This window comes from Maniola jurtina, chromosome 22, assembly GCF_905333055.1.
Source record: "Maniola jurtina chromosome 22, ilManJurt1.1, whole genome shotgun sequence".
Lineage (NCBI taxonomy): Eukaryota > Metazoa > Arthropoda > Insecta > Lepidoptera > Nymphalidae > Maniola > Maniola jurtina.
The window spans coordinates 11,365,179-11,483,341 of record NC_060050.1 but is presented as its reverse complement, the minus strand read 5'-3'; the positions used below and the strand labels follow the sequence as shown (position 1 = coordinate 11,483,341).

The 118,163-nt window shown below is 36.8% G+C and overlaps 8 protein-coding genes and 1 long non-coding RNA gene across 16 annotated transcripts; 6 read left to right on the top strand and 3 right to left on the bottom strand.

Annotated features, from left to right (window-relative positions):
• The first annotated feature begins 8,396 nt into the window (after positions 1–8,396).
• Positions 8,397–12,347, top strand: LOC123877119 (piggyBac transposable element-derived protein 3-like). The gene is made up of 2 exons (XM_045923625.1): positions 8,397–8,608; positions 11,197–12,347. The coding sequence occupies exon 2, from the start codon at positions 11,331–11,333 to the stop codon at positions 12,345–12,347; it is 1,017 nt and encodes a 338-aa protein (XP_045779581.1). The 5' UTR covers positions 8,397–8,608; positions 11,197–11,330.
• Positions 9,151–10,484, top strand: LOC123876847 (jerky protein homolog-like). The gene has a single exon (XM_045923223.1). It carries the CDS (start codon positions 9,224–9,226, stop codon positions 10,388–10,390), a length of 1,167 nt encoding a protein of 388 aa, XP_045779179.1. The 5' UTR covers positions 9,151–9,223; the 3' UTR covers positions 10,391–10,484.
• Positions 12,348–22,434: 10,087 nt separating the features above from the next.
• Positions 22,435–43,856, top strand: LOC123877118. Its single transcript, XM_045923624.1, has 4 exons — positions 22,435–22,780; positions 23,546–23,859; positions 41,407–41,757; positions 42,072–43,856. The coding sequence occupies exons 1-4, from the start codon at positions 22,435–22,437 to the stop codon at positions 43,179–43,181; spliced, it is 2,121 nt and encodes a 706-aa protein (XP_045779580.1). The 3' UTR covers positions 43,182–43,856.
• A 298-nt stretch (positions 43,857–44,154) lies between these two features.
• Positions 44,155–52,335, bottom strand: LOC123876844 (tRNA pseudouridine synthase A). 2 transcript variants are annotated; one of them, XM_045923218.1, is made up of 9 exons: positions 52,153–52,335; positions 51,599–51,710; positions 50,853–51,011; positions 50,112–50,278; positions 49,059–49,329; positions 48,478–48,577; positions 47,482–47,637; positions 46,801–46,945; positions 44,155–44,856 (listed from the first exon to the last, which is right to left on the bottom strand). In XM_045923218.1, exons 1-9 carry the CDS (start codon positions 52,229–52,231, stop codon positions 44,447–44,449), a joined length of 1,599 nt encoding a protein of 532 aa, XP_045779174.1. In that variant the 5' UTR covers positions 52,232–52,335; the 3' UTR covers positions 44,155–44,446. The 2 variants fall into 2 exon arrangements, with proteins under 2 accessions (XP_045779174.1, XP_045779176.1); XM_045923220.1 differs by having other exon boundaries at positions 52,234–52,334.
• LOC123876846 (cyclin-J-like) lies at positions 48,941–91,067 on the bottom strand. Of its 3 annotated transcripts, XR_006798436.1 has the most exons (8): positions 90,650–91,067; positions 89,456–89,566; positions 87,303–87,474; positions 86,208–86,489; positions 85,363–85,519; positions 81,365–81,971; positions 80,977–80,980; positions 48,941–48,998 (listed from the first exon to the last, which is right to left on the bottom strand). XR_006798436.1 is itself a non-coding variant. In XM_045923222.1 (6 exons), exons 1-6 carry the CDS (start codon positions 90,758–90,760, stop codon positions 81,413–81,415), a joined length of 1,392 nt encoding a protein of 463 aa, XP_045779178.1. In that variant the 5' UTR covers positions 90,761–91,067; the 3' UTR covers positions 78,818–81,412. The 3 variants fall into 3 exon arrangements, 1 of the variants encoding a protein (XP_045779178.1); XR_006798437.1 differs by lacking the exon at positions 80,977–80,980 and having other exon boundaries at positions 48,950–48,998; positions 81,363–81,971; XM_045923222.1 differs by lacking the exon at positions 48,941–48,998 and having other exon boundaries at positions 78,818–81,971.
• Positions 54,489–73,406, top strand: LOC123876850 (protein tipE). Of its 2 annotated transcripts, XR_006798439.1 has the most exons (4): positions 54,489–54,832; positions 71,488–71,656; positions 72,204–72,499; positions 72,719–73,406. XR_006798439.1 is itself a non-coding variant. In XM_045923228.1 (3 exons), exons 1-3 carry the CDS (start codon positions 54,562–54,564, stop codon positions 72,442–72,444), a joined length of 681 nt encoding a protein of 226 aa, XP_045779184.1. In that variant the 5' UTR covers positions 54,489–54,561; the 3' UTR covers positions 72,445–73,406. The 2 variants fall into 2 exon arrangements, 1 of the variants encoding a protein (XP_045779184.1); XM_045923228.1 differs by having other exon boundaries at positions 72,204–73,406.
• A 1,616-nt stretch (positions 91,068–92,683) lies between the features above and the next one.
• LOC123876841 (actin-interacting protein 1) lies at positions 92,684–106,186 on the top strand. The gene is made up of 13 exons (XM_045923215.1): positions 92,684–92,838; positions 92,946–93,158; positions 99,741–99,888; positions 100,340–100,520; positions 100,941–101,060; positions 101,633–101,797; positions 102,161–102,362; positions 102,680–102,808; positions 102,977–103,083; positions 103,395–103,497; positions 104,597–104,769; positions 105,275–105,425; positions 105,943–106,186. Exons 1-13 carry the CDS (start codon positions 92,823–92,825, stop codon positions 106,050–106,052), a joined length of 1,818 nt encoding a protein of 605 aa, XP_045779171.1. The 5' UTR covers positions 92,684–92,822; the 3' UTR covers positions 106,053–106,186.
• Positions 106,187–109,003: 2,817 nt separating this feature from the next.
• On the bottom strand, positions 109,004–113,682 carry LOC123876848 (modifier of mdg4-like). 4 transcript variants are annotated; one of them, XM_045923226.1, is made up of 6 exons: positions 113,437–113,681; positions 113,079–113,144; positions 112,064–112,204; positions 111,621–111,797; positions 110,945–111,245; positions 109,004–110,813 (listed from the first exon to the last, which is right to left on the bottom strand). In XM_045923226.1, exons 2-6 carry the CDS (start codon positions 113,079–113,081, stop codon positions 110,599–110,601), a joined length of 837 nt encoding a protein of 278 aa, XP_045779182.1. In that variant the 5' UTR covers positions 113,082–113,144; positions 113,437–113,681; the 3' UTR covers positions 109,004–110,598. The 4 variants fall into 4 exon arrangements, with proteins under 4 accessions (XP_045779182.1, XP_045779181.1, XP_045779180.1 ...); XM_045923225.1 differs by having other exon boundaries at positions 113,441–113,681; XM_045923224.1 differs by lacking the exon at positions 113,079–113,144 and having other exon boundaries at positions 113,441–113,682.
• A 105-nt stretch (positions 113,683–113,787) lies between these two features.
• On the top strand, positions 113,788–116,845 carry LOC123876854. Its single transcript, XR_006798442.1, has 3 exons — positions 113,788–113,876; positions 115,863–116,003; positions 116,670–116,845. It is a non-coding gene; the product is annotated as an uncharacterized LOC123876854 (long non-coding RNA).
• Positions 116,846–118,163: the final 1,318 nt, after the last annotated feature.

Sequence of the window (118,163 nt, the reverse complement as noted above, 5' to 3'; positions counted from 1 at the left end):
AAAGCTGATGCTTTTGGAAACCACTTGGCCCAAATATTCACACCAAATGAAACTGATCCAGACAGTGACGAGACAGATATAGAAGACGTCCTTGGTCAGCCTTTCCAGTTGGATCTGCCCATCACGCCAACCAACCCAAATGAGATTATTAACATAATTAAACGTATGGATGGCAAGAAAGCGCCTGGTTTTGATCTAATTGATAAAAGAGTCCTATCGGAACTACCGCGAAAAGGTATTATGTTCCTCACCATTTTATTTAATGGCATCATTCGTGTTGGTTATTTCCCAGCTCTGTGGAAGGTCTCGCAAATTATAATGATAGCAAAGCCTGGTAAACCCGTTCAAGAAATAACCTCATACAGACCAATCAGTTTATTACCGGTGATATCAAAAATTTGTGAAAAAGTTGTGTTGCAAAGGCTTATGAAAGAACTCTGCTCAAGATGTATCATCCCAGACCATCAATTTGGCTTCCGGCAGCATCATGGAACTGTTGAGCAAGTACATAGGGTATGCAGAACAATAAGAGATGCACTGGAACATAAAGAATACTGCTCTTCTGCTTTCCTCGATGTGCAGCAAGCATTTGATAAAGTGTGGCATACAGGACTACTATTCAAAATTAAATCGCTACTACCTCATACATTCTTCGGTCTATTGAAATCCTACCTGACTGATAGAATATTTCAAGTCAAAGAAGGTGAATACACTTCACCGTTTCACCCAATCACAGCTGGCGTGCCACAAGGCTCAGTGCTAGGTCCTGTGCTTTACACAATCTATACAAGTGACCTACCTCAAATTGACGATGTCACTGTGGCTACATTTGCGGATGATACAGCTGTTCTTGCTCGCAGTAAATCTCCTGAAGAAGCTTCAGCTATTCTGCAACGTGGACTAAATGAGATCGACAAATGGCTGTCAAAATGGAGGATAAAAACGAGCGCTTCAAAATCAGTCCATATAACATTTACTCTTCGTCGAGGAAACTGTCCTCCGGTCTCGCTGCGTAACAATCAGCTACCACAAAGCGACAACGTTAGGTACCTGGGAATGCACTTAGATAGAAGGCTAACCTGGAAGAAACATGTCCAAATAAAGAGGGATGAGATCTATCATAGATATAGAGGACTGTACTGGATGCTCTCAAGGAACTCCAGACTCTCTCTAGACAACAAGTTACTGATATACAAAGCAATAATAAAGCCAATATGGTCATATGGCATACAACTTTGGGGATCAGCATGCAACTCCAATATTCAAATTATACAAAGAGCTCAAAATTATATTTTGAAACAACTGTCCAACGCGCCATGGTTCCTACAAATATCGGAAATTCATGAGCACTTAAACATTAACACAGTAAAGGAAGAAATTCTAACTTATAGTTGCAACTACAAAACAAGGCTTACTAACCACCCAAATCGCCTGGCAGTGCAGCTGACAATGCCACAGGCAATCCGTCGACTAAAGAGAAAGCATATACTAGACATTTAGCTGAGACTTATGGAGTTTTCCCGCTGGGGAAGTTTTCTCCTAATGAACGCCAACTTCCTCCAACCAATCTGCTCATAGTCCACCGACTGATCGCATGATAAGGCAACCCCTAAAAAAAAAAAAAAAGTATTAAAATATAGTCTCATTGACACATAATGAACTAAAATATGGATTTTTAATCACAATAATGAGTAAAAAAAAGAACTGTTGCCAATTTTTGCAAATTATATGGATAGTTTAACACAATTTTTTGTATTGAATAAAGCATAACTTCATTCAAAAATTTATGCGAAAATAAACTATGTTCTTTAACGAATCTTTTTATGTAGTTTTGATAACAATCCATTAATTTGATCTAACATGAAAATAATAATAAACATCACTCCAAATTGCAATAAGCAGCCACGCAATAAACAAAATAGTCTTTTTAAATATGATACATTAAATATCAATACGAAAAATTGGTTTATTTTAAACATGTATTCAATTATGTGAAATTTTTTCCTATAATGGTAAATTTAGCGCTTGAAATCATAAAATTTTTGATTTTTGTGAGAGCGCGGCCTTATACAAGCGTGGGAATTGAGGAAGCTTAATATGTGATGACTTTGGCATAACGGCGGCAGATACCTCGGCCTTTGGTCTCAAATGTGTCTTGTTTCATTAAACTGATTTTACCTTAAGTCAAGAAACCAGACATCGCAAATGGATAGATTGTAAACAGATCCACATTAACAAAAACCTTTTAAAAGCTTTTAAGAGATAAACTTATTCCCAAGTAACCATTAGAAAGATGCAACATGTCGCAGACACACAGCTTATCAATACCAAGCATGGGAAAGCATCATCGTCGCGACGGCGTAAATGCACAAAAACCCAAAACTGCAGCGATAAGCAAAAATCCAGACATCCATTAGTGACGAATTCCAGAAGCCCCAAGGCATACGTGACTGCAGAGCGACCCCACCAATTTACCCACGCGGTGCTGCATATAAATATGTCATCCCCCAGGAATAGCGTCATTCCGGTTCTACAAGCAACTCTACGAACGCGTCGCGTAGAAGCTCCAACTCGCTTCACCCTCGCAATCGTTATTACCGCGAATCATTTTTATATTAATTTAATTGAACTCATTATCAAGTAACAATTGTAAAATTCGGTTAATAAATCAAAACCTCATCTAAAAGACTTTCACTTCACCACCGGCTTCACTGCAAGACAACAGCGGCTGGCGGCGGCGGTCTCACACCAGCGGTCAGCACGGCGGCAGCCTTCTACTGACTCCTTAACTGCACTCCTTAACTGGTGCCAGCGGTAACGCTTCCTCGCGTCGGGCTACAAGAAGCGAAGTTCGTCGTAAGAAGCGGAGAACCAACCCTATGAAGAAAGCAGTTCTTCTTCTGGCTGCCCTGTAAGTGTCCTTCCTTATTTTCTGCTCCTTTTCTATTGTTTTATATTGTATTGTGTTACCATTTTTTAATTTCAAAATGGCTCTCAATCATACGACAATCGAAAAATATTTGCCAAAATACGACGGCGACAGAGATACCTTAAACTTTTTTATTGAACAGGTCACTGTTTTAGCTAGGGCTGCGGATACCGATGCCAGGGCTCTATTTCCCATTATTTTAAAAAGTAAATTACGGGGAGAAGCTATAAAAGCAGTGGCTCATATGCCAAATGGTACAATTGAGGAATTAATTCACGCATTAAACTTAAAATTCGGGGACAATAGGTCACTTGAACAAATTATTTCAGAAATAACGCGAATAAAACGTTTGTTTAACGAGTCGCAGTTACAATTCGCGGATAAAATTAAAAACCTACTTTTTTCAGCAAAAAATAAAGCTAAAAATGCACAAGCCCAAACAATATTAGAAAATGTGTGTATTGATCAATTATGTAAAAATTTAGATTTGTCAACAGATAGGCTAATCAGATCTGCTGAACATGCAACATTTGATGAGGCCTATAATCATGTTAGGCACGAATTAGAACTTCATCCAGAATATTTTGCAAAAAAGTTAGAAAAATCAAAAGTAAAATCTTTCCGCAATTTTCCCCAGAAGTCCAATTGGAATGAAAAACCATTCCAATTAGGCCCAAATCCTATTAAGCCCTTATGGCAAAACAATAACAATCAGAATATTCCTATAAATAACAGGGAAAATAACCAGCAATTACCATTGCAAAATAATAATCATTGGACGAACATGCCGCGACCTACACCTGAGCAGTGGCGAAAAATGTTTCCGCAAACGCTCTTAGGAACTTTATTAGGGAATACTTAAAGCCTAACATTCCGTATTACGCCTTTTTCTATACCGAAGAACTATATAAAGAAATGGTCAACATACTTACGAAAGACTATAATAAAGATATTCGTATTGTACGTTGCACTGAGATAGTTGAAACAATAACAGATAGAGATAGGAAGGTTGAAATAATGAAAAATTATCACGAAGGGAAAACAAACCATCGTGGTATCACTGAAACTATGATGCACATTAGTAGAAAATACTGGTGGAAAAATATCATGTCGGATATTAGGAACTATATTAGTAATTGTACTATTTGTAAAGCAGGTAAATACGAACGACATCCAATAAAACCACCGATGTGTCTACCACCGATAGCTATGCGCCCATTAACTCATATATTTTGCGACGTAGTAGACATCGAAGGAAAATTATACCTATCGATCGTAGACGGTTTTTCACGCTTTGCAGTAGTAAAAAGAATTAAAGATAAAAATAGCTCCACAGTAATGTCGAAACTTTTATCATTTTTCGCTAGTTACGGCATACCTTTACAAATTACAACGGACTCAGGAAAAGAATTTTCTTTACTTAAAGAACTAGTTAACTTATATAAAATTAAAATTCATTTTACCACTCCATACAATCCCTCTTCACATGGAATTGTAGAAAGATTTCACTCTACGCTTAGAGAGCATTGCAGACTATTAACTGAACAATATAAAAATAAACTGCCTCACGATGACAAAATAAAGCTAGCTCTGATTGCTTATAATAATTCTATACAGTCAGATACTAAGTTAACACCACAGGAAATATTATTTGGGCATGTTGAGGTAGAACAATTATTTAATTTTCTTCATGATTCGCAGTTATTAAACAACCTTTTGGCAAAACACCGCGAATATTTGAAAACTATTTACGATTACATTTATAAAAACAGACGCGAAGCGCAAATAAAACGAACAGATAAATATAATGAAAATACAGAACTTCCAGAACCTCAGCTGGAAACTCAGGAAAAATTAGAAAAATCGAAAAAACAAGAAAATGTATTTTGCACCCGTAGAAAAACTTATATACGAGACGTCAATATTCCTAAAGTATATCTAGATAATAGGGAAAACAGACGTGCTGCGAATAAATTAAGACCTGTTGTTACAGGACGATCATCGTCCAGGGCAGCACGAGCTATGAAATAACCAAGCTGAAAAACCCAAATGGGGTTTACTTTGAAAAAATAGGACCCATAACGGAAATCGAAGGATATGAGTATATCACTAAACGTTGTAATTTATCGGAAATTTTAGAATCTATGACTAAAATAATGTCAACTAGAGATAATCGAGATAATCATTTCCTAAATAATTTATATGTACATTTATTGGGAAAATTAAGTAATTTAATGAGTCATAATAATAGAAAGAAACGTGGATTGATTAATGGTTTAGGAACTGTCATTAAGTTCATCGCCGGCAATCCCGATGCAAACGACTTAAAGCACATACAAAAAGTATTCAATTATTGCAAAATAATGAGGTTTCTTTATATCAAAACCTTAATGAAACGATTAATAAAATAGAAATTAGATTAAGTAGTATTAGAAGAGATTTAAGGAAACTTTATGAGATAAGCTATACCAATAAGATTAATTTAGATATCTTGACAAGTTTTATATTATTTGAGGATATAGTAAATATGCTAGAGTTAGGTATTACATTAGCAAAACCTGGAATAGCTTATAGAGATATATTTGATAGTATTAATGAAGATGAGGTTGACTCGATATTAGTTTATACTGCTCAAAATGTTATTCACTTTGTTGCAAAAGTAGCCATTCTGAACTTTAAAGGTAATGCTTACAATATAATCCCATTCCCAAATCCTGATGGTCAAATCCTTGAAGTCCAATATCCAATAATCCTCATAAAGGACGCTTGGTATGCCTATCCGAACACTGCTCAATGTAAGAAGAAAGAAAAAACACTCATGTGCCATCAAATCTGGTGGAAAGACGGCAGCAAGACTCCAGACTGCATACATCAAGCTCTTTACACGAAGAACAATCACACTTGCACTATCACGAAGTTATTGGAAGATGAAGCAATAGAAACCATCGATAACGGAATATTTCTCCTGTTTTCGAAGAATACTCAGCGAGTGAAAATAATATGCAGCGAAACACATTATGAAATCATCAAGGGACCGTATAAGCTTCAATTGGAACCAGGCTGCGAGCTCATCATGGCGAGTCTTCATACGAAAGTTGTACTTAAAAGCGCATCACTATATAAAGAAGAGATTCAACAAATTCAAATGCACTTAAAGGAGAAACAAACCACCTACCGCACTACTGAAGAATGGGAGGCACTCAAACTGAAACCATTGAAAGAAGATGACAGCGTCACTCACCACGTGTGGATACCCAGCATCTGGACAGTTATAACGATGACTTTTATCATATGCGGCGTATGCTATATCTACTACAGTAGCAGATGCAGAGTAAATCAAGAAAGAAACAATGGTGAAGAGAGCCCGGGCATAACAAGTTACACCCTAAGCTCTCTCTTACGGGGGGAGGAGTCAAGAAACCAGACATCGCAAATGGATAGATTGTAAACAGATCCACATTAACAAAAACCTTTTAAAAGCTTTTAAGAGATAAACTTATTCCCAAGTAACCATTAGAAAGATGCAACATGTCGCAGACACACAGCTTATCAATACCAAGCATGGGAAAGCATCATCGTCGCGACGGCGTAAATGCACAAAAACCCAAAACTGCAGCGATAAGCAAAAATCCAGACATCCATTAGTGACGAATTCCAGAAGCCCCAAGGCATACGTGACTGCAGAGCGACCCCACCAATTTACCCACGCGGTGCTGCATATAAATATGTCATCCCCCAGGAATAGCGTCATTCCGGTTCTACAAGCAACTCTACGAACGCGTCGCGTAGAAGCTCCAACTCGCTTCACCCTCGCAATCGTTATTACCGCGAATCATTTTTATATTAATTTAATTGAACTCATTATCAAGTAACAATTGTAAAATTCGGTTAATAAATCAAAACCTCATCTAAAAGACTTTCACTTCACCACCGGCTTCACTGCAAGAGAACAGCGGCTGGCGGCGGCGGTCTCACACCAGCGGTCAGCGCGGCGGCAGCCTTCTACTGAGGAGTCAGCACTCCTTAACTCTTATCATTATTATGTCAATTAATAAAGCTGAGCTTAAGATGCTGTCAAAAAAAAACGCTTTGCTTTACTCCACTCCACTTTACTCTGTAGGTAAACGTCGAACCTTGTTCGTAACGGACCTTACGGATCGAATCGTTTACGGATGGAGCTATGGGAGCGCACTGCATTACTAACTCCAGAAACCCTATCCAATCCAATGGAGCCTGAGGCATTTAGTAGCATGAGAAAATAGGAGGCAGAGACAGTCAATACTAATAATAACTATTCAATGTTTTTATTGTTTCTATATACCAGGATGTGGTACAAAACAAGATTCAGCATTTAACCCTATGCATGCAACTCAGGGATGCCCTCTTTGCAATGACTTAATCTGACAAATATCGAGGCCTTAAGGAAAACATGGAAGGTCATCCTTTGACTGAAAAAATGTTAATATCTCTTCAAAACCAACGTTATGGCATTTATCTCCCCTAAATTAGTGCTAAAAGTTTAAGGTAGGGTTAAACTGTATTTCCGTATGATGTTGTTTACGCCAATATATACAAAACAAAAAACAAGATAATAATATGACACCAGAAAAACAGTAGAAATAAATTCAATGATGGAAGCCAAAAACCACCAACATTCCGCATTAGAGAAAACCGAATATTAAAAAAAAAGAAAAAATTTAAAATCTCTCCCAGAACGGTTTGTCACCGCGGGGGGGGGGGGGGGGGGGGGGGCTTTTTGGTCAACTGCATCAAAGAAGTAGTGCCAGCGTGTGAACTTGAGGCGCAATTCAGCCGCTCTAGTACGTCAAATAAAGGTGACCAAGACAATTTTCTGGTCAAACTTGTTGAAAAACATGCAGTTACGTTTAATGATGATGGACAAGATTTTATTGAGAAAGAATGCCTGAAGTATTTGGTATCTTGTAATGCCAGTGATTTGAAAGACGGCAATGTTATTAAATATTGGCAAGAAAGACAAGCAGCATTTCCGTTACTGTACAAATTAGCGAAGGCTATTTTATCAGTGCCTGCTACAAGCACGCCCAGCGAGAGAGTGTTTTCTATTGCCGGTTTGACAGTAACGGCAAAAAGGTCTCGTTTAAGTCCATCACGAGTGGACAAAATTATATTTGTGCATGATAATTACAGCCGTTGCAAGGCAGCCGTTAATTAATTTTATTTTTATTATGCTGATCTTGGTTTACTGTTAATGATAGAACGTCCAGAGTCCTGCCAGCAGGACTTTGCGTCCTACCGGTAGGACGCAATAGATTTGGCTATATGAGGTTTTCTAAGCCTGCTAGCAGGACGAAACAAGTACCACTAAATAGTGCGTCCTTTTCTCTCTTTGCGAGTTTTTGATTCATGTTTCTACGACTAGTTGGGCCGAAATGGCTGCGAATATAAGACGTGGGGACCGCGTTCGCGCCAATGCTACCTATTTCGACGAACAAGATGGCGGCAATACATGGAGTCGTCAACATTTTGGCGATAATTACCATATCAGTTATTGTTGGGGTACAGTAAGAAAAGTGGAAAACAAATTTGCAAGAGTATATTGGGATATTGATAAAAAAGTTTCAACCGTGCCCGTCGAATATTTAATTGCTGACCACGAAAACGAAAATTTAATTGAAGCAAATACTAATCAATATTGTTGTAAGTACAGTAGGGCCTCGGTAATCCGGACTCTCGCGTGTTCGGTGATCGCTGTAATCCGGCCGGGCAATGGGATACGCGGGGGAGGCCCGGCGGCGTGTAGGTGCGGGGGCTGTCATGAGCCAATGCGCCGTCAGTCTTTTGTTTATCGCCTTTCGTGTAATACGTAGTGTCAATTAAGTGCGCTCGCTAACATCATGGCGCCGCCACGTAAACATTCGACATTAACAATAAAAGACAAATTACGGATTATAGAAATGTTAGATAAGGGTGACAGCTACCCTGTCATTGCTCGGAAGTTTGGTATAGGCAGGTCAACTGTAGGTGACATAAAGAAAAACAAAGACAAACTCTTGAAGTTTGTTAGCCTAACAGAACGTGGTCCCGGTGTACGAAAAACACTAAAGAAATCGGAAAATCCTGTTTTAGAAGATGCTTTGTTTACGTGGTTTTTGCAACAAAGGCGATTGCATGTTCCTGTAAGTGGTGATATGATTTGTGAGAAAGCTCGAATTTTTCATCGCCAGATTACTCCAAAACTCCAATATCGGATTTAATGCAAGCCGGGGATGGTTAGACAAATTTAAAAAACGCCACGGAATAAGACGTTTAAAAATGGCCGGTGAAAAACTGTCAAATGATGAAGCCGCTATCGGACCATTCCAACTAGAGTTACAGAAAGTTATTAGAGAGAAAAAATTAACAGCGGAACAGGTTTACAATGCTGACGAATCTGGTTTGTACTGGCGATTATTGCCAGATCATACATTAGCCTCTGGCAATGAGCAGTCGGCTTCCGGAAGGAAAATGATGAAGATGAGAGTGACATTCATGCCTTGTGCAAATGCGGCTGGAACTCATAAACTTCAATTGCTTGTTGTCGGCAAATCAAAAAACCCACGGGCATTTAAATCAACACGTCTTCCTGTTTGTTATCGTGCACAAAAAAATGCTTGGGTTACGAAAGACTTGTTTCTTGAGTGGTTTAAAACGGAATTCGTTCCCGCGGTCCGCCGCCATCTTTTGTCTGTTAATTTGCCTCCTCAGGCACTGTTATTGTTGGATAATTGTCCTGGGCATCCATCAGCAGATGAACTTGTCTCTGAAGACGGCCACATTTTTGCAATGTTCCTGCCACCTAACACCACGGCGTGTATACAACCAATGGATCAGAACGTTATACAAAATGTGAAGTTAAATTACCGCAAATCACTTTTGGTTAACTGTCTTGCATTATGTTCTGAAAACCTCATGGACTCATTAAAATCGATAACTTTAAAGGACACAGTTTTTCTTTTGGCTAATTGCTGGGCCAATGTTAAGACATCGCTAATTAACAAATCATGGAAGAATTTGCACCCTGAATTTCTCACTGATAATGACGAACCAGAAGATGATGTTCCTTTAGCCCAGCTTTTTAACAGGTTGAGGGGACCCAATGATCCTCAAATAAGTGAGGCAGAAGCTCAAGAATGGGCTGCTGGTGGTGCCGAAAGCGAGTTACAAAGATATGAAGTGTTAACTGATGAGGAGATTGTGCGAGCGGCTATGTGTGAGGACGATGAGGAAGATGAGGACAATAGCGTTGAAATTCTAAAAATCACAAAAGTTGGTAATTCAGAGGCAGTAGGAGCTTTAAACACAGCTTTAAAATGGGCTGAAGATAACGAATTTGATAGCCACGAAGTTATGTTTCTCCGTCGACTTAGAGACCGGGCTTTCGAAATGAAGTGCGAAAATTATAAACAGAAGAGTATTACAGACTTTTTCAAGAAGAATTAACTAATGTTTTATTTTAACTTGCTGATTTCCTTACATAGTTGTTTGTATGTAATTTTGAACATGTACATTTTGACTGTATGCTATAATTTAAAAATTGATTAGAGAAACTAAGGTTAAACATGTGTTTTATTAACATTTAATATGGCATACTATAATCCGGACGCCTCGATAATCCGGAAAGGGTCTTGTTTTTGCCTCTCCGGATTAACGAGGCCCTACTGTATTACATCCTATTAAAATATTATAAATGTGAAAGTTTGTATATCTATATTACCTATTACTATAATAATATGTATTACTAGATGATGCCCGCGACTTCGTCTGCGTGGATTTAGTTTTTAAAATCCCTCGGGAACTCTTTGATTTTCCGGGATAAAAAGTAGCCTATGTCCAGGTCCTCAACTATACCCATGCAAAAAATCACGTCGATCCGTAGCTCTGTTGCGGCGTGATTGAAGGACAAACCAACAAACACACTTTCGCATTTATAATATTAGTATGATAAAGCTGAAGAGTTTGTTTGTTTGTTTGAACGCGCTAAATTTTCAATTCGAACCAGTAGTTCCTGAGACTACTGGTTCGAATTGAAAAATTATTTTTGTGTTGGATAGCTCATTTTTCGAGGCTGTAGACGATTCCTACAGGAACAGTACTTTACGTTTTATTTTTGAATGACGTTTGATTTTGTTAGTGCCGCACCGCGCCGTTTGTGCATAATTACTAAAGCCTTACAATGGTGATAAGTAATGATCGCCGATTGAGTTTTTTATAGTTTGATTGATTTAGTATTTTGGTATTATTTTCAGCACTGTCTGAATCAGATTCATCCACTTCAAGCGAAGATGAGGAGGAGACGAATAATTATCCGACTACCAGTAGGAGCAACGTAATAAATTCTACCGAAAATATAGTCGTTGTAAAGGGTGTTACCTGGACTTTTATGGAGGCAATACGACTTGACCAACGACAACAGGGTAATTACAAAGCTACCCTACAAGAACCATTGAGGGGCACACAAAGCGTAAAGGACGCTTTTTTTATGGTTTTTCCCCGGGAGAAAGTTCATTATATAATACAATGCACTAACTCTATGTTTCCAGCAAAACAAAAAGTTTTGACTGAGAAAGAGTTACTACTGTTTATAGGTATAATGTACGCTATGACGCTTCAGGAACTGCCGGACCGTCGATGTTACTGGAATACGACTTCTGAAGGTATATATCCCCCAGCCAATTTTGGACAAAAGTTTGGAATGAGTCGTCAGAGATTCGAGACTATTCTCATGGCTCTGCGCTTCACACAACCCTCAGATCTCGATGATTCCGACAAATGGCGTAACGTCAGAACTTTAGTAACGATGGTAAACGAGAAACTGGAACATACCATCCGTCCTGGTTCAAAAATTACTGTGGATGAGTCCATGTTCGCTTGGTACGGAAGAGGTGCGTACTTCAAAGACGGTATGCCAGCAGTTATGAAAATTAAAAGAAAACCGAAAGGAGTAGGTTGTGAAGTAAAAACTGCATGTGATAGTGGCACAAATATTATGATCAGGATGGAAATTAACGAGGGCAAGGAATCAATGAGTGCCAAGAAATGGCAAAGGGAATTAGGCGCAGGAACTGCAACTACTTTGCGATTAACTGAGCCATGGCATGGCTCTGGAAGGATAGTTGTTGGAGACTCATGGTTTGCTTCAGTCAAAACAGCTGTAGAGTTATCTAAAGTTGGATTATATTTCATTGGACTAGTAAAGACAGCACATAGTTTTTATCCTTCTTCCGAGATGGCTACAAGGTGTCCATCGCATAAAGGAGCATCTGTTGTAAGTACAGCGGAAAAAGACTCTGTGCATCTCATTGCCTGTGCATGGAGAGACAAAAAAATTCATACATTTGTTTCCACATGTGGAACGACACTGCCTGGCCAGCCATCACGTAAGAAGATGGGACGATGATGGAAATCAATTTTTTAGAGAAGTCGATAGGCCTAAATTAGTAGAGCAATATTTTGACGGTGCTGGGGCTATCGATATTCACAACCACATCAGGCAGGATGGATTGGCATTAGAAAAAGCTTGGGGCACCCATAAATGGGAGCACAGAGTATATGCTTCAGTTCTAGGCATAATAGAAACAAATGCGTACCTGGTTTATAACAATTTCTTTCGTGCAGAACACGACCAAGTCTCACACAGGTGGTTTACAACCAACTTGGTATTAGCTCTGACGGACGAAGATACTGATGCTCAACTTGAAAATGTTCCGCCGCCTAATGAGAACATCGCTAGTAGTGGAGAACACATTCTTGAAGCCTTGTCAAAATCGGATGAAAGGAAGAGAGTTCAACGTAAATGTATCGTTTGTTCCCGAATTCACAAAAAGCAACAGAAAGCGAGCTTTTTTTGCAAGACATGTGGTCCACGTTGTGTTTTATGCTCTCCGCAGACTGGGAGAAACTGCTTCACATATCATATCGTGCATGGCATCCCAGCATAACTATTATTATTATTTTTTGTATTTTTTTGGAATAAAGTAAACGTGATTCTCATACCTTTCTTTTTTATTTATCTTCCTTAGGCGTTATCATACCTGAGCAACACGATACGAAACGAATAAAATCAAACGTCAGTAAAAAATCAAATGCCAATTTCAACTTCATTTGTTGGAGCGCTTCGCTCTGCGTCGCGTCGCCTACGTAAGTTACAGACGCAAAACGTCCATGTGTTTTTTATTTCAAACTCATAAAATAGTTGTCAACCCCTGCACTTTTGTATCAAGCATGGAATCGAGTACTGCTGGAAGGACCGCCTCGAATATTCATACAAATTCTACATGAAAAATAAGTCCTGCCAGCAGGACGCACTTTCGCTGGAGCGTCCTTCCAGAAGCTCCTTCCGGAAGGACATGGGTTTGGACGTTCTATCATTAATTTTGGTGCCAAACTTATATTTTTCAATGATAATTACTGCTGTTGTAAAACAGCCATTACCTACTTATAATTACTTTTATTTTTCTGATTGTGGAAATTTTAACAAAAATTTTATATTTGTTGATCATAATTACCGCCGTTTATTTTTGTTTGTTTTTATTTTTGGCGTTAGTAACAATTACTTACTTACTGCTATTTTGCTGATATTTGTTGATTGTGCAATTTTATACCAATGTTTATGCTAGAGATATTGGTAAAAACAAGACTGTTTCTCTAATAGAAATAAATCTCAAATCAAATTATGCAGTTTTATTTCAATTCTTCACGCCGAAGTCACGCCGAAATCACGCCGCCGCCGCCGATTTTTGACCGGCGCCCGCCGCCGACGATTGAAGCTTCGGCGCACACCCCTACTACATACTGGAGAGTCCAATGAAAGGCTATCTACCATATTTAATATGACCAGAAAGACTTTTGAAAAGACGATGCGGCTGGTGAGGCAAGATTTAATAACAGAATTTGTGCCACAGCATTTGGGCTACGACCATATAACACGTGAAGAAGTTATATCCCGATGTCTATCCATTCCAAATGAACTATTTGGAAATCCTGATGCCCCGTTACGTGATCGTAGAGCCATAATTATTTTAGATGGCACGTATATTTATTTGCAAAAAAGTAGTAATTATTATTTTCAAAGAAAATCCTATAGTCTCCACAAATTCCGCCACCTAGTGAAACCATTTTTACTAGTTTGCCCTGATGGTCATATAATTGACGTATATGGATTATACGAAGCCACTAAATCGGATGCAGCTATTTTATCAGATATAATGAAAAGCCCAGAGGATCCTTTCCATTGGTTCTTCCATGAAGATGATGTGTTGATATTAGATAGAGGCTTCAGAGACTGTATTGAAGAAGTGGAGACCTGTGGGTACCGTGCATATATGCCCGCTACAAAAGATGATGCAGAACACCAGCTAAGTGTTCAAAAAGCCAATGAGTCTAGAAAAGTCACCATGTGTCGCTGGGTCGTAGAAACAATAAACGGTAGATTAAAAAATCAATTTCGTCAATTACGATCCCAAAACTTTAATGTAGCTGCAAGACACTTGTTTGAAGAGATAAAAATTGCGTCGGCACTACTGAATGCATTTGGTGCACCTTTAACCGATCACCGATTAGTTCATGACATAATAAGTAGAATATCAAGAAGTGATAATAATCGGAATTCGCTTAGTGAATATGTATTGCACAATAATCTTAATAGAAGACGAGCTCACTTTCAGCCTATAAATGCTGCGATTCCTGATGGCGATGAGTTTCCGGTTTTAAGTGCCGACGACCTAATAATATACGCATTGGGTACGTACCAAATTCAACAAGCACGCAGTTATTATGGAGAGCATATTAAAAACGGATCGTATTTAATAGAAATATATAAAGAACCTCATTTGGAAGACTTAAGGAGGCAAAATCCTGAATATTGTGACCCTTGGCTGCTGAGAGGCAAAATACAATCGCGTCATGTTTCGAGTAGAATATATTATGTATATATTTTAATAGAACGAGGGCGTCAAGGCATGGACGCAATAAGAGGCCACTATTGCTCCTGCATTGTGGGGAAAAGGACCCTAGGTTGTTGTTCCCACATTATGGCCATAATATGGTATTTAGGGTGGGGGCGATATCAAGAAAACCTTCACCCTCCAGCGCAGTTTTTAGATTTAATAATAAGGCACGATTTAGAAAATGAAGAATTCGAAGAAACATGAAGCGCTCGTCAAAATAGTTTCGTACCTGTTGTTTCGTTCGCGTCACTTTTATTGGTCTTGTATAAGTAAAGAACTTCGAGTATTTTTGTTTTTTATTTAATATTCTATCAATAACGCCACAAACAAAGTAGTATTAATAATTGTCTAAATGAGAATTATGTCTTTATATTGAAGAAAAAGCTCCCATAATTCTACAACTTCAACAACAGATATTCCAGCTCCGATATCACTTTCGGCAAAATTCTTTTTGATTCTTTATTACTATTTATTACCCTATACGTTAGCAACAATTACATTAGTGGTCGCTGAAAAAAAAAATCATGCCAAGGCCCATACAAAATTACCCAAACCCCTTTTAGTCGATGTTAGGCATATAAGTTGAAGTTAGGAGACTCTACGGTACCTAAGTTCCGGGCAAAATAATTTTTGTGGCTACAAACATTTGAATAACATTTAACATTTGATGTTTATTTTTCTTTTAAGATGGCGCGTACTAAAACTCTCAAAAGAAAGAAAGACGATCATACAGGGGAAAATATGCTTCGAGCTATTCAAATGCACAGACAAGGAAGGAGCTTGAGAAAAGCTGCACAAGAGTGCAATGTATGTTATCCTACGCTGTTTCGATACATAAAGAAATATAAGAATTTGGATGATGCATCTTTACCAGGTCAAAGGTTTACTCCCAACTACGAAGTTAATAAAACGTTTACAGTCGAACAAGAAACAGCGCTTAAAGAATATATCAGAGAATGTGCGTTAAAATTTTACGGATTGTGCTCTAAGGATGTGCGCCGTATTGCTTATCAAATGGCGAAAGTAAATAATATCCAATGTCCTGCTAGTTGGGAAAAAGACCAAATGGCAGGTATTGAATGGCTTCGGTCTTTCAAATCAAGGCATCCAGAATTGACATTGAAGAAACCTGAAGCATGTAGCATGGCGCGTGCCACCGCATTCAATAAAGAAACTGTTAAGTCTTTCTTTGTTGATAATCTGAAAAATGTTATGGAGCGTCATCCTTCCTTTGGTAACGGTTGTAGGATCTACAACTTAGACGAAACCGGAAACAGCCACAACAACCGTTCAAAAGCCACGAAAAGTTATGGCGCCCAAAGGCAAACACAATATTTGTAAGATAACTAGTGGTGAACGGGGTACATTAGTGACAACATGTGCAATTGTATGTGCATCAGGACAAGCGTTGCTTCCAGCCCTTGTTTTCCCGAGGAATTTTTTTAAAGAATTTATGATGACTGGCGCTCCACCAGGACAGCTTGCTTGGACTTACAGCTCCAACTGGGTGGATGAATGTGGAGCTGTTTGTAAAAGTTATGGAGCATTTTATTAAGCATACGTCTGCGAGCCCAGAAAATCCTGCTCTATTAATAATGGATAATCACGAAACCCACCTCAGTATTGAAGCTTTCGATTTAGCCAAGCAAGATGGAGTAACTGCTTACACTGCATCCGCATACGACAGCAAAAATGCAACCTCAAGATGTGGGCTTAAATGCCCCCTTTAAAGGTTATTATAATACAGCCGTGGATTCTTGGCTGATGAGGCATCCTGGTAAGCAGATGACTGTATACAATGTCGCTGAATGTGTGGGTCAGGCATACGCAAAAGCAATGACGCCAGTTAATATTGCGTCTGCTTTCAAAAAATGCGGAATATTTCCATACGACCCAGATATTTTTACAGAAATCGACTTTATGCCGTCATTGGTGACTGACAGAGAACAAATAGAGCCATCTCACTCTGAAGTTAATGCTCCTGAAGAACTTCACCTTACTGAGAATCTTACTATTCCTTCTTCAGAGTTTGAACGCACTGAGAGTCCTTTATCTAATGTGACACGGGCTGAGAGTCCATCAATACTTGAAGGTGACGATTTTCAATCTGGGAAAATTCCAGCACAAGTCACCGAAGTTGCCTGTATTGTGGAGGATACCCTCCACAATACAGGCACCCTCTCTCATATACACACACATGTATAGCAGACATACACTATAGGTACTATATTAGTCTATTTCCCAGAGAGGTCATCTAGTATGTATATATGTAGGTATATAATTAAACTTCACTGTAACTTAATGTCAAAAATGTTTTTGTTATGAATAATATTTTCTTATTTTTGATTGTTTTCAACTTTCAAGTCTGTAAGGGGAGAGCCTTATACACGAGTATACAACTTATTTTAGGCATCAGTGGTTTAACCTAATTCTTGGTTGTAATTTTATTGTGAAACAATAAAAAGATTTATTTATTATTTATTTATAAAATTCACTTCCACTGTTGATCGGTGACTGCAGAAAAATATGTTTACCGTCGATTGCGCCTAAGCAATGTGGAAAATTCCACAAAGTATCATAGTCTTTTGCTACAACCAGCCATTGCTCCGGTGTTTCTGGCACCTGATATAATGATTTATAATTTTTTTCAGCTGCGTGAACGTGAAGGTGCTTCAGAACAACCGCCTGATGATTGCCCTCCGCCGGCCAATAAAAGCGACAATGATTGCCCTCCGCCTTCAAAAAAAGTAAGAAAGCAGTCGCCCCAAGCCCGGAAGAGATAATGGCATCTACTTTCAAAAATACCCGTCACTAACAAACACATACCTATTGTAGACTTCAGAAAAGAAGTACCAACTGAAGAATTTTTCGGCAAAATCTTCAACATCCGAAGCACCTTCAGAACGGACGATAAGAAAGAAACACGTGCTTCAAAAAAAAAGAAGAACCTTCTCTGAAAGTGCGTCGGATGTGTGTCGTATGTTATAAGAATAATGTGACCACATTTGGACGTGCACTAGCCAGAAACAAAACTAAAAAAGTGCCTACTTTTTGTAACACTTGCGTAGATAAACCTTCTCTGTGTTGAATGTTTTACCAACGTTCATGTATGATTTTCATGCATCTAAGTTTTGATAATCTTCAGTATTTCTTTTCATATACAGGATGTTTGGTAATTAGTATATAATGACGACACGTACCCATGCTACTTTGATCTGATAAATACTATGGTGAAGTATAATGACGAAATAAAATTATAAAAAAAAAATCCATACAAAACTTTTTGAAAATTCTAAAAAGTGGTTTTTTCGCAACGAAACGTGACGTGTCGCGCATCAAAAGTTGTGTCTTTTAGTGCTTCACAAAGTGGCGAAAACCGCTTTCCTTAAATCGCAAAATTGGACGCACAGTGAGCAAAAATAGTGAGATTTTCAAAAATTTTTAAACTTAAACGGCGTGCGCTGCAGAAACTAAATCGACAACATACTACTTTTGTTGTCGGAGTCAACGAGCCTTGCGGAGCCCTACAAGGCAACACCTTTTTTGGATTTTTCCTGCGCTGTTAAGTGAGGGAAAAAAAGAAAAAACCACCGACCACGTGGCCACGTGGTCCAGGATCCCAACAACTTGGGGTGCTCCGAGTGGCTGCATCTGAAAGAAGACAACAAGCCCTGCACGACGACGCTTAGTTTTTAAAAATCGGACAAGTATTTGCAGGGTTATTGCAAATTCAAAAATTTTCAAAATTTCGAAACTCTATTTTACAAAATTTAGATCGAGAACCCCTACTTATTTTTATTTGAATTTGTAGATTTTAACTAGTTTTATATACATACCAAATTTCAAAATTTTCGGCCAAGTACTTTTTTAGATATCAAATTTTAAAAAATTCGGGGTTCTCACGACACTTACAAAAAACGGTGCAATAACCCTGCAACACACCGCTAAAATTAGTTCTTAGTTAGATAAAGCCATATAAAATTGTTTCAAAAATTTAGCATCACTGTAAGTAATTTAAAATTGTATTTACTTAAAAAATAAGCGGTTTTTCAACCCCCAAAAATCGGGGGTTGATTTTTAAATTAGTCTAATAACACAGTTAGATAGGTCTCTACAAGACCTATCCAACGAGCCCAAACTCGGGCAGTTTCGACCAAATAGTGACGAAGTCGGGGTTTCTGTTGAAAGTGGCGGCCATATTGGCGGCCATTTTGGAAAATTTTAAACTGGGTTATCTCGAGAACTACTGGTCGAAGTGCGACGCGGTTTTCTGTGTTGATTAGCCCCAAACCAGGGCTATCAAAGGGAACTAAAGAGGGGACTACAAAGGAACCAAAAAAGGGGAGTTGGGGTAGAGTCGCGATAGAGTCGTGTAAATATTGTTCAATTTAGTTAGTTATAAGTTTTGACTGTATTGTTGACCTTCGCTGCTGTGCCGCAAACACCACCTGATTAGTATAGTAATTGATAAGATTCCTATTGAATCTTTCACATAGTACTATATATGTTGTTTTGTTGACCTGGGTATCCTTTACAATACCCTTTTTACTTTTTATTTTTAAACTCTGACGAGAACTATCTCATAAACAAATCTACAACTCACTGACAAAATGGTGCTGGGATTACGCACACCTGTGTTAAGAAGGGACCAGCAAACTCTCAGAGCGAAAGTTCGCAGAGTGGAGTCGAGGAGGTAGGATTTTCCTCCTCCTCGGCGCCCTGTGTAGAGAAAGTTATTAGCCCGACGAAGGATGTACCATCAAGTCTAACAAAGAAAGCAGGACAAACAACATCCTCCATACTGACACACACATTAAATGCGGAACCGAAACCGAAGCCGCAAAGTAGTACATCGACGATAGCGGGACCCCGCAGAGTGTCAACAGATCGTCCCCTCACGGCGCAAGTTTACGTGAGCAGAGTGAAGGAGGCAGCAGCCTGCATAACAAAAGTAAGACGACACCTTGAAGAATCTAAAAACCTGAAAAAAGAGATTAAGAGAGCGGTTGTAGAAGCCTCAGAGAGACTGTACCAATTGGTAAGAGAAAGCGAGGCTGAGGGAAAACAGGGAAATAAGAAAGAAAGCGTGAAGGTTATGAAAGAGGTAGAGATAGAAAAGGTAGGGAGTGACAGTGGAGCCTCGGTAGAGCAAGCTACAAACCAGGAGACGAGCCAGCTTATAGCGAAAATCAAAGAACATTCCAAATTGCTGCTGGAGAGCAAAAAACAAATGGAGGAGCTCAAGGTAGCAATCGAGGCTCAAAATGAAAAGACGAGAAATGTAGAGCCCCCTACATATGCTGGAGTGACGGCGACCGAGGGCAGCGCGACGCTAGGAAAGCGAACGCTGCATTCGGTCGTAGTCACCTCCAGTAATGAGGAGGATTCAGGAGATGAAGTATACGAGAAGGTAAGACAGACAGTAGACGCGAAAGAAGGATGGATAAAAGTGGGAAAAGTAAGAAAGGCGAAGAATAGTAAGGTGATAATGGGTTTCGAGACGAGGGAAGAAAGAGAAAAGCTAAAAGAAAGATTGCACAACAATGGAGCCGGACTCACCGTGGAGGAAATGAAAAACAAGGATACGATGCTGATCCTTAGGGACGTCCTATTGATCAACACCAATGAGGACGTCCTTAAGGCACTTAAAAACCAGAACCGGGATGTTTTTCACGGCCTCGACGACGGGACGGGCAAAAACCTAGGCAGACTACGGGAGGTAGTGTTAGTAATAATAACAGGGGTAGGCAATATAACGAACAGCCACCGAGGCGTCCTATTGTAGCTACAATGTCAACAAATAATTGGAGATTTAGAGGAAATTCGGCGAGAGGTCGCGGATATCGTCGATTCGGTTCTAGGGTTAACTTTAACAGGCCTACGGTATCCGAAACTAAACAAATTAGACTGGCTATCACGTTCGTGAAAGAGGGTGAGGATTCTACTGTATCTAATGATGTGGGGGAGGGTCAGAAAAAAAAACTAGGATGGCCCACACAAACGAGGTCAAATCAGTTAGTGTTGTGTAGTACGGGTGTCGGAGAGACCTCAGATCACGAAAGGACAGGTGTAGTCTATAGGATCTTAATTAATAGTGGGTGGAAACCGGGACAGAGTTAGGGGACCGGAGAAAAGGGACTTAAGCGGTTATTAAGAGGCGGCGTAAATTATAACGGGTATAGTAGCCAATTTGAAATTAGGAGTATAGGAATCTTATTGGATAACCAGTTTGAAAATGTAGTGAATTACTTGAGTGTAATGAATTAGGCGTGTCGTGTGAAACTTGTATGAGGAGAGGTTTGAATGTGGACACAATGTATCATGAACTAGATGAACAAACCGATGTAAGTGTTGATTATTCTTTACCTAGGTTACCTGAAGTATGTGTTAGACTGTACGGAAGAAGTATGAGTGCGCTCATAGATACGGGAAGTCAGATTCACTAATCTGACTTCCCTAGTTATTCCGAGAGAACACGGGACATTGCCAGAGATCGCTATTCCAGCAATCCAAATACAAGGAGCGTTTGGATCGCGAAGTGAAAGCAGGAATCGGTTTTCTAATCGGTGCTAATAGAGTTTCGGTTAGGTAGTACTTTAGTTGAAGCACCTGTACTAGTTATGCGACGTCTTCCTAGGTCATTGATACTAGGATACGATTGGTTAGAGCGGGTAAAAGGAATAATGAACTGTAATGGTGAACACACTTTGACTTTTTAACATATGGGCGTTAAGTCTTGTGTTAGGCTGAATTCGGACTGCAAAATCGAAAGGTTAGGGGGAGAGACGAACGCAGCTACGATTAATTTAATATTAAACCAAAACTCTAGGCCAGTGGAACAAAGTGTATCAGACATAAAACTAGATAATGAGTTTAAGGGATTCCAGTTAGACGACGCGAACTTAAGTAATGAACAAAAGGAATTATTACTACCTGTGTTAACCAAACATCGTAAGGTATTTACGGAAGGTTTAGGTGTAGTGTAGCTTACGCCTTAGGGAGCGCGTTGCATTTATTGTCCTCTCACAGAAATTCAAAGAAACAAAGAGATGGTATGTAGAGAAAGGAAAAATGGAGAAAGAATCTCCATTATACAAACATGTCATGGACAACACCTGGCCAACGCCAAAACAGATAAAGGACTTCGGAGACAACTGGCATAAATTACCGCTAATTAAATGCTTTGAAGTGCCTGACATGATTGACCCATCCCTCATTTATGCAGATAAAAGTCACTCAATGAATAGGTCTGATGTATTAAACTGTATAAAGAAGAATCCATTCAATCCAGTTCCGTCAAAAAAGGTTTTGGAGACCTTTTTGTCCAACGAAGCCACCAATTGGAAGGAATTCCTCCAGGATGTTAATGATAATGGATTAAGATGGGAAGACTTGGTTATCGGCTTGAAGGGGAAAGAGCGTGAAATAAAAATAAAAGGTAGGTTTTTTACCTTAATGTCTTGGAGACTTAGGGAGTACTTCGTTGTAACAGAACACCTAATCAAGACACACTTTGTGCTTCTCTTTAAAGGTCTAACAATGGCGGATGACTTAAACACGGTGATAAAGAAAATGATGGACAATACTTCAGGGCAAGGAAACGATGATTATGAGCGTATATGTATTGCTAACCATATAGACTATGAAAAATGGAACAATCATCAGAGGCGCGAAGCAAATGAGTATGTGTTCGAAGTTATGGGTAAATTCTTAGGTTATCCAAAGCTTATAGCAAGAACCCATGAATTCTTCCAGAAGAGTCTGATGTATTATAACGGCCGACCAGATCTGATGCGGGTCGTAGATGATTCAGTAGAAAACAAGACCGAGCACATAGTATCCTGGCAGGGTCGCCATGTAGTGTTGGAGGCCCAATCAAAGACTTGTTGGTGGTTTGCTTGCTTTAATGATACTGAACCCACTTATTCTATGTGCATTACATTATATGTGTTCAAGTGCCGTGGGTCACATACCTACTACATAGGTTTGACAAACAAGTACGAACATGTTATTGAGTTAGTAGACGAAACTCCTTTTGTGAAGCATAGCTATCCGGTACCTTTAGCATTAAAGCCTTCGTGTTTTACCTCAAGGATTAAAGACTTCCGTAGCAGGGTTTTCGAGAGCAATGGATTATATCCTAGTAGGAGTACGAGAATTCTACGTGAACTATCTAGACGACATATCTAGTCATATTCACTACGGGAGACATAAAGTTACACTTAGAACATTTAGGTCGAGTGCGTCGAGTGTTAGATAAATTAGAAACCGCAGGCTTAACTGGAAGGTTAGAGAAGTGTCGGTTCTTATGTGTAAAGGTAAAGTTGTTAGGATACATAGTAAATACTAACGGGGTACGTATGGATCCTGAACGGGTTAAAGCCATATTGGACTGGACTTTCCTATACCTCGGACTATAAAACAACTACGAGGATTTTTGGGATTGATAAATTATTTCCTTCTCTGCTACAAAATTCTCAAGACATTTTTACCGGACTTGGCGAACCTGTCACCTCAGCGGCTGAGACACAATCTGAACCGAGTGCTTATCTTCCCATAACACCTGAAGTCATAAGACCATATCCTGCAGCTGTTAAAAACAGAAAAACCAATAAAGGAAGAAAACCGGGTAAATCCCGTATATATACAGATACACCTGAAAAAACTGAACTAGAAGAGAGATATAGACAGAAAGAATTGAAAAAAATAGAACATGAAAGGAAAGCCAGCGCCAAAGCAGTGAAACGTAGTTTGAAGGAACTTAATTCAAGACAAAAGAAAAAGAAAGCTAAGCAAATAGAAAGTGATGAAGATTCAGAGGAATCTGAACGATCACAATTTAGCTTGCGGGAGAGTTCAACATCTCCAATAGATTTCGAAACGGACGAAGAGACTGATGATCGTAGTATTAATGATAATTTAAATGTGACACCAGAGAAAATCAAAGATAACTGTTTTCTTCTGGTAAAGTTTGAAAAGAAGACTTCTATTGTTTATTGCGTCGGAAAAGTTCTCAGTCATTATTCGGGTACAGAGCTGAAAATATCTTACCTTCGGAAGAAACCGGGATCATCATTCTTTTTTCCTGATATAGAAGACATACACACTCTGTATATCAACGATGTCGCCATGATCCTCCCTGATCCACAACCACGAGCGGGCTGTACAGCTAGAATGGCTAGACTTTATACTTTTGCAGTTAATTTAAATAATTATAATGTGCAGTAACTTTCAAAGTAGTAGGTAGGTATGATTACCTACTTTAAGTTTCAATTGACAAAAACTGTACAACAATCTCATAGAAAATGATTGTAAAGATCTCATTTAGACTGATTGTAAAGCTTAGAATTTATCAATAAGAAAACTAAAGATGAACGATTTAATTTTTTGTTATTTTTCTAAAGAAAGATTTATCGACTATGAGTCAAGTCAAACATTATTAAGTTTAGCTCTTTGATAAATAAATATTTTTATAATAATTGATAAAAATTTAACGACTTTAATAGGCTTTTTAGTAACCTGTATGAATGTACCCCATGGCGTATGAAAGTACCCCACCTACTGTACGAACGTACCCCGTACGTGGGGTACATTCGTACAAATACCTTATCGTAGAAAAATGGCTATAATTCTTTAATGTTTTGACATAATAGCTTCGGACTTTTTTGTAACAAACCACAATATATTTGTTACATTTAGGTACATAAACTAGATAAATTCGAAAATTAGTCATAAATTAAATAAATAAAAACTAAAAAGTGTACGAAGGGTGACCACTTTCCCCTACACAGATACACTGATACACACGTCAAACTTATAACACCCCTCTTTTTGGGTCGGGGGTTAAAAAAAGGAGGTGCGGGCTGAAGGCGGAGGAACACCGCCTCAGCAAACCAGAGCTTTTAGGACAGAACCCTTGGGCGGAGTCTGGGACACAATTTTTTTTTCTTTCCACCAATGAAATTTTAGATGCGCGGGAGGTGAACGAATGACGTATCAGATTTTCTCGTGGGTTTGATTTTGTTACAGATTAGCGAGAAACGGAGGGAGAAGGGAGACCGGTTTTAAACGAAAACTGGAAGGTAGAGAGGCAGTTGAGGTCTCCGAGCCGCGAGTCGATGAGTGGTAGTCTTTAAGAAAGTTAAAGTGTGGAGAATTTACAGTTCTATTAATTATAATATTATATAAAAAAGTTGAAGTGTATAAAATTTGTATTAATATATTAATTAATTGTATTAATAGTTTAAATAAAATCAGTGTGTATCGAGCCGGCGGAAACTGTTTTATGGTGACGTACTCAATTTGTATATTTCTAATTGTATTATCGAAAACCTATCTCACAACTTTAGAATAAAGAATTATAAAGTTAGTCGACCGATTCAAACTAGAGAAAATGGATCCAGAAGGTGCACTAGATGTCTTGTATTTATCGAGGCGTAGTTTGGGGTCTCATACCTGAGGGCCTAGACAAAGTGACATTCTAAGGTGGTGTGACCGATGATGGCCCGGCTCCCAAGATGGCCCACTTTTTAAAAAACACAGTTACGGTAGTACAAACCTTTTAAAATTTCGCGGATGTATGCGTCTGTGGCCATAGTCAAAACTGCGTCTACGTTTGACTCCAAGCATGCCGCCATTTTGAGTATGGCTAACAGTTTGCGCTGCCGTGTCAAACGGTGCGTGTGTTTCTAACCTCCGTCAAGTAAACTTTTTCAAAGATTAACAAATTTAACGTACATTCCCTGTTTTTCCTAGTGGAACGACTTATTTAATCCGTTTAACATTTAATTACAGGTAAGTTTTATTATTTTATACTTTTTCTTGCATTTTTACGAGATTGCAATGAATTCGGGTAATGTTTCCTAGGATAGCCCACCCCATGTTTCCCAAACATGGCCCGGGCCTTTCTAGGACTATTGAATAATACATAATGCTAATACTAGGCATGCCTTTTAAGTTCTGTCGTTTCCATATTTCCCGGCAATTTTGAATTTGGAACTGTTCTATATTCGAATGTGTTTTAATTTGGAATCTCAAAACAGTTGAAAGTATTAGGATTAATGCTATCGTTTAGTCACAGCGTCGATTGGAATCTATCAGGAAAATACGAAAGTGAATCTTTCTAAGGAAAATGTTCGTGCAATAATTTTCTACAACTTTAGAAGAGGCCTGACACGGCTTCAGTGTTTTGAAAAGCTAACATCTGTATTCAGTGATGAAGCCCCATGTCTGCGGATTGTCGAACGCTGGTATTTAGAATTCCAGCGTGGACATAGTAGTGTTAGTGACAAATCTCGCGAAGGACGACCAAAATCCGCCTTCACTGAAGATAACATCATTGCTGTGAGACAACTAATTCTCAAAGATCGTCATGTGACATATCGAGAGATAGAGGCTTTATTAGGCATCTCAGGGACAACCATTCCGAAGATCTTGCATGAAGCGCTTGGTGTGAGAAAGCTATTTTGCCGTTGGATACCGCATCTGCTTTCCGACGATCACAAGGCGGCCCGCGTCAGATGGTGTAAGAAAACTCTGCAAAGGTTCAACCGAGGAGAGTCAAATCACGTCTACGACATCATCAGTAGTGACGAATCTTGGATCTATGCCTACAATCCTGATTCCAAACAACAATCCACACTCTGGGTCTTTCAAGACGAGCCAAAGCCCACTAAAGTTGTTCGTTTTCGAAGCACTTCAAAGAAGATGGTGGCCACGTTTGTTGGAAAAACCGGCTATGTTGCGACTATTGCACTTGAAGATCGTAGAACGGTTAAGGCAAAGTGGTATACCACAGTTTGTTTACCACAAGTCTTCGCCGAACTTCGAAAATCTAACTCAAAGCGACGCATCATCCTGCACCACAACAACGCAAGCTCACACAGCGTTCGTCAAACGATTGAGTATTTGAAGCAGGAAAAAGTAGAAATTCTTGACCATCCTCCATATAGTCCTGACCTAAGCCCTAACAATTATTTTACATTTCCTAAAATTAAGAAAAGTCTTCGTGGTCAAAGGTTTTAGTCCGGTGAAGAAGCAGTCGACGCTTTCAAGTCAGCCATTTTGAACACCCCCACTTTAGAGTGGAATAAATGTTAGAATAACTGGTTTGAGCGAATGGAAAAGTGTATTAAGTTACGTGGTGAATACTTTGAAAAGCAGTAAAAAGTACTATATGGTTCTAGTTGTGTTTTTTTCTTCAAACGACAAAACTTAAAAGGCATGCCTCGTATTAAATTGCAAGTGAACTAACAAGTCAGATAACTTTCTGTTAAAAGTTTCCTTGGGCATGAAATTATTATTTTAACACAAATACAATTTTTTGTAGCTCGCATATTTGCATGGAACATGGAACAAAATATTTTATTTTTGTACTCAATTTCTATTTTTTAACTGTATAAAGTGCTACATGTCATGTTTTGTGTGTCGCGATTGTTTAGTGTTTTTAACTGACTTTAAAAAAAGGTGGAGGTTCTCAATTCGACTGTATGTTTTTTTAAATATTTTTATTTTTATTTTTTGTATGTTTGTTACGCGATTATAAACCGATTTTGATGACCTTTTTTGTTTGGTAAGTTATACTTCAGAGGTGTTTTTATTTCAATTTGGTGAAGATCTGGTGAATATTGCCGGCAATGGAAAATGGAACTCCTCAATGGATAAGAGTAAATTGCTCTTGATTAATGTAAAAGCTTAGTAGGTTTTTAATCAGACACTGCATGTATGACCACAATTTTTTTAGAATTTTATTTTATATTTGTTCCTAGACCAACATGGAGCCACCAAATAAAAAACCGCGGGGGGAGTGGACAGAAACTCAACTCAAGAAAGCCCTCCAAGCCATAAATAGCGGACAGATGTCTCAACGAAAAGCAGCTGCAGAATATAGCATACCAAGGCGTACATTACGAAACCATATTAAGTCTAAATCCACAGAAAAGATTACTGGCCGTGTCCCGATTCTTAATAAAATACAAGAGAAGAGTTTATGTAAAAGGGTGATCAGACTTGCACAAATAGGTATGCCATTGACCCCCAAGCTTATTCGTAAGCAAGCTTATGAGTTCTGTATTACGAATAATATACCGAATTGTTTTAATGAAAAAAAGAATATTGCTGGGAAAAAATGGCTGAAAAATTTCGTCACGCGCAATCCAGAAATAGCTCTTCGTAGAGCTCAATTGATGAATCCTGCAAGAGCGCAGAAATTAAACAAGCCCATTGTGCTGAAGCATTTTGACACCTTAAAAAATATATATGATGAACTGAATATCTGTAGTCACCCGGAGCGTTTATATAACATGGACGAAAAGGGGTATAGACTTACCCTGCACCATCAACAGAAAGTTTACGCTGCAAAAGGGACTAAAAGAGTGCACCTTATCGCTCAAGAACACGCAGAAAATGTTACTATAGCAATGTGCGTAAATGTAACTGGAAATAGTTTACCTCCAATGATCATATTCAAGGGCAAAAGGTTGAGACCTGAATTTTGCGAAAATTTGCCACCTGGCAGCTCAGTAAAGATGGCCCCGAAAGGCAGTATGACTACTGAGCTTTTTGTTGACTTTATACAACACCTGGGACGGTATAAATCACCCGAAAAATGTTTACTTATTTTTGATGGGGCTTCTTCTCATTTAGACGCCAGAATTGTTGATGCTGCAGATGCTCACAACATTGTACTGTATTGCTTACCATCTACCCATGAATTACAACCACTCGACAAGTCTGTAAATAGATCATACGAGCAGTTTTGGGACGAAGAAGTCTTACTGTACGCTTATCAAAATCCAGATCGGAAAATCACAAAATCGCGTTTTAACAAAATCTTTACGAAGGTTTGGTCCAAGTGTATGACCACAGGAAACATAATCAGTGGGTTTAGAGCAACTGGCCTCTTTCCGCATGATCCTAATGCGATTCCTGTAGAAGCGTACGCGCCTTCAATACTTACACAACTGCCCAATCCACATGATTCACTTCAAAATGTTTCCATAATGCATGACTCAACTTGTGATATGGCAGCTCCACAAGATTCTATCTTAAGAAGTTCTGTTATATCAGCAAGACGTGATAATTGCTCTGATTCAGATGTCACAGATTGTGAAGAAAATCTTGGCAAATTTTCCCCATCAATTCTAACTCAGAATGAACTTAGTGAATTAAAGGAACATGACGTCTTTGAACATAGAAATGTATTGACAAATCCACAATGTCCAACTAGTACTAGAAAGTTAGTCAGTTATAGTTCCTCTTCCGAATTTTCTGATTTGAATGTCTCGGATATCCAAAAACACGTTCAGGAGCAACCTTATCTGGACAATGATTATAGAAACACTGAATTTTATTCACCTGTTCCTACGACTTCTGGAATCAACATGCAGTCTCGCCCACGGTTAAATTCTTTTACTTCAGATAGCTCCAATGGAGAAGACTTGGACACGTGCTCAAAATATTTTCAATATCTTCCAAAACCTTCCAAACTTACAAAACGTATTTATAGTTCATCTTCAGAATCAGATGAGGAAAATTTAAACCCGAACTGTAGAGAACTTATACCAATCTCTGAGCAAAACCAGGTTCAGTTCGACGAATCCGAAGATGATTTACCACTAACAAAACATAAAGAAGATGTTGGTAATTCAGCTTCTAAGTCACCGTTCCACAAACAAATTCCAACACCAAATTTTGCAACAATTAAAAAAACACCGCGACGGAAAGCGTTGAATTATATAGGCCAGAAAATTACCAAAGATTTGTTTGATGCTGTTAAAGATAAGGCGAAGAGAAACACAAAAAAAGAACTTATTAATAAACCAACCAGAGGTGAAAGCCGGCTGAGTGATACAAATAAAAGTAAAAGATGTGGCCAAAATAAAGAAAAAGTTAAAAGATTATCGAAGAAAAGCCGGCACACAGAGAGTAGTAAAATTAAACAAATAAGTAAGGACTGTAAAAAATCTAAAAAAGCCGATGGTTGGTATTGTCACGGATGCGAGAAAGATAGAGTTGCTGACATGCCTATATGTATCACCTGCCAGAACTGGTATCACGAAGAATGTGTTGGCTTAACTACGGAGGATGAAGAACAATTTGTGTGTCCCGATTGTAACTGAAACGAGATCTCATTAAGTAGCCAAAGTACTTGTGTTAAGTAAACTAACTTTAGTGTTTTCCTTTTTAGATTATTTTTTCTTATATTATAAAGATTTATTTTTGTAATGTGTGTAACCCTCAGGTATATTTAAATAATAGATTTCACTTTTGATACTATACCTATACGTAAGGTATAAATTTCAAAAGCGAAGTCTGTAGGAGTCGCTTAACTAACCGCTAAAGGTATCTGAGTGAGGCACTAAGTGTATTTTAGAAAAGGAAGGAGAGCCTAATTGAATAGTTTTTATTTTAGCAATACAAGTTAAAGTTGATTTTTAATACTCCTAACAAGGCCCATGAACAAATTTGAAAAAAAATCATGACTGAATAAATAACTGATTTATAATTTTTTTGTTACAAACTATTATGATAAATGTCTACGTACATGACGTATCTGAATTTAGAAAGTTATTTTAGTTTTATAACAATTTTTATTTTCGATTGATTTAACATGGCCCACAGCCAAATTTCAGATTATTTTTTTGTCCTTTTTGAATATATTGAAATTAAAACTGTATTTCAAAATCAGTAAAAGAAGAAAAAAGTGCTACAATGTCGATTAGGCATACATTTATATTGATATACTTTGGGCCTTCTTAAGTGATCACCTCCCTAAGATGGCCCTCAGCATATGTTTTTAAAATTTGTTTTATTTCTGTTACAATTCAAAAAACATTGAGATTTCTTTTTTATTATGTTTCATTATTAAACAAATTATAATTCTATGGAAGGTTTTTTTTTTATTTACTCCAACAGAACAATTTTATAAGACTTTGAAATTAGCTGGGCCTTCAAGGGTGCCCTTACCTTATTAGCGATATCGCTAGTAGAAAAGTCCAAAAATGTATGGGATTGACATTAGCTATCGAAATGTCACGTGGTCTAATAGAAACGAAATTTGCTAGACAATGTTAATTTAATCGATTCCATCGTACGAATCGACAACTGTCGAACGACTAATCACTAGAGCAGTGTCGACAATTGCTAGCCAAAGTGACATTTTTGACAAGCGTCATCGATAGCTAGTTAGCGATTGCTTTGATGGAAACTCTAGCGAACGCCAAGACCCTGTAGAAAACGAAATAAATGACATTGAGTGGATTGTTTTGAGTAGCATCGAGTAAAACTTTGTGATTTATTATTGGCTTTTTGCATTATTTTGTTGTTCTTTTTTGTTTTAGTCGGTAAATTTGTGTTAATTATTTAAAATGCATACACTTCGTTTATTGTGGGCAGCACATAATGAAAGTGTTTGGTTAAGACGCCAAGAAAGATACCGTGCCCGGCAACGATTGGAGACTATTGAGGACATGCCTGAAATACTATTTATAGAACGGTTTAGGCTTAATAAATCAGTTTTTAAAAAACTTTGCCGTGAATTACGGGCTTCAACCACATTAAAAGGCTCACGGGAGATACCCTTGGAAATAAAGGTTAGAAGTCACTAAGATGTATTATTATGTATTTTAAATGCTATATTACATAAATACTTATGTTTTAATAAGTCTTATGTACAGCACGCTTAAATTTTTATTCTATATTTTAGGTCCTTTGTGCTCTTAGTTTTTTTGTAACGGGATCTGACCAAAGAATTGTGGGGGTTAGCCATCATTTGACGCAAAGGACAACAAGCCGTTGCATCAGAGAGGTTGTCGACGCCCTTAACCATAATGCCATAATAAAAAAATGGATAGTTTTTCCTCAAACACCACAAGAACGCTCACAAATCAAAGAAGAGTAAGTTGTTGGTACCTGTGATTTGACGTTTCATAACGAAAGACCATAGACAAAAGTTATTTTTTATCGAAAAGACTAATGGAATAGGCGATCGCTAATCGTAGGGAACTTTGTCTAGCAGTCGAACGGCGCTTTCGTTAAAGCGATAGCGAATGAAGAAATGGAATCGCTCAGAATCGAACGCCGTTTGTCTAGGCCCTCTGGACCATAGTAGAATGGGCGACGGTGGCTTTGTTTGGCGTGATGATATCATGCATAATTGTTGTATTATGCGTACGTAGGTGTAAGAAGTGGAGTCACTTTTGTTTCGGAACTTGCAATGAACAAGCTTCACGCGAAGCGATGGCATAGACTTAGATGGACTATTAAGGGGTTTGATTTGGAACAAATACTTGTGATATTGGTTTCGAGTGTACTTAGAATAGATGTTAAATTAGGCTGTATATAAAACTAGTGTTTTGCTCGGTGCGCGAGCTGCTAAAGCAGCTCGCGTGACGTGGTTGGGTTAACTTTATTATACTAAACCAAATTTATTTATTAAGATTCAAAATTCACCCCAAAAACACCATAAAACGACACCCATATCGATTTTTTTCTTAAAAAATGCATGACCGCCATCTTGGATTTCAAAATAAATGTCGTTATCAAAATCAGCACCCTGGGAAACTCTGAAAACGACATCCATATCATTTTTTATAAAAACCGGGTAGTTGAGGTTAATAAAGTAGGGTGCGTGGGTGCGCGGACCACTAAAGTGGTCCGCGAGCATGCAGAGTTTGTTCCATTGAGTAGACCTCCGGACCCTGATCATCTTTTGCCAAGAAACCACTCTTCCATCTTTTATAGCCTCCGAGATAGACACCGACGAAATTTGTACGGCGGCCATCTTGTTTTTCCAAAATTTTCCACTTTTTCTATTAATCGTTTACTACGTTCTTCAAAGATTGCGAGTTTCAATGAAATCGGTTGGAAAACAAAAGAGTCACAAAAATCATATAGGCCGCCATCTTGTTTTTCTGAAATGTCATAATTTTTCCCTACTCGCCTCGCCCACCCGAACACATCTCCCCTACATTATCGTATCGTTTTCCGTCTCTTTCTAGGAGAATGAGACATTCAATATTCGCCATACAAAACGTATGGGAAAATAAATTCCGCCATTTTGAATTTTTTTTCTATTCATCAATTAGACCTTTGGATCCTGATCCTCTTTTGCCAAGAAACCGCACCTCTATCTTTTATACCCTCCGAGCTGGACGCCGGCGAAATTTGTATGGCGGCCATCTTTTCTTCGCCATTTTGAATTTTTTTTCAGCTTTTTGGCAATTGGATGATGTCATGAATGACATTTGGTCGAGCACCCCCCACCTATCTTCAATACCTTGAGCGGACCCTTCACCCGTCTCCGACATCCTCGATCATCAGCTATTTCCAAATTTTTCCTCGATTTTTTTTTTGTTTTCTATACGAAACCATCAGTGAAAAAAAAAATTTTCATACAAAATTTTACAGGAGGAGTTTTTGGGGAAAATCTCGAAAATCTCCCCAAATGTGGCAGCACTGTTTACATAATTCGATACTGCTGGTTGAGTCACACAATCGATTGATACATCTTGACTTTCCAAAATGTTGCCAACTGCCTCAAAAACGTGGTCAAAATTTCGAAAAATAAAAAAAAATACAAAATGGCCGTCAACTCGTTTCACAGGAAGATTTTACACGGTTTCATAATTTTCCTATTAACTACAGGATATACCGCGCCCGATGACGTTTCAATCTTTCCTCTCACTCGCACCAACACGAAAGGGGATACCGTGAAAAAGACCGTGTCGAAAATCACTTTTTTTTTGATAAATTCCAGTGTTGCCAGTCTCCAGCGACAAAAATACCCAAATGTCATTTGTACGAGCAAAACACATAATCGCTCATACTCTGATTTTGCACAAAGTCCGTATTTCGATTTTTTACAATTTCCCGAAAATCTTGAAATTTCCCTAAAAATGGGGTAATTTTTTCCCACCGATCTATACCTCGAGTCTATACGTACAATCGCTTCATAGAAGCCGAATCGCTCCGATGTTGCCAACTTTGAGATATTTGACTTTTAAAATTGCGTTTTTTCGTACCTCTAACTTAACGGCCGCCATGACAGCCGCCATCTTGAATTTTTAAAAATCACTCCCGTTCTGTCAAAATTCAGGATCATTGTAAGCAAAACAAGAAAAAAATTATTATTTTCGATTTCGCGTTTCGGATCTGTGGCGCCGCGGTTCGGGGTCGAAAAATCAAAATTTTGAAAACGCTACGGTTCGGCCGCCATCTTGTTTTTTCAATTTTTTCGACATTTCCCATTAATCGTTTACTATTTTCTTCAAAGATTGCAAAATTCAACGAAATCGGTTGGAAAACAACGGAGCTGCAAAAATCACGTCGGCCGCCATCTTGTTTTTCTGAAATGTCATAATTTTTCCCCAGTCGAATCCCGCATCCGAACACATTTCCCCTACATCATTATATCATTTTCCGTCTCTTTCTAGGAGAACAATTATGTCAATGAGTCAGTGAGTCAGTGGTAATCGAGCTATATATAGTATAACTAGTGTTTTGCTCGGTGCGCGAGCTGCTAAAGCAGCTCGCGTGACGTGGTTGGGTTAACTTTATTAAACTGAACCAAATTTATTTATTAAGATTCAAAATTCACCCCAAAAACCCATGAAACGACACCCATGTCAATTTTTTCTTAAAAAGTGCATGTTCGCCATCTTGAATTTCAAAATAAATGTTGTTACCAAAATCAGCACCCCGGAAAGCTCTGAAAACTACATCCATATCATTTTTTGTAAAAACGGGGTAGTTGAGGTTAATAAAGTAGAGCGCGTGGGTGCGCGGACCACTAAAGTGGTCCGCGAGCATGCAGAGTTTGTTCCACCGAGTAGACCTTCGGACCCTGATCATCTTTTGCCAAGAAACCACTCTTCCATCTTTTATATTCTCCGAGATAGACATCGACGAAATTTATACGGCGGCCATCTTGTTTTTCCAAAATTTTCCACTTTTTCTATTAATCGTTTACTACATTCTTCAAAGATTGCGAGTTTCAACGAAATCGGTTGGAAAAAAAAAGAGTTATAAAAATCATATAGGCCGCCATCTTGTTTTTCTGAAATGTCATAATTTTCCCCTACTCATATCGCGCATCCGAACATATCTTCCATACATCAATGTATCGTTTTCCGTCTCTTTCTAGGAGAATGAGACATTCATAATCGCCATACAAAATGTATGGAAAAATAAATTCCGCCATTTTGAATTTTTTTTCTATTCATCGAGTAGACCTTCGGATCCTGATCATCTCTTGCCAAGAAACCGCACCTCCATCTTTTATACCCTCCGAGCTGGACGCCGGCGAAATTTGTATGGCGGCCATCTTTTCTTCGCCATTTTGAATTTTTTTTCAGCTTTTTGGCAATTGGATGATGTCATGAATGACATTTGGTCGAGCACCCCCCACCTATCTTCAATACCTTGAGCGGACCCTTCACCCGTCTCCGACATCCTCGATCATCAGCTATTTCCAAATTTTTCCTCGATTTTTTTTTTGTTTTCTATACGAAACCATCAGTGAAAAAAAAAAATTTCATACAAAATTTTACAGGAGGGGTTTTTGGGGAAAATCTCGAAAAGCTCCCCAAATGTGGCAACATTGTTTACATATTTCGATACTGCTGGTTGAGTCACACAATCGATTGATACATGTCGACTTTCCAAAATGTTGCCAACTGCCTCAAAAACGTGATCAAAATTTCGAAAAATTAAAAAAAATACAAAATGGCCGCCAACTCGTTTCACAGAAAGATTTTACACGGTTTCATAATTTTCCTATTAACTACAGGATATACCGCGCCCGATGACGTTTCAATCTTTCCTCTCGCTCGCACCCACGCGAAAGGGGATACCGTGAAAAAGACCGTGTCGAAAATCACTTTTACTCTGATAAATTCCAGTGTTGCCAGTCTCCGGTGACAAAAATACCCAAATGTCATTTGTACGAGCAAAACACGTAATCACTCATACTCGGATTTTGCTAAAAGTGCGTATTTCGATTTTTTACAATTTCCCGAAAATCTTGAAATTTCCCTAAAAATGGGGTAATTTTTTCCCACCGATCTATACCTCGAGCCTATACGTACAACCGCTTCATAGAAGCCGAATCGCTCCGATGTTGCCAACTTTGAGATATTTAACTTTTAAAATAGCGTTTTTTCGTACCTCGAACAAAACGGCCGCCATGACAGCCGCCATCTTGAATTTTTAAAAACCACTCCCGTTCTGTCAAAATACAGGATAATCGTGGGAGAACCCAAGAAAAATAATTATCCTCGATTACCCCGTTTCGGATCTGTGGCGCCGCGGTTCGGGGTCGAAAAATGAAAATTTTGAAAACGCTACGGCTCGGCCGCCATCTTGTTTTTCCAATTTTTTCCACATTTTCTGTTAATCATTTACTACTTTCTACAAAGTTTGCAAAATTCAACAAAATCGATTGGAAAACAACGGAGCTGCAAAAATCACATCGGCCGCCATCTTGTTTTTCTGAAATGTCATAATTTTTCCCCAGTCGAATCCCCCATCCGAACACAACTCCCCTACATCACTATATCATTTTCCTTCTCTTTCTAGGAGAACAATTATGTCAATGAGTCAGTGAGTCAGTGAGTGGTAATCGAGCTATATATAGTATAACTAGTGTTTTGCTCGGTGCGCGAGCTGCTAAAGCAGCTCGCGTGACGTGGTTGGGTTGACAAGTATTAAAACGATAGTATTTATTAAGATACAAAATTAACCGCGAAAACACAATAAAACGACACCCATATCGATTTTTTTCTTAAAAAATGCATGTCCGCCATCTTGGATTTCAAAATAAATGTCGTTATCAAAATGAGCAACCTGGAAAACTCTGAAAACGACATCCATATCATTTTTTGTAAAAACGGGGTAGTTGAGGTTAATAAAGTAGGGTGCGTGGGTGCGCGGACCACTAAAGTGGTCCGCGAGCATGCAGGATTTGTTCCACCGAGTAGACCTTCGGACCCTAATCATCTTTTGCCAAGAAACCAGTCTTCCATCTTTTATATTCTCCGAGATAGACACCGACGAAATTTGTACGGCGGCCATCTTGTTTTTCCAAAATTTTCCATTTTTTCTATTAATCGTTTACTACATTCTTTAAAGATTGCGAGTTTCAACGAAATCGGTTGGAAAACAAAAGAGTTGCAAAAATCATATAGGCCGCCATCTTGTTTTTCTGAAATGTCATAATTTTTCCCTACTCATATCGCGCACCAAAACATATCTCCCTTACATTATCGTATCGTTATCCGTCTCTTTCTAGGAGAATGAGACATTCAATATTCGCCATACAAAATGTATGTAAAAATAAATTCCGCCATTTTGAATTTTTTTTCTATTCATCGAGTAGACCGTCGGACCCTGATCATCTCTTGCCAAGAAACCACACTTCCATCTTTTATACCCTCCGAGCTGGACACCGGCGAAATTTGTATGGCGGCCATCTTTTCTTCGCCATTTTGAATTTTTTTCCAGCTATTTGGCAATTGGATGACGTCATGAATGACATTTGCTCGAGCACCCCCAACCTATCTTCAATACCTTAAGCGGGCCTTCCACCCGTCTCCGAAACCCTCAATCATCAGCTCTCTCCATAATTTTGGCTTACTAACTTTTTGTTTTCTATACGACACCATCAGTGAAAAAAAAATTTTTCATACAAAATTTTACAGGAGTTTCTTAGTTGAAAATCTCGAAAATCTCCCCAATAGTGGCAACACCGTTTCTATATTTCGATATTGCCGGCTGAGTCACACAATCGATTCATACATATCGACTTTCCAAAATGTTGCCAACTGCCTCAAAAACGTGATCAAAATTTCGAAAAATTCAAAAAAATACAAAATGGCCGCCAACTCGTTTTACAGAAATAAATTACAACGTTGTACAACTTTTCCAATAACAACAGGATATACCGCTTCCGATGACGTTGCAATCTCTCCTCTCGCTCGCACCCACGTGAAACGATCGCCCCTGAAAAAACACCACGTCGAAAATCACTTTTTCTTGATAAATTCCAGTGTTGCCAGTCTTCGGTGACAAAAGTACGCAAATGTCATTTGTACGAGCAAAACACGTAATCGCTCATACTCAGATTTTTCAAAAAGCCCGTATTTCGATTTTGTACAATTTCCCGAAAATCTTGAAATTTCCCCAAAAATGGGGTAATTTTTTTCCTCCAATCTATACCTCGAGCCTATACGTACAATCGCTTCAAAGAAGCCGAATCGCTCCGATGTTGCCAACTTTGGGATATTTAACTTTTAAAATTGCGTTTTTTCGTACCTCTAACCTAACGGCCGCCATGACAGCCGCCATCTTGAATTTTTAAAAACCACTCCCTTTCTGTCAAAATACAGGATAATCGTGGGCGAAATAGGAAAAAATAATTATCCTCAACTACCCCGTCTTGGATCTGTGGCGCCGCGGTTCGGGGTCGAAAAATCAAAATTTTGAAAACGCTACGATTCGGCCGCCATCTTGTTTTTTCAATTTTTTCGACATTTCCCATTAATCGTTTACTACTTTCTTCAAAGTTTGCAAAATTCGACGAAATCGGTTGGAAAACAACGGAGCTGCAAAAATCACGTCGGCCGCCATCTTGTTTTTCCGAAATGTCATAATTTTTCCCCAGTCGAATTCCCCACCCGAACACATTTCCCCTACATCATTATATCATTTTCCATCTCTTTCTAGGAGAACAATTATGTCAATGAGTCAGTGAGTGAGTGAGTGGTAATCGAGCTATATATAGTATAATATAATGTGTATAATGTGTGTCCTTTAAACTTTTTAGACAAGTACAAAGTAGAGATATATAAATTTATGGTTTTCCTGTTTATTCTTGTGGGTATGTGTGTAAATAAATATAATTTGTACCTACATAGAATACATAGCCGCAGCAAGGGTTTTTTCGTTTGAGGACGGTTTTTCCCTTGAACTTTAGCACTGTTCCCTTCAGCCAGAATCAGTTCAACAGGCAACACAGAAATTGCCAGTGGACACAAATGGCTCTCGTAGAAGGCTTGACAGCTCCTGGGGGTCACTCGTAAGTCAACTCATCGGCCACTCCCAAAGCCACCAGAAGACAAATCCGTGCTACTCTGGGTTTCGTAAACCCCGGACAAGGGCTCCTTCAGCAAAGGGCTAAGATGCTTGTCCACTTTGCAAAGATCGATTTTCGAATCTTTTATTCGAATATTGGTCTTTTATTGCTTGATTTTATCAAGTTTTTTTTTTTCAAAAATCAACCACCATCGACACCAAGGATCTACAGGCATAAACAAGTAGAAAAATCAAAAGCAAAACCTTGCCGGCAATGGACGCAATTGGAATCGGAAGAGCTTAAGCCGTTAAGGAGTTTATCACTGTTAGTTGAAATGAATCTAAAAACCAGTCTAGTACGATTAGTAAGAAATCTTTTCTTTTGGAGAGCTTTTCTTGCAGCTCGAAAGTAGCCCAATTTTTCTTGATTTTTTAAATTATTTTTTTGGAGATTTTTTTATTCAATCGATACGGAGATCGATTTTTCTTCAGAAATCAACGACAGTTGACACCAACGACCTTATGACACGCTGAACAAATAGACTAAAAAATGTTGACTCTTGATTGTTTTTATTTTGAGATTTTTTATGGAATCGATACGGAGATCGATTCTTTTCTACAGAAATCAACAGTCGGCATGAACGACCTTATGACACGCTGAACAAATAAGATAAAAAAATTATCGACTCCAGATTTTTTTTTGTTTTTTTTTTTGAGATTCTTTTATGGAATCGATAAGGAGATCGATTTTTTCTTGAGAAATTAACGACAGTCGACACCGGCGACCTTATGACACGCTGAACAAATAATGACTCTTGATTTTTTTTTTTTTGGAGATTATTTTGTGGAATCGATACGGAGATCGATTTTTTTCTTCAGAAATCAACAACAGTCGGCACCAACGATCTTTTGACACGCTGAACAAATAGACTTAAAAATTGTTGACGCTTGAAAATGAATTAGCCAATTACGTGAACGAAAACGACTTAAATCGCCAAAGAGTCGCTTTCAACAGATTGGAGTTAACCAATGAAAACAACGAAGTATTTCCTATTGTAACGAAAGAAGATTTAATTATTTTAGCCCTAGGGACTTATCATATTAAACTGGCTAGATCGTATTGTCACGATCACCTGCGAAGAAATGGTATTTACGTTATGGAACTATACCGTCATCCGCAATTAATTAATGATAAAATATTAATAAGAGGGCGGATTCAGTCTCGAAATGTACGAGCAAGACAATATTATACATATATCATGACGAATCCGGCGAACAACGGCAGAGAAGCCATCGACAGCTCTTACTGCACCTGCATATATGGACGTCGAACCCTGGGATTCCGACCGCACCAAATTAGCATCATTATCGATACAGGCATCTAATATTGATATTTTACGTAATGAGTTCGAATCAATTTTAAATCAATATAATATGGCGCTAATGAAATTCAATCCTAAGGCCATTATTAGTTGCCAATCATGGACTGTTTTGAAGAAATGTACTGTTTCGTGAAACTAATAATGAAAATACTAACTCCGAGAATGTTACTGTGCATTAAATCTCGAGTTACCTTTCGCGAAAATCCTGAATCCCTTCGATTGAGTTGATGGGACTGTGCTGATCTGATTTTGGGACCTGTCCCAAACTCCCCTTTCAACTTTATGATATCCTTCCATCTAAAATTCCCCGCCCTTTAAAAGTTGAATGTGTTTTGATGTTGGTGTATAGTCCTTACGCCGGCGCCAGACATAAGTTCACAGAAGTGATCAAATAAGTGCTCACATGTGAGCACGGGCATTTGATACTATTTCACATATTTGATCACTTATATATTAATATTTTTTACAAAAATTAGTGTGACATAGTATACAAAGAGCGTGACGGAGGTGTTTTACATACAAATAAAGTGTGTCCCTCTATGACTACTTACGTAAACAAACTACTCTCGTAAAAAAAATCACATTGAAAGTTTCTATCCAAGAACATTATTACTGAACTACTTAACCTTTGTTATTAATTTAATAAGAAGAAATAATTTTTAATGTTTATATTGTTAATTAAAAAAATATTTTATTGGCTGTCTCCCGACGTATATGATTTTTGTTGCTACCTTCTGTCACTCTGTAAGTTACTACGAGTACTTCCAAATGTTATTGTAATTTTTGTGTTTCAATATTATTTTATTGATTCCTGATAAATATTTCATATATGCCCAGTTTTATGCGTAAATTATAGTTAGGAAAATGCTGAGAATCTCGAACACTACTATTTTACACCTCTGTCACAAAAATGTGACGGAGTGGTATAACTCGTGACGGAGTGGTCATTTTTGTATGGAACTTAGAGCCTTAATTAATATTCATAATAAATGATTGTTAGTTTTCTTATGTTGGTTATTATATCGTCGATTATTTTGTTAATTTAGAGTGTTACCATCAGGTAAATGGACAAATGGCATTATCTGCGGCTGAAAGACAGCGACGGTGTCGTGAAAAAAGGAAACTTAACCCTGAAATCGTTGCAGAAGTAAAACGTAAAGATTTAGAAAGATATCATGCTCGTAAAAAGTTAGTTAAAGATATGACACCAAAAGAACACAAAAAAATAAAGAGACAATGGCAGATTAGAAATAAGAAGAGAAGAGAACGACAGAAAGCTTTGCAGAACGTTTTGATGAATACTCCGGCTTCTACACCAGCTCCTTCATGTCCCAGACTACTTCCATTAAGTCCTAGATCTCGTTCACTGACTGCAGCCTCGTCCACTGCTAGTGCAAGGGGAAGAAAACAAGTTAGACGGGATAGATCACGACTTTATAGACAAAATATTGAACTTCAAGACCAAATACAAGAAAAGACTGCAGCGAAAGAAAAAGAAAGAAAATAAAGTGCATAATACAACCCCTAGTGGTAAGGAAAATGAACATGGCGAAGAAGAAAACAGAGAATATACTATTTCATCAAATACCATTAAGAAACATTACAAGAACACAAAATACCACAAAATAAAACGCTATATTAAAAGTATACTTGAAGACCCAACAATTCAACGTTCCAGACTAAAACTTCAACTGGCAAAAGAAACCATTGGAATCAAGAGAGTGACGAAACAAAACAAAAACCAATACATTACATCCATCCGTCATAACACCGAAGGATCTTTATAATGAATTGGTTACCAATGTAAAACACTTACCTAAATTCTCAGAATTCCCTATAAATTTAGAATTGTACAATATACATATAATAATCAAACTGTCAGAAATTATATCATGTATCTTAGACAATAAGCTAGTATATACAATTAAGATTCCTCTAGTTTTAATTTCTCCTTTCAATTTATACAAAGTTATTCCAATCCCTGTAGCTCATAATACTGAAACACCTAGCTCATTTGCCCTAATTGTACCGTCGGCATCCTATATTGCTATGAGCAGGGACAAATCGGAATATTGTATCTTTAACGATTTGAATAGAAATTGTAACCTAATAGTTAAGAATTCATATATATGTCATGAAGTTGCTAAATTTAATATTATGAATGAGCCGATACGTGAAACGGAAATAATTACTAAAGTCATACATTCACTTCCAAATGAATGCAAAATTAATTTCATTTCAGGCATTGTTCATATTTGGCAATACATTGGAAACAACCAATGGGTTTTTACACATTCTGAACCAACAAAGTTACACATTGACTGTGAAAATGAAAACTTTGATACCATTCTACTTGGCACAGGGATAGTAACCTTAAAACCAAGTAGTAATGGTTATTGTAAAAATACAAAACTTATTGGCACAACCAATCTCACGATTAAAATAAATAAAATATTTTCAGACTTTAATTTAATTAATGACACTTGCTGTAACCTAACAACGTTTAATAAATTAAACTTTACTTTACCCTTAAGATCCCCTTACTCTCAAATCAATTCCGATAATTTTATGAAATTAAATATCAGAGCAAATGACGCTCTAGCTCTAATAAAAGAATTAGATTCCCGAATTAACACTGAATCAATACCGACTCATTCTATTGTTTCACATGTTTTTATAAGTTTTTGTATGGTATTTATAATTTACTATTTTTGTAATAAGAGATGTTTAACCTTTTATTCAAAATACAGGGTAACCTCTACCCCTAATAATACAGATAGCCCGGATAGTAATAATGATATTCCTCTTTCTCAACCACGCTTAAGGATTGTTTAAGTTTAGTAAGCTTCGCCTTTAAAACGCGTAAGTTTACACTTAACCGGGGGGCTGTTACACCCCTTAACTGTAAGCTGGGGAGCTGACCCAGCAGCGGCTCGATCTTGACGAGGTGTCGGATCGGGTGGATTCAGTCAGTCCGGTCTAACAACTCAAAGAGGTTGCACGTCTCTTAAAATCTTAATGTATTTCTAAGTCTTTTCCAAGTATATTAAAGTTAATCTTATTCTGTGTAAAACCAATCCTTTTTTTTAAAAACCCTTTCGGGTGTCCCATTGTAACAGCTCGTACGACTATTTAGTGTGTATTGTGTTATTTAAATAATATTATATTATATTTTACTAACAAATAATGTAACCCTAACTATTACAGAAAAGTAAATTGGCACATTTTTACCAACCAATCTCCTATGTGCTCCCTCAAGAAGCTACTCGACATTGGCGAAGTGCATTGAGCTGGGTTGGCACTACAATAATCCACCAATCAAGTGATGAAGAAGAATTATTGACATACACCATCGACAATATTTATGTACATTACACAGATATGTCATCAGACCTTCACCAAACTAAAATGGGATCAATTCGGAAGTATGACCTACCAAACAAAAAAAGAATTATAAAAATCGATTCATATTTGGCAGAGTAATGGCGTAACAAACGCAAAAAAAAACATACAGTCAAATAGAGAACCTCCTCTTTTTTTTAATCAGTTTAAAAAGAGTAACTACTGAGTTTTTTGCTGGCTCTCCTCAGTAGGATCTGCTTTCCGAACCGATGGTAGTCTTGACATAATTATTATCATAAGTAGCAAAGGTTGTCCTACATGAAAGGTTGTCCTTCTAGGTAAAAGCGTCCCATCTTAAACCACACCATCACTTTCCATCAGGAGTGATTGTGGTCAAGTGCCAAGCGCTTGCCTATAGTGAATTAAAAAAAAATATTAATTCAATTTCCTTATTAAAGTCAAGTGGTAAAATAAATTATATATAGGCGCAGCCTTTATTTAACTATACTTAGAATAAAATTATCACTTACTAAGACTCTCTCGATACACTGAATTTATGTTTAAAGTAATGTCTATAATACGTGTCTTCAATTTCACGTCCCTTGTAGACGCAAAGAACGATGGATGTGGGGGGTTCCAAGGCACTACAAAAGCGACCTCTCACCGTAAAGGGTAGCGTTAAGAGACCCCAAATAGCTGGGCAGACAGTTGAGTCCCAATTAAAAAGCTTAAATCCAAACACATTATAAGATTTTATCTTATTTCTGTGTTGCCACTTCACATTCTGCATCATTTAATTCTATTTTTTCATTCTTTTCAGGTGTGGCTACATCTATCAATTTTTCTGCATCTCTATGACTATCTTTAACATCTTGAATATCTTTAGTTCTGTCATCTTTAATTGTATTATTCTCTTCAATGTTTCTTGTTATATCTTTCAGTTCATCAGCTTTAATATCTTTAGATGCATTATTGTCTTCTATATCTTGTGTTACACCGTTTACTTCATCTCCTTTAAAATCTTTGCTTGTGTTGTCATCGCCGTCATCACAGATGTCATCATTGTCGTCGTCGTCATCACCGCCAGTGTCACCGATGTCATTTTTGTCATCAGGGACGTCATCGGAAGGTTCAAAGGAATGCCTCTTGATTTTCTCGAGCCACAAACCTGTTAGATAAGAACATTTCATCATCATCATCATCATAATTATCGTCAACCGATAGACGCGCAAGGTGGACATAGGTATTTGTTGGGACTTGCACACGACGCGGTCTTGCGCCGCCGCCATTCAGCGGCTCCCTGCGACTCGTTTGATGTCGCCTATCCATCTAGTAGGGGGTCTACCAACATTGCACCTTCCGGTGTGAGGTTTCCAGCTTGGGACTCCAACGTATCTCAGTTTCGTTATAGGTGTCACAGATAGTCCTCTGTGCAGGGCCTGCATAGGGCGATGAAACACCGACGCACGTGCTCCTGGAGTGCACGGGCGTGGCAGAACAACGAGAACGCCATTTAGGATCCCCAACCTCACTTCATAAAGCCCTCGGCAACCTGGGCGGTCTACTCGGCTTCTGGAGCGAGCTTGGTTAAACGTTTAAGTGCGGAAACCAGCCCAGAAGGAAGAACGAAAGAAAGAAGTATATCAGTTTTTCGAACTATGTGCCCTGCCCATTGCCACGTCAGCTTCGCAACCCGTTGAGTTTTTTTTTTAATCTAATGAGTTTTCTTAAGCGACATTTGTAATTATCTCTAACAACAAGCAACCTGGCTTCTGTTTTTAAATATGGAAAAATAGTGTTTAGGGCAGAAAAATTAGGTAAGTATACCGCATGAGTAGAGTTAAATAAATGAAGTGTAGGATATAGTAATTAATCAATAAAAGACTAATTTATGTGCAAAGCTGTCATTGTAGGTGCATAAGACGGGTCTGCCCGCGAAATTCAAATTTAATTTGGTTTTTCGCAATTTGTAAACTAATACGACAAAGTAAGCTTTAATGGCACTTTGATTGCGCCAATGGCAGTATCATCCTCAGAGGTTTATATAAAAATCTTTACTTGAAAGGGTCCAGTTTAAGAAATTAGTTATAGTATCGACTAATTTGTGAGTAACTCATGTCAAAATCATTATTTTGACTAATTTTTTGAACTAAACACTTTCAAGTAAAGATTTTTATGTAATCCTGTGAAGATGATACCGCCATTGTTGGAATTAAAATACCATAAGCCTCCTCTGTCGTATTTTACTTTATTTTAAGGCATAAATTTTGTACATTGTAAACTTTTTTATTGTTTAATAATAATAATTTTTTATTTCTTTTGGCACAAGTTGTGACACCTAATTAATAAGTTATATATGTCGGCGCGCGGGGCTGGCAGCTGGTATCAGATAGCACCTTGCCCAACTCATGGGACTGCTTTTGCTATGTTAGCGTGTTCAACTTGTCACGAAGCAAAGTACAAAGAGATCATTGTTTTCATTATGAGCGACGGTGACGTGGTTACCATGCCATCGAACGTGGCCTGGGGTCGGTTTGTTTATCTAATGGGAAAGCTTACATTACAAGCTGAGAGCATGAAGCTCGCAGTCAAATTCTGACCTCTATACCGAATGAGCGCGACCCGCGGGGACTCGTTATTCGCTCTATTAATTAAACTTAATGAAATCATGACAAAGACTTTTAAACGCAGATTATAACGTGGCCATTTGATTAAGAACGTAGTGACTAGTGATTAGTGAACGATATCGTTAAATAAGACTCTTTAGTCATTTCATTACACCTAGTTACTGTATTTGCCTCGCGCGTTTCCTTTGCCCACAAAAGATAGACGAACTAAGCTAGAACCTAGCCTTCTTGATGACGATCGTGAGCCGCTCGCTCCGACATATATTTAATAATGTGTGTGTGTACTGTGTATATATATAGATTTAAGAATGTATTAATATTATAATTTTCTGGTGTCCTAATAAATAAATAAATTTACAAATTGGCAAAAACGAAATTAAATTTGAAATTCGCGGGCAGACCCGTGTCATGCACCTTAATATATGTTGGATATTCGGATTCTCCCACGGAGGATACTGGACTGAAATTATGAATGAGTGACTTACCCATGGAATTGCCCTCGATCTCCCCCTGGATGATGTAGGGGAATATTCGGTCGCGTTTGAACGTCTCCACCGCTTCGTCCTCCGCGTCCCACGTCAAGCTGTCATGGCTGCCTTTGAACTTAGCGTCGTATCTCTCGTAGTGCACCTGAAACATCATCGTCATCAACCCCTGCCAACTCACCACCAAATTGTTATAGTTTTGGATTTAACTGTTTTTGATGTTTTATTTTAAGAGAGAGAGACCACAGACAATAATGACACAGACAATAGACAATACATAACATTCTGCTTAAGTGACTTTACACGACAATAATGGTGACTTTATACAACATAGTTTGTTTTTAACCCCCGATCCAAAAAGAGGGGTGTCATAAGTTTGACGGGTGTATATGTGTATCTGTCTGTGGCATCGTAGCTCCTAAACTAATGAACCGATTTTGATCTAGTTTTTTTTTGTTCGAAAGGTGGCTTGATCGAGAGTGTACTTAGCTATAATCCAAGAAAATCAGTTCAGCCGTTTGAAAGTTATCAGCTCTTTTCTAGTTACTGTAACCTTCACTTGTCGGGGGTGTTATAAATTTTTAATTTCCACTTGTTAGTTTGTTGTTGTTAGTAACAATGGGGCTGACATATAGGTAACATATGAAAGCCCCATAAAAAATCAGATTAAAAAATAATCACCTTGTCAAGCAGTAAACCCAAGCCGGGGGCGGTGGGAATCATGACCTTATCCTTTCCAAACACTTTCTCCATCATGCCCATATCTGTCTGTCCACGTACCACAGCTATCATCAAACCCACCATCTTCCTGATCTGATGCAGCATGAAGCTCTGACCCTGGAACACAAACTTAGGTTAGTTAGCTGTGATAGCCTAGTGGTTAGGACATCACGAGGTCGCGGGTTCGATCGGGCAAACACCTCTAGTTATGTGTGTTTGAAGTAATTAAATATCACTTGCTTTAAGGGTGAAGGAAAACATAGTGAGGAAATCGTGCAATAATGGACTTATTAAGTCATGTGCAATAATAGATTAAAACTTGCTCAATATTATTTTATGGGTTGTGCACCTTAAAGCCTGTTTTTAAAAACTCAGAACTCCAAATAATGGACCAAAATGCGAACAACAGACAAAATAAGGCTAGAGTAAAAGAAAAACTCTTTATCTAATATAATAATCTAAATACATATATGAAAGGAAAGGCTGGCTAACTGACTAACTGCTCTAACAACACACAGCTCAAACTACTGGACGGATCGGGCTGTGGCATGCAGATAGCTATTATGATGTAGAACATCTGCTAAGAAAGGATTTTTGAAAATTCAACCCCTAAAGGGGTAGAATAGGGGTTGGAATTTGTGTAGTCCACGCGGACATAAGTTAGTAGAATAATAACTCTGAACTCTAGTCTGAAATGAATCACACTAATATTATAAATGCGAAAGTTTGTGTGTATGTTTGTTACTCCTTCACGCAAAAAACTACTGGACGGATTTGACTGAAATTCGGAATGGAGATAGATAATATCCTGGATTAGCACATAGGCTACTTTTATCTCGGAAAACCAAAGAGTTCCCACGGGATTCCGAAAAACCTAAATCCACGCGAACGAAGTCGCGGGCGTCAGCTAGTTATGGATAAAATTAAGAGTAAAAGCTGTTGTAAGAAAAAACTCACCTTAACTAATAACTCAGCAAACTCCATTTCAGACTCAATAAATACTCTTTCCAAACTGAAGCTCATCATGTACCTTAGAGACGACGGATCTTGGTAGTGCCTACAAATAAAAAATATTTTATTTACAAAAAAACCGACCAAGTGCGAGTCAGACTCGCGCACTGAGGGTTCCGTACTTGGGTATTTTTTCCAACATTATACATGATAAATCAAGAACTTTTATACATAAAAATAAATAAAAATCTGGTATTAGTTATCTTACTTTGAAAATTTAAACACATTTTAATTTTTTTTTAAATGATGTAACCACACTATCGCGGTTTTCGGATTTATTCCTGTACTTGTGCTATAAGACCTACCTACCTGTCAAATTTCATGAGTCTAGGTCAACGGGAAGTACCCTATAGGTTTGTTGAGACACACGACGGACAGACAGACGGACAGACAGACAGACAGACAGACACAACAAAGTGATCCTATAAGCGTTCCGTTTTTCGTTTTGAGGTACGGAACCCTAAAAGCTATTTACTATACATAAATATAATAATATGTATTTTTTTAAAGAAAAAAAAAATACTTACTTCTTTTCCGTAAAATTGTGATAACTTTTAGTCCCTCTATAAACACTAAGCACTTCATTCACTTTAGTCATCTTTTCTGCAGATATCCTGTAAGTCTTTCTCTCTGTCTCGCTCAGACTCGGCTCGAATACATAGGTGGGAAGAGTGTAGCTATATGTCCGAGCATTGCACTTTGATTTCGAGTTGAATTTGTTGGTTGCTCGCTTTATACCAAACACTTTTATACATGGGGGGAGTCTGCTATTTATTTCATCTATGTTCACTTCAAGAGCTAAAACAAATGAAATGAATTTATTTTTCATATAGGACAGTATATTGTGTCACTTATGTCATGACACTACCATTGATTCGGAAAGTAGATTCTAAGGAGAAGAGCCAGCAAGAAACTCAGCAGTTGCTCTTTTTAAGTGCGTGACTCGCGCACCGAGAGTTCCGTACTAGTCGTATTTTTTCAACATTTTGCACGTTATATCAAAAACTATTACGCATAAAAATAAATAAAAATCAGTTTTAAAATGTACAGGTAAAGCCCTTTCATATGATACCCTACTTGATGTAGTTATCTTACTTTGAGAATTGAAAATACAAATTATTTGTTCATGAACACATTTTAATTTTTTTGTGATGTAACCACAAATTCACAGTTTTCGGAATTTTTTCCTTTAGTTGTGCTATAAGACCTACTTACCTGCCTAATTTCATGATTCTAGGTCAACTGGAAGTACCCTATAGGTTTTCTTGACAAACACAACAGACGGACAGATGGACAAACAAACAATAAAGTGATCCTTCTTTCTTTCTATCTTCTCCCTGGGCTGATTTCCGCACTTAAACGTTTCCGTCTGTTGTGTGTGCATTGCCCTTCCCCGCCGAAGTCTGCACTCCAGCCATCCAAGCTTGCTCCAGAAACTGAATAGGCCACCAAGGTTGCAGAGGGTTTCATAAAGTGAGGTTAGGATCCTATAAGGGTTCTGTGTTTCCTTTTGAGGTACAGAACCCTAAAAATGTAAATATGCAAAACCAGCAATGTAACTATTACTTTAATATACTAACGTAGTTTAAGAGAGACAACCTGCCTGGCAGCCGACACTCCTTTGTCCGTCCGGGAGCTCCTCTGGAACTGCGCATTCTGCTGGTTAGTGAAATCCTCCTCTGTTATGTACTTGGCATCAAACAGGGCTTTCAATAGGTCTTCTTCTATAGTTGGAACACCAGGGTTCCTACAAGAATAGTGAGCAAATGACCAGGCGGTAATCACTTATGATGATAAGTGATTACCGCCACCTACGACGACGTCCCTGGCGCAGTGATCTTATGAATGGGAGGTACAGGTTTTGATCCCAGGCAGAAGCAATTTGAGAATTTATCTTCTAAATTGTCTTTGGTCTGGTCTGGTCTGGTGGGATGCTTCGGCAGTGGCTCGTTACCATTCTACCGGCAAAGCAGTGCTGCCAAGTGATTTAGTGTTGATTTACCGATTCTTTCACAAAAAGTAAAGTTTAGTGGGGTTTATATAAATTTTTAAACAACTGTGACATGGACAGATAGCCAATTAAACATAACTATAATAAGGGTTCCCTGTTTTTACTATGGACCCTTAAGAATACTGGAATAGATGGATGAAGTGCGCTCCATCTTAGGCTGCATCATCACTTGCAAGCAGTCCCTATTAATCTTAGTTATTAAACCCTCCTATTACACCTACTGTTCTTCTTTTCTTCTCTATGGCTCTTTGTACTGTGGCTTTGTATTCTGCAATAACACACCTAGTCTATAAATTAGAAAAATACTTACCTTTGCATTCCGTAGTAGTCAACACCGCAGTAACCAAGCAACATGGCTACTTTCTTCCTCTTGATCCTTTCAAATGGTTTGTCACACACTTTCTTCTCCCCACTTGCGTCATTCTCTTTTCTCCCATCCCCAGAGTCCTCCCACTGGCGTTTTAGAAACCTGTGTGATTAGTCCACCCATAGTAAATCATAATAATCTTTACTAAATAAATATAGATGACTATGAATGTACCAAACATCAAAATCAGTAAAATGGATAGGCCAGGAAAAGTTTGCAGCTCTTATTATACTTCCATATTTGTAATATTATATTATGAATATAAATAGATGCAAAAGTGTCTGTCTGTCTGTTACCTTTTCGCAGCTTATTAGACCTCAGCCTCCTATTCTAGAATATATAATATATAGTAACAAATCGAGTTCATATGTAGCCATGGAATTGAAAAAAAAAATAGAAGTTAGACTGTGATCTCACCTGAATAGAATAGAATAGAATAGAATAGATTTTTATTCAAATAAACTTTTACAAGTGCTTTTGAATCGTCAAATAATTTACCACTGGTTCGGAATGCTGTTCCTACCGAGAAGAACCAGCAAGAAACTCGGCGGTTGCTCTTTTCAATGGTAATGGTACCTGATGGTAAGTGATGATGGAAGAGGGCTTGCTTGGAAGCAATGTGGCTGTTTATTACACCCATACGCCTAATAATAATGATGAGGTACAGAATAGTAGGCCAATTGTCTTACCTGCGTTTGTATCTCGTGTGCTTTTTGTCCTGTACTAATTCCTCTTTGGTGTCACTTTCATCTTTTCTGTCTTTCACTACTTCCATTACAGCTATCGATCTTATTTGTAGGCCTGAAATGAAGAAACAACCTTTTTAAATCACCTTGAGACTTGAAAAATTCTATCTCTGTGTGGACAGCCCTTTGCAAAGCCAAAATATGTGCTTACTAAAGTAGGTAAGTACTTTTTATTATTATTTTGTAAACGAATTAGCACACAAGTTTTTCTTCCCCTGAAGAGCGTCTAATCTAATTCTAATCTAGTAAGTATGTATTTTATTTTGGAAATTTTTCTTCATGGATGCGTATAAATATTTGCCAATGGCTGGCGGTTGGCTGGCGTATATTTTGATTCCACGTATAGGTAATATCATTAACCTTTAGTAAAATATTGTGCAATTTTGAACAAAATACATCAATATCATTGATAAACAATAATATAAGCATGCCATTTCGGTGAAATAGCGAAACATGAAACAAGCACGTGGTAAAATTCGGTTTATCATAATTCGTACCTGATCTGGATAAAATAGAAGGTCGAGGTAATCTCTGCCTAACTGAATTAACAAGCAACTTAAATAATTGAACTGACATACCTAAAATGTAAAATTATTTAGTAGAAATTAAAAACTAAAAATTTCGATCTGCTTGATTTTTGTTGCCAGGCGCCATTTTGTTTGCCTGCTTCTCTGTAATTTTGCTTGTTTTTAGAGCTGTAGCGAACCGTATGTATTCGTTACTGAGTAACGGGTGCGCCATCTAGTACCGAGTACCGAATCGTTACTCACAAATGCATCTCGTTACTCGCACTTTTTCGTCGTATGACCGTTCCTATGGTTCCTGCACTGTTTCGGTTCACGCAAGTACCGTAGATACGTGTATTGAAACGTTTGCTAACCGTATGTTTTACGGGCAGGCGCGCTCATTCGGTGAATTTAAAAACGTACGTTACAAAGGCCGATGTTTGTTTAGTTTATTGTTAAAATTTTAAAAACGTATGATTCTGTTATGGTATCGTTCAAATAACCATATTATGAGCTTAATAATGAGACAGTTATTTGGAAATTACAGACAGATACTCTAATTTTATGTAATAGTATAGATATTTAACATAAGCTCAAGCTCAAGGTTAAAAATTTTAATATTTTAGTAGATTCCGTCAACAGTTCATTTATAGTTCTACACTTATTAAATCATACTAAATTGAGAATAACTTCACACACACGTCTGGTTCAAAATACGGAAAAGTGAGAAAGTGCACCTTACGCAGCTTTGTATGTAATGTAGACCTAATTATGTTTTCTACAAATTACGAATGTTGCGACGCGGACGCCGCGACATCACACTGTCGTACGCAATACGACTCGATTCGTTCATCTTACGTGGTATCAAAAGTAACGAGTAACGATACGATAGTAACGAGTACTAATTGTTATAGTAACGAATGCATACGGGTACGCTCGTTTTCGTTACTTTTCACCTCTAGTACTTGTTTTGCTTTTTCCTTTCCGTTTTTCCCCCCATAGATCTACCATAGACAGCAGACTAATTTAGTGTTCCCATTTATGATTTTAGTTTACCCTAGTTTCTGTAGTAATTCTCCCTAAAATATGCAACTTGATTTTTTTCAAATACTTTTATTAGGGCACTTGAGCACTCATTCGTATTCGATTCGTTTTCGTTATTCATGAAAACATGACTCAAGTGGCCATCAAACAAAACACTGTGGACTATGGATAAATAATTTAATTTTAAGAATAAGTGTAACACACAACCCAATAGGTGAAAAAACACCACTTGCTTTATAAATTATAGAGCATTATAGACTATAATGCTATTTGACAGCAGTAAAATATCTATATTCATATATTTTTCGTCGAATGCATAAATAAAAACGCTTTTATTTTGAAATCAGTTTTTACAGATGTCCGTTTTTTCTTTTAATTTTTATGCTATTCAGGTATCAATTCTAAATGATTATAGAAACTGTTCTAAAGTTACGCTTGTATTGTACCTAATTTTAGTCATTTCGCCCTAAAATAGGGTAAAATTCCGAAAAGTGGAAACACTGGACCAATAACCATTTTATTTTTGGTTTATTGACAGTTGTAAAATGACAGGCCCTTTGATTGGCTAATATCATAGAGATAAGGCTAATAATCTCTAGCTTTTGACCAAAATTTGCTGTCGCAGCCGAATCAGCCAATCACAACAATTACGCTTGGAGAAATGATTGAAGCAGCTTTTTCGTATAGTGGTAACGGGTAACTTTAGAAACATCTGAAGTTGTTTGAAAGATTTTATTTTTTGTTATTCCTGTCTTTATGCAAAAATTACGCCAATCAGTTGCTCCACGACGTTTTGTAGGATAAACTAATAAACACACTTTTGCATTCACAATAATAAAGCGAGCAATGCTCGCCTTCCCATCCGCTAGTTCAAAACCGGGCAGGCTCGCGAGAAACCCATTACGACTCATCATCATCATCATTATACTCAACCCATTGCCGGTCCACTACTGAACACGGGTCTCCTCTCAGAAGGAGTAGGGTTTACGCCACCACCACCACGCTGGCCAAGTGAGGTTTGACAGTCTTCACACACCTTCGAGAACATTATACTAATGCATGCAGATTTCCTCACGATGTTTTCCTTCACCGTTAAAGCAAATGATATTTTAATAGCTTAAGACACTCATACATAACTCCAAAAAGTTATAAGAGTGTGCCCGGATCGAACCCCCCATCTTCCGAGTAGGACGATCGTTTAGCAAATCTTTCATCCACTAGGTTATCACGCCTTTTTACGACTAATCACCAATTCATAACGCATGCGTAAACTAAGGAGCGAACTGCGCATGATCCCCCAGTCTCCAATAATTCAAGTATCTGGGGCAAGGTTTTACAGCATGGGTTGACGCAGCCATGAGGGGAGGCAGTTCCGAGCGTTTGGTGGTGAAGCCCAAGAAAAGACGGGAGAACACGCGAGCTAGACTCACAAGATATATAACTGTGATGCTCGCTGCGCTCTTGGGAGGTGGAGGATCCGCGCTACTCTTCCTTGTTCCTCTATACGCTGATCCAGCTCTGAGTGCTTTGGCGGCGGATTTTGACCCTGTGCCAGCGGAATGTGTGACGGAGAGGAGAGATGATAGACTTGGCTTGGATAATTGTACCTGGGCGTCTTGTCGTGAAGGTCAGTGGTATACTTCAGCCATCGGGTTTGTTTGTGTTAAAAGACCTATTCACCGAAACTCAGCTATCATGCCCACGACTTCGTCTGCGTGGACTTCACAAATGTCAAACTCCTATTTTACCCCCTTAAGGGTTGAATTTTCAAAAATTCTTAGCGGATAGTAGTGTTGAATTGGGGATTCTGTATCAAAATTGGTGGGGATTTTGGATCACTCTCGCTACGCTCGCTCGCTTCGCTCGCCGTGATCCAAAATCGCCACCAATTTTGATACAGAATTCCCCAATTCTAAACTACTGTCCTCAACAACACATTAAATAAATGGAGTGTAGCTAAATCCAAGCAAAAATTAATCAACTATCCGCATTTTGAACAAACTATTCACATGGTTTAAGAACGAAATATTCATTCTATTTGCACGAGCAAATATGGTGATAAAACTAGATAGGTACTAAGAAACCTTGAATTTTAAAATTACTCTTCAAATGTAATATTTTTACAACATGAAAAACAACTATTTGGCTATAACAACCTACACCAAATATTGTGTTCTCAATACGAGTATAATCAGTAAATTAAATTTTTATTTAATTTACTGATTATAGCAGGTATATGGAAATTAAACAAGCATATTTAATCATCTAAAACTTTATTATTCATACACCACTTTTTTAAACAAGTTACATTTTTCAGCGCACAGATGGTCGGATGATAAACACAACTATATATGTCAGAATGTGAATTATACAACTCATACAATGTTAATAAACGAGGACATCCTTTATCTTCTAAATTATGTACGTTAGGATTACTTAATATATCTTTTAACCATAACTGCTTTTCAAGGCCTTTACAATAAATATCATTATTTTTTAAAATATCTATTAGATGGTATTTATAGGTCTCGTAAGGCACGATTCCCTCGCTCCATAATATTTTTCTATTCTTTTCAATCCATTTAACTTGTTTCTTTTCTGTGTCTGTTAGCCATTCATAGGGATATGGCGGTTTTATTAACAAAACTTGAACTCGATCACTATACACTATAGCAATCTCTTTAGGCAGAAAGTAATTTTGATCATTTTTAAAACCTTGAACGTCCACAATAATTTTCATGATAGTTTTCGAACAATGTTACTCAGCGGCCTATACTCCACAAGACGATCGTTTATGATTAAACAGTAAGCGCTGGTATTGCTTGGAATTTCCTGAGACGTTTCTATTTCCAGACGAACATCAACTGGACCAGTTTTTAAATTTTCATTTTGTCTGGAACAATCTATGACAAATAAAGGCGCTATTTCTTTAAATGTATGAAGATCAAGCAGTGGATCAATAGGAAGGTTGTAAAACGACTGACGAAACTTGGTGTACATGTCGTATAATATACTGTATTTATTTTCCTCAAACTTGAGATTTAAAGCATCATACGGATAATAGTGGGAATTCAGGAATAATGTGACATTGGTTAATGTACAATGATCGAATATTGTGCTGTCTCTGTTTTTAACGTTTTTTCTATTAGTTTGCAAACCAAATATAACATATCGAGGTTTTTCTAATTGAGAAGCAGTCTTTAACGCCCATGAATGTTTGGTAGTTTTTGGCAATAATGGATATTCATACAAATCCCAATTTCTAAATGCTATTTGTACGGGATTATCTTTTTCTAATTTCCTTAAAAGTATTAATCTTTGCTGATCTGATACTTTAATATGTGGTACTCGCCATTGGATTCTCTGTATATCAATGTCTACAATATCATCGCTACCCATGACAACACTATTTATGTTAGTACTACCTCTGTTAAGTATGAGTTCATGTTTACAGTTTATTATTATTTTATTGTAGTCTTCAGCAAAACCTAAAATCTTATTTAAGGGTATCAAAGCATTAAAATTTCCATTTTGATTTTTAAATCCGTCTATATTCCAACCCCAAGCAGCAGCCGCTTTACTGTCACCGCTATTCATTGAAATGAAAGATTTTATGGTTGTAGTTATTCCAGCATTTCTAATACGATCGATTTCAACACCATTCATTTCGTATCGGATATCTTGAAAAAGAAATGCAATTGCATTATTACTGAAGTCAACACTTTTCTTTTGAACTTTGCCAGCTTGATCTTTATGAGTCACCGAAACTTTTCCTTCAATGTAAATGGAACTGGCTGATGGTAACACGTAAATATCTTGCTGGTGAATAGGTATCCGAATTTCATCATTTTCATTGAAACTGTTATTGTATGGATTATATGTATGAACCTCATAACTCTCGATAGAGTTATCGAATTCAGGTAATTCGTTGATCTGAAGGAGGCTCATACTTTGAAGCCGAGGGCTTTAAGAAATTGTTTATTACTCTGATGAATTTTTTTATATACTCTAACACGTCTTCTTTGTTTTACACTTTCCTTGGTAATAACTTTCTTAATAGTTGGGTTATACTCTTTATAATAATTACTTTTGTTAAATACGATCATTTTGACTTTTTCAAATGAAGACACAAAACAATAGTTTCGCCCTTAAAATTTATATTATTGCCTTCCAAATCCAAAATTTTTATTGTTATTGATGAAATTATCTTTCTTTTGACCGGAAAATATATCACATTACTTGGAGATTCTATAAATCTATGACCTGGAGGAATGTTTGGCACAAACTCATAAATAATATGTGAAGGAGAACCGTTAGTGTACGAACTCTGTACAAGATCACATTCGATCCTTATGACAGACAGTGGTAGAATGTTAACGGATTCTGTAGATTCATGCCATTTATTTGCTTTTAGTTTTTCGTTAGAAAAACCTAGCATAGGTCCAATACTATTTTCTGAATTAAAGTTTATAGTTTCAGTACAGTACAAAGAGCATGTCATTGTATTGATGTTAGATTTTATTTGTAATTCACAATTTTCAACTCTTTCTTTTAGGTATTCATACAAATCTTGTAAATCGTAAGCACCTGGTTGAATAAGAATTCTTTTTTTCTCTTCTCCATATTCAAACACATTATTACTATAGTCTACATTTGGAATTGAATTAAATGCAGAAAAATATACTAAGCCACACTCATATTCGTCTTCCAAAATAAGAGGAGGGGCGTAAAATGATTCTAGAATAGATTTTTCACCCACGATCGTGAGTGTAATAGACATGATGGTTAAATGAGCTTACATATTTTTGTATCATCTATTTATTTTCAATTTTTATTCCAAAAATTAATAAGAAATTTGATACATAGATGGCCACAGTTATAAGAATTAGATCCTTGATAATTGTCATAATTATAATTAATATTCGCTCCCACATATTTTACAAATTCTTTAGGCGGTTTCAAATTACCATAACTATCAAAGTATTCAATGTAATTATTTATTTTTGCATAGGCTACCCAATGAGTTCCAGGATTTTGAGAGCTATCTAAGTTGATGATACCACACTCTTTTTTAAAAGGATATTTTGGAAGTTCATTTCTCATAAATACACCTCTGAAATAAGGAATATTTTTTGAAATTTTTAGAATATCCAAGTTACTTAGAGCACGATTAGGTAGCCGCCGAATCAGTTTTTTTCCTTTGCTGTGTATATTCCCAAACCATTACCATAGGGCTTTATAAATAATCCTTTTCCGATACACAATGTTTCCATCTTCTCGTTATGTCTCTTTAGTTCTTGAAATTTTTTTTTCATTAAATTAATAGCATTGACTGCTTTCACTATACTAGCAGTACCACCCGCTAAGCTGCCCGCGGCAGACAATCCTGCAAATATGGGGACTAGTGGCAAAACCCCACCTGTCTTTGGTATGGGTATTATACGCGGTACATTAACTGAAGATGTCGCTGCTAATTCCTTAGCAGCAGCAAGAGCTAATTCGATTGCAGCTTTTTTGCATTTAGGTTTCAATTTATGGATATGTTTTTTCGCGCGAGATACAATATCCTTAAAGCTTTTCTTAAAACCAGCACCAGAATTACTTGTTTTCAAATTGTTAGATTTTCTTCTCAAAGTCATTTTACGCTTGGATGGTTGTTTCTCCATTTTTAATAAAAGAGAACTCTGCTCAGTGTCGTAGATAATAAGAGACTGAAAGTTGTTAACATAAAATGTGTTTATAAAAGATTTAGTTTATCTATCCAACTGTTTTCACTAGGCGGCAGACCTAACCATTTGACATATAATTTATTTCCTTTTGTTTTTAAAACCTTTTCAATAAGATATATATCAGGATGTTTTGTTTTTTGTAATTCTTCAGTATAGAATGATCCTAAAATAGGTCGCTGTCTTGCATCTTTTAGAAGGTAAGTAATTGGCTGAGTGTTTTGAACTTGAGCTATATTAAAAATTTCAGTTGACCAGTTGGGAGTATATCCTTTGTCAAAAGTTCCTTTGTATTTGCTTATTCTTACATAATCTCCAATTTTGAATTTTGAACGTTTCTGCGATGGTGCTGATAATTGTAGTAGTCTGTATCTTTTTAGTATATTTTGTTTATTCTTTTCATTAACTTTATCTGGAGCTGTACCAATTGTTCTGTGAAATGTGGAGTTATATTTTTTCATGATGTGCTCGAGGGTTCCATCATTCCATTTGTAATTCCCTTGCAAGCTAAATTGCTTGTACATTTTAGTTTTCAACGTTCTTATAAATCTTTCTACTATTGACGCCTTTTTAGTGGAATAAGTGGAATAATGATTTATACCGTATTTTTGTAATAATTTTTTGAAACAACTATTATAAAATTCTGTTCCTAAATCAGTTTGTAGATTTTTGGGAACACGACCTTTTTCTAGTAACTTACTAAATGCTTCAGTCACAGTTTCTTTATTTTTAAGTTTAAGCGGATATGCCCATGCATACTTTGAAAAAGCATCGATGACTGTTAAAATATATTTATATTGTGAATTATCTTTTGAGAATGATTGCATATCAACTAAATCGGCCTGCCATACATCATCAATGTCTTTAAGTATAACATGTCTTCGAGGAAAATTTTTCCTAACATTTTTATGTATTTCATTTACTACACTATCTTTGCTCATTTTTTGAATTTACGACTTACACCTTCTATATTCCTTTTTAGACTATTTATTTCTGATTTTAACTGCAACAATGTTTCCTCTACTGTTTTTAATCGTATATAGAGCCCATCTAAGAATTTGTCAACATATAGTTTAGTAGCACAGTCGTTTGGGTCAATGGGTGTACCAACATGTTTGATGATTTTATGTTGAGCATCAAAGATATTTTCTAAGGCAGAGCTATCCATTTTCAGTTTCTTGTGTACATGATGACCAAACTTGTTGACATTCATGTTCAACAGTGTTTATAGAACTAAGCAAAAATGTAACCAGGTTTTATTTTTATATACTTATTTTATTATACCAGCTTCTTTAAGTTCTTCAATTATTGATATAATCTCATTGTCATGACTAGTGTTGCCAGCATCTTTTGAAGCAATTAAAATTTTCAATCTATCTACTAACTCATTCGGATCATCCCAGTATATGAAATCTGTATTTTTTTTCAAAGTTTTAAGAGTTGGCATAAAACCACCTTGTTTTTTTTCTTTTAATTCACTATCAGTAAAGAGAGGTTTCACAATTTTAGTATATTTTGTCCCTTTATCGCCTTTAATCTGATTCGTAGGGTTATAATCTCTCCTATGTGCACTAGTATTGCATAAAATATCTTTATATACTAATTTATCTTGATCAGATACAATCTTTACATCTGGTTTACTCTGAAATAATAATTCTGCCAAACCTGGGGTTACTTCATAGGATCTATTTCCTATTTTAGCCATCATATTTTTGCTATGAGCATCACCATCTGAAAATGTTACTTTTGTATTTCCAATCATTAAATTACTATTTTCATTACGTACACCAAAAGGTACATTCAAATTATAGATTTCATTGCTTTTTTCAGGCGTTGGAGATGGAGTATAGAATTCTTCGATTTCTTCAAAATTTTGGGTAGAAGTTATTGGTTTTGGTGTTACATAATTTTTATCATCATTTTCTATGTTTTTAATTTTATCAGAAGTTGAAGGTGAACATGTATCTGGTAAATCATGGTGACTATTGTTTTTATTTTCTTTTTTTTGCAATACTATGGATTCTAATGGATCCGTTATGGATTTAAAAAGTTTGCGCCTTTTTAGTTCTAAATCATCTTCTTCTTCACGCATTTGTTTTGCTTTCTTTTTGATGGTTTCAATTGATTTAATTAATTGTTTCTTTACAACGGCTTCCATTTTTATATTAAATATGGGTAGGTATTCTTACCAGTGCTCTCATTTGACTGACTAAATTTGTGTCTCGTATGTGGTATATAATTGTAAAATTGTTAGTCGAATTTCACGAATATGTCAAATGTTTTTCTGTACCGACCGTTATTTAGTTCGCAATCTTTGTTGATTGATAAAAACATAAACGGATCTTTCCAAATACTTGCACACAATTGTTTAAAGACATGCCAGCTCATATCAGAATTAACATGTTCCTTATATATATGTTTTAAGTTTATATCATCTTGCTTGAAAATAATTAAAAAGTTAACATTGTCACGTATTAATTGCTTAGGAATTTTTGAATATGTTTGGGTCAAGTAAAAGCAATCAATTTGTTTGTGTCTGCCCATCGAAAAATAATTTCGAATATTAACTTGATTTTCACAAGTCACGTCGTCAAAAATGAAAATAGAATTTCTTAAGGCTTCAGTTGGCGAAATAACTTCTTCACTATTTTTGAACATAATAAATTTAACATCTGGAGTATTTTGAAAAACATTTTGTAGGAAACAATATTTAGATTGAAAAGTGGACTTTGAGTAAATATAAACATTTTGGAATTTAAGTCCATTTTCGTGCAATAATAAGTTTATCATAATATTTGTTTTCCCACAGTTGGAGGGTCCGCAAATTATGCATCGAATTGTGTTTGGTAGAAGTTTACTATGTCGGCTAAAGCATGGTGGTGGTGTTTCAACATCTATATAATTTATTTTTAATGATTCAGCCTGTTTTATCAACTTCATATTACTGATTGATGATAATTTTAAAAATGCAACTTATTAAATAACTTCATATTATTGCTAGTTGATTTAAATTTTAAGGTATTGCTTGTAGGTATCACATTCGTGTTTCACTTCGCACTTGTCTAGCGCACTATTATTTGTCGATGATTATATTAAAATGTAGGTATACATTTTAATTTAAACCTTGTGATAATAGTATGAAATTGAAATTCGTAAGAACTTAATATTAAACAGGTTCTAACATGTCGCTAGAGATTGCATAATGCGGACGAATGTCATACAAGTATATACAATTGTTTTGAAAACTTGACTCCATAGATTTGTTACTAAACAATTTTCATTCCCAGATCTTCTCACGCAAGGAACTCACTCGCTTCTGGTTAGTGAAAAAAATTACTTATATAATATTTTGACTGTATTCTTTTCTATTTTAGAATTTGTTTATTGATATTTTTATAAATGTTGTTTTATTGTTATATTTATAAAATTTTGTATTTTGTTACAGCATCATGTCGGACTTTTATTTCACGGATGACGAAAGAAACACAAGTATGAATAATCCATTTTATGGAGCTCAAGACTTGGATGCTATTTTAGAAAGAGAAGAAGAGAATAGATTGAAAGCTTTACGTGAGCAAAAAAATAATGAAACACTTGAAAATAACACCAGTTTGAAAACCATAAAAAAGAAAAATAAATTGTCTTTAAAAAAGAAGCTTCCAAAAATAGATCATGTGATTTCACCAGCTCCAGATTCATCTTTTGTTATACGGAAAAATAAAGCAAAGGGAAGCCACATTATAAAAATTGAAATACTTGAAATTGATAGTAAAGAACAGGAGAACAGTGCCAAGACTAATTTGAGTGTACAGTACATAGTGAGTGATAATTATGACAATATGATGGATGCTACAGAAGATTTAATTAATAGGATTATACAAAAGCTAAGTGTGCCTGAATAGTTAAATTTAATATTATTTTATTGTTATTTTGCGATTGTAAAAATAAAAAGCATAAATGAGTTCTAATTAAAGTATAAAGTATATTTTATATTTTCATATCATGCAAGTAAGTTGTAGTCCGAATATTTTCCATTAAGTAATTAGTAAGTTTTTATAATACGTTAATCTTATGTTAAGTACTAAGTTTATGAAGTAATGTAAATAATTGGTTGAATTAATAAAGGGAATATAAAATATGTTGTGATTTTATTTGAAATAAAACACTGTGGTAAACTTAATCAAATTTATTAAATGCTAAATTACCATTAAAACTAATATTAAAATTAGACACATAAAAATTTGTAAAATACATAGGTACTTAGCATAATATTTTTACTAAAGAATCGTGCTGTAATGCCCCCAAGGCAAAGTTTTAAAATCATTTTCCATTATTTGCCTTTTATTATCATCACTATTTAATACTAATTTATTAATTTTCTGAGTAAAAACCTGATGATTTTTTGATCGTATGACAAACATATCATCTCTTATATTTTCATTGCAAAATAAGGCTTTCTTATATTTCTCAAAGTTTAATTTTTTTGTCACAGGCTTCGTGATACCCTTTGCTTTACTGATAGTTTTTTTCTCAGAAAGTAAACAATATAATTTTGCGCGTAAACCAACAAATTTAGAAATGATTTCTCCTCCCATTTCGTCTTTAAAATATCCAGGTATTTTCATATTAGCTTTCGGCATATTAAAAATATTATCATCTTCAAAATTGCTAGTATCAAAATAATGAATGTTATCTTTCATATCTTCATAAAAATCATCAGTTTTTACAAGATATAGTAAACTATCAGTATCCGTATAACATAACTGAACATTATTTCCATAGATTCTTTTTATGACCGAATAATGAAAATGATACAAATGCGTTTTCGACAGTTCAAGAATCGTGAATCCAATATATATTGGTCGATCTAAGACAATTTTTGTTTTTTTCAATTGAATAGCTACTAAGTTTTCAGAAAAAATTGATAAACTGTGAAAATGTGGTGCACTAATATATTTTTCCGCTCCATTCAATTTATTAGTATTATTTGTAGTATCTCTCCAAACGTTTACTAGTTTTACGTCAACCTGCTTCCTTTTGTTTTCTATCGTTTTTCCAAAAATAGAATTGTTCTGCTTTTTAAAAAAGTCTTTCTCAAAATCAGACTTGGCATTTTGTCTGAGACTTGTGTTTAAAAAAATATAAGGCTCTAAAAAGTTGTCCTGATAAAAAGATAGCACTCTGTATATTTTTAAAAGCAATAAACCATTCTTTAAGCATTCTTGCAAGTGCATATAATGAATAACAAAACGATGTTTATTATATAAATTTGCCACCAATTTTTTGCTTTGATTTTGAGCAGGAGAATATTTTTCCGCAGCAAATGGTAGGTCTGAATGAGCATCATGAATATTATCCGGATAACATAAATCTACCTCGAGAATATATCCACACTGACTTTTTTTAGAAATGTTCCTTACATCAAAATTTTTAATTTCATTTTCATTTAAAAATTTAAAGTCACGCATTGGCATTTTTTGCATCATAGCAAAACCGTAAAGGTTGACACAGTCTAAATAAATTAAGTAAGTACTTGACTCATTTTTATTGTAGGATGGTAAATATTTATTGTTTGCTTCAGCATATCTCAATGAACACTGGGCTAAACCACCTCGAATACCTTTTTCTAACATCTGATACATATCCACATCAGAAATCAAATCAAGCTCAACTTTAGTATATAACAACATTGCGTCCCAACTTAAAGATGGAGATGATACATAATAGCAGGGGTCTAAATTATAATAGTCTAAACTCATATTTCTGAACTTTTCAAAAACGTCGCATAGTAATAAGACATCGCATTGTAAGTATAAATCTGTATACTCTCCTAAGTTTTTTATACCAAAAGTTTTCCATATTTTTAAAGCGTGTTCGTAATCCTCAATGGAAATATTTTCACCTGTGAGTTTATTAAAAAAAATCGAATGTTTTGGTAACTTTGTTTCATTATATTTCTCCCATGCATCCATATAATCATAACAATAGACACCCTTTTTACAGGCCAAATTGAATAAGTGTTCATCCTTAATAAATACACGCATATGCTGAAAATCATTCGGATGAAGACTCTTTGCCAGTTTATCCAAACCCGAACTCAAAAAATTAAATGAATCGATAAACTTCAGTTGAGCAGCATTTGTTTTATCAATAGGTAAAAATTTTGTGAATGATATATATTTTTCTTTAGATTTTGGTATCAAGCTCGTTTTTCCGGTAATTTCTGATAATTCTTTAATAAATAAGTGGCAATCATAACCACTCAAGTTATGAAAAATGATCGGTATAAACGTACATTTTTTTGCATTTATGTTACAAGTGTTGTGAGCAGGGCCTCGGTATTTACCTGTAAAATGGTCATGATCCTTTACTATTATATCATATTTTTTAAACATTGTTTTACAGATGCAGCAAATTTTTGCTTCATTATATGAAGTCAACTCTTCGGTAGTAAGAGGAAACATTGGATTATTTGTATTTAAAATACCGTGCAATCTTTTTACATCTCGCGTAATGCTTTCAACAAATTTTTTACCACAGTTTGGTCCGCGATAGCTTACAAAGTCATTAAGCTCAGGTTTAGAATGGCAACATATGTAATAAGCGAAACAAGATGGTTCATGTGTTTGTATATCTTCAGTATAAAGAGATTTATTTTCGTTTGAATATTTACAAAGCAAGCTCTCAAAATCGCCATATATCACGATAGGAATTCTTTGAGTTCTCTCATAGTTTGAAAAATGCAACTTACTACCATCTTCTGGAAGTACAGTTTGTCTTTTAGCACAATCGTGATTGTGTAGTTTTTGTTCATTTGCGAAATATAAAAAACATTCATCACATAAAAATATTTTAGACTTGTGTTTTGTTAATTGCCTTCGCACAAGTCGGCCAAAGTCTTTAATCAAACAGTAATGGGCTTTGTCATTTTTAGTAATATATAATAAATTAACATGGGTAAGTTTTCGAGCTAAAGTCACATACAAAGGACCTGTAACTGTATTATTGGCTTCTAACCCATAAACATTTACACTAATAGTTGGATTGTTCTTCTCAAAGGTTTTAATATCTTCAATTCCCGGAGGAAATGTCATATTTCTTATGTCAAAAAGCAATGAATAATGAGGATATGATGAAACTCTATTGGAATTAAGTTTTGTAGGATACATTTTAGCAGCAATGCACCATAAAAAGCAACAATCATCGAAATTATGAATATTTAGACATGATTTTGTATTTCTTATATGTGATGGTAATGCCAAATATGATCCACCTTTCAGAGGATTATATTTATTAATATTTATCTCCAAATGACTGATAGAATCAATTGTCCAACCAGATTCTGACTGTTCGAATTCTGCGCATTTGCAAGTTAACTTTTGAGCACATTGTAATAAAAAATTATCAATATCAGTACTTTGGACTATAATACCATATTTAGTACTAAAAGATTTAATAGACTTTTCAAAATTTTTTGGTAAAATATACGAAACAAATAACTCGAAATTTACTTTAATGGCAGTGTGTTTCTTTAGAGATATATTTATGATCTCGCGTGTGGTTTTAAATATTTGTGAAAAAAAACTCTCTGGAACTAAAGTTGTAGAGGTCGGATTTACTTTGTAACTGATTATTCTGTTTCTAAAAGCCGTTTTTATAATTTGCACATTCTCATATCTAGATTGAAATAAACTATTAGATTTATGAGTATTTGTTCTGTTATGTGACGATATAGATGTTTTAACATAAAGGTTACACTCTTTGCAGAAAAACATTTTCAATTTCATAGAATTGCTTATCTTGTTTATCTATTTAGTATCTAGTTTCTCAGTTCTGGTTTTAATATTCTGTGTATAAAAAATCGGTAAGGAAATACAGCTAAATAATAAATCAAGCTATTGGCTAATAAACAGTAAACAGTTATTAATAGAATGGAAGTAATGCGATGTTTCGATATCAACATTCAAACATGTCAAGTATCTAGTTTGTATGGTTCTAGTTTCTCAGTTCTAGATTATAAATTTTGGATAGTTATGAGATGACTGTATTAAAATAAAGTAATCTAGTTATTTTCAGACAATGTGCAGACTTAGTAAGAGTATAAGGGCTGTAAGTATCACGTTATTAATATCCCAACTTCAAATCTTTCGATATGAACATTTAGACATTTTTATTTAATTTTATATGGTTCTAGTTTCATATCGTTCTAGTTTTTATGTTTCTAGTTTCATATGGTCTAGGCTTTGTATGGTCTAGGTTTTGTATGGTCTAGGCTTTGTATGATCTAGGCTTTGTATGGTCTAGGCTTTGTATGGTTTAGGCTTTGTAATTTCTGTAAAAAAAACACGTTAATTTAATTTTATATGGTTCTAGTTTCATATGGTTCTAGTTTTTATGTTTCTAGTTTCATATGGTCTAGGCTTTGTATGGTCTAGGTTTTGTATGGTCTAGGCTTTGTATGATCTAGGCTTTGTATGGTCTAGGCTTTGTATGGTTTAGGCTTTGTAATTTCTGTAAAAAAAACACGTTAAAAAATATTTACAGGCACAAACATAAAGATAGTAATTTAATTGTCATACTTATTATATACAATATGTTGCAGATGAAATATTTTTTGAATTTATTTATGAAAATAATTTCTAAGATTTACAAAATTTAATTTACAAAATTTATCTTAGAAATTATTTTCATTTGCAGGGTATAAAATGGGCTGAATATTTTTTAGTTCAGCCTTACTATCATCAATTAATTTGGTGAGGGACTTCCATACCACCGAATTTAAATCAGTTGCAAGTTTTAGTGTGCAGATGGCATGCTTCCAACGCTCATTGTTCGCGAGTTTCTCCACTTCTTCAGAGTTGTAGACGCGCAGCTCGAAGTAGTAGCTGCCTTTCTTCGATGGGTCTGATTGGGATGTATACCCCGACGCAACGCGCCGACTGAGAAAACTTCTCAATTTCGCAGCGCGCACTGGCTTGCTAGTAGATTCATCCTGAAATTGAAAAATATTCAATTTAGTATCATCTGCGATAATTTCAACTCTCTACCTATTATGGTTCATGAGATAAAGCCCGCTGACAGACAGACGTCCGGGCGGACAGCGGTAGCTTAGTAATAGGATCCCACTGGTACCCTTCGGATATGATCCCTAACAAAATAATAACTTTAACAAACTATATTCATAAATTTATATACAGACCAATTGCCTAACAACATTCTTATTGGGAAGTCTTTTAAAAGCTTTAATCCAATAAAATATAAATAAGACAACTCACCTCAGATTCGGTAATAAACCTCCTCCGCTTAACAGATGGACTCGTAGGTGTATTTGGAGACGTTTCGGGTTCAGATTCCGATCCGCTCGATTCGAACGGATTCTTCGGAGCAGAAGAAGTCACCTCCTTTTTCTTGATCGTCTTCTTCCGCTTCACCTCACGTTTCTTCTTAAGAGACTTCGATGTTGATGGGGGCTGCACCAAAGCGATGGGGTCTTCGTCTTCGTCAAATGGATTGATGAAAGATGAAGAGGCCCTGAAAAACAATTTAAGTAACTATCAACATGAAAACTCCAAATAAAAATTCAATAGGTACCTAGTTGCTTAATTCAAAAATAAACATATAAAATAAAAATACTTACATACTTTATTTCGACTGTTGTTGTCGTCGTATCCAAAACTCGGAAAGAAAGGAATGGTGACGCTTAGGATCGACCTATTTATACGCTCGAATTCTAAAACCTCTTTCATAATAAACGAAATGGATTGAAATAAATTAGATTTAAACATTTGCGCATGTAACTTTAAACACTAAATCATCACAACATAAAACTTATATTTGCGAAAGTAATCAGACTAGATTTATACATTCGTATGAACACTGTCTTACGTATAAATTATTGCCGCATCAGCTATAGGTGTTCGATTTTGAAGCATGGAAGACGCTGTTGTTTATAGTTACGCAGTGAATTGAGATCTAACCGTAAAAGGAATGGTATGCGTCGGACTCGCGATAGTTAAAATGTTAAAAGGTTATACATTTTACTACTTTCCATAGGTAGGTATAAAATTTGTGAAAGGTCTAATAATATTTGCTCCTATTTGATGCTTCAATCTTCTTCCTTGCGAATTTGATTTAAAACTTGAGTGGAAATCCTTTAATTTTCGACGTCAAAAAATATCCTGGATCCGTCTCCAAGATGTGAATTGTCTGTGTATCAAATTTCGGCAAGATTCAGCCGTTAGTCTTTAGTTTAGACAGACGCCTTTTTGCATCACTAATCATACTTATTATAAATGCTAAAGTGTGTCTGTTTGTTTGTTTATTGGTTCGTCCTTCAATCACGTCGCAACGGAGCAACGAATCGACATGATTTTTCGTGGGTATAGTAAAAGAACTGGAGAGATCTAGACAACTTTTTATCTCGGAAAATCATAGAGTTCCCGCAGGATTTAAAAACCTAAATCCATGCAGATGAAGTCGTGGGGGCATCAGCGAATTTATTATATTAGTACGCATTGTACGTATTTTTTTCGTCCATTAATCTCTATTTATCAAAGTATTTATAACAATCGAAATATATTTAAATAACGGGAAATGTGTCTAAATTCATCATTAAAGAATTAATTTTCGATAAATAATAATGTATGATAAGCTTGCACACCTTACTAGAAATCTGCTATAATATATTTTTACTAATAAATCTTTATCCAAAATTCATTGTTTGTAGATCAGAATGGAGTTAATATATCCTAAATATCCTCGCTATGCAACTCAAATCGCAAGATTGCGAAGTTTTGATACCTGGCCTCAAGATTTAAATCAAAAACCTCAAGAAATGGCTGATGCTGGTTTTTTTTATACAGGAGATAGTGATCGCGTGATTTGTTACTTTTGTGATGGCAGGCTCAAAGACTGGGGCATCGAAGATCATCCATGGTCGGAGCACGCACGCTGGTTTCCGTCCTGTCCCTATGTTTTACTTGTGAAGGGTGAAACATACCTACAAAGTGATAGCAAAGATGTTTGTGGTGCATCAAAAGTATCTGAACAATTTGTAAATAACAATATAATAAGTTCTTTTGCAGACAGAAACATATTATGTGTTGAAAATATTAAAGAAACACTTTGCTGCAAAATTTGTCTTGTAGAAGAAGTAGCTGCGTGTTATATACCATGTGGTCATGCTATAACGTGTACTAAATGTGCTTTATCGTTGGATAAAATGTTATGTCCGATATGTGGAAAAGCAATCGTTAATGTAATACGAATATATTTCTGATGAGCTATAAACATTTAAAGAGTCTACCTTTATCCAACCTATTATAAGTATGCGCAAGCCTCGAATCAATCGATCGAAATTCATACTAATGAATACAGCAATGCCGGATCAAGCAGAAACACGATCAATATACAAAAATAATTTGAGCGCAACAAATCAAATGGTTAACTATGCGAGAGCAAACTTTTAGACGTAAAATTATCATGCATATGGGCTCGTTCGCATTTCTTATGAATGCCGCAGTCTCGTCGAACTCATCGTATTATATCATCCACTGTGCGGTGCGGGCGTATGATATAGGATCCGCAATAACTAGTCATTGAGGATTTTGTCTCACTGTTGATAGTGATTAATTGTTGCTTGGATTTAGGTATACTCCATTTTATTTAATGTGTTGTTGTGGACAGTAGCCTACATTGGGGATCCTGTATCAAAATTCATGGGGATTTTGTATCACGGTGAGCGTAGCGAACGAGCGTTAGCGAGAGTGATCCAAAATCCCCATGGATTTTGATACAGGATCCCCAATTCAACACTACTGCGGATGTCTACTTCTTATTAGCTACTGGCTTACACCCGCGACTTTGCGTGGATTTAGGTTTTTCGAAATCCCGTGGGAACTCTTTAATTTTCCGGGATAAAAAGTAGCCTATGTGCAAATCCAGGATATTATCTATCTCCATTCCGAATTTCAGCCAAATCCGTCCAGTGGTTTTTACGTGAAGAAGTAACAAACATACACACACACGTACACACAAACTTTCGACTTTATAATATTAGTGTGATAGTGTGATCTGCATGCTAAATAGCCCGATCCGTCCAATAATTTGAGCTGTGCGTTGATAAATCAGTCGGTAAGCCAATCATCCCTTAGACTGCAGTAGGTAGGTACTTTATGTACGATCGAACTTGAGCGAACTTTTAGCTCTATGCGAATAATCTCGGCATTTTTTATTCGAACCACGAAGCATCACCAAGGTCTACACCATTACATAATCGAAATCTCACGATTTGTACGAAGCGATTTGCTTCCTCGTTTCTAATACGTACTGCTAGAATATGGAATGCCGTTTTTCCGCACTGCTAAAATATCGAATACCGTTTCTCCCGCTAGCCTACTATTATATTATTATTGATACCTTCAAAAGAAGAGTGAATAGGCACCTTCTGGGCAGGTGCGTTCCATCTTAGGCTGCATCATCTCCTGTTTGGTGTAATTGCAGTCAAGGGGAAGCCAATATAACTAGGTACTTAAACAAATGTCTGTTTGTATTGAAGGTTGTACCAGCGACGCGTACAAATGCATACAGCTGCATGTGAAGTACAGGGCGGCGGCGGCGGAGGCGTGGCGCGCCGCCGTGCTGTACGTCAACATCAAGGGCTGCGGCTACCCGCCCATCGTCAACTGCGAGAACTTCACCATGAACTATGGATACGTTGGAGCCAGGTAATACCCACTTGTTTCCAATCTATCAGCCTGTGTCCACAGCTGGACATAGGCCCTTCCAAGAGCGCGCCACCAAACACGGTCCTCCGCTTTTCTCATCCACCCCGCCACCTTCTTCAGGTCAGCGGTCCAGCGGGCAGGAGTTCGTCACCCACTTGTTTATTTAGGGGCAAAGTAGGCTTGAAGTTTTGCGAACGAGAATATCTGGCTACTTTTTGTGTCTGTGAAGTCTTTACTTGGCAAAAGTGATTTTTGCCGGTGGAATTTACTTCTTAGAAATTGTTGCTGGGGTGCGAAAATTGTCGGTGGCCCTGTATCGTGTTATGGGAGTAGGAAGGTAATTTAAACAAATTACTCTGTTGACAGAGATTGTAATTTGTAGTGTGTTGCTTGCATCAGGTTGCATCACCATTTTGGAGCGCCATTTCTTTGGGCGAGACGATTTACCAAAGCGTAGGTAGAATGTATGATTCTTTTCAATCCAGCTTCCTGGGGGGGGGGGGGGGGGGGGATTGTACTAGTTCTAATCTTTCTTAATTTTTTCCAGGTATCCATGCTACTGGTCGCGCGCTGACACCACAGTGGTAGTTCCGAGATGGTCCCGAGGGGAACAAGTGGCCACAGTGACCAGAACCCTGGCCATCCCTCTGCTGGTTTCCGGCTGCGCAGGGATAGGGCTGTGCGCGTTGCACTGCGAGTGCCGCCCGCGGCGCCGCCGGCGTCCCCCGCGCAGGCCGCCACGACTGCCCAGCCTGGGGCAAGACGACGCGGTCTACCGTCTGGCGTAGACGTCAATTTTGACGTTTCAATTTGACGTTGATTGTCAGCTGTCAAAATTCACGTCAATAGGGATGGTGACTAGGTCAAATTAGTGACTTTTTATCACAGATGTGACGTCATAAATATGTGATATAATATTTTGACGTACTTTTTAAATTAATCGATAATTAAAAATGGTTAGCAAACTCAAAACTAACAGTGGACGTGGATTTAACGAATTTTGGAATACCCTCTATTTGATAATTCCTAAGAAATAATTTATTGTTGACATAGTCATCATCCCAATTGTGAGGTGTCAAAATTGCCGTCAATGTGAGGTGTCAAAATTGACATCGAAGAGATGTCGTTAGTGGTGTCGAATTGGATTTTGAGTGTCCAATTTGACGTCAACTGTGGGGTGTCAAATTTAACGTCACAAAGTGGTACCTAGTACCTATATTCCAGTATGGCATTCTTAGATGATTTAAGTAAGTATGCCGCAAAAGAAAAACCATTCCACGATTCCACGAGTTTTTTGTTAAGTATCTAACTAGGTACAATTTTAATGTCCTGCATTAAGTAGGGTCAGGTAAAAAAAATCTGACCTTGTACCTGCGCAGTGGGTGATTTATCGATCTATTTGGTGGTACGAAGGTCTTGCAAGCGGCAAACCTAGATAACATATCCAAAAACCAAAGTTAATTTCACCTATTAAAAGGGTCTAGACGCAAAATCGCGAATTTTCTTTCGAAAAGAAAAATTATGATTTTGAAAAATTCACAGTGTGGTTTTGAGTTTAGGCCCTAATACCTAACGCACCAATTTACTATGTTCCGTTTTAAATAAAGTGTACCTATTTTTAATGTAATTTTAGAAAAAAAGCAGTTGGAATTTATGGCGCCGAAATGTACCTACTTCCTACTAATAGTCTATAGTTATTATAAAAGTTTACTGTGTGAAGAGAAAGTATATTAAAATTCTATATTAAATACATTGATGTTTTATTTTAAACCCCATCTATTTGGTGTCCATGTGATTTTATACATGGTGTCCATCATGTTGATATCAGAGTATGGAGTCCTATCAGACGATCTATTTTTAGGGTTCCGTAACCGAAGTGTGCCAACGGGACTCTATTATTAAGCCTCCGCTGTCCGTCTGTCAGTCAGCGAGTTGTATCTCGTGAACCGTAATAGTAGACTCCATGGGTAGAGATAAGAAATATTCACCGAATCTGTAGATAGATAGATAGTAACAGCAAATAATAAAAATTTGAAAATGACCGCCATGGAAATTTAAAAAGTATTAAGTACTAGAGGATGCCCGCGACTTCGTCCGCGTGGATTTACGATTTTAAAGATCCCGTGGAAACTGTTGGATTTTCCGGGATAAAAAGTTGCCGGTCAATAACAGGGACGCAAGCAACCTCGGTACTAAATTTCATACAAATCGGTTAAGCGGATGGGTTTTTAGGAATCCCGTGGGAGCCCTGATTTTCCGGGATAAAAAGTAGATTATATCCGACCCCGGGATATAAGCTGACCCTCTACCAAATTTCGTCAGAATCGGTTAAACTGTTGGGCCGTGAAAAGGTAGCAGACAGACACACTTTCGCATTTATAATATTAGTAAGGATTTCTGGTACGATGGTACGGAACCCTTCCTGTGCGAGTCTGACTTGCACTTGACCAGTTTTTTCGCCTATTCGAAAAAGTTGCAGGAAAAAGAAAAAACTCAGTTAAGTACAAAAATCGGCCTTTATTTTTTTAAACGATTTATTTGGAATACAGTTTTTAACATCGGAAGCTCTTCATATACCTACGCACTGAAATTCACGTCCGATCAAATTGTGTACAGTCAGCAAAAAAAAAAACTAGAAAAAGTTTACAAAAATAATAAATAATGAGACGAACAAAATAGTATATAGATGAAAATGCATACGTACAATATAATTCTTTATTTTTTTGCTGACTTTACATTACAACAGGCGAAGCTAAATCAACATTACAATAAATTTTATAATACAATTGGTAACTTTGTAATAAATAAGAAAAGCATTTTGGTAGATAGATAAATAACTTTTTTTTCACAAATATTAAACAAAAAAAAACAAAACAGCCTGAAAACAGGAGGCAGCAATAAATTATTGTTATGTAAAGGTATTTTTTTTTCATATTAGATTAGAAAAAAAGGATACTTTAAAAAAACGAATATCGAACCATATTGTTTTTTAGACAGATTTAACTAAACTAGAAAAAAAAACGCTACACCTTTTCCATTAAATAAATAAATAACGCTGTACCCAAAGCGAAACATGTAACGTTAACAAAAAAGATTTGACAAAATAAGTTGATTCTCTTCAAATTACATAATAAACCACAGTTTAAAGGGTTAAAGATAAACAATTTACAAACATGATTCGTATTTATAATGGATTGAACACAAAAAAAACGCGCGACATTTAAAAAAGCCTTCAAGAATGAAGCCAATTTTGTGCCACAAGCTTGGAATTCTTCGGCACAGTTTCATCTCTTGCTATTTCCAGCCTACTGATTCACTGACTCGAGCTCATTTGACATTTATTTTTAATCCATTGAAGGGTTTCTACGAAAAATTACTTTTATATCACTCAGTAAAGCAGCAATGTATAACAAACCAATGTCAAATAAACTCTGTGATAAAATAGCGAATCACCTCGCTGTGCTAACACTATGTACAGTAAAAAAATAAATCCAAAACAACAATTTTTTTATTCACAATCACAACCTCTCGTCTTCGTAAACAGCCCTTAAAAAAATAAATTAATGTATTTAATTTTTTTTACATTCAGCTAAGGCTTGTACCGCACTAGACGTACAGTACCCGGCAGGAAATATTGCATATCGACCTTTGGAAAGAGATAGGTGTTCGTGGAGCGTTGTCTCTGTCGTTGTGGCCGACAAAACGTCACATAGGTATGAGTGACAGAGACAACGCTCTACGAAAGTCCTTTCTATAGTTCAATGTACAATATTTTCTACCAGCTACTGCATCCGTTGTCTCTTTTACATTCTTTCATTCCTGATAGTGCAGTCTAATAGCCTTAAGATTCAGTTGAAACGAGACAGATTTATACCAACTATATAACGCTGTCTCGTTTTAACGTCTTAAGGCTAAGTACACTCTATAGACACGCCTGTAAGTTTTCTATTTCATATCCGCATGCGAGTGAAGTGCGGGCTTTATTTTTCGAAATTTCCATATTGAGATCTTTATTATTCGTAAAGCCTTTTGTCGACTGTACTGACTGACACACTTTTAATCAGGCATGAATTAAATTGAAAAATAGTAAGTAATGTTGTAATTTTCACAGTACATAAATAAACTAATATTCTTAGCTGCCTTTTTATGAGATCGAAACATTAATATACCCACATGTAAACTGTACTTTTTTTTTTAGTTTGCTCAAAAGGTAAACAAATCGTAGAAACCTAACAGAAACGCGTAAGCGACGCGATGTGCTTGGCGCTTTAGACTTTCTAGAGTCTTTAGAATACAATGTACCCCGGTACTGACAAACATTTTGCAGGACAGTGTCGAACTATCGAGTTTGTCGGATTATAGAGTACTGCCTAAGACCTTCTATAGTTTGGAATTTTTCACAAGAGAGTAGGTACCTTGTAAACCGATAAATTATAGAGCCAATGATAAGATTCTATATGTTATACATACTCATAAGTATAAATCATACTTCATTATGTATGCCAAAGTTAATAAATTCAATAATAATAGACTTGTCGGATTACAGGGGATGCCGGATTACCGGGGCTCCACCGTATCATGATTTCAAGTATATTTCATACAATGCGCCTCTTACGCATTTCAGTAAGAAACTACTTGTTTACCTTTTAAAGTATACAAATACGCAGACTAAAGAAAAATATAAATATTGCGAACATACCGTTTTAACAACCGTACCAACAAAGCCAGTTTTTTTTCTTTTGGTTCTTTCAAATCGGCTTCATATTTCAGCGTCACAACCGTCTATGTTTTCTTTTAGTCTGAGTAAATTATGAAAATCACAACACACTTCAACTGTCTAGTGCAATATTTACAATAATACGTAATTTGTCTATTAAGTAAGTAAATTAAACTATTAAACACTAAAAAATATATATTAAGGTGATGTTTTACAACTTTGATAAAAGTCATTTCATAACTAATAGAAAATATGCTTATTTTCAAAAAACAAAATTAGGGCCAAAACGCAAATTGTTTTTTACATAACTAAACACATTCCACAATAATAATTACAAAATAATTCAACCCCTCTAGCATCTAAAATTGATAGCATTCAATCTTCAATGCGATTATCCCAATCCTAGAAATTAATTGCCACTGATTTCTAAAAAGTAATAGAACTGCTATCGGGATGGTGGCTAAGTCAAAAACAAAATTATTTCTTGGCAATCAATCATTAAATAAAAAATATTCCAATATTAGTAAAAACCATGTACATTGCTAGTTTTTGCTAAACATTTTAAATTATAGATTTAACTAAAGAAGAGTATTCAGCTACCACTGTATAAAAATTTCATTTAAATCTGTTCAGTAGTTTTCAGACAGACAAAATTCCAAAAAAAATTGTTTTGGTGTCTATATCGATTATAATGATTCCTCCGACTAAAATTTTCAAAATATATTAAACGTACAAAAATCATCCAGTTACAAGATTATTATAAGTATAAATAACAACAACAGAATTTCGGTGCTAGAGAGGTTACTAATACTACAAAATTCTGCTAAAATCACAGTTCAACTCATAATAATTAAAAAATCACCTTAACACAAGTAACAAAAAGTAAAAAATTAAACTAGTTATGTAATTACAATTAACTAATTATTATGAAAAGAAAACCATAGAGGTATGTTTTGGCAACCATCTTCAAATTTATTCTGTAACTATCTATATACGTACAAATGTCACAAAACTATTATTAAGAAATCAATTATATATTATCTGTAATCATTGATCTATGATTTATGAAGTTCGTTTAATCTATGGTCGCGCATCAGATTTTATCGTAGATATTTGCAAAATCTATGTAAAGTAAAAGTAATTTAATGAGGTCTATCAAATAATAAACACATTACTTTGAACATAATGCAGCTAAAATTCTGCTGTATGCAATGCCTAAACTATATTACCAGATATTGCTATCCCTTTCATAAAGCTCCTCCGGAAAAGGATACCACTAGATTTAGATTCAATTAAAGTATCGTGTGCAACAGAATTAAACCACAATATGGTTTATCCTCTTGTTCACAATCTCTAAACTAACTATAGGTCTATATCTATTTAGTGCTATCCTTGTCCGCAGAGTGCAGTATGAAAGGGATAGCAATACAATTAGACTTGCTACTTTAGTTTGATTAAGATATTGTGTACAATAGAATGAGCCACAATGGCGACTCTAAAACAATATTTTATTGTTTTTGAAAATTTTTAAACTTTTCATTGTACAGGACGCGCGTAACTTTTTTCATAACTCAACGAAAAATTACGATAATTTAATTATCTTGGTTACATAATAACATTAATGTACTAAAAATCGGTACACACGCCCAGCGTTACATTCTTAACGCACATTCTCTAAACATTCAGTCTTTACTGTTTTTTACGCAAACCTGCATTTCTGGGGATTCTATAACTTTTGACAGTAAGCGACTGTTTTTTTTTTTTTTTTTGCGCAACAATTGCGACCTGTCAATAGGGATGATGACTACTAGTCAAATCTGTGACTTTTATCAAACGTCAAAACGCTCGCTTAGTAAGGGAGCTTCTATGAAATTCACAGATGTGACGTCATACACATTTGACGCACTTTTTTAGGTAAATCGATAATTTAAAATGGCGAGCAAACTTAAAACTAACAGCGGACGTGGATCTTACGAATTTTGGAAGAAAAATAAATTATTTCTTAGGAATTATTAAATAGGGGGATATTTAATAATTCCTAAGAAATAATTTATTTTTGACAGAGACATCATCCCAATTTAATACAAAAAAAGAAATGTTATTAGTTTTTTTTTTATTTTTTTTTTTGCTTATTTGATTTAAACTCTATTTGTAAATTTGTAAATACAAATTCCTATGTAGAATGTACATAGGAATGTAATTTTTTTGTATTTAATACTCACTATACACGTTATTACATAGATTATGTAATTACATTTTCACATAATTAAACAATAAAAAAGTAAAGTTGTTTTGCATTCGGTTTTTATTGGTATTGGTTTTTTTTTTTTAATTATATTTCATCCAGTTGTGATGTCTTGGGTTTGAGATAGTGAGTAAGATTTCGAGTTCCTACTATGAATGAAAATGACAGGTCGCAAGTGTTAGGCGACAGCTATCAAAAAGTTATAGAATAACCCGCTGTATTTTATTTTATATAAAATAGCTTATAATATATTTACGGCAGTATTATTTCGATTATAGTATACAATCTCTTCAGTTAATTAGTTTATTCGAAACATATAGATATTAATTAATTAATTAGGTTAAAGGAAACATTTGAAAACCCTGTTTCCATTATAACAGATCGATTTTATGTATTTCAAAATATTTTGACTTTGTTAGCAGGATGCGTTAATTTTTGATTGTTTAATTTCATTGACAGTGTGGCTAATTCATATACTGTCATTTTAGTTATTAGAATTATTTTTCATTTTGATCAGTTAGATTATGCATGTTGCATGCACAGTCATCCAAACTATTATATTATTTCATAATAGTAAGTTTTCTAAAAATCGATCCGTGTGAATGAAAACGGTACATATACTAAATACAGTACTTCTGACGATGACGAACAGACACCTAATATATTATTATATATTATACATGTTTCAAGCTATGCGATATTGTGTAACTCACATATAGAATCGCATCATTTTCTAGCTTAGCTCATCATAGCTTTAGTGGAAAAGGGCCTAATGACCTAAGTTATGAAAATAAAGCAAGCCTCTTCACTAGCAAGTAGCTTAAAATCGGTGTTCATTCCTCAAGAATCGTCAAGACAAGTCGAATCCATAACTTTACACTTTTTAGTTTATTATCATAAAAATTCAGCTATTACGAAAGCATTACCAGAAACTTTAAATTCGAGTAAGTATAACATTTCAAGACCTGAATTTGAAAAATTAGATTTTTATAGGGAAATTTTTTACCTTTTGACATATGGCTACTCGAGTTGCTACTAGGTCGCGTGCTGTTATTCCATTCAAACTGTCAATTTGACAGATCCGATAGCCTGTCGCGAATCTTTCTGTAGAGTCGCTTTTGACATCAATTTAGCTTCTTATGTAGTTAAGTTGCTTGTAAGATATAAGTTCGCCAATTTTAGAAGAAATAAAAGTAAGACAGCTGAATGATTAGTTCTTTTATTTTAAGGTTTTTAGTTTGATTGTAAAATTTTAGGCCTATACTCTGGTCACACTATTTGCTGTCAAAAGTTGTGAATTCGACCTAATTTGTTTCTATCTAACACTACAATATTAATACGTCATACAAAACGTTTAACTTTTATAAGTCTTTTAATAAATATCGATAGGCAAAGCCTGGTTATATATACTCCATTCACTATGTTATTTTCATTTGACAGATTAATTTAGTGACATTTGGGATTATATGTTTCGAATTTTTTATTTTATTTGTTTAAATTGGATATCTGTGGATCATTTCTTTATTTTACGTGATAAATACCACAAAAAGCTTTACTTCTTCAAAGGAATTAAGTATGACATTATTCTTGACAGTTATGACACTTCACTGTCAAAAACACAGTCAAAAAGAAAATAACATCATGAACAGAGTATAGTAATAATAACTAATGAAATATAGTATAAGTAGTAACTAATATAACATTTGTCATAGGTAGGTATTATGCTTTTTACTCGCGACAATTCAGCCATGTTTTTAATTAATTAATTTTCCAAATTTGCTTTATTAAATTTCATTTGATGAAATGATTAAAAATTTAATTTTTAACCATTCATTTGGAGCTGAATTATCACGATCATTAACTAACAATAAATAATCGCTAATTAAACTAAACGTTGTCTAAATTCGAAGTTAGGAATATTACATAATATTTTGACATTATTTTTTAATGTAATATTACTAAAACCAAAAGTCCACCCACTGCGCCCTTATTTAATGACATTGTATTCGTTAAGCGCATTTTGATCTGTCAAATTTGACTTACAAGAACTGTCAAATTTAACATCAATAAATGGCAATGTCGTTACACTGTATAAAGATTTCAAATGTCAGAAAAATGCTATTAAAAAGTATATTTGAAAAAATGCATAAGAAGAAGTATAGTAAGTATGAAATATAAAATATAACATGGATTTTTTTCACGTGGACTTAAGGCGATATTGTAGCTGTTTAAATAAAACGCTTTTTTAACTAAATGAAACTGGTTTCTATTTTCTAAATGTGTTTCGTTTTTTGGTGGCACATTTTCCGTCTATCTTTTTTCTAAAGTCTGTGACAAAAAATTCCAATATTCAACAGCCAGTCTGAACCTATTTATAATGTGAATCTATCAATCTTAGCATGTCAGTGTAATAAAAAAATACATATTGGGTCTGATCCAGTCCGGTCTGATATAATCTAGTCCTGTCCTATCTGGTCCAGTCCAGAGTTCAATCCAGTCCAGCCCAGTCCACTCCAGTCAGTCAGTCAATCAATATGAAATAATTACATAAAATTAATGGTTTGATGAATTTGACGTTTTTTTTTTTTGGAACATTTGGATTACCTATTATAATTTTTTGTACATTACCTATTTGTTGTTGACTTGTGTATGTAATTTAATTGTTTACAAACATGATTGAAAAAAAAATTTTGTTGCCAAAAAAAATTTTACTCTCCAGCCCAAACGTTCGAAAAAAAAAAAACACTTGTCATCCAAAAAACCACAGCCACAGACTAGACAAACCCATAAACAATCATAGAACCACCTGAGACAGTTGCGAGGTTAACCTATACCTTTTCCTATCTAACTCTACATTACTATCCAATCCACGTTTCACCGCAACACTGGTAGATGGCTGAACCGAATCATAACTGGATTCCAACAAGCGACTTGATCTACAAAACCTGTAATCCGCTGGATGGTTGACTCTTTGACAACTCATATCGACGGGTATCCGATACAAATTTGCATTCAAATACTCTTGATTTGGTACACTTGGTAGATTTGTATCGGTAACATCTAGAAATGCAGATGACATATCTTGTACGTATGTGGAATTCCTATGTTGTTCGACACATGTAGTCGGTATGTCTGGTCGTCTATGTTCTATAAATGTTGGTGGATCTTGTCGTATCGGGTGTTGTCTATATGAAGTATCTATGATGCTTTTATGGGATGATGTTGAACTTGACGGTGATATTTGATGGGTTGGAGATGTACAGGGCGTTACGTTGGGTGAGGTTTTCGCACTGCTGTAGCCTTGATCGGTTTCTAAATCGGGGTTTTCACGGGTTTTCAGTATTTGCATCATCCTGTAAGTGAAAAAGTAAGTGTTTACATATTTTTTTTGTGATCAATTAAGTTTTTTTAGGTTATTTCTAGATATTCAGGTTCGCTTCGTGGTATAAACATTGGGAGAGGACTTCAACCAGATGGGATATCAACTCTCCCTTCTTATAGGCCTTTTTATTCATCATTAAGGATAATAATTTCTCAAAACACAATCATCATCATGATCAACCTATTGCTTGCTCATTCCAGAGCACTGGTCTCCTCTCAGAGAGGGAAAGGACTTCAAGGATATTGGTACTGATTCTGATCGCAACTTAATTTTAGAGTACACATGTCTTTTACTTACCAATGTAATAAGAAATGGACAGACAAACCTTATTTAATTTAGAACTCTCAAAACTTCGTGACTTTATACTTAATCATAGACATATACGCACACACACACACACACACACACACACACACACACACACACACACACACACACACACATACACACACACACACACACACACACTCACACACACACACACACACACACACACACACACACACACACACACACACACACATCAACCTTTACATAACAATTTATATTTGTATTTTTAACGTATAATTAGATTTATTTCAATTAATTATAAACATTGTATGGGAAGGCACTGGCCCCTATAATACGGGCTGTCCTAGTTTAGGGGCCAGGACTCCATGAAATGCGTATATCTAAATTTGTGAAATAAATTTTCATTTCATTTCATTTCATTTCATTTCATTTCATTTCATTTCATTTCATTTCATTTAGTTGTGGACCTTTTATGTATTGATATTAAATTTGTAGAGTGTACAAAAATTTTGTCCTTAGATTTAAAATTCACCTTCCGTCTTTTTCTAACAATATTATAGCGGCGGCGCAAGGCCGTGGCGTGTGGAAGTCCCTACAAGAGACCTATGTCCAGCTGTCCAGCTGTGGGCATCTATCGGTTGATGATGATGATATGCGCCGATATTGCTAAGCTCGGGCGAGACAGCGACACATACACATTTATAAGTGACGCACATGGATGTCGTCGCTGGCTCGACCACTGTGTGGCCACGGAGGCAGCGTGGCTGTCGATCAGTGAGGCCAAGGTGCGCTACGATGTATATTGGTCTGATCATTTTCCCCTAGAGATCAATTGTAATCTTTATGTTACAAGAATTAAATCAAGGAATTATGATGTACTAACACAAAACAAAGACAAAATAAGATGGGGAGACAGAACTCAGACCAATATATATCAACAAGTATGTAACAGCTTTTTGAAAAACATTGACTTCCCTCCGGAACTAAGTGCATGTTGTGACGATATATGTACGGATGGAAGTCATAGGCTTGTGATTGATGAGTTGTACCGAAAAGTTGTCCGCGCGCTGCAGGAGGCAGCGATCGCGAGCAACCAGCCGGGACGAGTTGGGAGGCGTAGACGTGTGGTTGGATGGAATAAGTACGTCAAGGACGCACACAGGGAGGCTCGTGAAAAATTTGAGACGTGGAAAATACATGGCATGCTCTTGTATGGTAAAGAATTTCAAGACATGAAATCTAGCAAGAAGAATTTTAAAAATAAACTTAAATTTTGTCAGAGAAATAAAGAGCAATTGCAGATGGATGTATTAGCAGAGCAGCATAGACAGAAAAAATTCCATAAATTTTGGAAGGAAACAAACAAATTAAACCCTAGAGCGAGCCTCCCTGTTAGTGTCGATGGGGAAACGGATGCAAAACGTATAGCTAACATATTCAAGGAGCATTTTAGAGTCCAATCACCATTAACTCGGGATCAGTATGCACAGAGGGTTGATTTGCCTGCGTCGGGCTCTTCTCTATCATTTAGCGCTAAAGAGGTAGAGAGTATTATAAAGAGCTTGGCGAGGGGAAAGGCTGCGGGACATGATGAACTGAGTGTAGAGCACCTGTTGAATGCGGGTTCTCATGTTTACCGGATCCTTGCTATGTTTTATACGTTTTGCATCCGACACTCGTACCTTCCTGCAGACCTAATGGAGAGTGTAGTTGTGCCTGTAGTTAAAAATAAAACGGGTGATATTGCCGATAAAGGTAACTACAGGCCAATTACATTAGCCACAGTATTGGGAAAGGTGTTTGATGGTCTGCTTGACCGCCAGCTCAGTGGATATATAAAATTAAATGATGCACAGTTCAGCTTTAGAAGAAATGTATCCACGGAAAGTGCTATACTGGCGCTCAAGCAGACTGTTAAATACTATACTGACAGGAAGACACCTGTCTATGCCGCTTTTCTCGATCTTTCTAAGGCATTTGACCTTGTTTGTTACGAACAGCTGTGGACAAAGCTGAGGGACCTTAATGTGCCACCAGAATTGGTTAATATATTAAGGTTTTGGTATAGCTCACAAAAGAACAGGGTCAAATGGGCTGGTGCTTTTTCGGATCCATATCACCTTGAATGCGGAGTTCGACAGGGTGGACTAACATCTCCCTCCCTGTTTAACGTCTACATTGATCAGCTGATTGATGGACTCCGCCGAACCGGAATTGGCTGCTCTATTGATGGCACTATGGTTAATAACTTGAGTTATGCAGACGATATGGTTCTGCTGAGTCCATCAATTAGCGCACTGAGAAAGTTACTCAAGATGTGCGAGTCGTATGCTGAGTCACATGGACTCATGTATAATGTAAAAAAGAGTGAGCTATTAGTTTTTAAGAGCAAAGGTAACTCGCCGGATGATATCCCTCCTGTGACTCTTAACGGAGTTCCTCTTAAAAGAGTCACAGAGTTTAAATATCTAGGGCATATTGTTACGGAAGACATGTCTGATATAAAAGATATGGAAAGGGAGCGCAGGGCGTTGGCAGTCCGATGCAATATGGTAGCTCGCAGGTTTGCACGTTGCAACAAACAAGTAAAAATAACTCTCTTTAAGGCATATTGCCAAACTTTCTACACGTGCAGCCTGTGGGTGTCATATACGCAGAGGACCTACAATGACCTGCGCGTCCAATATAATAATGGATTCAGGGTGCTGATGGGGCTGCCGAGATTCTGCAGTGCGTCACTGATGTTTGCTGAGGCTCGTACCGACGATTTTTATGCAATTATGAGAAAAAGAGCAGCATCGGTGATGAGCAGAGTCCGTGGTAGCTCCAACGGCATTCTGAAGACTTTGTCTGAAAAACTAGATAATCCATTTATGAGACACTGGATTGGTTTGCACATGCACTCTTAGTGTCTCATGGATGGGTATCTAGTCAAATAAATTTATATTATAATAAATAAACTAACCTAGTTACTAACATAGTCTTAAGCAATTGTTTGTATTACTAACAAAATGGATGTAATATCTGGAATAAAGATTATTATTATTATTATTATTATAGGCAATAGTTACCTCTGTAACAGTCGTGCTATAGGTGCCACAGTGGACCGGTCTCTGCCCGCTATAGCGGCGAGCCACGCGGGCCACGCGCTCAACCCCAGCTCCGCACGCGCGCACGCTACACATGCACAACCCACGTCCACACACTCCACTACTTTGAGACGCACATCTGTAAAGAACAGAAAATTCAGTATAGCGCAAGCGTAGTCTGAACCAGTGGTAAATTATTTTGACGATTCAAAAGCACTTGTAAAAGTTTTATTCGAATAAAAATACATTCTATTCTAGTGAGCGAAGTTATTTTTTAATAGTTTATTTATAGCGATGCGATTTACACCCAACTGTACGTTGATGGTACAGTGTAACTTCCCGCAAGTGCCAACAACAACTTTTTAGTTGTTGAAACTGGTGAAATTAACCCATCCTGGTTTCCGTTTTTTATTGAAAACATAATTTTTTCTCCTTTTTTGTGGATATTTGAAGTAAAACTTCTTCAGGCGTGACATGAGAGTAACTCAGATCTTTTTCAGACAGAAGTGACACAAACGTTACTTCCCGTCTTTATTTAAAATGATCGCCAAATAGAACTGCTGTTTTGAGACCGTAATCTTTGATCAGTGTTTAAAAGTGCCGTTTTACTTCAACTAGGCATAAGGTATTTTTTAGGAAACCCTGGAAAAAGAAATTTCCTGAAAAATTACCAAATGACAACTCATTTAAGGGGCAGAGCAACAAATTCCTGAAAGGCAGGCAATGCTGTTGCAATTGTTCATGGGCGGCGGTAATCACCTAACATCAGGTGACCCGCCTGTTCGTTTGCTCACTATTTTTTAGTAAAAAATTTTTTAAAAACTTACCGGATAGTGTTAAATCCAAATATGCTTCCAATAGCTTCGCACCATCCCGTCGGAATCTTCTCACGAACTTGGGGTGGCGAGTTGTGAGGTCGCAATCGGCCACCACGTACTGGGCCAGCAGAGACGCGAAGGTTACGGGCGTGGGAGAGAGCAGCCTCCAGCGCACGTGCTGGCCCACCATCCACTCCAGCTGTCTGAATGTCTTGCCACATAGTTGGACTCCACTGACTTTTGATAGGGTTTTTAAGGTGGGTGCTTTGCTGAAGTTCTCTTCACTTTTGGCTGTGAAAGGAATATTAATTTTACAGAAAGAAAGTGGTGTTAGCATAGTGGTTAAGATAACAGTCTCATAGTCTGGGGTCCAGGGCTCAATCCCGATCAATCAAAGCAATGAACATTTAACAACAATGAGCCAAGACATTGTTAATACCAAGTAATAGACAGCACAGGATTTAAAGCCAGGGTAAGCATTAAGGTATGAACTTATTTTCTGGCAAGTCATAATGGAAAATAAGTGTTAATTTATTAAAACTAGGGTAGGCAGTACTTCTATACCTCTATGAGCTGCACACATCTGGTAATAGAATTCCTTTTTCAATTAACTAATAGGTACTCATTTTTAATTTAAACTAACTTATGCCTGCAAAGTCCGCTTGGATTACACAACTTTCAAATATCTATTTTACTTTCAATTTTCAAAAATCCTTTCTTAGCGGATGTCTACATCATAACAGCTATCTGCATGTCAAATTTCAGCCTGATCCGTCCAGTAGTTTGAGCTGTGTTGATAGATCAGTCAGTAAGCCAGTTAGTCAGTCAGTCACATTTTTCTTTTTTATATTTAGACTAGCTGATGCCCGCGACTTCGTTCGCGTGGATGTAGGTTTTTTAAAATTCCCGTGGGAACTCTTTGATTTTCCGGGATAAAAAGTAGCCTATGTGCTAATCCAGGGTATAATCTATCTCCATTCTAAATTTCAGCCCAATCCGTCCAGTAGTTTTTGCGTGAAGGAGTAACAAACATACACACACACACACACACACACATACAAACTTTCTCCTTTATAATATTAGTGTGATAAAAAGTAAACTTACCAGCTAAGCTCAAACATGCCAATGCAACATGGGTCAGTCTATCGGCTCTCAGTCTATGGGCATCCATGAATAGGTCCAACAGGGCCACCGCTGAATGCAGAGTTGCTAGCGTGAGACTTAGTTTCTTTGTGACATCTCGGAGTTGCTGGACCAAGGCACCTCGAAACTCCAACTGTAGGGTCCAAATATAAGTCCAGAGATTAGTTTTTTTTTTTTTTTCTTTAATCTGGCTTTACTCTGATTAGCCAATGTCAAGTTTGTGATATTTTCAAGTTTTTGAATTTATACAAGTATGGACTCCGTCTGCGCCGGCGCCCGCCAACATACGCGCGGTGCCCCTTTAGAGCGCTTCCCGGTCAGTTCCACCACCAAAAAACACCAACTAACACAAAAACCAGCCACTCCTAACAAAAAAAACACTCCAAACAAGCACAGCACGCGCGCCAGCAAACGCCATCGCAGACGAAGTCCCAGAGATTAGTAATACTTTGGATATTGAAGTGTCAGCAAAATTAGAGTTATAAGTTTATTGGGAAACTAGCTGTGCCCGCGACTTCGTTCGCGTGGAATAGTGACTTTTCGGGCAGCATGTACGGTAAAAATGTTCGCCGTGATTCTTTAAATTGACATAACTTTTTTATTTATGAACCGATTGACATGAAATAAACACTAAATGTTAAGTGAAGCTTACTACAATATATTAGTGAGAACCGTATCTAAATCGAATAAGCCGTTTCTGATATTAGCGTGCACAAACACACAGACAAACAGACAAAAAAAAAATTAATTACAATTTCGGGTTCGGCATCGATATAATAACTGCTACTTTTTTTTTATATATTCCATTGTACAGACACCACTTTTCTACAATTTTATTATATGCATAGATAAAAGAGATCATGTTGTACAAATTCTTTTAAAAGGGGGCCCTAGACATACATGAGATACAGCTGACTGACAGACAGACAGTGGAGGCTTAGTAATAGGCAAACTTTGGGTAAGGATCTCTAAAAGCTACCACACGACATTACAGTCATGAAACACTAATTTTCCATGTAATTTAAGAAAAATGCTATGCATTGATTGGAAAAAAAACTGCACATTAAAGAAACTAAAAAAGTTCACTTAGTGGTAAGTATGGTTTATTTATTTCAAATTACCAATATCAATTAACTGTTGTGAAACAAATGATAAACCTTGCATCATATCATAAAGCAATGTTACATCATATTAACTTGCCATTTCACAACAATAATAAGTAACCTACATTAAAGTTTTACAGACCAAAGTCCTAGAACCACTTTTTTAGACCACCAGAAACAGATTTTCTGAGAAACAAAATATGTATGTGAGATAGAATAGTACTAGCTTGTGCTGATGGCCAAGTTATAGGTACCTACAGCTGGCCCACTGTGGATTAAAGGGCTTCACAGTCACACATCTTTGAAAACATTGTGGAGAATTCTCAGGGAAGCAAGTTTCCTCACAATGTTTCCCTCCACTTTAAAAAGCAAATGATACTTCATTGCTTAAAAGTAAAAAGGCACAACTCTGAAAAGTTAAAAGTTGGGTACAAGGAAGGAAAAGCTTAATTTGCTATAATCCACTGAAAAAGGCATATCTGTATGGTACAACATGCAGCATGCACATGCACCGCCCACCCTCTCACAGCTAAACATGCAGGAAAAGCTAGCCATCAAGCAAGCCCCAAGTACTACCACACAAATCCACCAAAACACACTTCACTCAGACACCGGCGCATCCTCAGGAGCTGATATAGATCTTACAATGCATAAATCACAATTGCAAAGGAGGAGGTTCTCAGTTTGTCAGAATCTTTTTTTATAGCAGATTATAGCAAATTAAGCCTTTGGTTCCTTGTATATCATGGACTTCCACAAAGTAACACCTGCTTCTATATAATATTAAAAGTTGGGCATGCATCCAGGATCAAACCTCCGAGCTTCCAAATAAGTCAATATCTAACCTACTAGGCTATCATACTGCTTGAAGTTTTTATTCCTAAATGGCTCTACACATCCAAAGATGTTTTCACATCAAAAAAATATTTCTTTATAATCTTTAATAAGCAGTTTTTCCTTTCAGAACATGTCACTCCATAAGGCATCTATGTTTATCAAAAAATGACATACCTGAGGTGACTGGAGGTGTATGGTTGGCTTCTCAGCATCCTGTTCCAGTAGGGTCTTCCATATGTCCTCGCGGTATTCACAATGATACTCCTCTTCAGGGTCAGTAAATGACTGTAACAAAATGTTTACTTGTTGTTTTGAGTCAATCAGTTTTGAGAACCTCCCTGGCACAGTAGTTTTATACTGGGAAGTGCAGTGTTTGATTCCTAACTTGGATTTGAGGCTGTTCGAGAATTTCTAGTTGGTAAATTGGCTTAGCTCTGGTCTGGTGGAAAGTTTCAGGGTCTGTCAGGGCCTATCCATTTATAAACATTAATTTCAATATATACAAGTGTAAATTAAAAATTTATAGCACCCCCGACGATCCAAAGTATCTGAGTTTTCCAAAACATCATTTTCAAATAAATAATTATGTATTTAGGCAACGTCCATCTTGACAGCTTGACATTTGTCTATTGACATAATATTATGAACCTAACGGTTATTTAACCTTCTTTTCTACAAGAAAACTAGAAAAGAGCTGATAACTCTTAAACGGCTGAACCAATTTTTTTAGATTATAGCTAAGAACACTCTTAATCAAGCCACCTTTCAAACAAAAAAAACTAAATTAAAATCGGTTCAATCGTTTAGGTGCTACGATGCCACAGACAGATACACAGATACACAGACACACAGATACACACGTCAAACTTATAACACCCCTCTTTTTGGGTCGGGGGTTAAAAAGAAAAAACTGACTGACTGATCTATCAATGCACAGCTCTAACTACTGGATGGATCAGGCTGAAATTAGGCATGCAGATAGCTATTATGACAAAGGCATCTGACATTAAAAGGTTTTGAAAATTGGGTCAAATAGGGTTTTGAAATTTGTGTAGTCCATGCAGAGTCATGGGCATAAGCTAGTTGCTTGCTTTTTTTTACACTTTACTTCGAATTGACACAGTACAGAAGTGACAAGGAGACAAAAGAATATCGTTTATACATACATATCGTTTATTTAACACTTATAAAACCTAAATAAAACACAATGAACTTCCAAGGTTAAAAATTCTCAATATGGGAACAAAATAGTATTTTATTGAACAATCTATGAACTTTATAACCTCATGGACAGTTTGCATACTCGTTTAAACAGGTGGAAATTATTTTTATGTTATCCAAATTGCTTCAAAGACATCACGAACTTACATTGGTTTCTAACTTGGTGTCAGGAACTTCTTGTTTTGGAGGTGCACTTTCAGCAACTACATTGTTTCTCACACTGGACAGGTTAAGTTTAGCCATATTCAACGACTCCATGTTTTGCTTTAAATGCAGTCACGAACACAACAAAAAAATAAACTATTTCCAAGACACGTAGACTTCCACAATGACAGAAACTCTAAGAACACGTGGAATCGAATGTCAAATAAAACGCTAATTATTATCACAGCCCGATGAAAAACAATCTTCATTCACTCTCGACGCAAATCTCATCATGTTTTGCTTCTAAATTATAGGAAAGTTTCACCATTGAAGCAAATTTTACGAATATTCATGATGCAATTTTCGAGACATGCTTGACATTGCGGAACAAAAATTCATGCATTCCACTCAGCGACCAAAAATAAAATGACATTTTTTGACAAGGAAGAATGACATTGACAGTCGAAATAATTCGAAAATGGCGCATTTTTTTTTTCTCTATCGCCTGGCTTTACAAAGATGATCCAATGTCAAGTTTGTAGTTATTTGTAACGAGTTAGTTAAACTATACAAGTATGGACCCCGTCTGTGCTGGCGCTCGCCGACATACGCACGGCACCCCTTTAGAGCGCTTTCCAGTCAGTTAACAAAAAAAAAACACTCCAAAAAGGCAGAGCACGCCCGCCAGCTAACACCGACACAGACGAAGTCCAAATAGCGCATTGAATAATCGAAAACTTGTACCAAAATATTTCTTTTCATCTTTTAATTTTTTTTATTCAAAAAAAATTGTTTGTATTTTTAGGTTTATTGCATTACTTTTGTTATATTATGCTAGTTACTTATTATTTTTCATCATTTATGCATTTACCTAATATATTTTTACATGTTTTTTTTTTTATTTAAGTATTACCAGGGTAAATAAACATTCCGATATTTTAGGGAAAATGAATTACTACAAAAATAATATAACACAAAAAGTTTTATACTTTATGTTTAATATAATTTTTTATATACTACTAAAATATCGATGTATTTAAATATTATATAAATGAAAGTTGATATAGTTATGTACGATTATCACTTGAGAATGGTTCAACTAATTTGGCAGTTTTTTTGCAAATGATTATTACTGTCAGGAAAAAGTTTATACAGGCTATCACAGGCTACCTATCACCCAAGAAGGATCATGCCATATAAGGGCATTTCGTAAAATAACGCAGTGCTACCAAAACAATAACAGCGAATTGTCATTAGTGCTTAACTATATCGAGTTTATTTTTAAAAGACGATTTTTGGTATCGATTTACTATTTGATACCTATTTTTGGAAACTTAAGGCTAATCCATCACATCACACTAATATTATAAAGGCGAAAGTTTGTATGTGTGTGTGTTTGTGTGTGTGTGTGTGTGTGTGTGTGTGTGTGTATGTGTGTGTGTTTGTTACTCCTTCATGCAAAAACTACTGGACGGAGATAATACTATACTACTGGAGATAGATAATATCCAGGATTAGCACATAGGCTACTTTTTATCCCGGAAAATCAAAGAGTTCCCACGGGATTTCGAAAAACCTAAATCTACGCGGACGAAGTCGCGGGCATCATCTAGTATTATAATATGAGATTCAAATAGTTTGTAGTTCTTTTTCCTTTTTAAGCATAAGCTTGAAAACATCTACTTGATGAAAAGTGATGTTATAATAATTATTAGGGCATCAGATGAGACGCACTTGCATATCAGAGACTATTATTTTATATTAATGTTAAAGATACCTTGATTGTGATTGATAGGAAACAAAAATCTTTTGGCCAACTTCTGCTGTCCCAAATTATGATAATATTATGCACTTTTTAATAATAATATGGAATAAAACAGTTTTTTATTTAAAAATGATGAAAATTTTATAATATAGTGAGGCAATTGTTTTTAGTTACTTTGATTGAAGTTTTCAATTACATATTAAATTAATCATCACAAAAATCGATTACTCATTAATCGTATCTATCAGCTGGCTTCACATCACTAACCGGTGTCACGTCACGTCATTTTTCGGAAGGCTATGGATTGTATCGGCTGATTTTGTTTTTGTAAAATTAAACTAAAAAGTACTGATTTTAACTTATTTTTATCGGTCTCAGTGTGTAAAATAGTTATTTATACGTGTAATTATAATGTCATATTCAAATAGTAAGTAGTGATCGAGTGTATGTAGGTGATTGTGAATTCGAAAGCGTGTTCAAGAATCAAGATTGAAAAGTATTTTTTTGGTGGTGAAAAAGTGGTTGTTTTTGCAGAGTATACGTTCGCGGCGTTGCCGAGGACGCAACGTGGTACGCCTCTGGTGCTGGGCGGGGACCCTAAAGGGAAAAATTTCCTGTACACAAATGGAAATTCTGTGATAATACGAGACATTGAAAATCCGGCGATATCGGATGTCTATACTGAGCACTCCTGCCAAGTTAACGTAGCGAAGTACTCGCCTAGCGGGTTCTACATCGCTTCCGGAGGTAAGGAAGTTTATATACTTCTACTAGCTGCTGCCCGCAACTTCGTCTGCGTGGATTTAGGTTTCTGAATCCCGTGGGAAGTTTCGATTTCCCAGGACAAAAGTAGCCTATGTCACTCTTAAACGTGATTGAACAAACTGACAAACACACTTTCGTATTTATAATATGGGTAGTGATAGTGTGCACAAAACAAGCAGTGCAATCCAAACATGAGATGTTGTACATATTGTACAAAAACAGATTTCGGCTGGGCTTGTATATATTATAATCCTTAGTTGATGACCCGCACAAATCTGGGGTGCTAAATATACATGTATAACTGTGAAAACTTAGAGGCACATGCAAGGTATCAAACCCTGGACCCTTAAGTAGCTAACTGACCAACTCTACTGGCTATCACCACTTAGCAAGCTTAGATGGGTACAATAAACATTTAACCTTCATATCAACAGTCAAGTAAAGAAACCTGACCAATAAAGAAATTATGACCATATATAAACCATTACCAAGGTGTGTGTATGAGTCATTTACTTTATCAGATCTGATACACTGCCTTTTACATTATGCTCTGATTGTATAGAAATTGCCAAAGTTGGTTACAAATAAAGTGGCATTTCAGATTGTGCGTGAATCACTTGAATTTACATAATAAGTGAGTCATAAAATTTTAGGATATAGCATAATTAGTAGTTAGCATTGTTTGAATGGCAATTTCTATTTGTCATGATTGAAACAGCCAAGATTATAAATGCAAGAGCATGTTTAGATATCTGGTTACCTTTATAATATTTATTATCAAGTAATTATTGTATTAATATTAATTGCATCAATTTGGTCAATTTGGAGATCAAAGAGGTCCCATTGAATTTTTAAAAGACCACCATCCACATGGACAAAGTCACTAGTATTTTGATGTCTTTTTCAGAGGAATAAACATATAATGTCATGCCATCATCATTATCATCAACCAATCACGACTCACTACTGAGCACAGTTCTCTTCTCAAAATAAGAAGAATTTGGCCATGTTCAATTAGAAGGCCAACATTTTTACCACAAGGCCCAACTGCTTGTTAAACTCATGTGATTACAAGTTTACACCCCCGACAAGTGAAGGTTACAGTAACTAGAAAAGAGCTGATAACTTTCAAACGGCTGAACCGATTTTCTTGAATTATAGCTAACAACACTCTCGATCAAGCCACTAACAAACAAAAAAAAACTAAATTTAAATTGATTCATTAGTTTAGGAGCTACGATGCCACAGACAGATACACAAATAAACACGTCAAACTTATAATACCCCTTTTTTTGGGTTGGGTGTTAAAAACTTAAAACGGACAAATAGAATAGGCTTTTTGAAACTTTGCATCCATTTGCCATATCAATTGAAATACCATATTGCAATGATTTTGTATAGTAGCTTATCAAGTTATCTTTGTGAATCATGAAAATATTTTATCTTCAATCTCGTCTTTGTTTTTGTAGATATTGCAGTAATAACACTCATAATCGCTGGCATCATCAAACTATTGACATACTAGGTCTCTTGTAAAGACTTCCACTTGAAAATTGATAAACATTTTAATTTTTTTAGGGTTCCGTACGTCAAAGGAAAAATGGAACCCTTATTCACTGAGTTGTCTGTCTGTCCGTCCGTCTGTCCATCCGTCCGTCCGAAAAGTACCCGAGTACGGAACCCTCGGTTCTCGAGTCTAACTCGCATTTGGCCGGGTTTCTATAAGATCTACCTACCTGTCGAATTTCATGATTCTAGGTCAACGGGAAGTACCCTATAGATAGGGTATTTAGATTCTTGATAGACACAACAGATAGACGAATAAGTGATCATATAAGGTTTCCTTTCATCCTTGTGTGGTGCGGAACCCTAAAATTATCGACAAAACCCATCACAGCATAGACATCTTCTAGGCTTAAAAATCAACTTTTTACTGCAGACTTTCAACTTTCATAACGCGTGTACTATCTGAAATGCATAGTATCACGTGTGTATAATATTATTATCTCTGATTATTATTATTTACTTTATAAATAAACGCGGAATATAATAATTTCATAATGCTCGCCCAACTGTGAACGACATTTATCAATTACTCAGACATTCGCGTTTGTGGTTTTGTTGATGGTGATATCTTATATCCTGCATATACAGTACTAGCTATGAGGATTTAGTGGAAAACTCAAAGCACGCAGGTTTCTTTATGTTTGATGATGCCCGCAGCTTCGCCCGTGTGGATTGGTCAGATCTCCTGCAGCATCAGGATTGAGGAGTTGGAATCCAAATTTTTTATGAAACAATGTCGCAAAGTTCCTCTATTGATTAAAAAAGAAATTACGCAAATCGGTTCAGAAATCTCGGAGATTTCGATGTACATAGGTAGAAAAACACAACTCCCTTCTTGAAATTCGGTTAAAAAAGTAGCCTATGTTACACCCTGGTCAATCCTCTACTCGTATGTGAAAATCCCGTTAAAATCGGTTCAGCCGTTCCGAAAGATTAGCCTTTTCAAACAGACAGACAGACAGACAAAAATTTTAAAAACGTGTGATTCAGTTATGGTATTGTACAAATAACCATATGACCTTAATATGTGGTAGTTATTTCGAAATTACAGACAGACACTCCAATTTTATTTATTATTATAAGTATTATTATAAGTATAGAAGTATAGATAAAACGTACATAACTCTTAATTTAGTAACAGTGCATGCTCAGAATCGAATCCGAACCTCTCGAATGAGAGGCCGATGTCTCAACAACTAAGCTGACGGCGCTTACGATAATAACTATTACTAAACATCTAATATTAGTACAAACAATACAACAACATTTACATAAAATTATTTCATATCCTGTTCACGCCTACTTAGGGCAGTCCCTTATGCCGACGTAAAACTTGGTATTCTGCCAAAACGAAGTTCCAGACTCTTTCTATAGTACAAGAGTACAGTTGTACAAATACTCACCTTCTGGAGAGTGGAATTTGGATACTATCAACTGAAAGGCTGTGATAGCCTAATGCGGTCGGCACGCAACAGAAGCGTGTACCTAATCCCGTTGGTCCTTCTAACCGTGTCCCCGTTAATGGGGACAGCGGGATTCGAATAAAATTATTAAAAACTTGTCCTGTTGTTCCCGCTAACCGTGCCCCCTGTAATGGGGACAGCGGGATTCGAATAAAATTATTAAAAACTTGTCCTGTTGTTCCCGCGAACCGTGCCCCCTTTAATGGGGACAACGGGATTCGAATAAAATTATTAAAAACTTGTCCTGTTGTTCCCGCGAACCGTGCCCCCTTTAATGGGGACAACGGGATTCGAATAAAATTATTAAAAACTTGTCCTGTTGTTCCCACGAACCGTGCCCCCTTTAATGGGGACAACGGGATTCGAATAAAATTATTAAAAACTTGTCCTGTTGTTCCCGCGAACCGTGCCCCCTTTAATGGGGACAACGGGATTCGAATAAAATTATTAAAAACTTGTCCTGTTGTTCCCGCTAACCGTGCCCCCTGTAATGGGGACAGCGGGATTCGAATAAAATTATTAAAAACTTGTCCTGTTGTTCCCGCGAACCGTGCCCCCTTTAATGGGGACAACGGGATTCGAATAAAATTATTAAAAACTTGTCCTGTTGTTCCCACGAACCGTGCCCCCTTTAATGGGGACAACGGGATTCGAATAAAATTATTAAAAACCCGTGAGGCGGTCTGGATACCTATTTATAATACCTATCTATGAATGAAAGTTTATCTTTTACACATTTTGCATGATTTGCATGACATTATGCACTTTGGTAGGATTATAACTTTCGCATTTGCTATTCCTTGTTCCTCACGTGAACCAAACTATAATAAACTGGCTCAAGACCGTCGCTGTAATTTTCTCATTTTTTTCTGAACCTTGATGAAAAATATCAACAGTATTCGGACCCCACTTAAAATTACTTGCCGACCCCTGGCCTAGTGGTTAAAGATCTTCTGGTCGAGGGGTCTCCGGTTCCATTTGTGATTGGTTGATGACGCATAATGGTTAACGCCCACTGAGTTTTTGTCTTTGTCATTTGTATGGGATGTCGTAACAGAGAGAGCCCTATACTAACTTCATTCTGTGGATTTTTATTCCAATAAGTTAACCCTTGGCTGCGATCTCACCTGGTGATAAGTGATGATGCAGTCTAAGATGAAAGCGGGTTAACTTGGAAGGGGTATGGCAGTTTCATTAATTCCTATCCCTGATCGGCTTCTACGTGGTATCGTACTTGCTTGGCGGCACGGCTTTGCCAGTAGGATGATAGCTAACTACGGCTGAAGCCTAGCACCAGACCAGACCAGTGAAATTCCCTTGCCAGGAATCGAACCTGGGACCTTCCACTTATAAAGACCACAGCGATCACTAGTTGGATATTAAAAAACGTTGAAAGCAGGGAAATTCGTAAGTTTAGCGTTTGGTTTGTCACCCGAGATATTAGAAATCTCGTAATGATACGGCTCGGCTTGGATGCTGGCCAAATGGACCGATCTTAGATTAAACTATGTTTAGATTCTGCTCACTACACAGAAATATAAGTGTTGGGACGTATTAGTTCTCACATGTTTGTATGTCTGTATGTTTTTAGGGTTCCGTATGCCAAAAAAAACGGTCGGGCATACGGAAGTGCGAGTCAGACTCGCGCACTGAGGGTTCCGTACTAGGGTATTTTTCCGTCATTTTGCACGATAAATCAAAAACTATTACATATACAAGTGTAAATTAAAAATTTATAACACCCCCGACAAGTGAAGGTTACAGTAACTAGAAAAGACCGAAAATACCTGATAACTTTCAAACGGCTGAACCGATTTTCTTGGACTATTCCGCGCCTACGATCCAAAGTATCAGAGTTTTCCAAAACATCATTTTCAAATAAATAATTATGTATCAAGGCAACGTCCATCTTGACAGCTTGACATTTGTCAATTGACATAATATTATGAACCTAACGGTTATGTAACCTTCTTTTCTACAAGAAAACTAGAAAAGAGCTGATAACTCTTAAACGGCTGCACCAATTTTTTTGGATTATAGCTAAGAACACTCTCGATCAAGCCACCTTTCAAACAAAAAAAACTAAATTAAAATCGGTTCATTCGTTTAGGCGCTACGATGCCACAGACAGATACACAGATACACAGATACACAGATACACAGATACACAGACACACAGATACACAGATACACACGTCAAACTTATAACACCCCTCTTTTTGGGTCGGGGGTTAAAAATTAAATAAAAGTCTGTTTTAGAATGTAGGTACAGGTAAAGCCCTTTCATATGATACTCCATTTGGTATAGTTATTTTACTTTGAAGATTGAAAATACTAATTATTAGTTCATGAACACATTTTACTTTTTTTGTGATGTGACCACAGATTCACGGTTTTTGGATTTTTTCCTTAACTTCTGCTATAAGACCTACCTACCTTCCATGATTATATAGGTCAACGGTAAGTACCCTTTAGGTTTTCTTGACAGACACGACAGACGGACAAACAGACAGACAGACAATAAAGTGACCCTATAAGGGTTCCGTTTTTCTTTTTAGGTATGGAACCCTAGAAATCTATGTGGAGGCTGTAGGGCGCAATCTTCAAATGTGTTTTTTTTTTACTTTTTAGTTTGTTTTTTGGCAGGGCAAGGTGTTTTTAATTTTCTTAATAACGACTTGTTTGAATTCGAAAATTGAATTCCACTGATGTCTAGGAAAGCGCTCAAAAAATGTAAATCACACAGGTATAATAAGAACTTATCTAACTGCTCCGAATTCGGCGTTGGTCATGGTTCGTTTACACTTTACAGTTTTATAATAATTTTGGTATCAAGGACAACTTTTATACTACATGGTATATATTTTAGAGGACGTTGACTTTAAAGCCGTTGAGTCACCGGCGTAAGCAGAATTGGCAGTTTTTAATTTGCTAAAAGAGGGGTGTTATGAGTTTGACGTATGTATCTGTGTATCTGTCTGTGGCATCGTAGCTCCTGAACTAATGAACTGATTTTAATTTAGTTTTTTTTTGTTTGAAAGGTGGCTTGATTGAGAGTGTTCTTAGCTATAATTCAAGAAAATCGGTTCAGCCGTCTGAAAGTTATCAGCTCTTTTCTAGTTACTGTAACCTTCACTTGTCGGGGGTGTTATAAATTTTTAATTTACACTTGTCAAACATTATGTTTGGAAACTAAATGCGGTTGATTTCCCGTCCGGATCACTTTCTCAGATTCGTACTTGGCCGGTTTTTAAATTTAGGTTATGGTGATAGTAACGAATTAATTAGGTAAACTTAAAACTAAAGCTACTAGTGGAGTGAAGTAAGGTGGAGTAGGCCTGCTTAGAGATGCCTATTGCCTATTCACTCTTCTCTTGAAGGTACCGAAATTATAGCTGGCAGGGAAAACGGAAGCCGGAAGGACCTTCCGCATTCTGACAGTGCGTATTAGAAATGAGGAAGCCAAATGCTTCATACGAGTCCGTGGGATTTTGACTATGTGTGCAGTCCTTGACAACTTTATTTTTGGTTACAGATGTATCAGGCAAGGTCAGGATCTGGGACACAGTCAACAAGGAGCATATCCTCAAAAATGAGTTCCAGCCCATCGGAGGTCCCATCAAAGACATCGCGTGGAGCGCGGACAGTCAGCGTATGGTGGTGGTGGGAGAAGGGAGAGAAAGGTATATCACTAGCTGACGCCCGCGACTTTGTCCGCGTGGCTTTAGGTTTTCGAAAAGTAGCCCTGGTACTCTGGTCAATCAGTTGCTCTGTTGCGACGTGATTGAAAGACATACCATTAAACCAACACACTTTCGCTTTTAGTGAAACGGGTAAGCACATCTTTTGTTTCCTTTTTTCTACAGTTTCCTAAAACTGCGAGTATTAGTCCAATAATTCAAACAAGCTAAAATCTGTTTTATACGTACATATATACAATTTTATGGTTTTCACAATTTTTTCCTATCTCTAATACTTTAAGCTAATAACTACGTTATTAATTATTTCGCGGGTCCATTCAAATCTTGCATAAATAGCTTGAGCTATACAGGAACAAGATGGCATGGAACTATCAAAGCTGTAAAATTAACTCATTCCCAAGTCTGATTTTGATTTTTACTTGATTATTTCCAGATTCGGCCACGTCTTCATGTCAGAAACGGGCACGTCGGTGGGGGAGATCAGCGGCCAGTCCAAGCCGATCAACTCCGTCGACTTCCGTCCCAGCAGGCCGTTCCGCATCGTCACCGCTTCCGAGGACAACACCATTGCTGTGTTCGAGGGGCCTCCCTTCAAGTTCAAGTGCACTAAACAGGTAGGCAGAACCTCCCCCCCCCCCTTCCACCTCCCCCATCCTCCTCCCCTCTACCGCCAGTCCCCCATGACCTTATGACATAGATTCGAAACATGATCGCTAACTATGTGCTTCATAGGAAGCTCAGAGTCAGCTGAACTTCTATACAAATATGTATAGTGCAGATTTCAGGAAACTCTGTTAGTGTGATTCAGACTTGCCTGTTCTACTTTGACTTCCGATGATTATATCCGTGCTGCCATCTAGCGTAAGCGTTATGAGTAGTCAGGCATGTATTCCAGTGATTGTTGATTGATTTCATCGTACAAAGCTTGAAAAGCGCCATCTACTTGCGAATGTGGCGACCGCCACAACTACGGAAACCTAAAAACGTGAGGAAGATTTGGAAGAGCTGGCTCAAATATATGTTGTCTGTTTCAGGAGCACACTCGCTTCGCTCAGGCGGTGCGCTACAGCCCGGACGGAAGCCTGTTTGCGTCAGCTGGCTTTGACGGCAAAATATTCCTCTACGACGGCGCCACGTCCGAACTGAAGGGGGAGGTATGACTTTTCACCCGTTGACTTGAAATAGAAAGATTTAAGATTCTGTACCCGAAAGATGCCCACGGAACCCTATTACTCCGCTGTCCATCTGTTAGTTTGTCAGCGGGATATATCTCCTGAACCATAATAGGTAAAGAGTTGAAAAACTAGTCACTCTCCAAAAAGAAGTATGTGCAGATGCAATAATAATAACGGACGTGCTGCTATAGAACTAAACCAAAAACTAAAATGTTAGAAAACAAAACTAAACATTGGCCAAAAATCGAAAACTAAGTAATAATGTGAGATTATATATATTATTATATAAAAATTATATATAAAAATAATGAGATCTGTTATACAATAAGCAGTAATACACCTCATGTCCAAAGTTGAACTACTTGTTTTACTTTGTTTTGTTATTATACTTATTTTTCTTTATTTCTTCTTGTTCTTGGTAGAAACTGCATTCCAAACCACTGGTATATTTTGACGATTCAAAAGCACACGTAAAAGTTTATTTGAATAAAAATCTATTCTATTTAAGTACACAGTAATTCTTATAATTTTTGCTATTTTTGCTTTTCTAGATCGGTTCTCCAGCCCACAAAGGTGGCGTGTACGGAATATCCTGGTCACCGGACGGTAAACAACTACTGTCCTGCTCGGGTGACAAGACCTGTGCCATATGGGACATCGAGACCCGGGAGAGGACCACTACTTTCAACATAGGCACTGCGGTGGAAAACCAACAGGTGAGCCAACTAGGATCTATAGAATTTACTGAAAAATTTGGTCAGACTGACAAATTTGGTCACACTAACCAGTTTGGCCACACTGATCAATTTGGTCAGATTGTCCAAAATGCCCATTTTGGTGTCTTGAAAACCAATAGATGACCAAAACATGAATTTCATTAATTTGGTCAGGCTGGCCAAATTATGGCCAAACATCATGTGAAGAAAACCATTGTTATGGCTATAAGGTCAAAAGAGATTTTCTTAACATTTTTTTTGTTATTATCACTATAAAATCCTATTTAATAAGATAGTCATTAATGCCATAAAGTTACGTGCTTGCTACGCTCGCACTTATTTTACATTATTCATTTCTCGCAGGTATCCTGCCTATGGCAAGGCAAGCACTTACTCTCCGTGTCCTTATCCGGGGACATCAACTACCTGGATGTGTCCAACCCGGACACGCCGCTCCGGGTGCTGACGGGGCACAACAAGCCCATCACCTGCCTTGCTCTGCAGGGCAAGGGCTTGTACACAGCCAGCCACGACGGCGCCGTCACGCTGTGGGACGTCGATACAGGTGTGTCTCTACCTTTATGTCCTTCTCATTTGAAATAAATTTTACCTTACACTGGTCTGATCTGTTTTGGTGGGAGGCTTCGGCCGTGGCTAATTACTACCCTACCGGCAAAGCCGTACTGCCTAGCGATTCAGCATTCCAGTATGTTGCCAAGTAGAAACCAACCCTTTCAAATTACCACGCTTCCATCTTAGACTGCATCATCACTTAACATCAGGTGAGATTGCAGTCAAGGGCTAGCTTGTATCTGAATAAAAAAAAATTATGCGAGCTTCTATGAAATACTTGCACGTGACGTCACAATGATTTGTCCTCAGGTGAAGGTCGCCGCGTGGGGGGTCAAGGTCACGGCAACCAAGTCAACGGAATGCGGACCGGAAAAGATGCAACTTTGCTCACTTGTGGCATCGACGACACTTTGCGGAGAGCTGTGGCTAGTGCTGAAGGTGAGTGTTATACTGGATGTGTTAGTATGTGATCTCAGGTGAAGGTCGTGAGGTCAAGGTCACAGCAACCATGGAATGGAATGGCCACGAAAGAACAGCTGTTTTGAGGCTGCCATCTCATATCGGGATGTTGTGCCATAGGTTTAAAGCTCTGTTGTATAATTACAGGGGAAGTCCCATCGTACACGGACAACTCTACTCCGCTAGGGGCGCAGCCCCGGGCTTTGGACTACCTCGTAGATGAAGATCTTACCATCGTCGCCACTGTCAAAGAGGTAAGAAAGAGAGGATATAGATTAAACACCATGGATAGATAGATAGAAAATCTTTATGGCACACAAAACAAGAAACAAGTTATTTAAAAAAAAATCAAAAACCATCGACTGCGATTTGCACGGCATATTTTTCAGCCAGCAAAATAAGCGCATTAAATCCGCCATTTTGATTTTTTAAGAATTTTATGTATAGTACGTGACAGGTCGAGATGGCAATCGGGGTGGGGGTGATCTTATCAGAACTGTCCATTCCTTAATCGTTGAGCTATTGAGGGTATAAATTAACTGACTTGTAATAAACATTTTTCCAGTTAGCGGTGATAGTGGGAACTAGTAAAAAATCCACACTGCCCATCAATTACGAACCAAGTTGCGTTTCCATTGACCCGAAATCGAAGCACGTTGCAGTTGGTGGTGAGTGTTTTTTGTCTGCATTTGATTTGCGATCACGCTTGACCAAATCTTACTTTACCAATACTTTGCTAATTAAAAGAGGGTAAAAGGCTGCAAAGAAAGTTGTTTGATACCTCTTTTCATTTGGGAGATATTCAAGGGCCAAATACATTAAAAATTCCAAAGTTCTCAATAGAAACATCTCAACACTACCGACGAATGTAAGGTAACGGTTCACACTTGACCAAATCTAACTTTGCCTCTCTTCGTTTGGGAAATATTCAATGTCAAGATTCTTTTCCAATCGGGCTTTTAGCAAATTACTCTAAATTTACACTAGAGAAAAACATTAGAATTAGTACAGACATTAGATTCAAGAAACAGTAGGTAAGTATATCACTAATATTATAAAGGAGAAAGTTTGTATGTGTGTGTGTGTGTGTGTGTGTGTGTGTGTGTGTGTGTGTGTGTGTGTGTGTGTGTGTGTGTGTGTGTGTTTGTTACTCCTTCACGCAAAAACTACTGGACGGATTGGGCTGAAATTTAGAATGAAGATAGATTATACCCTGGATTAGCACATATGCTACTTTTTATCCCGAAAAATCAAAGAGTTCTCACGGGAATTTTAAAAAACCTACATCCACGCGAACGAAGTCGCGGGTATCAGCTAGTTATTCATAACAGTAACCGGCTTGCGACTCCTACGCTCCGCCTCAGGAAGGTCCTAAAGTGATTTGTGGGAATGGGTATAATCTTTTATAACAAAATTCCGCAATCAATTTTGGACTTGGCTTTACACAAGTTTAAATCTATTAAAACTATGCTCCTGAGAAAAGCATATTATACAATCGAAGATTATGTGAATGATAAAAGAGCCTGGATTTGACCTGCAGCTCGCTCCAGCAATGCGCGAGACTTCAATAACACATTATACATGGCATAATATTGTATATCAAATCTTTGAAAAGAGCAACCGCCGAGTTTCTTGCTGGTTCTCGGTAGGAACGGCATTCCGAACCAGTGGTAGATGCTTTTGATGATTAAAAAGTACTTGTAATAGTCTAATCGAATAAAAATATTTTGAATTTCATATCTTATCTTAATATCATGTCAATTTCAGGTGGTGACAGCAAAGTCCACATATACTCCCTACAAGGAACTTCTCTCTCCCCGGTAACAGAGTTGACTCATCTGGGCGCCATTACTGATGTACGCTACAGTCCCGATTCTACCTACTTAGTTGCCTGCGACTCAAACAGAAAACTCATCCTCTACACCACTGAAGAATATAAGGTAACGGTTCACGCTTGACCAAATCTAACTTTTCCAGTATTTTGCTAATAAAAGGGGGTAAAAATCTGCGAAGAAAGTTGTTAGATATCTTTTTTCGTTTGGGAGATAGTCAAGGGTCAAAAATAGTAAAAATTTCAAAGTTTTCAACAGAAACGCATTCTCAATACTACCGTCGATAGTAAGGTAACGGTTCGCGCTTGACCAAATCTACCTTTACCAGAGTTTTGCTAATAAAAAGGGGGTTGGAGTCCATGAAGGAAATTTTTCGATATCTCTTTTCATTTTTGAGATATTTAAGGTCGAAGAAGGTTGTTTCAATGTCATGTAACAAAATGAAGAATTAAATCAAGTAAAAATTTCATGATCTGTTTTTGCCTTCTACTGAAGCTAATTATTGAGAGCCAATTTTTGAGAATAAATTTGACGTTTTAACAGTTTTGGTTTTGGAAATCTGCCAAATTGTCAAATTTATTCTTCCTAATAAGTAACCTAAAATTCTTTCCAGCTCGCCCACAACAAGGAATGGGGCTTCCACACCGCTCGCGTGAACTGTGTCGCGTGGAGCCCCGACGGCGCCCGCGTCGCCTCGGGCTCCCTCGACACCAGCATCATCGTGTGGAGCGTGCAGACGCCCGCCAAGCACGTCGCTGTCAAAAGTGAGTAGGCAAGGAAGAATGTGTCAAGGTATGACGAGGCAAGAATTTGTGAAATGATGAGCGTAAAGTTGGAGGATATTATTTAGGAAGGAATTAATGACAATTTAAGGTATGAAAGAGGCAAGAATTGAAGAAATGATGAGGGGAAGTTTGTATGATATTATTTATGAAAGAACTAGGCGATGCCCGCGACTTCGTTCCTGTGGATATAGGTATTTAAAAATCCCGTGAGAACTCATTGATTTTCCGGGAAAAAAAGTAGCCTATGTATTAATCCAGGGTATATCTCCACTCTGAATTTCAAAAAGCCAAACACGCCTGGCAGTTTTTGTGTGAAAGAGTAATACACATCCATCCATACATACAAACTTTTGCGTTTATTATATTAGTAGGATGAATTATCAAGGCATGAACGAGGCAAGAATTGATGAAATGATAAGGCGAAGTTTTAAGGAAGTAGGGAAAAGAGGCAAGAATGATGATTTAATTATATTAATATTGTAATTGTTTGTTCCAGACGCACATCCTCAAAGTCAGATCACGGGGCTGGCGTGGATCGACGACGAAACATTAGCTTCCGTGGGGCAGGACGCCAACACTCGCATCTGGAGCCTGCCCAAGGCTTAGATTATTGTTTATTTGTACTTGTCATTGATTCACTGTTTGTTTGTTGTTATTTTACGATATATTTTGTTACTACAAGGAATCAGAAGCTTAATTTGCTATAACCCGCTAAACCAAACAAATCTGTATGGTGCAACATGCAGTATGCGATATGTACCGCCCGCCCTCCCACTGCTAAAGAGGCAGGAAAAGCCAGCCACCGAGCAGGCAATACGCACCACCACCACGCAGCACCACACAAATCCCAAAACCACTCGATGCACGTTTCGCCCCGACACCGGAGCATCCTCAGAAGATGTATACCTTACAATGCCTAATTGCGGCAATAGAAATACACATTGAAAATATCAAATATCTACCTATTGCGGTTCATGAGAAAGAACCTGATGACAGACAGACAAAACGGACGGATAGTGTAGGCTTAACTAATAGGGTCCCGTTGTACCTTTCGGGTACGGAACCCTAAAAATGACCATAAACGCGCCCAAACTAAGAAAGAGAAATCGTAGTTAAATTTTTTTTGATTCAATATATTTTTAACTTCGTATTGACGGACTGACGACTAGACCGGACCAGACCAGACCAGACCAGACCAGACCAGATTGAATCGGATCGGACTAGATAAAATATATCGTAAAGTAACAACATTTTCTGAAGAGATTAAACTCCAGAGTTTATATAAGCCTATATAATATACAACATATTTATTTGCATATACTTAAATTATTTTTAACCGGTTTGTGACGCCCGTTACTAACATCGGTAAAAAACGCATTTTTTTAATTTAAAAAATCTTTCAAAAAGTGTATTTAAAGTCAAAATGTATTTAATAGTGGATCTCGTTTAAGAATGGTAATTTTTTATAATCTGTACTGTATGATACTGTAATTTTATATATATTTGGATATCGGTGCGCATGACCGATTTATTTAAATCGGTCGAATTTGGAAAATCGGTCAGATACTCGTGTACCATCGGAAATCCTAATATCTAATTAGAAATTCAACTATTAAGATTTTAAAAATCGGCTGGTAATATCTTTACTCAAAATCGGTCCTTTTAATAAACACCTCATAGATTCATTAAAATAACTTTTAGGATGTTTAAATTTTTAAGATTTTTAATTAAAATTTCGGATTCTTATCACCGAAAATACTGTTTTAGTGTACTTTTTTGTTAGTGTACTTTTTTTTTCAAAAATCGGTCTATCCAAAAATCGGACATGCGCATCTAAAAGTTTGAAACTACTTTCTGTAACTGATATGTCCTATAGATACCTAAAGTATTGACATTATTATACTAAGTATAAAAACAAATCAATTTGTATGAGATTTAGATTGTATCTAAATATTTTATTTGATAAAGTCATAGACTAAAGAAAAAGTAGACGGTAAATGCCAATTTAAAAAAAGAATTCGATCGTGTAGCCGCAGCGTTAAACGCTATGCTCAAGACTGTCACCTAAGGTCACCAGGGTCTGAAAGCTAATTAGATTAAGTTTGTCTGTCCTTTTCTTTTTACATTGGTAAGAAACAGACGCGAATACTCTAAAATTCAGTTACCATCAGAATCAGTACAAATGGTACCTACTATGGTACATTTAAAAAAATAAATTTCTGTTTAATAATTTTCGCCTTTTTTATGGTAATTAAAAGTGTATAGCCCAATTTGAGGTCGGCTTCAGTGATTCCGTCTACTTTTTCAAGTCTATGACTTAAGTGTGAAACGCATTTAAGCTTGTCCTATAATAGTAACTAAAACCAGTTTGTAGCTCGCTAAGAACTAAGTCGTAACTTCGGAGCAGTATTTTTGTACGACCTAATTTTCTAATGGATTTTGTCGATTTTTTTTTACATGATTTCTACTAAAATGATAGTTGTGTAAGTGATGAATAAATCGTGTACACTTGTATTTTTGATGTTTTATTTCCCTTCATTTGTTGATATACTTACATAGAATTCCGAATTAAGGGGCATGAGACAGGCCCCCAGGAACACCCAGGAACGCTGACACCCAGGAATTATTTAGCTCTAGAATTTCAAGAAAGGGTGTCTAGATGCTGTATTTCAGGTAGCTCATTAATATCTCATCTCCGAAACCACCCTCCAGCCTCCCGGTCGACGCACTGGACCAAACAGTTATTAATTAATTGAAATACCGCCCTGCCATTGATATAGTTAACCAAGGAAGGATCTGGCTGACATCTTAAGGTGAAAGCGACGGGCCTGCCCGCGAAATTCAAATTTAATTTGGTTTTTCGCAATTTGTAAACTAATACGACAACGTAGGCTTATGGCACTTTAATTGCGACAATGGCAGTATCATCCTCACAGGTTTATATACAAATCTTTACTTGAAAGGGTCCAGTTTAAGAAATTATACTAATATCGACTATAACTAGTAGAATATATAACTATAGTTATAGTCGATACTAGAGCTAATTTCCTTTCAAGTAAAGATTTTTCGACAGTTTTTTTCCCCAGTTCGACCACCACTAAAATTTCACCGTGTATAAATGTTTAGGATTTAAAAAAATAGCCATGTTAATCATGACTAATATTCCCCTTTCCCCTCTAATTAAGCGTAAAGCTGGTGCTAGGAGTGGGTACGACAATAGTGCGACGGGTGGGTTTTGAACCGCCGACCCTTCGGAATGCAGTCTTAACCGTTGAGCTATTGAGGCTCTAGTTTAGGCGCTGGTCGTGTACTCGTACGAATTGCCAGACTTCACACCGTTACGACCCTTAGCAATGACGAATATAGTATGCGACTGGTCGAGATGGCAATCGGGGTATGAGGTCACTCGCGCTATCTCGCACCGGATTAGCACGGGGACTGCGCGTGTGCGGGCCCCACCCCAATGGCCATCTCGACCTGTCGCGAACTGTACCTAGCACGCAGACTATCAGCAAATAAGGGTAGATAAATAAAATACTACAATAGAAAAGAAGTTTTTTATTTATTGAAATTAATTAATAGGTACTTAAGTCTTTTATTCGTTTTTGTCTTTTGAAAACTTAAAAGTATGACTAGAATATCGTTAAAAGAGTTAGGCATTAGGCAAGGAGCACGATCTCTGGTCATGTAAAAAAAAGTGATCGTTAAAATGTGCCAAATAAGGGCGGCGCTACAGTAGCCAAAGGGTAAAATTTAAAAAGAGCGGTTTTAAAATAGAGAAAGAAACTATATAACTACATAAATTGTTGAGGTATGGTAATACTGGACTGTTATTAACTATAATAGGCACTAATGTTAAATTTTCTAACTCGGCGTACTTCAATCCGTTTTTTCTAACTCTGCATCTGCATTGTCTACGCTAGCTCCAATTTGGAGGGTTTTTGAACTATTACTGTTTCAACTTTTCTCCAGAGATGGTCCTCCTTGCCTCTACATTCCAGTTTATTAATAACTAAGGCATCGATCATACTGTCAAAGTTCTGTAACAGAGAGTTTTGCGCTCTACCACAGTTCACAACAGTTAGAAACTTGTAACAAACCGTCGAGGCATCACTTACACTGGCAGGTGTCAAATGTATGCCTATAGTGTGAGAGATGCAGGTGTTGCTGATGACGACTGAACGTGGAATGCAGAACTCTGAACTCTAGAACTCTGGCAGTGGGCTCAATGCGAAAGTGTCGACTTATAAAATATGGGCATGCCTTTACATTTAAGACATCGAAGGACAGAACAAACATTCATAGAAAACAGTCCAGTAAAGTTATGATTGGTACAAATAATAAAAAATATTTTATGGTATCTATGTACTTTCGCGTTTCATTAAATTAACTAACCAAATTATTATTTAGGTTAGACTATGTTAATCATTTATTGAGTCATTCGGGGGCCTTTCCTTATTCTTTTGGGCCCTTCGATCCGGGGGGCCTATCATCACACACTATTTTTGTTCGGAAAATAATTTAATCACATATAAGTACAGTACGCTTTGTGAAGGACTGAATCCAGAAATAAGGTTTCTATTCTTAATTTTTTTAATCAAATGATAAAAATGAAATAAATGTGCAGTGAACTAGCAATATAACTGACCAGTTAATAAAATATAACATAATGTGTGTTCGTGTAAATTGTATCGGCTCAGCCACTTGATGAAAACTACAAAGGATTTGAACTCAGTGACAGCGCGATAATTGCTTTTCTTGTGTTATGATTTGTTGAGATGGCCATACATTTTATAAGTGACAAATAAACATAAAATAAGTCATCTCAATAATTTTTAACAATATGTTTTTGAAGTAGAAACTTCTTTAAGTGGGACTTAAAAATAGCATTTTTTGGACGGCAGTAATAAGTAACGTTAAAAAATCATTTCTGCCGAAAATGCCCGCCAAACAAAACAGCTGTTTTAATGCTACCAAATTTTAGATTATATTCAATTAGATTCTAAATTTTAACCAAATTCGTCCAGTAGTTTTTGCGTGAAAGAGTAACAAATACGCACATACACACAAACCTTTCGCCTTTATAATATCAGTGTGATAGTTTTTTAAGTTCTGGAATTTTGTGTAAGTTTTGCGAGTTTCGTCTTTAATGTCACATCCTATGCTGCGTGCCAGCGTGCCGGTATGCCACGTGTTTGCGTAGCGCATCTCGTGAGCGCGACACATGGCTGCACGCGCGACACGCATGTCGGCGGCCAGCGTGCGTCTCCATGTGAACACGTAAGTTGTACTGGTTACTGAGTCGCTTGTTGCAGATGGTACACACTGAGCTGTTTGAGCGCCATCGCTTGTCGTAGTCTGGCGGTTCTGAAAGCAAAAAAATTTCATTACATCTACAAAAATCTTTCTAAAACTAATAAATGATACTAAGTAATTAATCATAGCTAACGGGAAATATTTACGAATTATTGTTATTATTTTAGAAAGAATATTCTTACCTCCCAAACTAGGTAGTGTTGGTAGCGGTGGAGTTGTCATTGTCCCTATGAAATTTCCAACTCTATGTGAACTATACAAATTTTGAACAATTTGGTCTAATTTGCTTAATTTATCTTTTTCATTCCTGCCCACTATTTCATTCAAATAATCTGATTCTCTATGTGTTTCACTTGTTGGTTTATTAATTTCTGTATCAATTGATTCATTTTTTAGATAATTAGTGGGTGTATTGGATTTCTCTAGGTTTATAGGCGCTTCTGGTTCATTAAGCTCTGGCAATGGTTGTTGTAACTCTGTATTCTGAAAATGATACATATAGATATTTAATTTTAATATATCACTGCGGCTTATTCATTATACTATACTGAGGGCCGGGATTCGTTTCCACTAAATAAATCACGGTTGGGGGTTTATAAGTATATATAAACATATAATTGCGGTGGGCTCCCGAATTCCGATCCTTACGCATACGAATTAGGTTTGACAATCGATTGGATATGTCCGCTGGGACTAAAAATTTGCAAGAAGGTTCCTTGTATAACGTAGACCCCCACTGAGAAAGATTTTTCAGAAATCCTATCCGAGTAAAACTTGGACTGGTAAGTTAGTATAATATAAATCGTGTTTAATCTGCAAATAATGATCTTTATAATTACAAATTCGATATACCCTCACCGTATCAGCATCAGTCAATCCAGAGACCTGTAGAGTGTGAGCGAGACGCAGCAACGCGGGGAGACACTGTCTTGATGCTGTAACTTCTCCCGTGTACATGAATGTGAGGAGCAGCCTTAATTCTGCCACTTCACAGCCTAGCACGACGACTAGTGTGTTGTTATCTGTGTCTACTTCCTGTAAAAATTAGTAATAATAATATATTGATGAGGACTCTATTACGCACTTACACTTATGTAAGTGTTACACTTATTATGTTTTTACAATGTTATAATCGATGTAAATGTTGTTTTGCTAAGTTTTTACCAGTACGTGCTACTTACTACATCTTCTCAATAATTCAAGCCCCATTCTCGCTCCGAATCAGGGTCCCCCTGTAGCTATTTCTCATCCTAGTAGAGTCTTCATCACTTGATTTCAGGTAGGTATATAACTTAATTTACCTTAAACAATTGAGCGAAGTATTGGCTGCAAGCTGCCAACACGAGTCGATGAGCACGCAGCGAGGCCCCACTCGCGCTCAGTGTCACATCACTCAGGGCCCCCGTCGTTAGCATCCGCCCTAGAGCGCCGATCACACTTGTCTGTCGAGTTAAAAGCAACTTTTTGTCTATGCTCACATTTTTTTTATTAAATCAAAGGGGGTATGAGAAGGTAAAGTATTATGTTTTTAGTAAATTACTGTGGTAAGTAAATAATTATAATAGCGCAAGTATTTATGTATGTAGATAGGTACAATGGTGTGTGAAAAGTGTGTTATTAAATTACTCTATAGGATTCGAAGCTGCGAGCTTTGTACAAAACGCCTTAGTACGAGATTTTGACTCTGGTTTTATAGTTATTTAGCTGATGTTAGTGATTCACTAACATCGTGATAATAACCGGGGCAAATGCAACGGCTTAGTGCGTGTTTTCCGAGGCACGGTCCTCCGTGCGAATTCGGACCTCCAAAGTCAGTTTCCCATCTAATTATTGACTTGGGTTTACGTTGTTCAACAATTTAAGTCAGAACTAGGTCACACTTCTCCCAAATTAGATTATTTATAGGTCTGGAAAAATAATGGGCTCCGAAACAGCAAACACAACGGACACGAAGTCGTGGGCAAAAAATTGTCACAGTTTTGTAGGGTGCCAACGGGACTCTATTACTAAGCTTCCGCTACCTGTCCGTCCGTCCCTCCGTCCGCTTGTCTGTCCGTTAGCGGGCTATATCTCGTGAACCGTTGAGCTAACTGTCTATGAAGTAGGTACGTAGGTATCCAAATAAAGCTAAACCTAAATGGTTTTAGTATTTAAAGCCAAATTAGATTTAAAAAGAAATGCCTGAATAATGTGTAAGAGTTAAGTGCTCGGAAATCACTTTTAGATGAACAAAAATCAGCCAAAGAAGCGTATTTTAAACTAATGTTCTACGAAAGCGTAAAATCATAAAAAAGATGGCGCTTCTGTCGCTAGTACCATTTGTATAGGTGTGTCCAAAGGTAATAAACAGTGTAGCTTCAGATAACACGGTCCTCAGTGCATCTGCAATTATTAAGAAATCATTTAAATTCATAAACAATAATCAGTAAAAAAACAAGCGTCAAATAATAAATATAAAATCACCAAAAATATTTTTTTAAAGCAGTAGTCAAATAATACAATTAAAAAAAAGAACAAAGTTTTAGTGACACATTTAAAAACCTTAAAACACAGACAAATAACTACAACTTTCTTTAGATAAAAAAAAGAAGGTCATTGACATCGTCATAGGTTAAATAAAAAAAAAGTTTGCACATAAAACCTGAATGGTGTAAAGGAAAAAAAAATTACTTACCTACCTGGTGGTTGTGCCAGCGCAAAGAAAATTGTTGGGCATCATCCTCTTCCATATTTGAATTTAAAAAAAATACAACTTTCTACAGCGAAATATTGATAGAGTCGCACTAAACTCGAACGCGCGGCAGACAATAAGACAATATTATTGTTAACCGAATCCAGGCTATTTTATTTTAGTCGGTACGCCTGGAAAACCTGTAGCCACCTATTTCTGGAGCTGATTGTATTTATAAATCCAATGACATTCAGTCAGTGACGCCGCATACCAAAACCAATCCAAAAACAGTTTTAGTAACGACGCACTGATTGGCATCATTGTTCTGCCTAACTGATTTATTGGACGATTTTTAATTGTCTTATGCGCATTTTGGTGATTCAAAAACTGCTCATAACGCATAAATCCATTAAATAATTACTATAGGTGTAGGTATTGGGTAGGTAAGTTAAACTACCAATTTTTTTTAAAGAATTATGGACTGCCCAAAAGGAATGTGTCAGCTAATGTTTTTAGGTTTTATGTAGGTATGGATTATGTTGTTTGTGAGACGTGAGTTTTTTTACTCCACCCAAGACCACCATAACTTCTGAATGCCTGAACAGACTTGGATAATGGGGTACTTATCGTTTTTTTTTTCTCTCGCCTGGCTTTACAAAGATTAGCCAATATCAAGTTTGTAGTTATTTGTAACAAGTTAGGGAAACTATACAAGTATGGACCCCGTCTGTGCCGGCGCTCGCCGACACACGCACGGCACCCCCTTAGAGCGCTTTACAGTCAGTTTTAACCTGTGGTTTTAACAAAAAAAAAACACTCCAATAAGGCAGAGCACGTCCGCCAGCTAACACCAACACAGACGAAGACCTGGGGTATCGTTAGAATCCTTACATGACCCCGAGAGACAGGCTATAAATTTAAAAAAAAATCGATACCTATGGCGAGGCATCGTGTTTTTTATTTTTTTTTTAATTAGCTGACCCGCCCTAGCTTTGATCAGGTGGAATTTCTGAAAATCTTTACAGGAATGGGTTATAGACAGAACCTGTAGCTATACGTTGACAACACACTTATCAGAAAAAACTCCAGGCAGCATGGACCGACCTGTGCCAAACATTTCCAAAAAAATACCGGCCAAGTGCGAGTCAGACTCGTGCACTGATGGTTCCGTACTTGTGTATTTTTTCCAACATTTTGCACGATTAATCAAAAACTAATATGCATAAAAATAAATAAAAATCTGTTTTAGAATGTACAGGTAAAAGCCCTTACATATAATACCCCACTTGGTAAAGTTTTCTTACTTTGAAAATTGAAACATATTTTTTTTTTTTAAATGATGTGACCTCAAATTCGTGGTTTTCAGATTTATTCCTGTACTTGTGTAATAAGACCTCCCTACCTGCCAAATTTCATGATTCTAGGTCAACGGAAAGTAGGTACCCTATAGGTTTCTTGACAGACACGACAGACAGACCGACAACAAAGTGATCCTAGAACCCTAAAAATAAACCTATAGGTACTAACTACTACAAGTACGCAAGCTACCTCAATACCAAATTTCTTATAAATCGGTTAAGTGAATGGTCCTTTAAGAATCCCGTGGGAACTCTTTGATTTTCCAGGATAAAAATAGCCTATGTCCGTCCCCGGGATGTTAGCTAACTCCGTACCTTTCATCAGAATCGGTTAAACTGTTTAACCGTGAAAGCTAGCAGACAGACAGACACACTTCCGCATTTATAATATTAGTATGGATTACTAACAGTTTTAGGTTTTACTAAGTAGGTAAGAAATACGCAAAAACTAATTTATTGGGGTTTCAGATTAAATGCAATTTTTGATTGACTTTTAGGCGTTTTACGGGTTTTTGCCGTTGCTTTGACCTGGTTCCGATTTAAAAAATGCTGAGCTCTTGTTTTACTTTGATGCTCTGATTACTACACGCATGAATAGGCATCTGCCTATCTGAAACAGCGCACAATAAATTTAAATATTCACATGCATTCTTCAGCCTTTTGTGAGAGAAATGCGAGGTTTTCTTTGTAGAAACATTATTTAGGTATGTTGTGATTCATGACCAACAGAATGACTTTTGGTTATTCGAAATACCTAACTAATTATTTTAAAAGAAATCAAACCTCGACTTTATCTATAGTTATATTATATTATTTAAGTACATAGAAAATACAAAGGTAGAAAAAAAGCATGCAAAGGCGACCTTATGGCATGCAAGGTAAGTTTAAAACAATATACGGTAAATTGTTCATTTCAATCAATCGGCAATCATATTTTTTCGATTGACGAAGCTGTATGGTTGTTGCTCTTTGCCTCAGTTGATTAAAAAAAAAATCGCCGCACGCGTAAAAGCGCGGGAACTCAACTGTCATACTGTAAAACGTTTCACATCATGTTTCACATGGTTTCAGATCGAGAGTTGAAAAATTTAATATTAAAAGTAAAAATAAAAATGGAAAATCAAATTGAATCGACTCTTAAAATTATCCGGGACATAGAAGCGAAATTAGATCAACTAAAAAGGATTTGCGACACGTTGACTCAATTGAGAGGTATTTTTTTTTATTAAAAACTAATTTCAATACTACCTAATACCAATACCAATAATACTAATTTCAATACCAATAACTAATATCACGGTGAAGGAAAGCAAAGTCAAAGTCAAAATCATTTATTCATAACTAAAAATTTAAAAAACCCCCCCGACACAAAAACCTCTATAAGAAAACTGAACCGATTTTCTTCGATATAGCTAAGCACTCGATTAAGCCACCTTTCAAACAAAAAAAAAAACTAAATTATAATCGGTTCATTCGTTTAGGAGCTACTATGCCACAGACAGATACACACGTCAAACTTATAACACCTCTGTTTTTGGGTCGCGGGTTAAAAATAAGTACTATTGTACATCTTTTGTTTGTCCGATTTGTTAGATTTGAAAGATGATAAAATAGTGGTGATAATATGGTGATAATTAATTACGTAAACTTAAAACTAAAGCTACGAGGGTTCCAAACGCGCCCATCCAAGCATCTCGATGAAACCCGCATGCCTGAGGGCTGAGAGTTCTGAATAGGTAATGTTCTCAAAGGTGTGTGAAGTCTGCCAATCCGTACTTGGCCAGTGTAGTTGATTATGGCCAAAACAGTAATGAGACGTGCGGTTAGAAGATAATGACGCATTAAGAAGATATTTTTTTTTTCGTTTTTTTTTTCTAGTGCAAGTAGCGCTCATGCAATCGGAGATCACGAGAGTGATAGATGCCCACTCGTGGGCAGAGGTGTCTCAACTCATTGGACTCTTCGGAAGAATATATAATGGAGAAGAAGGAGGATCGGAGAAGAATCCTTAGAGATTTAGTTGATAGAAGAATACATAGATATAGATAACAATAATAATATTATATAATTTATTGAAAAAAGTGTGTTTTTAGTTTAAACTCCCGAGTAGGTACATAATAGATAGTAATAAATGGAATGAAATGAATTAATTTATTTCATAATAGGTATAGGACATCCTTGCCTATCATGATACGAGTAAATCAGGTTAAGACTCTATCGCCGGTTCGGAATGAACATTCTACTGAGAAGAGCCGGCAAGACACTCAGTAGTTGCTCTTTTTTTAGGGTTTCGTACCTCAAAAGGAAAAAAGGAACCCTTAAACACTGCTGTCTGTCTGTCACTCTGTCGGTCTGTCCGTCTGTCGTTTCTGTCAAGAAAATCTATAGGGCACTTCCCGTTGACCTAGATTCATGATAGGCACGTAGGTAGGTCTTGTAGCACAAGTAAAGGGGAAAATCCAAAAACTGAATTTGTGGTTACGTCACAAAAAAAAATTAAAATGTGTTCATGAACGAATAATAAGTATTATGAATTTTCAAAATAAGAAAACTATACCAAGTGGGGTAAGTACTTGGATTGGATGAATTAAGCACGGCAAGTATCGTAATATGAAAGGGCTGAGTGTTCTAAAACAGATTTTTATTTATCTTTATGCATAACAGTTTTAAAATCGTGCTAAATGACGAAAAAAATGCCCGAATACGGAAACCCTCGGTGCGCGAGCCTGACTTGCACTTGGCCGATTTTTTTAATTCTGATACAAGTTAGCCCTTGACTGCTATCTCTCTCTTTGCAAGTCTCTACCTACAGTTCATGAGATACAGCCCTCTGACGAACGGACAGACGCGGACGGATGGCAGAGGCTTAGTAGGTATTATTTACGACGGGTTACGGGACCCTATTAGGTTATAGGGTCTCGTTGGCACCTTTCGGGTAAGGAACCCTAAAAATAACTAAAATAACCTAATAAACTTGTCGGGACCCGGGAGGTGAGATTCTAAAAGGATTTTCAATGTGGCCGTTTCCCAACTTGGTATTTGCAAACTCTTTAAACACAACGCGAGGCAAAACCCCCCTTATTCCGTAGCAGTAAGGTTCAAGGGGGATGTAAGTTAATTTTGCCGGAGCTTCGTAAATTATTCGGTCCAAAGCGCTTTGTAGTATTGGAATCGGCCGGCAGACGGCGCGCGCGTCTTTGTAGGGTCTCCATGAATATGCATCGACTGGGATTGCTTTTTCGGAATTAGAAATACGTAAGAAGTTTCGAGATAAAAAATCTTTTATCTTTAAACTTGAAGAGCGTCGTTTAAATTAGTTTACACTAGAGAAAGTGCTCTGATCTCATGATTATTAAATGAGCTGACTTTGTT

What these genes read in the sequence shown, in the direction of transcription:
- LOC123877119 (XM_045923625.1), top strand. Translation starts at nt 11,331, where the DNA reads ATGGAGGCAATACGACTTGACCAACGACAACAGGGTAATTACAAAGCT.
- LOC123876844 (XM_045923218.1), bottom strand. Translation starts at nt 52,231, where the DNA reads ATGTCAGTTCAATTATTTAAGTTGCTTGTTAATTCAGTTAGGCAGAGA. An exon ending in TTCTATTTTATCCAGATCAG is followed by an intron (nt 51,711 to 52,152) that starts GTACGAATTATG and finishes TCTTCATTTCAG; the next exon opens with GCCTACAAATAAGATCGATA. An exon ending in TTGCTGAGTTATTAGTTAAG is followed by an intron (nt 47,638 to 48,477) that starts GTGAGTTTTTTC and finishes TTTGTGTTCCAG; the next exon opens with GGTCAGAGCTTCATGCTGCA.
- LOC123876846 (XM_045923222.1), bottom strand. Translation starts at nt 90,760, where the DNA reads ATGGAGTCGTTGAATATGGCTAAACTTAACCTGTCCAGTGTGAGAAAC. An exon ending in TACACCTCCAGTCACCTCAG is followed by an intron (nt 87,475 to 89,455) that starts GTATGTCATTTT and finishes TGGACCCTACAG; the next exon opens with TTGGAGTTTCGAGGTGCCTT. An exon ending in TTTGGATTTAACACTATCCG is followed by an intron (nt 85,520 to 86,207) that starts GTAAGTTTTTAA and finishes TGTTCTTTACAG; the next exon opens with ATGTGCGTCTCAAAGTAGTG.
- LOC123876850 (XM_045923228.1), top strand. Translation starts at nt 54,562, where the DNA reads ATGAGGGGAGGCAGTTCCGAGCGTTTGGTGGTGAAGCCCAAGAAAAGA. An exon ending in CTGGGCGTCTTGTCGTGAAG is followed by an intron (nt 54,833 to 71,487) that starts GTCAGTGGTATA and finishes TTTGTATTGAAG; the next exon opens with GTTGTACCAGCGACGCGTAC. An exon ending in TATGGATACGTTGGAGCCAG is followed by an intron (nt 71,657 to 72,203) that starts GTAATACCCACT and finishes AATTTTTTCCAG; the next exon opens with GTATCCATGCTACTGGTCGC.
- LOC123877118 (XM_045923624.1), top strand. Translation starts at nt 22,435, where the DNA reads ATGGCGGATGACTTAAACACGGTGATAAAGAAAATGATGGACAATACT. An exon ending in AAGATAACTGTTTTCTTCTG is followed by an intron (nt 23,860 to 41,406) that starts GTAAAGTTTGAA and finishes TGTTACCATCAG; the next exon opens with GTAAATGGACAAATGGCATT. An exon ending in GTGCAAGGGGAAGAAAACAA is followed by an intron (nt 41,758 to 42,071) that starts GTTAGACGGGAT and finishes TCAAGAGAGTGA; the next exon opens with CGAAACAAAACAAAAACCAA.
- LOC123876847 (XM_045923223.1), top strand. Translation starts at nt 9,224, where the DNA reads ATGGCCGGTGAAAAACTGTCAAATGATGAAGCCGCTATCGGACCATTC.
- LOC123876848 (XM_045923224.1), bottom strand. Translation starts at nt 113,491, where the DNA reads ATGGAAGAGGATGATGCCCAACAATTTTCTTTGCGCTGGCACAACCAC. An exon ending in TGCGCTGGCACAACCACCAG is followed by an intron (nt 112,205 to 113,440) that starts GTAGGTAAGTAA and finishes TTAACTCGACAG; the next exon opens with ACAAGTGTGATCGGCGCTCT. An exon ending in GATTGACTGATGCTGATACG is followed by an intron (nt 111,246 to 111,620) that starts GTGAGGGTATAT and finishes TATCATTTTCAG; the next exon opens with AATACAGAGTTACAACAACC.
- LOC123876841 (XM_045923215.1), top strand. An exon ending in AGTTCAAGTGCACTAAACAG is followed by an intron (nt 100,521 to 100,940) that starts GTAGGCAGAACC and finishes TGTCTGTTTCAG; the next exon opens with GAGCACACTCGCTTCGCTCA. An exon ending in AGCTGTGGCTAGTGCTGAAG is followed by an intron (nt 102,809 to 102,976) that starts GTGAGTGTTATA and finishes GTATAATTACAG; the next exon opens with GGGAAGTCCCATCGTACACG.